Raw genomic sequence first — 144,179 nt, 5'->3', positions numbered from 1 at the left:
TTCAAAGTATTTTTTTAACCAACTTACTCTTTTTAGATTTGCACAAATTTGCACAGAGGTTAGCTGATTCATTAGTAATTAAAGCATAATCGCAAACCTGTTCTTAAACCAACCTCATTTACAGCTTGAGTTCTTCTTTCCAACCCTGTGCATGAGCAGGCACAAAGAGCGAGCTTTGTTTCGGCCATGTACAGCCACACCAGAATTGTGCAGGTTACGAACAGGAAGCTATAGCGGCTGAAGTGTACACCAGATATTGTAAACAGGATGTGAATTCTAGTGCAAGTTCCTTTCAGGAAACCTAGCCACTTTTTTCTTTTTTAGCCTGGCTTTGTTTTTAAACCTGCTTCTTTTTAAAGGATATCAATTGGTGCAATCTTCCCCGCAACCATTTTGCTAACACCTCTTATCAGAGCTGCAATTTAAGATCCTAGAACTAACTGGAATGATTTAGGCTTATGTTATTTCCTGGCTGCATATAAAGGTCAGAGTAGCTGGCTACTTCTTGCATCTACATTTACAGTGATGGGAGGAAATTTTTGTAATGAATCCTCTTAAATTTGAAATTCAAATCTAACCACATTTTGGAATGTCCATTCCCTTCAGATAACTTTACGTTTGCTGCTGCTTTCTATTCTCCATATTGCTAACGGTAATTATTCTGCAGTTGCAGTGTAAACTACAGTTTTCCTCTGCCACTCAACTCTGTGCAAAACATACTGCTTTGTATAAAACTTGTTGTTTCCTAACATCTACTTCTAAATAGGGACGGTGCTGTTTCAGAAGGCAGAAATGACTAAGCCTATGATATTACTGTGCAGGTAGCAATAAGTCAGCATGTCTTTCTGCAGATTCTATTGCAGTTTACATCTGGCATGCCACACAGAAAGAGAGGATTCTTTGCCTAGTGGTTGAAATGTTCTGAATTAGTAAATACTTAAACATAGCTGGAAATTGGCAGAATTTGAGGGGCCTCCTGTTAAGTAGGACATCTGCCTTCAGGATATTCCGAAAGAAGGCCCTAGGAAGGAAAATTACGAAGTGAGAAGTTGTTTGTGTAAAGGCTAAAGTGTTCAAAAAACAACTATCCTTCTTAGATCAGAATTAGCTCCTCTGATGTTACATCAGACTTTATTAGTCTTGTTTTAGCAAAAAGCTAAGGCTGTTGCTTAACTTTCTGGAATGAGCCATGAATTCCATTGTTTTTCAGATGCTGTGGTTTGATTCCCAGAACCAAAATTAATCTAATTCTTGAGCTGGCATATACCCTTAAAGCATTCCTAGATTAGGGCTCTGAAAAGAGAGGCTTTTGGTTTCAAAACCTCTTCCACTTTAATGGGTTCCTTATGGGTGATAATGGTGCAATTAAGAGAAATTAAGAACCAGACTAAGCAGTGGGCTATGCAGCAGTCACCCTTTTCAGATTCATTGGAGAGACGGAATATGAAGGTACTTAAATTTGGCCTCAGGAGGAAATTGAGATGTCCTAACCACTGCTACTGTGTTAAGAAGGCTGTTTACAAGTTCAACACCATCAAAATCCCATGGAATCTTTCCACTTTGTTTGAATTTAAATCACATTCTGTTCCAGTCATGCTTATCTGCTCTGCTCTACCTCAGAGCTGGCCTTCAAGAGCCATTTGCAAAAAAAAAAAATCAAAAAAATCCTGCGTACTATTTTAGTTGACAATAACTTATGGTAACAGGCAAACAGCAGTGGTAACTGGTAACACACTTATCTACTACATAACTACTCCGTGTGTACATGTTACTGGTGGGGCTGGTCTGTCATTACCTGTCTAGCAGGTGAATACCTTAATTAAATTTTGGCCTCAGTTCTACGAATACACGCATGTTTATAGTTGAGCCCAGGTATGTTCGAATGGATGGCCATGAGTTCAGTGCGCTGCTGTGTAACAAACAAAAATTAACTACTACTAACTACTAAATGAAAAGAATTAACTACCTGTATCACACAACGGCATAATGCTAAGGCCATAGCAGAGATAAGGTTGAATGGAACCATGTGCCACCTAGACACATTGAGTTAATTACCAGATTACGACTGGCATTCCACTCATCATCATTTTCAATCTCTTTGAAAAATAGTGCTTCACGTAAAGCAAGACTGATAAGAACATGTTAATTGGCAAGACAACCCAAAGCCAAAGCTAACATCATATTTGTGCTTATTTACACACTGCCAAAAACCCACAGGCTTTGTAAAAGAGTGTGCTGATACCTTTATGACAACAGTGTTGAAATGCCCAGCAGTATTGGCAGGCTAAGTTTTTAGCGTTCATAAGGCTGCAGATATTGAAGTCTTGGACAGCTATCTTCATCAGTCCAATCTACATATGTGACCTTGTCTTTGGCCTGGCTGTTGGAATAATTGTGTCAAAACCCCATATCTTACCTCATTAGGTAGCAAACAGAACTAAACAAATGTGATCTGGAATATGTATCCAGATTCAATAATAAGGACTGCTGGATGTAAAGTTTCAATGGTATCCTTTGCATAACATCCTTTTAAACGACTAATACCCATCCATCTGATGTAATCTAATCAGTAGATGTTTGTCTTGGTTTTCATGAAGTGGTCTTCAAATAGGTTTTCTCCCCTTTCTTTTTTTAGTCCTGTATTTTAAATTATTCTATGCTACATGGGGGCAGAAAACTAGGAAACAGATAGCCAAAAATCAAATGTTCATCAGAGCTGACTGTAAAAAACAAACTCCACAGACTTCTGCTGTGATTATAGTAGATTAGGAAAATGTGTTTAGTTACCTGGACCAAAGCTACTAGGTCCTGTTTTCTGGGGGTGTTCAGGACAGTGAGGATTCAATATTAATGTGGACGGAGCCCTTGAAGCCTATTAAGCACATGGTCTTCAAAGCACTTGCCTTCATTTAGGAGGGCATCACAAAGAGTACAGCTATATTATTTCTCTCTTAGCCAGTACATAAGCTTTCTCAGACTTTCGAAAGTGCACATTCGCTGTGCAGGTTCATGACGCACAGAGTATCATCTGTGAGAGGAGTAATTAACACCTTCATTCGGAAAACATATCGTCCCATCATACTGCACAAGGGTAGAATAAGTAATGAAGAAATTCTCCCTCGCTGTGTTATGTGTAACCTAATACCACTCGGTAACAAACCTTTTTTTCTTGAAGGAATTCAAAGATAATTTCACCAAAATTCAATTAGACTAGAATAGAAAAGTATTATAATATTATTATTATTATTTATTAAAGCCAAGGAAAGCCTTTCCTGGGAGTCATGGAGTTTGGGTGATACCACTCTCCTTAACCACGCACCAGGCTACACATCATGAGATGTAAGAGGAAAGTTATCTTTATAGAAATTTTTCTGGTCTTTTTGAGGGACAAATGGCAACAGTTTGGGCAGGCAAGTGCATTCATTCTGAAAGTATACACCTAAAACTAAGAATATTTATTTCTTTTCTGGAGGTGGGCCACCCAAATGAAGAAAACCAAATTGCAAATTCCATGAACTTTGTATGATGCTGAGATCTGTTTATTTATAACAAAGCAGAGACAAAAGGGGCAGGAGCACCTATCTTGTAACATGAACTTTAAAGTGTAAAATAAATATAAAGCTAACAAGCAGTCAGGCCCAGGAATCCAAAACAAAGTTTGTTCAAAACGTGAGCAGGGGCACAGCTGTCACAATGCTGACTTAGCATTATTCAGATTTCAAAGGAAAGTTAAGTCCATCAGTATTCCCATACCCAAGTAAATTGACACCTAGCCTTAGCTGCAGACACTGCACTCATTCACACTCCTTCATCAAGGAAAAACCAGAATGTCAGTTGTCCTTGGACACAAAACCACCCTCCCTCCAAACCAAACAACACATGAATAATTCTCCAGTGATATCATAATTCTGCCTTTCATATAGAAGCCAAATTGGAGTTACAAGTTGTCATAATTTCAGTCACAGATTGGAAAAGTGATTCCCAAGCAGAATTTCTGGACTAGTCATCCACAGCCACCCTCAGAACTACCGATGCTTCTTTTGTCAAGGACAAAATCTGAAGGCTTACAATAGTTCATTATTTTAACTTTTTAAATTACTACTGACTTAGAATAATTTTTCTTCCATTTTTTTTTCTCACAAAACCAATTTTTTTTTTGCAGTCATTTAGGTATTACATTGATTTTAATCTACAGCATGCAGTTTACGAAGAGTATTTTTTTTCATTACTACATACTCAGCTACTGAAATTGCCTGCAGGAAACTTAAAAATAAGACAAGTTTTTCAAAGGTGACTGCTGCTGTACCTCGAGAAAACAAGCTTTATTTTGTACCGTCTACATAATCTCTTTTTAAATATGGGTGAAGGTTTACATAGTCTATTTTCAAAATGTTAATATGTTGACGGATCAGTAAATATAAAGGGTGAAATGAAATGAAATGAGAATTTGAGTAATTCACTCCATTTGACTGGAGAGATAATTTTGTCTCCGAATAATTGCTTTTTTCAAGTTAGAGGGTAGCAGGATTATTTTCCAAAGGTTTGATGGCAGATGAAGGAGGACAGGTATTTCCATGTCTGGGCAGGCTAACAGTGGCAGGAAGGATGGAACCACGCTACATTTACTTTATCATAGTTCAGTAAAACAAGGTTTCAGCTGCGGTTTTAAAGAAGCAGAAAACAAGAACCATCCGCAGCAGCAGCTGCTGAGAACCAGAAAAGAGGGCATCCTGTTGTGAGCCAGATGGAGAGCTATGTGGGTTTGTCTCCAGCCAGCTACAATAAAACAGTGGCTGGAACAGACACCTGCAGGCTCCAGCCCGGCAGAAAGGTTTATGCTGAATGCTATGGGGACAAAATCCCAAACAGGGGCCATTGTGGTACACCATGACTACAATAATCTTGGTGTGCAAGAGACTATCCTGTAACCTCCCATTCCTGTTTCTGCTTGCTCAGTTTTTGGTGTCTTGCTGGCAGCACTTAGCTAAGTGGCTTATTGAAGTGGCACAACTCCACTATAAATCTCAGGTACAGCTCTGTTCTCAGCACGTTAGACCAAATGGCAGCTAAAACTCTGATAGCTCCCAGTGGCCTCCCTATGGGACGACTCTGACTTTTCCTGCATTTCGTATATCAACATCAGTGGGAGGCAATTATTATTATTTTTAGCAGAAAGCAGAGTGCAGGAACCATAAACTGACTGGAAAGGCCTGAAACGTGGAAAATCTGAAATTATACAAAGATTTTTCAGTCCTCATTTATTATCATAAAGCAGCAAAATCTGATTCCCTTCCTATCATTAAAGCTTTCTTACTGACTCATCTGCCACATTTCTGTTGGCACTTCTCAACACAGGTGTCCTTAATCCTAGGTTTGTATCTGTGATTTAAACCATAATGAAGGAATGCAAATATTTTAAATATTGAATTACTGTAGATTGAATGTGATCTTTGAGCACTTTTAAAGGCTGTTTGCCTTTAAGAGAATCAAGAAAGAAGCAAAAATAGAAAACCCTCACCTTTTAAATTTAGCTTTCTATGCTAAGATGATTAACTCTCTTGCATCTCATTCTCCCAGTCACCGTGTGTTTTCACTCTAGTATCTGTGCTACCACTTTGAGAATAAGTTCCTTGTGATTTTGCTTTGTGGAAAACTATGCGCCAGCTTTAAAGCTTCTACAGTAAGTTTTTATTTATGAGTCATTTGTACCAAAACCAGACACTTTTGGAACTGAATGCTGCCAAGTCAGGACATCTAAGGAAAACAAAACTGAAAAATACACATTTCATCTTTTTAAAGTTCCTTACAATGATCTGACAGCGGAAAAGGTCCTACTTCTAGTATATTTGGCATTTCATATTTTGTTATATATTCACCTAACTATACTGAAGGAGTCAGACAGGATCATTTGTATTTAGATAGCGTGTCTGTGCTCCTGCATCGGTTTACGTATTATGTACTTACTCTTTTAAAATAGGTGATACCAAGAAAAGTTTTGGAAACATCACCCTTTGGCCATACGTATGCCCGTGCTGATGTGGGGCAAAGGTTTTCTCAATGGGAGCTCATGCTTTCTGCTCTACCAGTACCTACTGGAGACCTTAAAGAACACTTATAATGCTGATCTAAGTTGCACTCTCTCTTTCTGTCTTGCCATGATGAGTATATGATCAGAGCAAGAGATGTGAAAAACTAGAGAAGTTCATACCTCTAACACAGTTACACATTCTCATTTTTTCCTTGGGTCTTTCTCTCCCATGAATACCAACCATCTTCTACCTAGACAGGAAAAGGAGCCAATGTAATGGTCTGTAGAGCTTTGTCAATCATGTCAATCAGAAATTGCTTCCAGTGTGTAATTCAATTCATCCTTTTGCAAGGACAAATCTTTTTACCGCAAGTATGCTAAGGGAAATTAATAAGCAGATGTTACAGATCTTACTGATGATTTTAATAATGACTAGAAAGACTTAGGGCTTTTCAAATAGGTAAAATCACATAAAATGGTGTTTCCTATTTGCATGTTTTAAATATAAGAGAAAGTATGGAATGTCTTGATCATTCAGTTCCTATTTGGTAATAAAATGCATCTGGATTAAGTATGAATTCACAGAATCAGAATCGTACAGTCATAGAATTGTAGAATGGTTTGGGTTTGAATGGACCTTAAAGATCATCTAGTTCCAAACCCCTTGCCATGGGCAGACACATCTTCCATCTAAAAAGCTATGTGTGTAGAACAAATAGGAGTCTCTCCATTCCTAATTTTTTTTTTTAGCTTAAGACAGGATTGGGATGACAATGAAAGCCAAAACATCTCACAGTATAACATAAAAAGTACAAAATATATCATATCTTCATTAAGGCAATCTTAGCAGCTTCAAACAACTACTTCTGACTGAAAATAAAGATTCATAGTATTCCAAAGGGAATGTGACAGAAACCATTTTTCAAAAGTGTTGTACAAATCAATTATACCTCCTTCTAAGTACTTTGAAGTCTTTTGAAATCAGAAAACTGGTTAAAAAATGTTCTTTCCGGATCTTTCCGTTCCACATTCATTCTGTCAAATAAATTGAACTCACTTGCTAAACACAAAACATCTACACAAACAAGGAAAACATTTTTACATTTGTGGAATTTAATCTATTTGCCCCCTAGAGCTCAAATGAATGACACAGAGTCATACCGGCTGTCGTTCTACTACATTCCTTTTTTGTTTATTTGTGTGGTTTGTTTTTAGGGAAAAACTAACTTTTAGTGTCTCTGTGGTGTCACCTAACTAATTAAAGAAAACTTGCTACTGTATGGAATGTGCATCACCACTTCTGTGTTTTATTATGTGGTGTAATCTTTTTTTTCATTAGCAATCCAAGTCACTAAGCATGTTAGACGGAAAAATACAAGTTTACTGAAGGCTGCAACTGAGTTTTGACTCTGAGAAAATGCAGTTTAAGTCATGTCCTCAAGTGCTTGCCTATACATTTTGGGATGGCCAAGACATACAGTTTATACCATTCAGGCATTCTCCAGACATTCAAAGTGGGAGGCAATTCTCTTTAATCCTGGATTTGTCCATTTTTCCACTTCTAAAAAAAATGTGTCTAAAGGATGCATTACAGGTGTCTGCGACAACTGGGTCTGTTCATCAGAGCATCAGTTGTTGCACCTTTTTACTGTTCTGCCAGAAAACTATTTCTTTTTATTACAATAGGAATTTTCACTTTTCTTTCAAGAAACCCCATCCAATATTCAGAGGGCCTTTTGGTGTGTGGTATTAGTGCCAAAAAATAAAGTTTTACCAGACCTCTTCCCACCATCTAATTTATATGCACCACTGCCTCTTTTTTATTAGGTGTTATTTGGTATCTTTTCCACACTATCCTTCCCCACACAAGAAGAATGAGTCAACCCTTTTCTTTTGGTCTCTGCTGCTTATACGTATTAAAATTTCAAGCCAAAACTGGGTTTTGCAATCATTATATGTTTTTTTCCCATAAACATATAAGCTGTAAATTGCCAGTTTTAAAATGACCTGTGAGACAGTACAGTCTTCCTCTGCAAGTATACTGCCATTTCCCTTTTAATTTTGCAGTTATGCTCTGTATTTCCATAGGGTGCCTCCCATTTCATTATCTTTCCTGGACAGTGGCACACAGCAACCATTACTTTCATGATTTTGCTTTTAAGCTCAGTGGAATTACACAGAAAATGTTGTAGCAGAAATGGCCAGGGAAATCCCTTCCAAGGGCTGTGCAAAGGCGTTGCATCCTTCCCTGTGGGGTGAGTTGTGGTGCTGGGTTAGCTGCTACCACAGGCACCATCTCTCCTCAGCACAAGGGGGAAATGAGGCTTGCAAAGATTTTGCTGAAGGTTGTAAAGTTCTGATGGGGCTGGACCTCAATGGGAGGAGAGAGATGATTAAGGAATCCTATTACTTTTCTTGGGGTTCTTCGAGAAAACCTTTGGATGTGATTTTCTAGCTCGATTTTCCTCCATGCTATGAACATGCTTGATGAGCACAGGACTGTGTAATAAGCAAGATGTTTCTCTCTGGACCTGATGCTGAACCGCAAATTCAACTTGATTTCAAACCTATCTCATCTCTGTGGACTTGCCTGGTGATCTGGACTCTTAGTCGAATGTGGGTCCGGTCACTTTCTGCTCACCCTGCCCAGGGGTTCTTGTGCTGGACAACTTTGTGCCCCACTCCTGCCTTGCCACCAGCCTCAGCTCCTGGGTCATCCCTCCTTAGGCAAAGGGAACCTGCCCTTGCTGCTCCCTAACAAAGACTTCCCTCTGATCTAAATGTGAGGACGCTGCAGCTTCTCAAAAATAGCATTTTTTTAAAATACAGAAAAAAGCAACTGACTTTTTCTGCCCAACTTTCTTGAGAAGGTATTTTAAATGAAACTTTTCAGAAACAAATCATCCCAAGAAGGGAAAACGATCTGGAATATTTTGCCCCAGTAACTGAAATATGGCAAGTCTAAAAATCTGCTCTAACTGGTGCAGAATATTTATAAATACTCCTGCGACACTTTGCAAGAAACAGATGAAGAGAATGAGGAGAAGCGTGGAAAGAGCGGACTGGGTAAGGCAGTGCATCATGAAGGAGCAAGAGAAAGCAAAAGCAGAAGAAAGTTGGTCTTTGCTCTCCATGAGCCGCAGTCATTCCTATCAAAGAAATGTGAGGTGAAAATTGACTCGAGCTGCTGCAACCAGCTCAGATTCACTATCACAGTGTAAGAGAGCAGGCAAGAATTTCAGGTGGCATCTTAACCAGCCGCACTCAGAGATGATCCTTTTGATAAATGTGGATGAAGATGAACGCTCTGCTTTAGAAAGCTAAATATTATTCCTGCTATTGCCATGGGGTTGCTTTTGCAAATGAAAGTCATGCAGAAAGGGTTTAGAAGGAATGAACAATGTGACAGCCCCGGAGTCAAGACACGGAATTGGGTAGTAGGAGTGAAAGGGACTTGTAAGTCACTCCTTAACTTTAGCCTTTGTTTAAGCTCAGTGACTGATTTGACTGTGGGGAAAAGAAAGCCTTTGTTAATGACTTAAGCCTTTGCCTTTCACTGAAAAAGCTTGCACATATAACACACAAAAATCATAGAGAGACACTGAGAAATACTAACACTGGTGTTTCTTATATTTGAAATTTGTATGTAAGTATGTCACCGTGGCAGTAAAATGGAGCTGACTGATAGTGCTTGAAGCAGCTGCAACTCTCCCCTCCCCAGGTACCAGAGACCAAAACCTGGAGACCTCCCTCGTGGAAAATTAAACTTTTACAAAAAATACTTATTTTTTTGTGTTCTGTTCAGCAATTTTGGGGCGTAGGGGCAGATGTGTTAGTTTTGGTTGGTTGGTTGTGGCTTTTTTTTTCCTTTCTTCCTTCTTTTGCACGCAGCATAGACCATTTACAAAGAGAATTACAGGTGTCTTCCAGGGAGTCATTATCCAGAAGAGGAAAAGGACAGCAGCCATAGGATGTTTTCTATTTACAAACCCTAACCAAGAGATTTCTGTTCCCTCTCATGCAGCTTTACAAAACTGTCTTGAAAACAACAAACAAGCCACAAAATTATTCAGTTATTACTTTCCCAACATTACTATGAAATAATTCCGATATTGCATGCCCTGGTGTTTTGGGGTTTGTTTCTTTTTTCACTTGTGCTTTGTTAAAGAGTGATTTTTTTAAGGCTGACCTAATGCATTTGTGATTTCCCTCTGGGACTCTTGAATGGAAGTGCTAGGGAGGAAAAACGCTTTTATGTGGCTTTCCATTCCCCATTCTTTCTTTGATGATCTAGAACCATCTGATCTTGGCTTCTGCCTAAAGGCAAATAGACCAGAGCTGTAACTGTGGTGAAATGGTTTCAGTGATTATACAGAAGAAGATTTCACCACAATGTTCCTCCTTCTTCCCAAATCTTGAGTAACAAAAAGCCATAAACCAAAAAAACCCACCAAAACCCACTTCAGAGCAGGTCAGAAGAAGCCAGGAAATGGTTTGTGATGGCAGGAATTAGGGGAATATAATTGAAATTAGGGATACTAATGTGTATTGCTATCACTCCATAACTTTATAAACTTCAACAACAAGCCTAAACACTTTTAAAGGCCCTTGGGAAAACAGAAAAGGAAATTTCTGATCTCCAAAAACACCAAAGAAGTTTTATTGTTTTTTTTCCATCAGATTACCAGCTGCTATGGTTAAAAACAAATCCTGCCATCATCTATTTTGTTAATTCTTTGGAGTTTCAGAAAAAGAGTATAATTTGTAGACCAAAACCTCATGTAGGTCACTAAGGTTGCATAAAACACTGTGTAAATGCTGTCATAAACCCAAACAAAGCAAAATTATTCTGCCGTAAATAACATGTGGTTACCATTTGTTTACAATTTAGCCCAGCTATCAAAATAAGCTAAACATTTTGATAAATGGTTCATAGTCATTTTGTGAAGAGCACACATTACAGGACGTATATCCAACATCTGCTCCTCTAGTGTCAGCAGTACTGCTGAACCTCAGCCTCCTCTGCCTGGGCAATATGTAAGCTACCAGAGTGCTCTGGGGTCAGTTAAGCTACACTGGCTAATTGCATATGCTGCTCAACGCACTTTTCACTGATGAGCTGATTCCGCTGAAGCCCAGCGTAATATTTTAAAAGAAAAGAAAGTAATGCAGTGAATTCTTTCCTCATTTCATTTAATTCTTTATCAAAGAAAGGATTTATAAAGAGGAGTGGGATTTGGGGTTGACAACACATCATTTTCTTAATACACAAATGACTTAAGATTAGGAACTATACTTTGTCTGGAGGATAAACATGGAAGTAATTTGCACTAAAGAGCTGTTGGAAGTGATGTGCAGAGGGGGAATGTCTGGCTGCCTGTGGAGGCTGAAGGGAGGCTTGCTTCAAAGCCAAGTTTCAAATATCATCTGTTTCCACTATAACACTATATAACAAAACAAGTTTCAGTAAAATTTTCATTTAAGTGAGAGAGAATTTAATTGGTATGCTTTTTTTTTCCACCATCATCTCTCCTCTAATTCAGAAAGATATTTGAAGGAATGTTTGCTTGGGTCTTGGACATAAAGTATGTGCACTGTTCAAGAACAAATGAAGTGTTGTAAATTAGAACTAAAAATGTAAACATTTTGGGAAATTAGGAACGTGCATGTGAGAATGTGTAAGTGTGGATGCATTTTTTGTGAAGTGAAAGACTTTACGTAATAAAAACTTTCAAAATTTAAGGACAAAGACTGTCCATAATCAAGTTAACCATCAAGAAATGCTTTTTCTTTTTCTCCCCAGTTCACTGTGTTTTCATATGTAAGCCAGAGGAAAAAAATCAAGTAAAACTATTAAGTGAAGACTGGCACTAAATTGAATCTGCCATGCAAACCTAAGTTTGGAAATGCTCTCTGTCTTCTAAGTATGAAGTGCATGTGTTATTAGAGGAAGGACGGAAAGCGCATCAGTGGACAATTGCTTGCAACTGACAGATATGAAACCTGGAAAGGGTTAGCAAAATGATGGGTAATCGTAAGTTTCTCTTTCATGGTAGAGGGCCACTCTTGGCAAGTGATTCCTGTGTGATATGGAATCTCGCACAATAAGGATGCATATTGATAAATGATAAATGATAAGGATGCATACTGATAAACTGTGGCATTCAGAGTGGCATGGCTAGTACCTGAACAGATGATGTGATGTTAATTGTGGCTATAGCTTGACCGTCTGCTCTGTGTGAGACTAAAATAGTAGTTAAGATATCCAACAGAAACATATTAAAAGATAACAGCCAAAAAAAATATCATAATATCTTTTAAAAAAGGGAAAAGGGAGCCCTCGTGGGGGAAGGTGGGGCTCATGGCTCCTGGAGTCAGGTTACTTGGTCAGCAGAGCCCTATTGTACATAGTCTGGCAAATCTCAGTACTGACAGCACGTCCATTACTTATCACACAGCCCTACTGAAGGCATCCGATGAAAGAATCCATTGTCAAATACTTGGGCAAGATTGAGCAATTCAGTCCCTGGGAGAGGTGAAATTAGCAACACACCGTGCAGCAGCCAGTTGGGGCCTGATGATGGGTAGCTGTACTTCATGCTGCTGGTGGCTGAGGGTCATTGTGCTGCCTGGAAATCCTGTGGAGGGCGACAGCATGTAATGGAGCAAAGGGACGGATGCCCAGGAGAGGCAGATCCTGGAAAAAACAGCTAGTGCAGCGTGTGCTGATACGTATGACGATATAGGCACAATAACTGAAATGGAAAAAACATCCAGAACAGGAGAAAGACAAGTTCAGTTATGCAATCCACTTTGTTTATACAGCAAAAGGAAAGTTTGTACTCCCACCTGATTTTCTGAGGACTGCCTTACACAACACTAGCACAGTGTGATCCACTCGTGAGTGCAGTATAAATAATTCCCAAAGAGAACTGTCCTATTGTTCCTGTTTTCTCTGCCAAAGCTTCACTTGCCACAAAAGTATGGCATTTCTTTTCATCTGAGCTGGTCACATTTTGAAATGTTTTCTGGTAACTGTATACTTAAAGCAAGAAGTTCAGGGAAATGAACAGAATTTGATTTCCTAGGGACCTCAAGCATGTGCCTGACTGGCTTTGATTTCTAACACACAAGCTCTACGTGTACATTCCCTACAGCAGGGCTACAGACCATAGCCTTACACTCACAAAAATCTGTTGGAAACAATGGAAACCCTACTTAGTGAACCTCAGACTTTAGCTGCAGGGTAGGGCACTTGCCACTGGTTATAATCTCACCAGTTGCCACTGGTTATGATCTCGCTGGCAGTGTATGAGTGTTACGCTGTTCTGCTGATCGGCTCTTTGCCAGAATAAAGAAAATCCTTGAGACAACCTTAGAAATGAGGTATGGCTGTAACTAGAGAAGGCCAATGGTATCCTGGGGTTCATCACGATTAGTGTAGCAAGCAGGTCAAGAGAGGTTATTCTCCTCCTCTACTCTGCCTTAGTGAGACCACATCTGGAGTACTGTGTCCAGTTCTGGGCTCCCTAGTTCAAGAAAGAAAAGGAACTACTGGAGAGAGTCCAGTGGAAGCCCATGAAGATGACCAGGGGACCGGAGCATTTCTCTTATGAGGAAAGGCTGAGTGAACTTGGTCTGCTTAGTCTGGGAAAGAGAAGACTGAGAGGGGAGCTTATCAATGCTTATAAATATCTGAGGGGCAGGTGTCAAGAGGATGGGGCCAGACTGTTCTCAGTGGTGCCCAGTGACAGGACAAGGGGCAATGGATACAATCTGGAACACAGGAAGTTCCACCAGAACATGATGAGAAGTTTTTTTACTGAGGGTGATGGAGCACCGGAACAGGTTGCCCAGGGAGGCTGTGAAATCTCCTCTGGAGATACTCAAAACCCGCCTGGATTCACTCATGTGCAACCTGCTCCAGATGAACTTGTTTTAGCAGGGGTGGTTGGACTAAATGATCTCCAGAGGTTACTTCCAATGCTGACTATTCTGCGATTCTGTAAAATCTAAAGGCTTCTGGCTCTTGAGATGCTGTAACCTTAGGAGAAAAACATACATGAGTACTTCATAACACCACTTTCTGACACTGATCACTTGGGATCTAAGAAGTCTTCAGCCAGTGATGGAGACTTTCTGCAGGTCAAGTGCTATTATGTTATCTCTCCGTTATACCCAGTTACATATTTTCATCAAACCCACAGGGATCCCGATCTTTGAGATGCTTTTTTTCCTCTCTCCCTTGCCAAGATGTGACTGAAACGAGTAAATAGATTCCAAAAGTTTAGGAAAACTAAGGACAGAGACATGAACAAAGTGATGGTGTTTTCCTAGTAAATCAAGCTGAAACACTTTCCACAATTAAAATATTATGCAGAAGCTATCATAGAGGCATCCCGTAAAATGGAAGAGCTCAAAAGAGAGACTCGCATGGTTTTAAACTATGGTACTAAGTCAACTCAACGATGTTTGAAAAGCAAGGATGACATGGGACTGGATGAACAATAACAAAGCCTAATGTTTACAATAGAAGAGGAGGCAGGCACAAAGGTGAAGTCAGAGGCAAAGAGAAGTTACAGTAGGAAAAATACTAATAAACACCGTGCCCGTGATATTTTAACTGTATTCAGCTGTTTTGAAATTGTCTTCTTGATACATGCTTTTGTGCAGGCAGGCAAGCTTTTGACATCAGTTCCCTAAACCACACCGAGCACGTGACAAAGCATTATGAACCATTTTTCACCTAATCCATTATTACAAAACACTGGCTGCCGCCTATTTCACCCTTTGCTTTTGACGATGCCAGGCATCATGCTGGGCAAATGAGACACTGTTGATCAAGGTTACTTGGAAAAAAAAATCTCTGTTGTTACTGTTTGGTAGTTCCCTAAAAGCACTGCACTGAGAAAAAAGCAAATGATGAAATAACTGAGAAAAACACACTCCTTGTTTTCTCTGCTCATTCTCCTCCCTACTTCTATTCTACTTTAAAATAGATGAACTGGATCCAGAAGATCACAGGATCACTTGTGCATGCAAACGTACTCATTTTCAAAGAGTTGTTGGGAAGCGATATAGAGAAATCAAGACTGTAAGATGTTCACTGTGAGCAGCTTAGCTCTCACTGGGGAGAGATTCCCCATGCCCCTAAAAGACGGTGTAAACTGTGCTAGAAGAAATCACACGAGGATTATGGAATCCGTAGTCAGCTGAACTCGAGAAATAATTTCTTTGAAAGCAAAAAGGATAATCATGATTCTTAGGCAAGTTATCATTTAAAATGAGCCTTACAATTTTTTTTCTACTGTCCAGTTCTTTGTAGCAGGGTAATAAAGTGTACTCAAAGTCTCGTCACTGCAAGTGACATAAAGGGTAAGGATTATTAAACAGTTGATGGTAATCACCTATAAAAAGATCTGCTCACATAAATATAAAAAATTGCTCCAGATCTCTTTCTTCTGATCCGCCCTTTTCAGCACTCTGACGTCTGCTCTATCCAATAATCGATCAGTCTAGCATCCACTTTACTACAACTTCTGATTCCACAGACCAGGGCACGGGGCAAGAATAAAGCACAGAAAGAGATTTCTAGCGCACAGGGAACGGCAGGAATGTTTGTTCTGAATTTTCCTTTCCATCTATTTACCTGTAAATGAGAAAAACACTGAATGAGAAAATAATCCACTTGTTCAAGGGTAAGACACTGACTCAAACAACTTTGAAAAAAACATGCAAATAAAACTGAGTGTTTCACGCTACTTTATCTTCACTTAACATACATTTTAAATTATACCCACTTAAATTTATTTCCTCAAAATGAATTTAAGTATGTGGAGACATATCCTATGCTAAGCTTGTTTTTTTTTCACTCATTTTCTGAAAGGCATGAGGCATGTTATTTTAATTTTCTGCCTAGTTTCTCTCATAATGAACTACCCCACAGAACTCCCTTACAAGAGTAATGTATTAGCAAAATTAGACAGTCAAACACAAGGCAGAAATACCCCAAACTTCTTGAATTAATGTAAATGTTTTTGGAAGCACTAACAAACTTGTAATTTAGCACTGAACGTAAATCTCTGCTCACAGCTGGAGTAACATCTTGGTGGCAGGAAAAGGGACTGCTGGAGCACTATGGTATTCCTCACGCCTTCCGTTAAAGTGTTGATTCTTACCACAGACAGAACTGCAGGACTAAGCAAGTTGCAGGCCTGAGCTACTGTGGCAGCTCCAGTCTTGCCTGTGAAGTGGTCTGAATGGAGACACCACCACATAAAGCATCAGAACAACGCGTTGGGCATTAGTGCGGGCATTTGATCTGCAGTTGTCTCAGACAACAAGTTGCCACAGTTTCTGAAGATTAAGAAAACACGTATTCCATTTTACAGACAAAATTGTAATGCTGTAACCTTCTATCAGCTTTTCAGAGACAACACTGGATTCCCAGAAAGCTTAAGACCATGATGATCTTCAATTTCTTGCTACATAACATTGTGGAAGGAAAAACTGACCTGATCATGCGTAACTGAAAGTGCTGATCTTAGTGATGTTCTCTTTTTCCAAGTACAGGCTATAGGTTCTTGCAACTTTTTTCTCACAGAACGTCAAACTATACACTTAATCCCTGATGTAAATAACACACACTGGAAAGAGAAACAAGAGGGAGGAAGAGACTCAGCTTGGAAAAAGATCAATTTTCTCTTCAAACGTAGCTGAACAGGAGAGTTGAGATGGGACAGATTAATGACTAAAAGTGCTAAACTAGGACTTCATAAAGTTATTATCATGTCCAGATGTTGGGTTTGCCTCTGACAGTTATTTGAGGCTTTACTTACATAAATACAGATATGCATCTAGCCTTAAGGCACTTATATGCATTTAAAATGCCTGTAACATCTTCAAGAAACTGACTTCTACATATTCTTCATTCCAGATCCCCTGAAAATGAGGAAGAAGGTGATGGGGTGAAATAAAATACTCTGTTTAAACACTGACTACACAATTTACTAGCAGTACATGATTAGTACATAACTAGTATCAACAGGTGCATTCAACAGTTTTTCCAGCAACAAACTGAAGTAGTTCTCATGCTTTCAAATTGTAATATTGCCCCAGGTGGTTTTAAATCCATGTAAAGTTTGCGTAAATGTTTATGACTAACACCTCATAGTGTGTACTGCATCTTTTAAAAGCTCATTGCTGTTGGAAGCTTTTTAAAAATAAATATCACTTCTTCCCTTGAAAGCACTATGTATATCTGATTACTATGCAGCGAAGTTGAAATATTTCCTCCATCTCCTGTTCCAAAACAGATGGCAAATAATGAGCAAGTTGGAATATTCTCTGCTTATAGTATTTAGCTTGTGGTTAAGGGCTTTCCAACTTTCTGCGTTCCCTCCATCTCCCTAGAAAACTGCTGTAGATCAAGGAGCACTCAAACAGCTGACAAAATTCAGGCTGAAACCAACCTTCCCATACTTAATAGCTTCTTGTGTCAGTGTGTCCTAAACTGAAACATCTTGGATTGTACTTGGCTACAACCTAAGAGTATGGGGATGTGTTTAGCAGATGAGACTGGCAGGAACAGTGGAGCCTAATACAGTCAGAGATTCCAAAGGCAGTGGAAGCACTATGGCTGCTGATGCACCGAGGGTAAACTGAGGGAAGGTTTTCTTTCTCTCCCTGTTTCCTTGCAGTTCAGACACTTGGATTTTTACTGTGCAGTGTGCCACCACTTGTGTGGGAGAGGAGACAAAGAGGCAATATTTTTCTTAACGTTTCTGCAAGCCTACCAAGATTGCACTATTCCAAAGTAAACAGCTACCCTGAAAAAACCCACAAGTCTTAAGCAATTAAATTCAGCAAGCCTACTAATGGAATTGCTGTTCTGTGATGTATGTAATTATCAATTAATCATCCCCTATTATAACAAGTGACATCAGGCTAGAGGCTTTCTCTTTGATTTCCCATAAAAATACATCTGTAGTGGTACAAAAGACAACCAATTTTAGCTTCTTCAGACTAAAATTAATTTATACAAAAAGCTTCTTCAATATTATAATCAATGGAAGTCATACCTCCTTAAATGTGTTTTGGTAACATTGTTTATTTATTTATTTGAAAAAATAATTAACAACTAAGTCTCAAGTTAACTCTTTAAGACACATTACTTCCTTACATAAGTTAGAAACATAGGATCCTTTGGTTGGGAAAGACCTTTGAGATCATCTAGTCCAACTGTCTCTGTCCACTGCTAAACCCTGAATACCTCATCTATCCATCTTTTAATTACCTCTAGGGATTCAACCACTTCCCTGGGCAGCCAGTTCCAGTGCCTGATAATGCTGTCAGTGAAGAATTTTTTCCTGATATCTAATCTAAACCTCCCCTGGTTGAGGCTATTCCCGCTCATCCTATCATTTGTAACTTCGGAAAAGAGACAAACATACACCTCCTATCAGGTAGTTGTAGACAGAGACGAGGTCTCCCCTCAGCTGCCTTTTCTCCAGTCTAAACAATCCCACTTCCCTCAGCCGCCTCTCGTAAGACTTGTTCTCCAGCCCTTTCACCAGCTTCATTGCCGTTCTCTGAGCTGCTCCAGCAACTCCATGTCCTTGTACTGAGAGGCCCAAAACTGAATACAGCATTCAAGATGCAACCTCACCAATGTACAAGAGTGCAATCACTTCCCTGGTCCTGCTGGCCACAACATTTCTGATAAAGCCCAGGATGCCACTGGCCTTCTTGGCCACCTGAGCTCACTGCTGGCTCATGCTCAGTCAGCTGTCGACCAACACCCCCAAGTCCTTCTCTGCCAGGCAGCTTTCCAGCCACTCTTCCCCAAGTCTGTAGCACCGCATGGGGTTGTTGCGTCCAAAACACAGGACGAGGCACTTGGCCTTGCTGAACCACATACCATTGGCCTCAGCCCATTGATCCAGCCTGTTCAGATCCTCCATACCCTCAAGCAGACCAATACTTCCCCCCAGCTCACTGTCATCCACAAACTTACTAATGGTGCACTCAATCCCTTCATCTAGATCATTGATAGAGGTATTGGACAGAACCGGACCGAACACTGAGCCCTGGGGAACACGACTTTTGACCAGCCTCTCCAACTGGATTTAACTCCATTTACCACTACTCTTTGAACCCAGCCAGTTTCTCATGAATACTGTGAGAAACAGCACCAAAGGTTATACTAAAGTCCATTGTACACTACATCCACAGCCTTTCCCTTGTCCATCAAGCAGGTAACTTTGTCATAGAAGGCGATCAGGTCAGTTTGGCAGGACTTGCCTTTCATAAACCTGTGTTGACTGGGCCCGATCACCTGGTTATCTTGCATGTCTTCACGACAGCACTCAAGATGACCTGCTCCACAACCTTCCCTGGCACTGAGGTCAGACCAACAGATCTGTAGTTCCCTGGATCCTCCCTCCAGCCCTTCTTATTAGTATCAGTTCAAGAATATCAAACAAAGTTTTCATTAATTTTGGTCTTCCCTAAATTTTTTTTTGTTAGAATAGGATCTATTGTTCAGAGTGCTAATGTGGCTTTAACTAGGTTAAACTCCAATCCACTATTTTCAAAACCTTCAGCTAGCAGACTGATACAATTTCAGCAAAACCAGTTTTGGAGAAACATGTATTACAGAGACTCCAGAAGAATTTTCACCATGTTTAAAACAACATATGAGAATAAAATAAAACCAAGACTTTGGTTTACAAAACATAGCTTTAATTATACAGATTGCTTCAATGAGTTTTCAAATATAGATTTCAAAAAGTAACCAGTGTTTTAATATATGCTTTCTGAAATAACATTATAACATTTACTTTTTAAATACTTATTGCTAATATGCTATTATTTGTTTAGTTACCAAGCGTTAACTATTCAATATTTTTGTTTTAGTGTTCAATAATAATTAACTCATCACTGAAATGTCATCTCTAGACATTTGCTAGTGCATATATGCTTTCACAGGGATTCAGGTATCACTCCGATTTACAGGTCATGAAGAACATGAATGCGTCTGCTAGACGTGTATGAGAGCCATGCGTAAGTTACATGGGAAAAAAAGCAGCTAACCTACTGAAGTGTCATCAACAATTAAGAGAGAAGATAATGACTTGGTCATAAAAGCTAACATATTTATATTCTTCGAGCTTCAGTTTTTTCTCCTCGTCTGGAAATACCAGAAAATGAATGACTGCCTGGCCCATGGCATTCTGGTATAATCACAATAATCTGGGGAAACCAAATAGATTGTGAAGAATTTCATGTGTAACAATTATATTAAAGAAAATTCTTTAAAGAAATGTCATTTTTGACTCATGCAGTAGATTAAGCACTTTGGAGGAAAGTCAGGGCCAGTCAGGCTCCAAGTGAATTTCTTCATATTGTTCCCCAATGCACACCTAAAGAGGTAGCAAGCCAAGTTTTATCATTATAGAAACTGTATTTTGGCTTCTTTGCTGAAATTACCAGCAATGACACTGATTTGGAGGTGATTTCTTATCCTGTGCAAACTGCTCAGCCACAGCTCCTTTGGAGTAAGCCCAACAAGCAGTCAGACTGTGGTTTCTACCAACTCATGTGACAGTGAACAAGTAGTGACAGTCTGGTATTCTATTAATAGCCTCCCAGTCCCTTGCTTATTTCACGTTGTCATTTTCAAATCAATCTTGCAATGTTTGTGGCTTTCTATACTACCATAACCCAAATTCAATAAATGAAGTCTTCTACAAAGCAGGAATTCCATTAACAACTCTGTACAGACTCTAACATGAATTTGAATAGCAGTATATACTTTGGAAACACATTGGGTTTTAATATATTTTTCACTCATATTTTAGCTTCTCTCAAAACACAGTATCACTAATTTGCAGTCACTATGATAGCTGACTTCTGATAGCCAACTTCTGTGTACTTCTTGTAGTGTCACCTCAGAATATAATATATTAGGAAAAAACACAGCTCATCAGATTACATTTAAACAATTTAATTTTGAAAAGTTACTTTACCTGTATGTTATGGGACAGAAAAGAAGGCAACTTAGGTTAGAAGTGTTACATCATAACAAATCCAGTAATGACCAGAATGTACTCTTAGAGACCTAGAGGCTTAGAGGCATGGAATTTTTAGAGTTTTACAAAGTAATTTTAGAAGAATCAGGAAGGAATCTGACATGATGCAGCATAAAAATTGCAAGGATCTCACAATCGATTTTCATGGTGGAAAGGTTCAGGTTGAAACACGCTGCTTGTTTAAACTTTCTCAGAGGCAATGGAGGATCTTAGTTCTTAAAAATGCTGTCAGGTAAACCATCTCACCCATGTGACCCACACAAAAAAAAGATCCAAGCAGATTAGCACTCAGGAGAGCTTTCCAAAGGCCAACATCAGTCTGTTTAGTCACTAAACGATGATTCACTATCAGAACTGTCTTCTGCTTTCCCATCATCTCCCCAGGCAGGCACAGGAGCATCTGGTGTCCTGCAGGCAGCAAGAAAGTTTTATTTTGTAAATCCTAGAAGGTGGCTGAGAACACAAACAATTTAGCATGCAAGGCTGATGTCCTTTCACTACAATTTTATACACTTTATACCCACAACGTGCCGCACATTAACTATTGCAGCACATTAACTCACACCTTACTGGTATTGCTTCACTTAAAATTTCTAGTGTTTATCCTTCAGGTGTAAATCACTGGACATCAAAACTCTGTAGACATCAGCCCAAATGCACACCTATGAGGTTATCAGAAATAATGACAGATCACTACAAAGTGCCAAACACTTGTAGAAAAGAGTTGAAAGCAGACAATACTGATTAATCCAAATTTTTTTTTCCCCCAATGTTCAGAGGTTTAAGGACTGAAAGGAACATGCTGTACACCATTAAGCAGTGTAAATAATATATGAAAAAAATACGACAGGAAATGAACAATATTGTGTCCAACTAAAACTGCAGGGATAATTTAGAGAAGCAAAAAAGAATTACTCAGAGTGGAATTTGGCTAGAACATTGCGTTAAATTTGACATGCAAGAACAGACATGGGATTTTTATTGACTATAAGTGATCAGATCTCTTGTATATAGCTTTGAAGAGAATATTTATGATGGATCTTAACATTGTGTCAAAACACTTTCCTGGAGAATCTACTCGGAATGAGGGAGAGAGAAGCAAGTCATCTAAAGACTAACACACATTACTGACTGAAGATGCTGCCTCTGCCTGAAGCATCCCTCCTAAGTATGTAATGAGTGTGACAATACAAGCAAGACTGAACCTGGTAGTTCTGAAACCAAGGCAGAAAATATACATGCGACGGTACTTGGAGAAGAATAAGCTTTGCAGAAACTAGCTTCCTGTACGATAGTTAACTGCTCTCTTTGATAAAAGATCACATTTTAAACTAAGCGGATGATTGTATTATTCCTCCTGTTGTTACTTAACTTGGGGCTACTCCTGTGTGTCATGATACAGAATTTCTTTTCCAACTTTTGTTCTGTTTATTATAATTTCTCTGTTGGAAATCCCTAAGTTACCTATAAAGCATTTCTAAGCATTCTGGGTGCAAAAACGAGAAGTGCATTAAAGAACTCTGAGAGACCCTTTTCCCTCCCACCTGCACACCTCCAAAATAAAGTAAGAAAGCATTTGCTTTCTCATGCAAATACTACTTCACAATATTATTCCTTGTTGCTGTGGTAATGACAAAACAAAAAAGCCATGCAAAGACATGTGATCTGGAGAGACCTGTGCAAAAACTCTCCTCTAGTAAGGAGAGGAAGATGGCAATTAATTCCTTTAGTTCACGAGGGCAGGACAAACTCTCCTGGAATTGTAGACAGGCAATAAAGGAAGGATAAGAAACAAGAGTTAAAAATAGATAAATATGAAGCTTGACAGAATAGTAGTTTTCAAACCGTAAAAAGTTGAGAAAGGAGTGGCAACAGAAGCAGAAGTAAAACAACCAAAGGAAGAGAGTAAAAACAACTGCGTATTATTATAACGAGCATCTCTGCAAGCACTGAAAAACCATGCTCAGTCACTGGCAAGTAGCTGGGAAAGTCTACAGGAAGCAACTGAGCAACGATATAATGTATATTCCCTAATTTTCACTGGGACTGCATGAACAGGCCTAGAAGGCCCAAGAAATGTGGTGTGTACGGCAAGATATATATTAAAAAAAGTCTATGATACTGACACAAGAAAGCAAAAAAAAAAAATTAAAGAAAGGTCACCCCATACTCCTTAAAATATTATGCATTATGCACCTTGCCAAATAATTACCTTTCTTTAACCAGGTTGACGTGCTATACAGGTTTCAAACCAAAACATTTTAAAGAAAATCTGCTGCACAGAATCTTTAAAGATGGACTTTGAGACCAAACCCCAAACATATTCCATGGGCCCCAGTCCACAGTAATGATGTCTCTGTCTTAACCCAAAACAGACAATTCAAAAGCAGGTACTTTTTTTTAAAAACCTTTTGAAATTTTAACCTATTATCTCATTTTTATCTACTACAAAAATCCATGCAAACATGAAGAAATAGCAGCATTTACAGAAAGGTATGGACCAGAAACACAGAGTAAGAAATAAAATACATTTAACACACACATGGTAAAACAATGTTTGATAACCCAGTCTCAGACCTGCACAGGTTCTTACTTGTGTTTTTTTTCTTATTCCTCATTCAAGGAGTAAAAACATATGAAGAGTAACTACTTCAGGCTTATTCAGACACCAGGAGTAGCTGGGAGATATAGTGACACAACATATGACAACACTTCAGTTCTCCTACGCTTTTATTTATTTTATTTAACAATTTGCTAGTTTCAGAATAAGCCTTTCTAAAATGTAAAAAGACTTCACTGGAAGGGAGAAGCGGACTTCCTAATTCATTGGCAGTTTCTGAAGAGGATGCAAAAGTGTTTCAAACAGTTCAGTGGCTATAAAAAAAGAAAGTTAATAATTTCATCAGTTTAACAAATTCTGTCTGCTTATGTCCAGAGAAGTAGCTCTGAAGCTGAGTATCTGTTCTTACTAGTCTTCACATCAGCTAAGGTCAAACAACAGTCACAATTTTGAGCTGCTGAATTCAATTTAGACTGTCAATGCTCAAGTCAAGTTGCACGCTCCATCTACTGAGGGAATCTGGAAACAACTGTGTCGTGCCTCATGCATTCATAAAAATAAAATAGATTTTGTTCTTATTACTCTACAATGATGACATTTTCTTATTGAAGTGTTGGAAGAAAATATCCGGGAAGAACCTCAACAGTATAGTAAAAACGGCTGCTAATGTATTACTTGATTCCTCATCACTAAATAGACATTGTCAAATATTACCTCATCATTGCTCTAACCTTTTCTTTAAACTGCACCACCTCTACTTGGCTTGAAAGCAGTCCTTTCATTTCCTGGCTAGGCAAAGAATGGAGTGAAAGAAGCTCTGAGAAGGACTTGCAGGTGCTGGTTGATAAGAAGCTCAACAGGGTCCAGCAATGTACACTTGCAGCCCAGAAGGTTAACTCTATCCCAGACTGCATGAAAACAAGCATGGCCAGCAGGTCAAGGGACATGATTTGACCCGTCTATTCCACCCTGGTGAGACTCCATCTGGAGTCCTCAGCATAGGAAGGACATGGATCTGTTGCAGTGAGTCCAGCAGAGGACCACAAAATGACCAGAGGGCTGGACTACCTCTCCTGTGAGGACAGGCTGAGAGAGTTGGGGGTGTTCAGGCTAGTGAAGGATCCGAGCAGAACTTATAGCATGCTCCCAGTACCTAAAGAGGGCCTATAAGAAACCTGGAGAGGGACTTCTTACAAGGGCGTGTAATGATAGGACAAGGGGTAATGACTTTAAAATGAAAGTGGCCTTAAGCTGAAAGAGGACAGATTCAGATTGGACATCAGGAAGAAGTATTTTACTGTGAAGGTGGTGAGGCACTGGAACAGTTTGCCCAGACAAGTCGTGGATGCCACATCCCTTGAAGAGTTCAAGACCATGATGGATGCAGCTACAAGCAATCTGATCTAGTGGAACGTGTCCCTGCCCATGGCAAGAGCGTTGGAACGGGGTGATCTTTAAGGTTCCTTCCAACCCAAACCATTCATGATATTTTCAATGGTGAAGTCCTGTAACTTCCTTTTTGTGAGAGTGCAGTACTTACCCATATACATTCCAGTCACTATTTTCTGGGCTTTGCCTTGGTCTAGGCAATATCAAAAAGACAGCTCATACTTGAGACTGCATCCCTCCTCCTTTGGTACTGATCACCCTCTTCTGACACAGAAAATGCTAAAAAAAACCTTTCACAGAAGACATCAGAACCTTCAAAAAGCATACTTTTTTCCCAAGTTTTTTAAACACATGGTTGAATTCCGGCCCTAATGAAAGTTACAAATTACTTACTCGAGAAGGTCTGGGTTTAGCCCTTCAGAAATCATTTTGTTTCGTATTGCCATTACAGGAACACCCTGTGTAGGAGAAGGAAGAATAATATGAAAGTACTGACACAAACAGGTAAACTAAATTGCACAGGTTCTTTTGGGCTACAATTTCTTATAAATTTACATATGTCACTCATTGAACAAGAGCACAGAAAGACAATCTCAGCTGCCATCAGTATGAATCTAGAAGTGAGAAATGGACTGAGGTCAAAGGCCCTTTAAATCCTTCTTACACTTATGGCAAAACATCTTCAGAAAGCTGCAGGAAGAGAACTAAGAATGGACACATGTATTTGCAATTCATGCAGACACAACCAGGATGCTGAAGTTATGTGTATGGACGAGAATGTGAAGAAAGCACAAAGTAGCACCAAGACAGCAGAGAACAGATGAAGAACACTCGGACATGCCAAAGGCATAGCCAGAGAGGGAGGGTAAAAACCAGGAAAGTGCATCTGCTTCAGCTCTGAAAGAATACCTTAAGGCAGTGCTAAAAATTGAAAAAGGCAAACAGGACATGAGAACAGAAGCACAATGTAAAAGTGATTCCTGTAAATACAAGTGCTTGTACAGTCAGGCCTGAATCTTCCATGACTTGTGGACTAGATTTTAGCCAAACACGTACGTGTCAAAGAATAATAAAAAAATCCTTCTTTTCATTGCAAGTCCTTCCACAGCTTCTGCATTTTATTTTATTCAGCAACACCTAAACATCCCCTCATCTTGGATCTTATAGCCAAGAACACTTGGAGCCACGTCATCTCAGGATATACATTCCAACAAACTGCTCCAATGTTTCCACTAGAGTTGCTCAAAGATTTGTTGCTTTGCCATGATTTCCTGTTGCAAACCACCAGAAATACCACCTGGACCACAGCATGCCAGAACAGGGGTGAGTGGGTGTCGGGAAGATGAGGAGGGTACAACTACTGATTTCCAAGGATAAAGCTGCTGGTGGTCTAGGAAACTCAGGAGAGGCCTCACAACCTAACTGGAAAGTAGTGTGAGGTTCTTTTGGCACAGAACAAGTATCTGTTGTCCAAAGTAACTAAAATAGTGATAAAATAAAGGGCAGCCGTGACTAATGTTCCAGAGAAGCACGCAGTACTAGTGACAGTGGCAGTAGCTAACCTGGCAAAGTGAGAGCTAAGCTAGCTGCTTTACCCTGTTTTCTTTGTGGAGTTTCACAGTAAGAGTCACAATCAAGACTTCTGCTTGAGAATTCTAAAATAGCACACAAACAGGTAGGTAGTTTTAGCAATCTACCAGCCATATGGCCAAAACCATGACTTGAATAGCTGTGAGGCATTAGTTTGTAATAAAGAATTTCTCAGTAATTCACAATTAATGTACATTACAAAGGGGAAAGTATTTCAGTATTTCATGACAGCTTAAAATATTCACTTATTCTAGTACAGATTTGGACATCAGTGGTTGTGTGTATACAGGGATTGTGTCAGGTTCCATTCCCCAGCTCAGAAGTCACCGAGGAAGTATTGATGCATCATCTCAAACCATGTGAAAACCAGACTGAGTCAGATCAGGCAAAGCAGAATTCATATTTGCTCTCAATGAAAAGGAGCTTAATATATGAACTTCTAAGAACGGATTGGAAACTGCTGTTTTAACATTAACACTTGGACAAAAATTTTATTGCAAAATTTTATGCATTGAAGATATATAAGAAAAAAAAACCTCCCAGTACTCTCATTATATCACAGATTTACAAAACTAATCATAAGCTTAATCAAAATGCCCTTTAACAGGGAAATTCTTTTCTGGAAGGAAAACAAGTTAAGATTGTACCTACTTCTGTTTATAATATAATTAGAGCATTACAATTACTTTATCTTTCATACTTTGTTAAGTTTTAATCTGGAAAATCAGAGCCTAATATTGCTGTGACCCCAAGTCTTACTAAAATAAACTGAACAACTATTTTAAATCTAAACAGTATCTACATTGAGCATACAGGTCCACTGAAACTGCGTAGATGTATTTTTCTAACACAGGAGCCAATATTAAATTTCCATTGCATCTGTCTCTGTCCAGTTAAGATTTCAAATAATCCAAATTACTACACATTCAACACACGGCTCCCTAGCCCTGCTCCCACCCTGGTCCTGCAGCTTGTAAGTGCAGATCCCGGAGATTCCACAGTGCAAGGAGCAATCTTGTTGTAAATTAGGTTTTCGTTCTCCATAGTGCAGAAAGAGGTCACACACTAACAGTGCTGGCAATTCCTGAAGATCAGTGCACTTTTCATGTGTGTTTTTTATTTTGGTTTATAAGCAAGGATCAATCTGTATTAGGCCAGTCAGTATTCTGGCATTTATGCAGTCATGCCTAGTGTTTAGAATCAAGTCAGAGTATTTGTACTTTAAACATGAAGTTTATCTGAAATTGTAGACTGCTCCTCTCACACTGTCAATAAGAGATGTTCCAAGCATTTATTGTAGCAAATATGATATTGCTTTTGTAAGATTTGCTTCAGTATTACTGTGTATTTTAAAAAATATCAGTTTAGCCTAACTGCATGCCATCAAAATGAGCTTGTCACTATTTTAACGGAACAGCTATACCTAGTCTAAAAGAAACGTGTCTTCACCGTGCTTCGCAGTATTTTTAAATACTACAAATATTGTGAGCAATAAATAAATGATCAGTTCAAACAAATCTTCAGCTAGAAATGTAATTTGGGCAAATAAGTGACTCTAACTGAAATACTTGACTGGATGAGAAGACAAGTTTGGCAAATACAAAAACACACATTAATTTGTAGTACTTCAGTTTGACTTTCCTACCACACTGTTTACAACTGGCAGAGGAGTCACCAGGAACTGCCAATACAAAGGATAAATGTGGAAAGTGAGATCTCACTCTTCTAACAGTCACCAAAAAAAAAAAGTCAAAGTAATTGAGTCCATCCAGCACTTTCACATCCACTTTGAAGCCTGGCATTAAATCAATATGTTAACATAGTGTCCTAGTCTCCGCTACTACCCTACTGCTAGGTTTTCCAAATGGTTTGTAATAAGCTACCTATGAAGTACCAATTTGTGATTCAAATGAAAAATAAGGTCTGGAACATCATCTGAAGTGTCAAACACACCAATTGTAATACTTGTTCTGAAGAGGGAGAGAAAACATGAAGTTAGTAAAATGTTGCTTATGTTAAAACTGATACTATGACATAGTAATGTTTTCCAGAATCATAACATACATTTCAGAGGAAAATTTCCACTGACAGCTTGAAAATAAAGACAGATTTTTTTTCTTTGTTTCCAATGTCCTGATGTGAAAAACGAGCTCCTAAAACACATCACTAAGTCTCCCATTCAGCTTCTAACCCCTTTCATTAGTTTCCACTCATGTAAATACTGAGATTACATTCATTCATTTCCTATTTATCTGTAGAACAGTCCAGAAACAGAACCTGTACCATGAATAACAGGAAATTCAAGTGGAACCATGTAGTCAGGCAATTCTTGTATCTCTGAACTACACCAGCAAAGCTGCATTTTGTACCCTACAGCAAAACCAAACTGCAATCATGTCTGTGTGTAGGGAACGAAACCAATTCTACCAGAATAACTACACTTTCAGTGGCATCTTCTGTGACTCTAGCTAACATCACTCTGCATTTACACATCTTCACACCTTCGGCTCACAAGTGTATCAGCAGAATTTTATAGAAAGATTTTATCTGAAGCTGTCTGAGAGAGCAGCATATTACATCAACTCATTTAGTAGAGAAGACATGCTAGAAATATTGTGATGTTATCATAGACTAAAGATTACTCATGCAATATATGCCTTCAGATATTTAATGTATGCTTATAGCTGTGTATGACATTCCACCTAAAAATAATGGAGTACTCAAAGAATGATAAGAGGACTTACCACTTGTACCATTTTGAGGTATCTCGCGTATCTTGGATCCTTGGCCACAGTTCTGACATTTTCTGTTACTATCTCTGTTTTCAGTAATCCTTCTTCATGTACGTTGTTCTGCTGTATACAAAGAAGTTAACACTTTAATGGTCAGGTAGAATCATAGAATGGTTTCAAATGGAAGGGACTTTAAAGACTGTCTAGTTCCAACCCCTCTGCCATGGGCAGGGGCACCTCCGACCAAACCAGGCTTTCCAAGTCCCCATCCAATCTGGCGTTGAACACCTCCAGGGATGGGGCATCCACAACTTCCCGGTGCCAGTGCCTCACCACTCTCACTATTAAGAATTTCTTCATGATGTCAAATCTAAATCTTCCCCCTTCCAACTTAAAGCCATTCCCCCTCTTCCTATCAGAAAAAGTAACTAAAAAATTTTGAAAAATAACAAGAAGCTATAGCACTATTTAAAGAGCCACAGAAAACTGTGGTTTTGCTATTAAAGAACTATTTGAAAGCAGCAATGGAAACCTCCTTTCAGACATATCTGTCCCCGTTATAATACTGGAGAGGAGGAACGTTCCTAAGAAAACAAAATAACCAGGAGTCATTCTTTAACAGGACCAAAACATGCAGTGTGAACTGTCCATTCTGTCTCTCATGTTACAGGCTGCAAATTAGAGTGACAATCAGGCAGGGAAAAGCAGCAGAGTACTCCAGCTATTGCTGCTCCACAGCAATTTCCATCAAATGAGAGAACAAGCAGAGACTGGAGATCCCAAAAGAAACTATAATAGGAAACTGGAGAAAAATACATCTACAAAGCAGCCAAAAAGCCTCACTTTATGAAATGGTGATCACAGGATTTAAGTCTGGGTTAAAAAAACCCAACCAAACACACACGCAAAACAACAAAAAATTAATTGCAGGGACAGCATCTTAATGTTGATCACTTATAAAAAGACGGCATTTTCTGTACATGCATTCTAATATACAGAAAACATTCACTGTAAGAACCTCTTTAAAATTAAGTATGCTAGAAATTCCAATTTGAGCTGGAAGCTCACATTCTCACAAAAGGAGAAAAGAGTTGGGATTATGGGATTCAAACTCTTATTTTCATTCACGACCTTCCCAGCCACCTGATGTAATCCACATCCATATTTTAGCGTGAGTGAAGGAAGCATTTACCACTAGATTTGAGATAGTTATAATTATTTAAGCCATGTATTCAAGAAAGGGTATATCCTTTTTTATTTTAAGTCACTCGTTAAAAAAGTTTCTTTAGTGAAAAATGTAGTTCTAATTCACAGCAGCTGATCAATCTCTTCCAGTAGACTCATTTCTTCCATCTATTTCAAATGAGACTAGAAACTTGAGGCTTCATGGAGAGGTATATTCCTTCTACACATTAGTCTTACTTCATTACTTACTCCAGATTGAGGCGATACAGCTGTCTGTTGATCTGTAGTAGCTTGTGCCACAGGATCATTTGTAACACTATTCATATTTGCATTGGACACTTCAAATTTGACATCTTCTAGGCCAGGAATAGAGGATAACTGAATGCACAGAACATCATACAATAAGCAACGAGCATATCATAAGTGTACAGGTACAATAAAATCTATAGTATGCTGCTTATCACGTATTCCCCAGGTAGCTTTCACATGAATAAAATCATTACTTTTTATGTGTAGTTTTGGCATTTTGATTGGGGAAAAAAAAAAAAAAAAAAAAAGATTTTTCTATTCAGGTGGCTTCTACAACAAAACCCCCAGACCACTCGATTTGAGCTTCCACCGTTAACACAGGATTACAGTGCAGAAAAGACTTCAATACCTTGCCAGAATTTTTCTACTGCACTTACCAACCACAAAAGAGCTATGTCGTCTCCTTTGCTACTTCCTTTACAGTGAAAGAAATCATGACAAGAACAGCTCTGTTACCTAACAGAGGGGTAACAGGTTACAGATTTTGCAATTTTCTACATATTTTGCTCCTTTATGAAAATGCTGAGAATGGATATTAAATATGCCAAATATTTATTTGAAGAAAATTTTATTTAACCTGATTATGAAGAATTCTGCAAAAGTTATCAATACTGATCATTTCTAACTATTTTTAAATAAATGATTCAGTAAGCACTCTTTGTACTACCACAGTACTTTCTTCACAATGATCTTAACGGATGGTTTCAAAGTGTTCTACTTCTGCTCTCAGAAAAGTCAACCAAAATTGCTACCACCATCATCAAAAGTAGAATTGCTTAAAACTGTACAGTGGATTGTCTTTTTGGTTTTGCGTTTGGTTTTGGGTTTTTTTGTTCCAGCAAATTAAATAGTAATACATGACTACAGATTATATCCTTCTGTCATTTTAGCTAAAGAAGATACATCAGACACATTTGTGTTCACTTATATCCAATTTGGGTCACATCTCAATATTACAAGGTTTGCAAAGCATCTATCCAGCAACTTATACCAGCTGAAATGCTTACATTCCAGTAACAGCTGCAAAGATACTTTTGCTCTTGAAAGGAGCAAAAATTTCTTACTAGAGTTTGCATGGCAAATGCAGTTTAGTACTCCAACCGTGCAACAGAAGTTGCATACTTTAATACTGGAAAACTTCCCTCCATTTCCTTAAAACCAAACACTGCAATAAAGTCAAGAGAAGTAAACTGCCATGTATTTCAGTTGCCCTTTCAAGATCCAAGTGCTCCTTTCCTGTTCAACATGCTTAAGAGAGACAAAACCAATATTTCCACTATGTGCTGTTGGATCCTTTATTCCTTATCAACTACATGTCCAAATGTCACACACCCCCCATGGCAAGGGATGCAAAGAGAGAATTCACCATGCTAGCATTTTGTATTAGCTACTTCAAATCATTATGAAAATTTTATTTGCTCAATGAAAACCCAGCTACTTCATGTAACCTAGAAAGCTGTCACTGTTAGAAGACAAAGTCTGCATACATACAAACCTTTGCATCCAAAATATTGAGTGTTGTTTCAATTTGCTGGATACGGAGAGACAGTGCTGACAATTTCTAGAATAGAAAAAAATTTAGTATGTGAGAAGACCCCTCTAGGCCACTTGTACGTATCAAACAGCTCACTCCTAGCTAAAGAAAATCACTTCAGTCTCCTGCCAGCTGAAGGCAGAACAGAGAATAAACAAGATGATAACATTACAAAGTAAATGAAGCAATGGCACCCCTTTTTAGTACAACAGCTATACTGGATCACATTTTTTAAGTGATTTTACTAGGCAGTTGGTTTTCCCAGGTAATGACTGACAGAAATGAAGACAGACTAAGTAGAAAAGGCAAGTATTTTTAATACGGTATTACTTGGGGCAACTGGAGAAAAACAGTAGGCATACCATACTCTCGCAGTTTCCAAAACACCTTTCTTCAAAGCTTTTTTCAAATGTGGATGATGAAAAGGTGCAATGCATGAGTGTGTGTGTGTGCTTAACAGACCAAATACAAAGTAGAAAAATTTGATAACAACTACAGCAGGTGACTTAAAGTCCTATATAGTCAAAATGCACAGCGATCCAGAACTAACCAGAAGCTTTATACACTCCAGGTGCACCTCAATCAAATTTCCACACTTCTTTTTTTAAAAAAATTACAACTTAAGTTTTTCTAAATTACTCTGTAAGAACTGCCACTCTTTTAACTAATCACTACCATACTCCACTAGACCCTTCGAAGTGAAGTTGGCTAGCATTCCGGCTGGCAGATATGTACCACTGACAGCTTTCTGGCACATCGGCAAGATTCTGCCTGGCTCTGAAGGAGAACTTTAACACCTTAAGCAAATGGCAGCTCTGCCAATATGCTAGAAAAAGTGAAAAGAGACTGACAGGAGTTAGTCTTTTTGACTAGTGCACTGATTTGTTTACAGATGGTTCTTTGTTCACAAAGAGGGGTTTGTTACTACTGAAAGGAACTGTGTGCCATACAAGTAACTGCAGAAAGGGCAGGAAAGATGTAAAGACGGCAGTTATACAACTTTACAGGTCAGTTTGACTACGCAGGAAGCAAGAAATCTAGAGTTAAGCATTAGTCAACTCTAATTTTGATTTTTTTTTGCTTCTGTGGATTTACACTGGAACTTTTCACTAAAAATACTTCTGTATTTCATAAATACAAAAAAAATTTTCAGGGAGTGTATAAAGCAACTAGTCTTTTGGGTAACAACACATTTAGATTAACTAATAATTGTTCTATTAACTGAACTTCATAATGTTGCTGCGCATTCAAGATGGCTTTGTGTTCTGATTTCCATAGCACCTATGCAAGAAGTAATATCAAGATCACGCAACAACTGATTTTTGGACAACTGACAACAGCATCACCAGGCAGTTACACTGTCCCACTTATCAAGTTACAATAAGTTTAAAACTCTAGAAACACTTCTTTCCCTCTGAAGCTGCATACATTGATGTGGCAGGCCAAATTTTACACTTGTCACAGGTCTGGCTTTAAACTTTACTAACGAATAAAAGAATTTCTCAGATTACATGGCTTAGTCTAACTACTGCCCTAGCTGTGCTGGCTAGGGCTGTATAGTCGTCTTCGTTGAATAAGCTAGTGAGCAGTTACAAAAAAAACCACTAACGACAAAAAGGTTAAGCTCAAAGCCACATTAGGAAAAACCCTTCTACAAGGAAGTACTCTTGTCCTGCTTAGCAGACAACTCTAGTCCTGCTTAGTGGACAACTCTAGTCCTGTCAGTCGGGTAAATTTCTGCTGACACTAAAGTCACCATAAACTTCCTTTTTTTTACAAGTTACTAAAATCAACTGCTTCATGTTCCATACTAATGACCTGTTAAGACTATTTTTTTTCCACATCAAAATTATTTACATTCAGAGCTTCGTGTATCACAATTTAAATTTAAAGGCGCTAAAGTGGGAAAGGAAGTTTTGATGCAATATCCTAGGACACAGATGAGAGGAATACTGACTGTACTTGCAGCAATAAGGCAAGAAGGAATATGGCATCCTTCTTCCAAAACAAGGAGATAAGCGCAGACTGAGCTGCTTCGAACAAATTTCCATGCATTGAAAAGTACAAAGACTGTGCCAAACACAAAAGTTTAAGGAAACAGGATTAAGTATGGTACAATCAGCAGTTCGTGTGGATATCTTAAGCGGAAAAAAAAAAAAGTCTGTCTTAAGCACTTACTCAGGAGAACCCCTGAACAGAAAGCAGACCAAATTTTTGGTCTAAACTATCAGTATTATTGCATCAGAAAAATTTAAATGAACGGTTCTCATTTCTAGGATTTTTTTCATTGTATAAATAGACAGTTGGGAAAATAATAAACATACCTCTTCACAAACAGTGGAAAATCGGTTGAGAAATTGCACTGTGTGAACCACAAACTGGTTTAGAAATGCTACAGTTCTCTTCTGCTGAATAGCAGGAACCTGCATTAAGTAATAGAAGAAAAAATAATTTATACACAGATGTCAATACTCACATTCAGATCCAAAGGCCTGTTAAAAATACACATTTTTAGAAGAAATTATTTTAGAAATCTGCCTTAACTGTGCTTGCTATGAATGCATATATATATACAAATTTTTAATATCTATGTACATATACATATATAGAAATCCTTTTTCACCAAAAATATAATAACATGACAATTGAAAAGGATACATGTAAAAGCCAACAAGATTCACATAAACGAAAAGACTGTTATCTTATTTAAGAAAACCCTTTTAGATGAGATTGTGAACCTTCCTGAAAATTGGTGGTAAAATTTTCAGAAAACAGAAAGGAAATCAGTCTTTCCTCCTGAAGCTTAAGAAGGAAAAGAAAACTTGGTCATTCATACAAATACTCCAACACCATAATAAAAAACAGAGTATAGTGAAATTGCTGTCTCAGTCTTTAGTGGATACCTGTACTTTTCCTTATTTGCAAGCCCAGACTATCCTAAAATTACATCCAAGTCAAATCCAATGCAGACTAAAAGGCAGAATGTTATGTTTGTCAAAAAAAAGTCTGGTGCTCACAGCATGACAGACGGTTGGCATTTTTATTTAAACTGTTATACAAGACTGGAATCAGGAACAGTCGCACAAATGTTTATGTGTAAAATTACAGTGCCTCAAGGTTAATTACCTTGGACAACTGCTTAAGTCTTAAACTTCACACAGGAAATTACTCTATGGAATCATAATTGGCTAAAGTGAAAGATTTACAAGGAAAAAATCTTTGCAGCCAAGCTTCAGCTGAACTGAACAGTTTGTAAATATAGTGACGCTCTGGTCTTCACCTTTCTTTGCTCTTCCATTTGTCAGCGTAGCCCCTCACCACTTTCTCAGTCTTAAAACATCCAGATGTTTTGTGTGAATTTTGTTGCTACTATCTCAAGCTTTCAGCCTGTGCACCTGTACAGCAGGGTTTGCTATAGTTCGGTTCTATAGTTCCAAAACTGTCAAAACAGCGTTTACAAACTTATCAGAAGATTATCGTGTAGCACGAATCAGGTAAAGTTCATTCAGGCAACGAGAACTACCCTATATTTACATTCTATAATTCAGAAACAAAGCCCAAACCCTGGTTTTGTGTCATTAAAAGATATGACCAAGCAGCTTTGCACTGATTTGCCCCACTGTTCTAAGACTGAAACCCTTAAATGTAGTGCTTTCACTGAACTTGCAGTGAAACACCTCTGATATTAATACTGCACTCCAGAAGACCCAGCTTAATCATAGAACAGAATTACAGAGTCATTAAGGTTGAAAAAGACGTCTAAGATCATGAAGTCCAACTGTCAACACACCACTGTGCCTATTAAACCACGTGCCCAAGTGCCCAATCTACATGTTTTTTGAACATTTCCAGGGATGGTGACTCCACCACTTTACCGGGCAGCCTGTTCCAATGCTTGACTACTCTTTCATTACAAGTTTTATTCCTAATATGCAAGAAAATCCTCCCCTGCAACTTGAGGGCATTCTTCCTCATCCTGTTGCTTGTTACTTGGAAGAGGCTAACACCTGCCTTGCTACTATCTCCTTTCAGGTAGATGTACAGGGCGATTAGGGGCTGCTCTCAGCCTTCTCTAGGCTAAACAGACCCACTTCCCTCAGCCACTCCTCATAGGACTTATGCTCCAGACCCTTCACCAGCTTTGCTGCTCTTGTCTGGACACATTCCAGCTCCTCAAGGTCCTTCTTGTACTGAAGGGGCCAAAACCGAACACAGGATTCGAGGTGCAGCCTCACCAGTGCCAGGTACAGGGGAAGGATCACTCCCCTGGTCCTGCTGGCCACACCGCTTCTGATACAAGCCAGGATGCTGTTGGCCTTCTTGGCCACCTGGACTCATTGCTGGCTCACGTTCAGCCGGCTGTCAAGCAGGACCCCCAGGCCCTTTTCCACCAGGCAGCTTTCCAGCCTCTCGACCCCAAGCCTGGAGCGTTTCATGGGATAAATGAAGACGAATTGCCTGGGCCGCCGAGGCAGCGGAGTGAGAGGGGGCGGGTCTCACCCAGCAGCCGCGGGAGAACGCGGGGTGCCCCCGTACCTTGGTGAGGTCGATACCGGAGCCCACAATGGGCAGCCCATCCTCGTCCATCCCCGCGGGGCAGAGGGACGGAGAGTGGCCCCGCACCCGCCTCACTCCTCAGCTCCCTCGAACAACCCGGAAGGGAAACTCTCGCTCCGAGGGGCGCGGCCCGCGCATCTGCGCATGCGCACATGCCTCTCCCGACGCAATGCACAGCGGGAGTTGTAGTCCGAGTGGGGAACCAGACGCAATGCATGGCGGGAGCTGTAGTCGGGAGGGTGGGGGTGGGTGGGTGGGTGAGAGGACTTCCCTACCCCGCCTCCTTGAAACCCGCCTTCGTGGCTGGGAGAGATGCTCCTGAAGAATAAATGCACTGTTTTTCCCCAAAACTTGTGTGGCTTGCTCTGCTGCTGAGGGTCCCTGTGTGTTGTCCTGCTTGGGAGCACGTGGCTTTGTAGCAGCCCTGCGACGAAGCCCCAGGGGACACGGGTTGTGAGGATAAAGCGTCTTCCCCAGCACTCAGACATCAAAGTAATAATGACAAGCGCCAGTGAAGATCTCTCTGTTCTTCGGCATCATTTGCGTGTTCAAGGGCCACACTTCGAACATGAAGAATAAAAATAACAAGAACCAATGACCCTGGTTGATAAAAGATAGAAGCATGGCTGAATTCCTGCTAGGAAAGATTAATAGAATCATAGAATAGTTTGGACTGAAAGGGACCTTAACGCCCATCCAGTTCCAACTCCCCTTCCATTGGCAGTGACACCTCCCACTAGATCAGGCTGCCCAAGGCCCCATCCAACCTGGCCTTGAACACCTCCAGGGATGGGGCAGCCACAGCTTCCCTGGGCAACCTGTGCCAGTGTCTCACCACCCTCAGCGTGAAGAAATTCCTCCCTATGTCTAGTCTAAATCTGCCCCTTTCCAGTTTATACCCATTGCTCCTACTCCTTTCTGTACTTTCTAATGTTTACGCAAAAAGAAAAAAGGGGGAATGGTAAACCCAGCTATGGCCTGTGTAACGCTTTTGTGTTGTTCAGCAACACTTATCACTCCTTTCACTTGATTCTTAAGCTTAGGGTGTAAGTAGGTCCATTCCTTTTCAGCCAAGGAACCTCAAAGGTCCCAGACTCCAAGAAAAGGGGGACCAGTCTGCATGTTTGCAAATGCTTCTCTGGAAGAATTCCCTAACTGGAAAACAACCAACCTGTTTTTTTTTTTTCTTTTGAGTGGTTGCTTGTGTAAGTTTTCTCTACGACAGACCTGAAGGATTGATCAGACAATTTAGAGTTGGAGCCCCAAAACAAATATAATTCAAACCACCATAATCGGTTGCATCATCAGAAAGGGTTTCCCAATCCTCTCTCACTGCCCACTGATGCCTCTGTGTTCTTATTTTACCATTTGTCAGTCAGAGCACATGGTGATCCCTTCCTTTAGGCAACTCAAACTGCCACCTTGAAGAAGTAGCGTTAAAGAAGGGTCTATTTTCTACTTGGTTCATGTTTTAAATCAAACAAGCCACAGTGTGACAAGAGTGACAGGGTTACAGAATAAGATCTTGCTGGCTTTGGTAACAAAAAAACTTTGCTACCTCATGCAACTTCACCCATGACATTTCAGAACAGCAATGGAAATACTTCTTTGTTGGACACATATCTGATCTTTTCTGTTGTGCCTGTTTGAGCTCTACTGGCTGAAACAGATAGGCACTGTGAAAACTCAGGAAAGGAACCACATCTCCTGGTACTGCCAATTTTTCTACCATCTGTGCTAGTGAAATTTTGAATATGATATCTGCAGTTTTAAACAGCTGCATCATGAGATTGTGAGTTGAACATAAAGTATACTTGACCCCATCTTCTACATCTTCAATGGGTCTTCCATGAGCAAATACATAGTTCTCCAGGACAGCCAGAGAACTGACTGATATCAAAGCCATTAAACAACAAGTCATTAACAATTTAGAAGATGTTATCTCTATGGAGAGTCAAGAATGGCAATTGCATATAGATCACGCGTCTAACCCCCAGACTGATTAGCTATGAATAAAAGATGAGAAATCCCCAAATACATGGCTCCAGACAAAGCATTACACACATTTCCATTTGTTAGTAAACCCCACCTTGAACAGAATATGGAAATTACATCTATTGGGTTTTTCCATGAAAACTATTGTTGACTCTCAGAAATTATTCTCATGTTAGTCAGGGATAATATATTCAGAAAAGAATCTGTCCTTTGGAAAAGGAATGGGATGTCAAACTGAACACTGAATTTCCAGTTCTGACATCTGGGTTAAGTTTTGGAGAATCTAGGCTAAGCAATGAAAAATCCTAGAATGATCTTGTGTGCTATGTTTGTTATAACATTGGAACAAAAGATTACACACAGCTCAACCTGTTAAGTAAAGTGTTACTTCATTTAAATTCTAAGGTTTCTGGTACTGGAAGGCAAGACAAATCAGGGTGATTTGGGGTCCTTGTTTACAGCATTGAATTCAAAGACTGTAGTGCAGAAAATATTCGGCAAAAATTCCCCATGGCTTCATCTAAATACTGCTACATTTAATAAAAACCCCCAACTATTTTACATTTAGAGCAGTTAAGAATCTACCATAGTCCGAGGCTATCAGTAGGAGGCTTCTCATGTGATGAGATGAATTAAAAATGCATTAATTGCTTTCATACCTTGATGATTAGAACCCAAATGTGCTATGCTAATTCTGACTTAAATTTTAAGAAAATCTTCAATTTACTTCCAAATTATTTGAGTTTGCTAAGCATTTTACAAATCCATATACAGAATCCATGGTAACTGTACACACAGCACATTGATCTGTTGCTGAAGTTCTCATTTCTGTATTGACGCAACTTTTCTTTGGTTTTATAGTTATTACTTTAATAATATATTCCTAACTTGCTGCAGAGTCATTACTCTCTTACAAAAATACTATAGCAAAGCCTTTTTGCCTTTACTGTTTGAATTACTGAAGAACCTGTGTTTCATATCATGTTTTGGATCAATTATGTGTAGTTGGCAATTTCTCACATCTCCCACAGGAAGGACAGGACTTTAGCCTACAAAGTCCAATACATTTAATCCAGCTTGTAGGAATTGTGCAAATTTTTGTTGGGCAAAGGAGCTGTTTGTTTAAATTATCTAACTGAAGAATCTTACCACCTTAATTACTTTAACCCCTCTCCCCCAAGTTATATTCAAGAAGAATTAATCTCATTTACCATAAAATGTCCATAACATAAGTTTTCCAGGCAATACCACAGAAATTTAATAATGTAAATGCTTAGCCAAACCTTATCTGAATCTCTTTGTCTGTGAAGCTGGGCAAGAAATCTCACAAGAATATGTTCTTCTGTGAACTTTCTGGTACTTCCTGATTTTAATCTGGCCAAAAATACTGCATAGAAAAGCACAACACAGCACTTTTTCTCCCAGCTAGAATTAGGAAATGCAGGGCATGAAAAGTGAAAAACAGAGAATAGAGGAAAGTGATACTAATTTTTCTAAAACCTCTTTAAAATGTTTTAGTTGAACTTGTTTGTTAAACTGCAATTATTAATGACCGCAACCCCAGTGGGAGGACTTATAAAAAATAATTAAGTGATAATATCCAGGTTTTAAGTGTGTACCATTTGAAAACGTATTTTGTACTAGCACCCATATGGGATGATAAATGTCAAATTAAGGAATAAATACTGTACAGTACATAACCGCTGACAGTTTATACCCTATGTATATGTACAAATACACTCTGGCGTTTAAAGACACGGTCATATGGCTCCACCTTTCAGTGAAGGAAGATTAAAGTCTGTTTAATGGTCACTGAAATGCAGTTCAGCTGAACATCGGCATTTTGAAGATGTTAACCTTAGGGATGCTGAGGCTAACTTGGAGTGCCAAAGCTGTGTGTATAGAAAACTGATCGAAGCTTTGTCTTTATCGTGAGTAAAATATACTTTGTCTCATAGTGTACACTAAAGAGTAAGGGCAACAGCATGGATTTCAAAGCACTGAAACTGATCTGCTACATATATTTTTGTATTGCACAAAATCAGAAACCTGTTGTCAATTGCAAAACAAAACTGCACAAGCTGAAAAAACTGGCAAGTGCTACTGTAAATTACAATGTTTGCATGCATTTTATATGCATATATACTGTTACGGGTTCCAAGACACAGTATTCTGTTAGAATCGGCATAGAAATCAAATAGCTATACAATTGAGAGGCAAGTTAAACGGAAAAAGCTGATCAAGAAAAATCTCCAGACATGGTGTCACCTGATCCTCCATAGGGGCAACAGTTGTTTTTACTGAGGTGGTCCAAAGAACAGCTGAAAAAGGTCAGAGTGCAACATTCTTTGATTTCCCATGGAGTCTTCTAAATACATTCTTGCAAAAGGTATTCTGGCAAAGCTTTCTACACAAAACTGATACTGTCTCAATAATTTTTACCCCAAGTGAATTAAAAAAAAAAAGTCTCACTCAATAATTTAGGGGTATATCAGAATACGTACAAATTTAGAAGGTTCAGGGAATTATCAACCCTTGACAGTTAAATAGACTGAGAAATACAAATGTCAGGTGTTATATTGTTTCATTTAAAAAAAAAATACAGAAATTAAATGATAAATGGTTTGCAATTCTCTGTAAATGGCTCAAGTTTCAGTTTTCCAAGTACTGTGCTAAGGCAATATCAGAGGATTAACTATTTTGTTCTGTATGGAAGAATATGGGGAACATGCTAAAAACATTAGCTGCTTGCTTTTTTTTTTTTTTTCCAATCCTTGGTAAATAGCTTTAAGTAGTCCTTAAAACGAAGCATCCTGGCTTAATTAACTTCAGAAGAAAAGAATTTCTGCTCTGCGCCCCTGTAGGTTTGAAGCAATTCTTTTAAGTTTTAGTCAAAAAGCATCTGCACATACCTAACACAAACTGCCTTTTTCAATATGGCTACTGAGTATGGTGCATGATATTCTGCATAGCTGGATGCTACATAAAGCTTTACTCTGAGAGTGGACAGAAAAAACCCCAAACTGTTTTCAGTTTCACGGCACATCCACAAGAATAGCAGTGCTCCAGTTCAATCCTTCCTCAGACCCACCAAGATTTTTTGCTGTTTCTATGACCCAATTAAACCTCCTGCTAAGCCTGTACTCTCTGGTCAAACTATGGATATGAGATTAACGAAGTGCTGTATCTTGAAACATCCTTCAGTCTGCTTATTTTGCAGTTTAAGCACACACCAGTTGAGATGGGAGTGTCTTTCAAACCCATCCTAAAGTTAACAAATTATCTGAGTCCTAGCCCAGCATTTTCTAGCTTCCTACACACTGGGTTTCTTTTTGGTTGCGTATGTTCAGCCAGTTGCTTTTAATTCTCTGCTGCCCAAGCCAAAAAAAGGGGAAACTTAATTTTATGGCTCAATCAGCTGAGTCAACACGGCAACTCTTGTGTTTATCTGGCAAACAGAACATACAAGAGTTCCACATTGTATGGATTCCAAGTACCTGAGTTTTATAGTAACATCAGTTATTTGAACCTCCCTGGAAAAAGTCCCCTGGATGGTGGCAGGGAGCAGATGAGTCGGACTGCTGCTCAGCACAGGAAGCGTGTTTAGACACAGTAACTTCAATTGCTGCATTAAGAGAAGATTGGTAAAGGTCCCTACACCATGGCTGCATATCTACACAGTGAAATAATTAAAAGCACAAGTAATACATTTAATCTAGAAATAATCTATATGTATTCATTACACTCACCTTAAAGAATACAGAGATTTCCACAGAACACAGGGCAAGTTCAAACAGCAATGAGCAGCTGAAGGCCTGCTGTGAAAGGAAACCTTCTGTTGCATAAGCTACTGTACACCAGCTGGAGGAAGGTGAGGCCTGTTTAATTAATATCTGTTAACTGAAAACTAGATGTAGTGGTAATTCCATCAGAGGGAGAAGCAATCTTAAATTTTCAGCAGCTATTGGAGCAAGGCTTACAGTAATTTAAAAAATATTCCAACATTAAGACCAGCAATGAGACCCTCAGTGAAGTGGCATAGTCAAATGCAAACCACTGACTCTGATCCTGTATGACCAAAGACTGTCCAGAGAAAAAACTGCAGCAAAGATAGCAAGAACACCACTATACGGTTCTTGGTTGGATGCTAAATAGTTACTAACTTTTGAGATGCATTTGCACTTTGCTGTGCTACTTTGCTTGTTCTGCACTTTCGATGTTTTCTTATAACCAGCTGGGATACCCGAAAAGGGTTTACAAGGTTATCTTCTTTTTATTATGAAATCTGTTTGGGTTGCACTGTGTGTGGGTGGCTGAATGACATAGAAAAAAAAAAGGGGGTCAAAAGGTTTCATGCAATTGATTCGACTGGACACTACTGTAACACCATAATATTTATCCTTGCTCAAGTCTGTTGGATACCCTTACACCAACTCTACTAACCCTGTCCTTGTGGCGTCCAGCTCTTGGATTTAGTAATTAACTTGCTTTCTGTACAAGGATCTCAAATATCAGTTTAATAAGTGCCTCTTGCATTGAAAGCCTAGAAAAGTGAGCAGTCCTTCAGATTTTAGTATTTTGGACTCTTCCGATTTCTATCTACAGAAGTTGTTTTAATTTGGGATTTAGAATTACCGTCCTCCAAAAATAAATTCTGTGATAATTTCAGGATTTGTTTCCCTGCTAAGGACAACTGGAGGCAGACCTGCAGCAGATGGTAACCCTACTGAATAAAGTAAAAAAAAGGTCTTCCAAATAGTTCGGAATTGTCCAGTTACATAAAGTTTTATGGAGACAGGGGTATTATCAACTACTGAAATGTAAACTCATGAGCTATGCCAATTATTGGTTTTTGTCTGCTTGTTTTGTGACAGTATTAACGAAGAATAGTGAGAATGTTAACAGGGAAGAAAATGGTGATAACACACGAAGTGTCTTTCTTGTTTAGAAGAGGGCAAAAAATTCTATTTAAATGACATCTGACAATCCTAAGAGATTAGAGAGACCTTCTAGGGTTGTAACAGTACCCATTTAATGACTATAGAATTTTTCTATAAGTATTTAATATTGATAAATACACTCCAGTGGTAATAGTACCTCGGAATAGCTGGTAAGCAGCTTTTAGCTCGTTGGTAACTCGTGTAAATCTAAAATGCACACAGTAAGAGTTCATCTTTATTTCCTTACCTGCAGGTATTATTTTTTTTTCTGCATTAGAATGACTTAAAAACAAACAAAAAAAATTAGTCCACAACTCAGGGCTACTTAAAAACCTCAGCAGATATCACAATTAGAGGAACATGCTTTAAAAGTAGAATAGGACTTAACAGAAAAATGGAATGTAACTTTTCCAGATAAAGAAGCCTTAGAGGACTGCTTTACATGTTTGGGTTTTTAAAAATGGGCAGTTAGAAGAACACCTTTTTGAGTAAAATAAGCAGACCTTTAAAACCTTTAGGACATTAAGTCCTTTCTTCTACAAAGGATGAGATTCAACAGATGATTTGGAAAATACATTATTCTATGAGTAAATTTATAATATTCATATTTTTTGGTAAATTTTAGTCACTGTTGGAAAAGAAAATTTCTCAAGGATAAGAAATGATGGGAAAGAAAATACGGTCTTACTTTTTAAAAAGGTGGCTGTAATCTCACGTTTTGCTGTCCTAATTTTGAATTGGTTGCCTGTGTCCAGCATAACTAGAGACACGTAGAAGAATATTTTAAAAATCTAACTATTGCTAATAAAGACGACTACTACACTGTATGGGGCTGTTACACTAGTTGAACACACTGATATCACTTCACTTGTAAGAGTGTGCAGAAAGGATACAGAAGACAGGAGTGTCTCCATCTTTTCCTCTTTCCTCTTTTACTTGTGTCTTGTATGGGAGGGGCAAGAAATATATGCTTCTAGAAAGCAGAATGTCTTTGATTTTCCTGTAAAAGGCTGTAAGTAAAAAGTTGTAAACAGAAAAAAACATCATAGGCTGTCTGCCATACGTGAAGTAAATCTCTCCGTCATCTTAAGAGAAAGAATACTTCCTTAAAATTATCATCTTGATTCTATCATTAGCTTCTTCACTGAGAGTGTTAACTAGTTTATTCAGCAAATATATTCATAGACAACATTTTCTGACAGTATATTACTGCATTTCTTTGTTCTAAGATAGCAATGGTCGGGAAAGTTAATACAGAATTAGGTATTCCTTCTGTAAGTGCTGCGAACCATTTTGAAGTATTTGAGGTGTGTTAACTGAGTGAGATTCCCAGACTGAGATTTCTGGATAGAAAATCTCTTAAAAAACACTTTAAAAAATTCATTTCACACCAAATACCACATTAAAAAAGTGTAAATTTTATTTCAAGGGAAGTAATCAAATATCAAAGGTTTTAGAAAAGCTCTTGTGTTTGCAACCTAAAAACCATAAACACAGATGTTTCATACTTTATTCGTTCCCTTCTTATGTTCTCCAAGTGAATAAATACCAGTAATGAAGAGTAGATTTGCTCATTTTACTAGAAAATAAGGACATTATGCTGTAAAGTTTCATATTGAAGTCAAAGGCTTATTTTACATTTCGGTTACCCAGAAGAAAATTTTATGATCTCCTCCGACCGCACATAATGGAAGAGTTCTATGCCATGTCAAACCAGATCCTACAGCTGCAGTGCCAGTAAGAATGGGCTTTAAAAAAAAAAAAAAAAAGAGAGATATCAGAACAAGTTATCATACAAATTATTTCTATACCACATACAAGTTTCATAGACAAATAAACACCATAGATTTAGAACTCCTTAACAAATACAGTTCAAATACAACAAAAATGCAACTGAAAAATCTGATTATCTGCTACTTAGTTCCAGTAACTACTTATTATAAGTAAGTAAGATAATAGCAAAATATTCCATGATAACAAATTGTTTAAACGATTTTCATTACTATTAACATTATTATAATCATACTTTTATGATTGCAATAAGGTCATACTTTCAAAAATAGAAACACTTTTAAATAAAATTTCTTCCTGTTATTTAAGCATACTCATGACTAGCATGTTTGGCAGTAACATTTTTACTGCAAGCATTACAAAGGTACACTGAACTCTTGTAAAACCGAAATACTATCTATTCTTTGTCTTCACTATCCCTGGATATATTTTCATTAATGATCTAAAATATAATTAGTTCAAATCTGTAAAATATACAACCAGCTATTTTTAGTCTATTTAGAATTAGAAATACAGAAAAATTCATTAAGAAGAGGTTAAATGTGTTTTCCTTCCCTGTAAAACTGATAGGGCAAAGCAAAATAAACCATACAGATCAAACAGCTCTTAAAATAGCAGGTTAATAGTGGTGTGACTATTTTGTTTCTCAGACGGATGACACAAACCAAAATAAAATAGTTAGGCTACACAGTCTTTCCAGATGGTTTGGGCTACTTTTCAATTGTAGCTTATAACTATTTATGAGCCTGATTTGAAGAGAACAGATGCAAGTCTAATCAAAAGCCCAACTCAAAAATATACCTGGGGGTGTCCTAAATGATGAATAAGCAGTTGAGTAGTTGTCTTTCCTGGGTATCCAGTGGTTGCAAACAGATTTTCATTCACTTGGGACCAACTGTGAATAAAAGGAATGTATTTTTCAAATATCCCTATCAGACTACCAGAAGTGCACACAAAGTGGAGTTCTCTCCCTTGTGAAGCTGTCAGATATTCCACTAACATCAGAGAAATGAATTTAGAGAAACGGCTTGTAACTGATTCACCACCCGCAGCCCCGTACGCATGTTGTTGTGAAACTGAAAAACATCATGGGAACATTACACATATATTACTAAATGTAAGTAGGTCATTCACAAATTTCACAAAGTTTATAGACCAGGTCCTCCTAAAAATTAGTTAAGTGAGATGCAACCAGGTCTCTAAACTCACAAATTCATATAGACAAAAAACACTGAACAGAGACAATACTTATACCTGAATAATCTGGCTCGATCAACATGGACGGGTCTTTTATCCTGTGGATAACTAAAACAGACATTAAGGGTAAAAAACTGTTCTGCAAACACCTACAGTTCACATTGTAAATACCAAAGGCTTGCATCATTTAAACAGTGAAGGGAACACAACGTCTACTGTCTGTAAAGAAGCTGAGGGAAAACCAGAGCATTCCTGCAGCTTGCATCTCAACCGAGATGTACGCCAAAGTAAAAAAATGAAGTAATTACCCAGTTTATTATGGTTCAATAATTACGTATTTATGACTTAGAATGAAATTGTAACAAACACACAGAAGTTACAGAGAGAGGGAAACAGTATGAGGTGGTGTCTCAAACAAACAAAAAGACAACATTATTTTTAACCTATAAATATTGATAAATAAAGATGAAACAAAGAGTGCCTCAGAATGATCTCTACTGATTTCATAATTCCTGATGAATGTTCATTTATTTACTGAATAAATGATATCGTACATAATACATTTAAGTGCTATATTATCAAAGTAGCCACATCTCTTCATGTACTGCTCAAGAAGAGAATAAAGAAAGCTGTCTCATGCATAAAGATACCTGGAGCAAGTGACATCCCAGATTAGCCAATCCCTTCCAGCAACTGCTCCAATTTTAAAAGCATTTTTTAAACACCAGTCTGCTGACATCAACGGCATTTGTTCACACTTTAGAGAAAGAATGATCTGGTGTGTAATTATATCATAGAATCGTATTGTTCCATTCTTCTCCGCTACCATCAACTGTTAAGAGAAATTAATAGAATGTTATGAACTTAGCACCTAATAAATCTTAATATGTTTATCAGTACTGTTTAATATTTTCATCAGTACTGGCAACGTGCATGTGCAGCACAGAAGGCCAAGTGTATCCTGGGCTGCATGAAAAGAATCATGGCTATCAGGTCAAGGGAGGCGATTCTGCCTCTCTAACCTGCTCTGGTGAGACCCTGTCTGGAGTACTGTGTCTCGCTCTGGAGATCTTAGCACAAGAAAGACATGGATGTATTGGATCGGTTACAAGGAAGGGCCATAAAGATGATGAGAGTGCTGGAACACCTCTCCTGTGAAGACAGGCTGAAGAGAATTGGGGTTGTTCAGCCTGGAGAAGAAAAGGCTCCAAGGAGACCAGATGTGGCCTTTCAGTACCTAAAGGGTGCTCACTGCAGAGGGACTGGACTAGATGACCTTTAAAGGTCGCCTACCAACCCAAACCATTCTACAATTGTATTCTATAGCAAGCCTAGCATACTTTCAAGCAAATGTTAATATTAAAATACGTACAATTTTTAACTTTGTACCAGAAAGCATTTTCCTGAACATTCTTCCACTTAATAAATAAAGAGCACTTTAATCTATACGGCTGTCACATTGTTACACATAGTGATTATATGATTTTATCTATACATATCTTGCATCATTCGCATTGATCAGAGTAACAGTAGAATTTGGATTTACACTTACTGAATTTACATACCATCTCTTGCTTCATCCTATAGAAGTTTGCCACCAATTTCATTTAATTCTTTTTCTATTACAGTAATATATTCAAATAGTTGTTTATTAAGCATTGTAGAAAGAGCTGTCTGATTAAGTGGTGGAAAAGCTTTTCTCCGTGAAGAGACGATGTTTCTCAGACAGTCATGAACAATAATGAAGGAAAGCAAAGAAGCATTAAAAACAATACTCCAGTGACATCCAAGTTTGTATGGAAAAAAGGGAGCTGTCACCAAACCATGCTTTTCTGCAAACCAAAGGACATGGTGCAGTAAGCATTCTGACCTGCAATAAGCTTTTCAGCAACCCTCAGTCTGTCAAATTGTACTAGCTTTTTGAAGTGTTTTTTTCTTTAAAAAAGAATAATCCTCTGCCTACTCTTTGATAAGGGTCAAAGAAAATACAAGCTCATATATGACTGGTGTAATATTGCAGTATTTTTGGGCTAATCTAGTAATTGTGTTGTGCTAACAAAGCTGCCCAGTAGCAAAAAGTAGCAAACACATTCAATGATACCACCTGAATCAACAGTTTTCCTAGTTTTCTTAGTGAGGACCGGACATTGATACTGGTGGAAAGTGTGGCAAGAATAGAGATCCTTCTTCCCTATTGCTATATAAATATTTTGATACTTTATTTGACTGCTTTTGTCTGTTTTTAAGTGTGCATTTTTGTGGCAATCTGAACAACTATTTGTAGAAGCTTAAGGCAGCTATTGATTGGCACAACAGGAATAATAAAGCAAAGATTGCAGGGACTAGACCATTAATGAAGCTGAATATTTTAGTATATATCAGCAGATTAATCCTCTCCAGTACAATAAGCAGAGAAATATAAAATAACAGTTAATTAATTTGTTTTGATTTTTCAGCACATATTTCATATATTCCAAGCCAGAACAACAAAAATATCCCTTGCTAACTTCAAACAGATCCTTTTCAAAATTTGGCATGCTTTATGAAAGCCTATGTTATTGGTGAACTGTGTTACCATGACTGCAAAAAATTTTTCTCTGGGAACTGTAAGTTAATATGTAATCAGAAGAATAGTTATCAACAACAACTGATGTAGGTAATCAGGAAGGCATATTTCTGATGGGAGGAGTGAGGGACTGCGGGTAAAATTATGACAATGAGAATTCATTTGCAGTGACTTCGCATTAGCAGATCCAACCAATATCCAGTTACAATGTACACTAGCTCCCCAAACTTCAATCTTACTACAGCATCAAAGATTCATAGTTTAGATAACTCCCCCTTCCTGTTATTTTAAAGGCAGTAAGGGTGAAGAGCCAGAAAACAACCTTAAAAGCCTCCTCAGGATGCCAGCAAACACTCATTCCAGGAGAACGTAAACCAAAATGGGCCTTCTCATTTCCTTCTAAATCCCAGACCCTAAAGCAAAAAAAAAAATAAAAATTATGAAGTAATAAATTATTTATTGCCATTTGACTACAAATACATTAACTTTCAGTGCCTCAATACATCCACAAAGGAAGTGAACAAATGAAATAGTGTTCATGATTTATCACTTCAAGAAGTTAGTAAAAGCAGTCAGTGCTGAAAATGATTTATTTTAACATTGATGAACTCAGCAAAGCCTCTGTTTAAAAGGGCAATATCCAAATAATATGACAAGTTTACTCATCTAGACATGAAATCTAGTGATACATTCCCAGTTCATTCATAAGTTGACACTACAGCCTTTGTACTGTACCATAACTAACTGTGAGGCAACACAAAGCAGGAGAGTCAGTGTTAGTCTAGCTGATACGAGAAACTTAAATCATCCACATTACCATGCAAAGGATAAGACCATGCACTGAAGTATTTTGCTTGTCTAATGAATTAAAGATTCTTCCTACAAGATGGAGCAATGGAAATATAAGAATCTCAAAATGAAGCTAAGCCAAACAAAAGGATCTATGGCAGAGATAACACCAGCCCACAAACGGTCTTGGCACGCTTTCAACAAACAAATCACGTCAGCTTAATCTTTTCCTTTAGAAGCCCCTATAGTACATACCACAGTTGAAAATAAATTAAAAAAAAAATCAACAGTATTTGGTCAGTATGGATTGACAGGAAAATCAATGCTGAAACACCAAAACTAGGTTAGGTGATGAGTAAGTTTTCTTTGAATGCATTTGATACGAGAATTAATGAGCTGTGAAGCTACCTGGTTTATAAAATCAACAAAATGAAAACTGAGACCATTCTACCTCACAGCCACTGCTCAACTGCCTCTTTTCCTACAAAATCAGTAGCTCTGTTGTAGGGCAAAGACATCACAGTTGTGACCATCACTCTGAAAATCAAGGCTGCACAGTATTTAGATGCATTTTCATACCAAAACATACACAATATATCTTTCCTCCCTGACATGCAAAACTTTAGAAACAGCCAGATTTTTAAGTCATGTTCTGCCCAGTCTTTTGAGTTAGATGAGTGGCTACATACTATTATTGTTTATTCTAGAAGATTTTTGCTGACTTCCTCCAGACTTTTTCAGTTTATATCTCACCAGGGTGCTTAGAGCCTTATATTTAAGAGATTTCAAAAAACTCTTGAATAATACATCATAAGTCTAGACAAAATATATGGGAATAAAGTAAATATATTTAATGAACAACGTTGTTTTCTTATGCCAAACCACAACAGATCAAATATTTGTTTTCCCTGCAGAAAACACAGGGTCTCTAATCTTGATGGATCAGTGTCCTTATTAAAAAAAGTCAAAACAAAAACCTGACAACTGTATAAAAAATGAAATATCTACTTGATTAGGTAATTTAGAAACATACAATACTTTCTTCTACTGCCAAAAATTTTGCCTTGTAGATTTGTCCAAGTCAAATCAACACTTTCCATGTGTATTTACTGTGCAGGGAGAAAATTATGTTATAACAGAAGATGGTGAATCATTTTGGCCAAAGGAGCATGCCATCATGTTTCCTTCCCTGAAGTGAGTGAGATTATTAGGTGTTGAGACAAAAATTTATGCTTTCTACTTCCCTAACTTTGTTATTTATAAAATACCAAACTTTTATCTCTTACTTGGTAAGAATGGTAAGACTGTTAGTAACAAACAGTAGGGGGGAAGGGATAAAATGCCTCTAATATTTTCTTCTTCTTTTTTTTTTTTATTTTGATAAAAAAAAGATGGTATCACTTAGTTTTGGGGAAAAAAACACAAACAAACCAAAGCCCAGACAATACATACCAAAACAGATCCTTGTCTGAATGCATCTATTCCATGCTGATATGGAAGTTTACAATTACATATGTGTTCAATTAACTCTTTTCAATATTTATTTGCGACCAACCCAAGTAAAAAATGTGCAAAGACCAAAAATTTAGCCAAACTGAATTTGAGTTACTCAATTACTCAATAATAATAACCAAATCAGCTACAGATGCTAAAGAAACCCTCTAGTTTTGTCTACATTCCTATCGTGTAAATCAATCCAAACAAACTGAGCATTTTGTCTCCCAGTCAAAGCCCTTGAAACTTTACTAATATTACTGTGATTTTATACATTGTCTACTTTTCTCCAAATATCGTTATTACTTGTAACCCTGCAGTGTGTCTCCCTCTTACTTCCCCTCCTCCATCAGCCAACCATTGTTGTATAGACTTGTTATTAGGCTTGTGGTATTTGCTTGATATTTAAAAGAGCATCCCCAATAAATTTAAAGGAGGAAAGTTTGAGTACCTGCAGCTGAAATAAGGGCCAAAGTCTGAATAAAAGGAAGCCTCAAAAATAATATGTAATTTGCTCAGTAAATTAATTATTTCTCAAGTAACTAAGGACTGAGAAATTGTATGCTGCAGTGCTCACAACATTTAAACTATCACAAAATACAGATAGCTGCAATGCCATTAAAGAAAATTCTTGAGATATTAGCATTTTTTTCTTGTCACTTACATCCTATGATTAAACAAGCAAATGACAACTGCAGTTATCTCAAAGCACAAAGATATTCAGACTGCATTGGAAAAACTATATTTTACGTTGTATGTGTGAGTGTGGATAATTACATGCTGCATATGTACAGTAATTTCATCATACAATGGACTTTTATTAAAGGAGGCAAGCTATTCAATACATCTGAAAACCTGCCTTGTGGCAATGGGGATGATATTTCTTTTACATTCTAACTTTCTGAATTCAGAAAAATTCTAAGTAGAAAGCAAACCAAAATCCTAAATGAATAAAAAACATCATCTGCAACAGCAAAAGAACAAAACCATATTGCAGTCTTCAGACACTTTTCAAATCCCAAGAAGATGGAAGTAAAAAAGGGAATTCTTTCACCATACGATTTCAAAAAATTTTAGTGATCATTTAGTGAGAACAAACCTTGACATCTGATGCCATTCCCAATCAATCATCACAAAACAAAATCAACCACACTCAAACCATTATTCATAGGTTACTGTCTAACCTACTCTTAAAAATCCCCAACTTTTTTTTTTTTTTTAAATAATGTCCAACTTACATACCATTTTGCTGATGCTTTTTTATCTCCATCAGACATCTATCACATGTAAGGAAATTCCTATCACCCCTGAAAGGCCTAAAGGACTATGGAGAAGCAAGATATTCCTGTTAGAGAGACCACAGCAAAGGTAAAGAGTTAAGTTGTTCTTCATGGAGCACAAGGAGTGAGGAGAGGAAAATATCAGAAAAAGAAAATGGAAATGCATAGATTAGGTAACACTGTGGAGAATACAACCAACTTTGGCCTTCTCTCAGGTCTTCTGCCAGCTCCACATGGAGGTGTTTTATCAAAGATTTAGAGAGGATACTTGGTAGGAAATGAAAGAACAGTAGGCTGAAGTGGACCTGTAGAAATCCCCTCTAGAGGTTCATAAGAGTAAGGTGTAATATTAAAGATAATTTATAGTAATTTTATTTTATTTTATGGGCAAAACGAAGAATTTTAATTTTTATAGATCGGGGAATGCACTGCTGAACTAACCGTTCACTGCTGCAGAATCTGAACTGGGTAGCAGGACTCACTGTTCAGCACAGCACACTGCGAAACAAGCCACACAAATAGCTGCATGGGGAGAAAGGGGAAAATAATCTGTGCTGGCTAGCACTAGTCCACCAGACACAGCCGCCTTAAATTATCTCCTGACTCAGCATACAGGTTCCTGAATTTGTCCCTGTAGAGCATTTCCTTCGCTTACTCTTGATCCATGAAATAAAAGCCTTTCCATAGAGTAAATGTGTAAACACTCTTTCACAAAGTTAATCATGTTTACCATTTTATTTCGGTGGTCAAATTAGTAATTTAAAAGTTTTGGATTTTGGCATTAAAATCCACGTTACCTCTAGTTTCTTGTAATATCTACTTGGATAGACAAGCATTGATCTCTTTTTCGCTGGTAACTGTGTGATGTAAATCTGATTATCCCCTACAGTGTTGGTAGGAGGAGAGGCAGAGGAGCTGCACATGTACCACCTGAAGTGTCTCAACTGACTTAAGGTTAATGTGCATTTCAGAACCTGCACACTCAGAAACAAGTCCAAGAAATACACACTACTACTAAAATATCCTTAACTTTATCTAGAGCAGCATCAGAAACTAAGCAGTATTTGTGCAAAAAAGTGAAGCTTCAGTTGTATCCTTTCAACCGAAGAAATATTAGCTGTCAAGAGTTACCAGCTTATTGTTTTCAATGTAGACATAAAACTAAATGCTTCTGTAGGATGACTGGTACCAGGAAACTCAACTACAATTCTGGCAGTGAGTTTCTAAAACACAAGGTAACTGCTAAACAAACCTCACACAATGATTTCTGTTCAGAACAATTTATAGGCTACACTGTGTGACCCTTAGTGTAAGTCTTCTTAACTAAAGGCTTATTCATTCATGCTTGAGACCAGACTGAACTAACATTCCAAACATTTCATTTTGAAGGTGATTTTTTCTTTCTTTTTTTTTTTTTTTAATGCTGACTGAATAATGTAACAGTAAACCAGTTAATACTTGCATATTGACTGTGAAATACAATAGAAGTTGTTGGTTAATACTTGCATTGTCACTGTGAAGTGTAACAGAAATTGTGTGAGATGACATTTGGGGGACATTTAGGGATGCATACAACACGTGTGCAAAGTCAAAGACTAGACTCTTACAAATCTGAGACTCCTTTTTTTTCATCAATTATAATGCATAACTAGCTTGATAACTGTAATCTCCATAGCTAAGAAAGCATAAATATTTTGATATGAAGAGATACTGGGGAATTCTATCACAACAAACAGACGAAGATGGAACAACATTAAGTAAGATACCTTTTTTAAAAATTTTGGCAAAAATCCATAATTGACTGTACTAGGAATGAGAAGATAAAAGAAAAATACAATTTTGGAGGCAGGAATAAGTGAAAATGGCAACCTTTCAATATAGTCAAAGCCTGAAATATTTATTGAATTAACAACGTAAGGCTCAAGTGCAATAAGAGCTGGCAACACAGTAAAGAACACAATACAAAAAAACCCCACAAACAAGCGCTCCATTGGCTTTTCTTCATATTGCCTAGAGAAAGACCTACAGGAAATAACTAAGGCATAAGAGTACCACATAAACAAACAGACTGCAACTTAAAATACCCTAAAACCAGACAAAACACCACAACAAATTTTGGGACTAGTTAATTTAGTTTCCAGTGATAACAAACCCTTCCCCTGATTCTCTTTCCACGGAGCAAAAACTAACTTTCTGGTGGACTGGCATTTGTGCTATGTGCAACAGAGGCGGCTGACCTTGACAATGACTGATAAATTCACAAAGTCCTTCTCTATGAAGCCATACGAGACACAGCATAAGTAACTGAACTCAGAAAGGAGAATCAAAGCACAGGTACATTCATGGATAAAGTGGAAGATGAGTCAACTGCACATTCTTTTCCATTACATGCACAAAAAGAGAAGAAGATTATGTAGTTTAAGGAATAATAATTAAAAAAAAGAAAATGAAAGAGGGAGGGAGGCAGAAGCATGGATGAATCCTTTGCAGCCAATCTAGTACTTGATGATGATAAGAAATGGCCATGCTCTTATTATTAAGGGCCTGATACTGTCAGTAATCTTTCAGTTCAATGAGGATGCATGCAGTATGAGGTGGTTATTAAACAGATTGAATCAATCTTTTAATGGTCAGAGATTAATTTTTAGCATGGATGTGAGTTCAGTGGGTTTTACCAGGATGGTATTTTGCATTAAATACTTCCAAGAAATATCAGACAGTGTCAAAGCCTACGTACAGCAAAGGGGTGTCTCATACTTTCTTCCAAACATTTCCCATGTTATTTTTGCAGAGGCTTTATTAAGTATCCGAACAAAACGATTTGTACATCTGAACCCCTGCAGCCTTCCCTCCTACACTATGATTCCAAATTATAACAAAACAAAAAAATATTGCTAGCTTTTCAAGAGTGGTGTGCAGGGAGCTGCACACGCAGTTCTCATTAGTAAAGCGGGATGCACACATTGCAACACAAGACACAAATGTTCAAAGAAGTGCATAATGCTTTATAATTTTAAGGAATTGAATGAAATATTCCTTAAAGTTATCATAAAAGATTTTTTTTATCCATTAAACATGCTCTTATGATACCAAAAAGTGGAAGAACAAATTACTAAAATTTCACATAAATAGTATAAATTTTGCAACTGACCTATAAAAATTAGATCGTGAAGAAAAAAACATCTCGATATGAAGGAACACAATTAGATTAAATCCAAGAGGCAATTTACCTTTCTTCTCTGGCATTCAGCAGAAATGTATAAATAACCTAAATTTGATTTTTTCAATGTATACACAAGATATATACTTTTACTTATTTTTGCTTTAATTGTACTCAATACATTAACACATATGACATAAATAAAACTGATTCAAACTTTTGTTTAATATAACAGTAGTTATTTTATCAATTTCCTCTGCTGATCTTCTACTATTTTCTTTAAATGTTGCAACCAACTTTGAATTTTATTTCCTATTTTTTAAGAGTAAAATAATTATGAAATGCTTAAAGAAATGAAATACAGGAAATTATCCTGTGAATTTCTTAATATTACTTTGCTATATATTATAGTATAAAATGAGCAAAATTTGAAAATTACAATGTCCTGCCATAGATATAAATTAACTACATGCTTGTGAACAGCCTCATCCATCTGATGGCTATTTTGTAACATGGGACAAAATGAAAGACGTAATATACAGTATTTAGGACCCAAGATTTGAATTTTTCCATCAACTTTGCAGAGGTAACAGCTGCAGGAATTTTTCACAGTTGTAACTGTAATATGGTAGGTTTTAAGAGCCTTCCACAGGTGTCTTCTTTCAGAAAAGCAATTCTTTTTAAGGTTATATTACTTTTGAGATTCTCAGTGGTGAGAAATGTGAGATTATGAAAGCGTACAGCATATTTACATACTAACAACTTGTGAATAAAGGTGTTGTTTCCATTCATAGACAACTACATAACATAGATGGCTACTGCAATTATTTTTATGCAGGAGTGTTTTTAATTCAGTTTTACTTCATAGCTGGGAAAAAATCTTGTGTTGTGAGACCAACAAGGCCAAACCAAGACAACGTGCAAGAAACAAGAATTCCTGAATGACACGGTAGGAATTCAAGGGTAAGAACACTGACTATATCACCACAGCCTCTTCAAACGGCATCTGACTTACGCTGTCTGTCTTTCAAGCAAAACGACTGAACCCAGCTCTGAGAGATCATTGTTGCAGCAGCTTGTGGCAAGATTGTTTAGTGCATGAAAACTGAAAATTTGGATTCCTTAGAGATCTCTGCTGAACTTACTACGGAGTGAAAATCAGGGAAGATATAAACACAGTTGTGTATATCCTGTACATACTGAGACATTGTATTAAAACATTACGAAAATTTAAAAATTAAAACATTTTGAAGATTGTTCTCTGAAAGAACAATCCTCAAGTACTCAAAACTTCATGTTCTTGTACTCATTGTTCTAGAACTTTACTCCAAAGGTATTAACAGATGATGTATCCTGAGAACAATTTCAGGGTAGAAATTCAGTACAGACTTAAGAATTATTCCTCTTCTTACATTACTGCTGAAGCAAATTACACAGTAAGAAAGGAATGATTTTGTTAAGTCTCAGGGAATGCATTTTCCATTACTTCTGAAAGTGTAACCTTTAAATTCAATAAAAAAAGTCTTCATGCTCCACATGCATAAATGGAAAAAGTAAGAATACAAGTAGCCAAAAAAAATCCTACTTATTTCCCATGGCTTGTAACCAAAGACTTTATGTTTTACTGCATAAAATGTCTTTCAGAGTTAGTAAGTTGAAATCTTCATAGTATAAATTAATTATATATTTTTTATTTCCTTTTCATTATTATCAATTAGACTACTGGTTTTAAAACAGTTGTCTTTCATCCCAGGAATGCTGATAATTTCATAAAATAAACAAAAAAGTGCCACACATTCAAACAGCTCTTTATGAATAAGCCTAATATCAGTTTAGATTTGATGAAGAAATCACGGACAGGAAGTGAATTATAACAAGCTGTAAGTAAATCATACATTTCTACTATTAATTCCTAATGCTTTTGTTAGGAATATAGACAAGTCATCTATGGAAAATGTGCCTACTGACCAGAGTGGTATTTCTCAGTTCTCTAGGGTTGTTAAAATCACAGACCTTTTAGATTTTCAATTTATGTAAGACTGAGCAGATCAACTAAAGCTACTAAATCGTGATTTATACCAGTTAATGGTGCAACCTTTACAAAATCTCAGACACAAGAGTAATCATCCCAAGAGCTATTCCCTTCTCTCTTTAGCTTAAGTGAAAAAGATGGCTTAAGTGAAAAATTATGTTTTTTCACCTGAGTACTACCTAGTCATTGATATAGGAACTGATATGGTGACATCTTCAAAGAGTAAATATATAATTCATATAATCAGCAAAAAACCTAACACCGTTCCTTTAGTGAGACGAGTTTTGGATTATCACAGCTATTACAAAGACAAGTCAAAGATGATGCTTTCTCAAGTCTCTTGCTGCTACTGTAATGACCTGCAAAACCTGCATGGCTGCCCTCCTGATCTCTGCAACTGTGAGCTACATTGGAGGGATAAGAATAGTAGCTTCATAGTTTCATGTGCACTACTTAGAGACGGGGGGAGACATCTTTTGACAAGGAAAAAGTTCTGTACTAGAAAAACTTGATCAGTATTTTTCAAAGCATTTAACCATGTGTCCCTTTTAATTCCAGTTACAAATAACTAAATACATGGGTTTGAAGCAGTCACAAACATGCTATTATGAGCTGCCAGTACACTGTATTCGTACAGTAGTATCCTCTGTCTATGTAATCCCACCTCCTAGTAAGGCTAATGAATTTGCATAAGCAAACAAGCTTGCATATACATACTGGTTTTAAACTTGACTTGTCTGATGTCAGAATGGATAGAGAGGGTCTGTACAGTGCTGAGCTATGCATGTCTTTTTTTTCCTATCCTCATGCCTTTTATTCCTGTCCCATCAGGGAAAATTACAGTTTATGTAATTCCAGGACAGTATAGTTTTCAACACACTATATCTAGTCAGTTCAAATGGTTGCTTTGGAAAAATACAACCCACAAGTCACAACAAAAAGCCAGTCCACAATCCAGTTAACAAATTGTGTACTTGCTGTCTTGTTAATGAACTAGTCTCGTTAGTGGGTTCTGAAGGCCTACTAAAAATAAATATTTATTTAAGCAAGCATATAAACCATACATGCACAGAAAAATCCCAATACTATTTCAATAATGTTTTGAACCAAATACATACCTGCAGGTGTGATCATCACTTACACTTGCAATTTCTTGTCCTTCTTTGGGAGAAAACACCAAATCATTAATGTAATCTGAGTGGCCGTCAAATGTCTGTCAACCAGAAAAAAGAAATAATTTTACCTTAGAGCTGACTATTTATCAATCCACAATGTATGTAGTAGACCCAATAAAGGAAAGATGTATCAGTGTTAAGATAAAGTTATTTCACATGGAAGGTGAAAAAACTATTTATCAGTATCCGGAGTTCTTTAAAGTATTTAATTCAAGCGTAGACTCATTCTGTAGGTGAAAGGACCGCTCCCCCTATTCCTTGTAGTTACCACAGAGGTCAGCTTGATGCCCTTCCTTGACAGAAATCACTGGATGACACCAGAACATTTTATCCTCCTATCAACCACTGAATTTTGAAGGTAGAAGATAATAGATCTCAGATAAAAAGAGAAGAATGAACAGGAAGTGAATGTATACATGATCTATCTTAAAGAACTCTGATCACTGGGAAGTAACTTTTATCTCTGAATTGTAGTTTCACTAGGCATTACTGCAAGCAGCAAGAGTTTTTTCCTGAAGGAGCAATAAACCAGCTAGTTGTCCAGCATATGCTCTTTTCGATGCTGTCAACACACAAATTGCCTAAGAGGCCATGTCCACTAAAGATGCAGACCAAAAGGCTTTTTCAGGAAAAAAAAGCAAGTGAAAAAACTCTCAGTGAAAGATGAAACAAAAGACAGTGCATGCTGAAGACAAAAAATGAGAAACAACAGTACAAGCAAAACCAAGCAAAACATACACCACCTTATCAATTAAGCACAATAAATATTGAGCATTTGAGAAGAACAGACAGTGCTTTGTGCTCTGTGCTTTATATGCTGTCATGCTGAATAGGAAAGAAAATGAGGTATAGTGCACACTCCTCTGTCATTATGAATTAACAGATCATCATTCTCAAATAACAGGATATAAGCACTCATGGTGTGAATGTAAATGTGAACTATTACTCAGAAGCAAACATTTTTAGTTTTATCAGAAAGGACCAAGCCATTTCAAAGGGAAGCTTATTACTGTGTAATTGTTCTCATCTGAAGGTTATTAATTGTAACATTTTTATTTCAAAATACTGAGAATAATTTAAAGGTAACAAACCCCAACTTAGCAGCACAGCCTTTCTTAATAAAAGCAAAATCCCAATATTAATGAAAAATATAAGTTAGAAGACTTTTCAGCTATCTTGGTCATAGTATCAAGACTGCTTTTTCTTCTGAATTCTGTTTAGTGTTTTCCACTTATCTAGAGACATGGGTTATCTTCTGAGGTTTACAGTATCCTTAAAAACCTAAGCAAAAGAACTAACACACGTCTAGCATTAGGCTACCACACAAAACTCATCTCATTTAGGGTCCAGTCAAAGTTTAAAGTATATTCAAATTCATTCACATAGGGGCTTGGCATGAGTAGATCACCTCCGGTCTCATTAGAACACCTCTAGCTAGTAAAGCTGAGTTTGCACCATCTGAGGACTATCACATATTTTCTCTTATTAACTACATCTATGGTCTTTTTGGCAGAAATCTGACCTATAGTTAGGCAAATATCCATGTACTTGTATCTGTTAACTGTTGCATCCTTGTCAGTCCACTGATTAATTCTCAAGGCATTGCTGCTCTTGTTTTGCCCAGCAAGGTATCATAAAAAGGAGAAAAAATGTCCTCTGGATAATAGCATGACATGGAGACACTGCAGAGGAAAACAAGGTTGAATGAAAATAACCAGCTACAAAGTTTTCTGGAAGGAAAACACACTATCCGTGTAGCTATTCTGAGGAACAAATGCAGAACTAAGCAATAAAAAAAATATCTTGAACATGCACAATAACTAAATCCTCCTCTGTAAAAATTTTATGAATGCATCAAATCAATACAGAAACATTTTCAGCAGCCAACTTAATTTTTTCCAACAGCTCATGATTTTATTAAAACCTAGTGGATTACACTAGAACTAATACATCCTAAGATGATGCTAAACTATTTATACAGAAAGCTAAGTCTTTCGAAAATTTTCAGCATCCTGAATTCAAATATCCTGCTTCATTTTACTTCCACAGTTCTGATGCAATATGCTTTTTATTAAAGAAAATTTGAAGCAGGAGAAGGAAGCCACAATTAATTTCCACATGAAAACCTCAAAAGAAGTAAAAGATTTCATGAAGATCCATCAGTCATATTTTACCTTTCATTTGTTGTTCTGGGCTTGATCCAACCCATAAATTTTGCATTAGTTGTGTTGACAAAGTAACGGAAAACTCAGTATGCTTCAAGTTCCTTGTTGATAATTACATCAAGACAGTTTTTCCACTGGGAAAACAGAGTAAGATTACTCTGCCTATCCTTCCAGAAGCAACACATACTAATTGTTTACTATAAAAGACAAAATTACTGTAATCACAGACTTCCTTCAGCTTTGTTTGCACATTCTGTACCTCTTCTGAAAATCCTATGTGTAAAGTGTGCACTGAACAATGGATCAAAGTCTTCCCTGCGATCTTTACGAGTTCAAGCTCAGGTTTATGAAATAGCTTTCTGAGGTATCAGTTGACAGTTACTAAGAAACCACTACATCAAACTTTATTGAAAACCAGCTCAGCACAGCTCACAGTATTTTTGAACAGCTGAGATTTTGCAAATATGTTAAATCAGAGTTAAGTGTTACTTTTTTCTTGACAAGAAGTATATAGTTGTATAGTATGACTGTCCAGGTATAAAAAAATAAATTACTCTGTAAATACAGTATGTATTTTCAGCTGTTTTCAGATTATTTTTAACATTAGACAAAGACCTGAGCCAATAACAATACGGATTTTTACTTTTTCCTCAGTCTCAGTACATCATTAATGAAGTTCTTAGATTGTTAATTCCCATGATGGCACTGGCAAAATGCTAATAGCTTTACTGTTTAATTCAAGCTAACACCTCTCATTTGTATTGCATATGCACTGAATGATCTTTAATCTTCTGTAGTGTCAAAAAAGAAGCAGCATCCGTAATATCTTCACCTGACAAAAATAAAATTCTATGACCCTTCTGTCTACATTAGACACTGGAAGAGCTTACTCATATCAACTGGAGCTGAATTATTAAGGTACTGTAATTGCTTGTTTCCTTCTGGGGTAAAATAACTTATATACTTCTAATACTTGCAGCTTTGGCTGTTCAGCCTAAATACCACAACCTAGCATTCAAACACCTATTGTATTAATGCTCTGTGGTCTCTATACTCACTACCTAAAAAATTATTCTGTGTTTTGCCATGAACATACTTTTGCAGCAGAAGTTTAGGACTGCAAGTCAGAGTGTTTTGTGTAGAAAGAAGTCCTAAGGATACATGAATCAGTTCTCCAATGAACCTTTTTGTATGAAAAGTAATTACCATCTTAAGGAAATGTAAATGTGGCATTTCCAATTTATTTCTAAGTGTCTAGCCAAAGCTACTGCGTAATAAACTAGAAGTGCATGTTTTAAAGTGTCACTTGTGTTGGTCAGATACCACGAAAAGATCTTGTCAGAACTGGGAAAACAATAACCCATCTCAGATACTCTGTTCTGAAAAAAATAGCAATCAGCAGACTGTGCTACTGAGTTGCGCCCTTTGCTTCCCTGGTTGTAATACAGATCATGCATTGATAATAAGCTAGAAAAGAATAATCTCATTGAAAAGATCAAAAATTATTGTTATTTTAAAAGTGTGCCGTTTTTAACCTCATTCTAATTCAGTAATAAACAGCTTACTAGAATTCTGTATTCTAATAAATTTGCTTATTTGAACTTGTATGTTGAAAGTTGAAGATAATGAATTATCAAAGGTGTGTTTATGTGAAGTTATAATTACCATTGTTCCTCAGTTCCTACTGAGCAAAATCGCAGACCTCACTGGTAACCCATAGCCTTGAGTCTGGGCTGTCTGCATACCACATCAGTGGGGTGAGTCTGGAAGCTGGTGTAGACATGAAGCCTACTCTGGAAGATACAGAGGAGCACCTTTTGCTAAGGACCAGATGATGTAGGGACAGGAAGAGGTATGGAAGTTATGAACTACCAGAGCTGTCACATTCAATTTTTGGTAAAAAACACATAAAGTTTTTGATCATTAATTAACCCCCAATAAAAAAAAAGTAACAGCTTTCATATTTATTATACATGTGGAAAGAAACACTCATTCATGGCTTGAACAAATGTCCACTGAAGGCAAGAGACTTCTCATTGATTTTAGCAGACAGTCCGCTTGGTTCCTTATTAATCCAAAATAAATAAAAATATCAAAATTTAGATGTTGAATTTAGCTGAAAGGAGCCCGTAGTACCAGCTTCAACCATATGTTTGACTAATTCCACTTACTAACCCTTCATCATCTACACTGCTATTAATGATTTCATCCATTCTGTCTTCTGCGTGCTTATGAATAGCTCTATAAATTTCTAAAATTGCAACGGACATGCATAATTAATTAATAACTTCACATTTTGCTAAAAGGTGAGAAGTTTTAATTCACAACTTGACATTAAAGTCTGTCGTCCGCAATATCATAAAACTGACAGATATTATAGAGAATTTTAATAAGCAATGACAGACATCAACTCACAAACAAACAGCATTAAGAAAAAATATTTTGTCAGAAGTGCCACCTAAATTGACTGTAGCTATGTCAGCCATTCCACTGCCTAAGTGACAAAACCACACAAGATGATCAAACACGACAGAAGGAAATTAAGGGGACATACATATATGAAGTAACTTTAAAAGTATTTACTTTAAAGAAAAGACATTCTGTTTTTAGTAACATCCGCCTTATACCATGCCTTTATTAATTCCATTATCAGTATGGCCACATAAGTAACATCTGCAATTCACTTGGTTTCTGTATGACAAATATAACTGTCTTATTAATACAGATTATCAAAGCACAGAGAAAGTCTATTACTCAATGCACAATTCTCACCAGAAGAGGCACTAAAAAAGAAGGAACCCTCTCCCCTGATTTTTTAGTATGTATTAGCCTTGCTTATTCTTGGCTGAAACCTCAACAAAAGAAATTCAAACTGGTTAGTACAAACATCTAACAGTTCTTGGACTAAGGCATTGTTTGGACTAAGGCATTGTTTCAAAGACAGAATATGGAAGAACATGACACATCTAAGTGACACAGAGGCTGACATGTCTTGCAAACAAAAGAAATTTCCAGAAAACCAATCTTCATCTTATAAAGTGAAGACAGTATTTAGACCTGGCTTCTTTTACATCACTGATTTAAGAACACTACCAACTACACTGAAAGAAGGGGAAATTGTATATGAGTAGACAGTTCCTTTGTTTCTATTTTAGGAACAAAGCAGTCACAGTCTATGGGCATGTTTAGTACACCTGTCTGTACTTATGTACTAAATTCAGTATTTTTTCTTCCAATTTTCTACTGTTTGAAAGAGCTGCATTGCACCTTGCATTTCAGCACAAAAGAGATATGACTAAATTTGCTTTTCTTATAGAGGAGTCCAATAACCAACATCACATAAAATTTTACAGGTATCTATATAAAGGAACTTTATCCAATACAGTACTTAAAATTCACTTGCAGAACATTCTGTTTGTGAGTATATATTAGATGATCCGTAAGCTTCTACTTGCTTTTCTTGAATTTGGTTAAAATTGTTACATACTTTTAAATCAAAAGAGTACGTGGCTGATAATTACAGTTATTTCCACTTGAAAGACAAAAAGGTATATACGATACAATGATTTTCCCTAGAGGTCATGGAAGTAGGATCTGTCACAGTTCAGCGTTCTATCTCACACAGTGCATTAAGCAGAACGAGGCCGAAGGGCAGTTAAAGATCAAGCTTAATCAAAGACAAAGATTTTTTAATTATCACCTCAAGCTGCCCTTACCTGACATTCATTCTTGTCCTGCAGGTCTGACGTAAATAGCCGTAACTTCCTATCAGAAGCTGCAGTACAAAACCTGCAATCAACAAAGAAAAGCCCCCCCTTCAGTCAATTAACACTGCAATGGTTGACTTTTTATCAATTTCCCTTGTTTAAACTTGCAAAGTAACATGCAAAGGAAAATTCAGATCTAAAAAAAACCAAAACCAAAAGCTTCTATCTTAAACTTTTCCACTTTGGCAACAAGCAGAGGTAGAAACGGAACTTACCTATAAGTGAGGAGACTACTTCTTTATGGAAAGAAACACAGAACATTGTTGCGAAGTTAAATTTGGATCAGCTATCAATTATCTGAAATATCTCATAATTGCCATTGAAAAGTCTTTTGGAAGAAATGGCAGAGCACAGGAAAGAACCCTTGTTATCAGTGTTTTAAAATACCAAAACACAAATTCATAAACCAATTTCTTATGTAATTTAAGCAAAACACAGTAAAAAAATGCAGCATTAAGCAATCATCATCATTTCAAAGAGGCTTACAAGCTATTGAGAACATTCTAATTCTTAAGTAGGTATTTAATAACCATCCCTCCAGATTTACAACTCAACAGGTATCACAAATAGCATCTGACCTTCTAAACACAGCCTATCCTATGCAGAACATTACAAATAGCTTTATTAAGCAGGCCATTACAATAGTCTCATCCTTAGTAAAGTTCTTAGAATAATTCCTTCTTCACAGATGTACAAAGAAAGAACTAACTGCATTTTAGCTCTACTAAAATGCTGAATATGGGAAAAAAAAATTACTGCTAGTTCACTGAGGGGAGGGGAAAGAGGCACAAGAAGTAGGACAAAAAAAAAAAAACAAACCCAAAACCAAATAATATGACTAAAAATGAAAATTCTGTTCTGCTTAAGTGTTCAGAGCCTTCAGGGAGTTAGATTTCATCCATAAGCTTTTGGTCCAATATTAAGTAATGAGGGAAAACAGAGAGAAGACAAAGATTATAAATACCTTATCTGAGGAGGTAAAGCATCAAGTCTAGTTTCTGGACTCCATGCTATGGCATCAACTCGGATTCCATGCTGAAATGTTCTCAGTGTCTTATACTGCATGCCTTCCACTTCTGCATCCTCCTCCTATAGAAATATTGTAGTTAGCTATCCAGAACTCCATCTCAATGACTTCTAACAATTCAGGTGCCATTGAAAGGCTTTAAAAATTACACTTCTGGGATATTTTTACATTGTTGCAAAGCACAAAAATCAGAAGTGAGCTACAAAGACAATAAACCCATTCTTTGTACTAGTAATATTGTCACAGATACAACTAAAGCCACTTTTAACAGCATGGTAAATAAGTACACGCTGCAAGGTGAAGAAACAATGGGAATAAAAGCAAGTATGTAATTTACACTATCTTTTCTCCAACTTGTTTTTACACCATAGAAAAATGCTAGCACTTCCAGAACAATATTCTTCAAACAGCAAGAACTAGAAAGGTACCCTCTGCCATCTAGCATCACCAGAATTACTAACTTGTCTATTTTTCCCACTGGTAAGCACACTGAGTGGTGGGAAAAATGAAACAAAAATTGGAGTTGTGGACTTACCAGTTGACCTCCAGAAGACTTTAAAAGGTTTTCAAAACATGTAATGTAGCATCTCAAAGGACATTTCTACAAAATTTTCTCTATGTCACAATTCTGCTTTAAGGTAAAGAACCTCTCTGTACACACACAGCATAACGTAGAGGCTAGGAAGCACCTAGCTGAGGAAGTATGAAATTATCCACTCTCTCAAAGCTTCTTGAAAAAAGGAGCAAGAATAGCATTTTCTTCCCCTACCTTGAAATACTCAATGATTCCACATGTGGAAGGGAGGATGTGGAAATTACAGAAAAATTACTTTTTACCAGTGGTTATCAAAATTATAATTACTTTCTTCTCAAGGCTCACACCAGAAACAAGTTAAGAAAGCAAAACCAATTACAATTCATTTTTGTGGTTATCACTAGGTGCTTTTCAGAAAATTTCCAACAGTAAGACTTTTGGGAATAATAATAAGGCCAGTTATGGTGTTATTCATATTAGATAAGACACAAAAATAATACTGTATAACAGAGAAGTGAGTTGAAGAAAAAAATCTTAAAAATAGATTCCAAATGTAACTGTTATCTCCTATTGATTTTCAAGCATCTATGCAAAAACCCCCACCCATATGACTGAAAAAATCTTCTACAGTATAAAAATATACAATAGAAAGTTACTTACATTTAAAAAACTTTCATAATATGATGACTAAATAATTTCAAGGTAAGAAAACAAATTTTACTGTTTCTAAAAGTCTGTGATAGAAATCCAACAAAAATAACAGAGAAAGCTAAAAAAATAATTAGGTAATTATTTCTAGTCTCTCCTTAAAAGAATGTCTACAAAATTAACATAGACGCTTCAGTTGTAAAGTTGAAAGTAGTTGTAATCTTTGCTGTTTCGCAGGCTAGCTGACAGCTTTAGAAGATGACTTAATCTAAACAGCAGAAGTACACAGAACAAAATATAACTGAAAAAAAGGAGCCAATTATGGTGTGATGACAAAGAACATTGTACAGCCAATATTAAGTTGCGTATTTCCAAACTTGCATGCTTATGTTCTCAGATAGCAGTCAGCAATATTAGCAAGAGACACTAAAATGGGATTTCTCTTCCAGTAGAGCACTCCTGTTTTCTTTGTAGTCTGCTCATGGGAGTGCAATGATAGGATGAGAGATAACAGTTTTAAACTAAAAGACTATGGGTTTAGATGAGATATTATAAAGGAATTCTTTACTGTGAGGGTGGTGAGGCACTGGCACAGGTTGCCCATGGAAGCTGTGGCTGCCCCATTCCCGGAGGTGTTCAAGGCCAGCTTGGATGGGGCCTTGAGCAGCCTGGTCTAGTGGGAGACGTCACTGCGCATGGCAGGGGGACTGGAACTCGATGATTTTTAAGGTCCCTTTCAACCTAAAACCATTCTATGATTCTTTTCAAATGGAAGTTTATGCCAGCAGGACGGTAATTTATACCAATGCATATTGTGTTTATACATGTTTATATACTTATTTTCTTGAAGATTAAATATCCCAGACTTGTTAATGTAATAAAAAATTCAAATCCTTCCCCCGATTATATGGGGAGGAAACAGGAAAGTGATCCATGTCTTTGTGCAGTAAAGGTGCTGGGAAAGCAAGTTTGAGGAAGAAATTAAAAAAATCAACAAGAACACAAACTAACCTGAAATCTGCATGCCCCAACAACAACGTAATTATTGCCACCATATGCAATGAGGGAACATGCATCTCCACTATCAAATGGATTGAATTTTACCACGTGCACATAATCTTCACAATCCACAGTGTAAGCAGCGTTTCTAGTAGAATCTTGCTTCATTTTCAGTGGACTAAATCAAAGTCTCACGAAGCGATGTCCTCTCCAGGATGAAAATCTACATTCCTACACAGAAAGTTTTAAAAAGCTTTACTAATTTGCTTGAAGAAAAACCATAAAAGGTATTTGTGGCACAAGACATCAATATTCCCTGTAACATATTTAAGAACACAAAAGCCACACTTAAGCTCATTATTTTCAGATGCAGCACACAGTTTCAGCACTCAAAAGATTAACTAACCTAACTATCATACATCCAAAACTGTCTCTACAGACTTCAGCAATAACTGCAGATTTTGTGCCACTGTTGGCAACCCAATACCAAGACATTAAGTAACTGTACACACCGGAAAAGTCACATATAGAATTCTTACATTTTCAACCAAATTACAAGAAATTTTATATTATTACCTTCAGATTATCTTTCCTTGTGTACCTCTTTAAAGACCGTATGTGTCTAACTAAAAGCAGTTAATTAAGGCTGCAGCACTCTAATGAGAATACTGTCATGCACAATAAACACTTGCATGACTTAAGCCACCCCAAGCGTGGGCAGAGCACCTACCCCTCTCTAGACCAAAGAACTTGAGCTTTATGCTACTTAACCAAGAAAATCAGGTTCCTGCGCTAGAGGACAAGAGGCCAAGATACACAACTGATTTAAGAATCACTCCTTTTAGTCCCAGTACAGATCTGATGCTAGTCTAAGGCTTTTTGGGCAATCAGTCCTTTAATTACACACCATGTGGAAAAACAGCTTTCTATCTAGACCTCTGACAGATTTTGCTGTGTTAACAACCTGAAGGTCTCCGCATCCAAGACTATTTTTTGTTTGGGAGCCACCCAGGTTTGAGAGAGGCATCACTAGGATGTAGAGGCACTCCACAGTTGCAATGTTTATTTATTAATTAGTAGGACAGACCATCACTAACCATATAACTTGTATAACTAGGCCACATGCAAACTCCAAGTATTGCCTCCATCCAGGGACCGGACAGGACAGGACACTGCCATAGACACAGAGCCATACTGATACTCCCCCCCTCAAATACTGACACACACACAGACCCACCCACTCAGAAAGACACATAGATCCACTTAGACACACACACACACAGAGGAATCACCCACCCAGGAAAGACAGACACACAGACACAGATCCCACAGCCACAGACAAACACACACAGGACCCACCCACTCAAACACAGACAGACACCCATACTGATACTTCCCCCCCTATACTGAGACACATGCAGACATACCCATACCACCCCCCAGACAGACAGCCATCCTCCACCCAGACACACACACAGGACACCCTCCCCTTCTTCCCCCCTCCCCCCCCCCCGCATCCTGACACACACAGACACACACACACAGAGGACTTCCCCACCCGGACAGATACACAAACCCATACTGACACCACCTTGCGCCCCCCCCCTCCCCGCCATACTGACACCCGCCCACCCAGATACACACAAACACATATACCCCCCAGAGGACCCACCCACCCACCCACCCACAACCACCAGCCTAGACCCCCACCCACCCAGATACACATGGACACACACACAGAGGCAGGCAAACTCCGCTGTGCGAACACACACAAAACTCGCCCCTCAACACCTTCCCCCCTTCCCAGGGTCCCAAACAAAGACCCCTCCACCACCTCCCTCCACCACCCTCCCCATCCCTTCTCTCGCCCCGCACTCCCTATCCCTCCCACCCCCCCACCTCCATCCCTCCCCTCTGCACCCACTCCCTCACTCCATTCCTCCTCCCACCCCATCACTTCTCATCCGCATCCCCATCACTTTTCATCCACATCCCCCCCACACCCCCACACCCCCCTCCTTCCTTCACTGCACCCCCCTCCCCTCAGCACCCTTCCCACCCCCCCACTTCCCACGCGCACCACTCCCCCCACCCCGTACCCGCATCCCCCTCGCCCCGCGCTCACCTCCAGGCCCCGCGCTCACCCCGAGGCCCCGCCTCCCCGCTCCCCTCCCGCCCCCCGCGCTTCCGGGCCGGCGGGCCCCGCTCCGCCATTGGGCGCAGCCGCGGGGCGGGCTCCGTTCAAACCGAGCAGCGCTGCTTCCTCACGCCGGGAGCGCTTCTGGAAACGCGTGTCGGGCTGCGGTTCCTCCCCCGGCAGCCTCCCCTGGGTTCTCGGAGCGGGACGGGCGGTGGTAATGCCGGCTCTTACGGGTTGAGGAATGGAGTATCGTTTTGCGCTATTTTTGGCGTATTTGGGCTGTTGCGCTGGGCGTTAACGCCGAGTGGCGAGTCTTGTCCCTCAGAAACCTCCCACAGTGGAGTAGGGGAGAGAGAAATCCCTTCGGAGAGATTTCTGCCTGCCCCACAACGACTTGTACCGTCCCGCCTGCATCATTCTCTATGGCTGTTTTATTGATGTCTGCATAAAATAAAGCAGATTCGTCCTTGCGAATGTTTGCGAGAGTAATTGCAGTTGTTGTTACAGTCGGGCTTGTTACCTGATGTCTGTTTACCCTGTTCCTCTCTCCCGTGCTCCATCATTTTTCCTGATTGTACTGATGCGTGGAATGAAACTTCACAACTCAAGAGAGTTATAAAGCAGGTAAGTTTTATTGCCAGCTGGGATGCAAGGAGGAATTTCTCCTCCTAACTTGCACACTGTATTGTCTAACAAGCAGCTACTTATAGTGTAAAGACGTACCATATTAATGTGGGCTAGGCTATTACAATTAGTTCACTAAAAGGGCGTTACTATTACAATTATTTCCATTATTCCGTTATCATAAGCCCACTCTTCGCCTTAACTGAGTTGGTTGTGTTTCAGACCACAGAAACGGCTAGCCTTGGACTGTCTCCTTTCTCACTGAAGTACAGCTACACAGCTTCTGCCTGGGTCTCAAGTGTTCCTGATAATGTGTCCTTGTTTTGAAAAAATGCCTTCAATTCTTGTTACTGAATACCTCTGTTGGTTAACCCTTTCATTGCTTGTTTCAGTACCAGTATCAAGAAAATCTGCAGTGGACTGTGACTTCCCTGGGTGAAATAAAGGGAAAGGTGGGTACTGTGTTCTGAAAGTGAATGGTATGAGTATTGCTGCTGTTCTGTATGCAGTTAGGGAGCAGCACTTCAGGGAAAAAAACAACTTTAAAGAAAGCAAGCTTAAAAAACAAAGCCTTGTGTACCTGTGTCTGGACAAATGCAAGAAGGTGAAAAGGACCCAAGCAGGAAGCAGTCAAGTTAAAAACTGATACTGAAGCTCATTGCTGAAGCAAATATAGAAGATGATAATTTACAGAATGAAAAAAAAAAAAGGGAGAAAAACCCCAACCTATTTGGGTAGCAAAAGCGTTTAGAGCTGTCTTTGTTAGTAAGACTTAAGAATATTAAATTTCTTGTTTCCAGGTTTAAAGCATTCTGATAGACCCTGATCTGAATGTATAGTGAATGTAGAATGGACTCTCTGGGACATTCGAACTGTCTCCTCTCAGAGACAAAAGACTGTCATATTTGTGATAATGCTTATTTTTTATGTTGGCATAATGTACAAGGAAAGTAAAGCATCTTCATGAAGATATGTCATACATAAGCGCTTTTAAACCCTTGTGTTCATAGTCATAGCAAGGTGAGTCACACTAGACTTTCAGTTCAGAGGGAAGAGTGTATTCTAAGAACTTGATCTGCAAGAAGATACAACGGGATCTGTACAGATTATTGGAAAATGGAGATGTGTATAAGGAGGAATTTCTTCACAATGAGAGTGGTGAGGCACTGCAACAAGTTGCCCAGGGAAGTTGTGGATGCCCCATCCTTGGAAGCGTTCAAGGCCAGGTTGAATGGGGCCTTGGGCAGCCTGATCTAGTGGGAGGTGTCCCTGCCCATCATAGGGGGGTTGGAACTGGATGATCTTTAAGGCCTCTTCCAACCCAAACAAATCTATGATTCTATGTATAGGCCTCTTGCTTAGTTATATTAATCTTGATTTCTCTTAATTATTTCTGTCTTCAACTCTAGACAATGGTGGCTTTCCAGCAAAAAGTTTTGAACCTAATCAAGCGTTTCAGACGGCAATGGCCTTTGTTTTCAGACTCTGAGAGGACTACTGTATGTGGAGCAGACTGCATGCTGATGGCTTTACAACTGTCAATGGCTGAAGTCAACAAACAGGTTAACATTCTTTCACTATGTTCTTGGTACTTAGTACACCTCAAACCCTGGACTCTCTGCTTAGGCACCTACTTGAAATGTCCATTTTGGTCCCTAAGAAAGAATCACAAGGATTTTGTCTCAAAACAAAGTGAGAAAACTTTTTTTCCTCCAACCTTACTGCCCTCCAACCTTACTGCCTTTTTTTTCACTCGTTAAATTGGGTTATGATTATATGTCTAGTTTTTCAAGGAGCTGAAACAGAAAATAAATGCTTTAAGGAAAACATATGCTACTTTAATATTCTGGTAATCTGGAATAGCATGCAAGTTCATAGTGCTGAATTATCGTAGCTTGTACTCAGATTGGAAGGCAATAAAATGTTGTGAAAAAAATATGGATGCATACATTTTAATTTTCACTCCTAGGTCTTTGTGTAGGCAATATCAAAACAGTCGAATTTCAGGACTTTGGACTCATGTATTTAACTAGGCCTTTTGGGGAAGTTTTCTAAATTATGAACCCTAAGGAGAGATCTTTTTCACTGGAGCAACTTAAATTACTGGAATTGTTTCTGACCTGTTTCTGTACTTAGTTTTGTATTCGGTTGCTAATTGTGTTTGTAGGTGATTATTTTACTGTTTGAAGTTGCTTAAGTGAAAATGTCATGAAATGAAAGAAAACCTTTGCACTATACAGGGGCTATCTGCCAATATTGACATAGAATCGCAGAATGACCTGAGTTGGAAGGGACCCACAAGGAATGTGGAGTCTAACTCCTATCCCTGCAAAGGACAACACAAAAATTTATACCATGTGTCTGAGTGCATTGTCTAAACACTCCTTGAATATTGTCAGGCTTGGCACCATGACTACTTTCCTGTTCCAGTGCTCCTCTGGGTGAAGAACCTTTTCCTAATATCCAACTTAAACCTCCCCTTGCACATCTTCCTGCCATTCCCTCAGGTCCTATCATTGGTCACCAGAAAGAAGAGTTCAGCACCTACTCCTCCTTCCCTTGTGAGGAAGCAGTGAACTGCTATAAGTTTCCCCACTCAGCGTTGTCTTCTCCATGTTGAACAGACCAAATGACTTCAGCTATTCCTTCTATAACTTCCCCTCTAGACTCTCCACCAACTTTGTGGCTCTCCTCTGGACATCCTCAAGTAGCTTGATATTCTTTCTATACTGCAGCACCCAAAACTGCACACAATGCTGAAGGTGGGGCCACACCAGTGTGGACTAGAGCAGGACATTCGCCTCCCTAGACTGGCTAGCAATGCTGTGCTTGATGAACCCCAGGGCACAGTTGGCCCTCTCGGCTGCCAGGTCACACTGCTGGCTCACGTTCAGTTTGCTGCCAACCAACAGCCCCAGATCCCTTTCCACAGGGCTGCTCTTCAGCCTCTCACTCCTCAGTCTGTATGTATATCCAAGGTTGCCATGTCCCAGGTCCAAAACCTGGCACTTGCCCTTGTTCAACTTCACGTGGTTGGTGATTGCCCAGCTCTCCGATTTGTCCAGATCCCTCTGCAGAGCGTCTTTGCCTTCAAGAGTGTCAATAGCTGCCCTGAGTTTTGTGTCATCAGGGAACTTGGTTAGTAAAGTTTCAAGTCTTGCATCCAGGTCATTTATGAAGATATTAAAGAGTACTGGTCCTAAAATGGATCCCTGTGGAACCCCGCTAGTGACTGGTCACCAGTCCAATGTAACCCCATTCCCTATGACCCTTTGAGCCTGACCCATCAGCCAATTGTTCACCCACTGCATTATGTGCTTATCCAGCTGTATGCTGGACCTCTTGTTTAGGAGGACACTGTGAGAAACTGTATCAAAGGCCTTGATGAAATCCAGAAAAGTTACGTCAACTGACTTCCCTTGGTCAACTAGGTGGGTAACTTTGTCATAGAAGGTAATTAGGTTTGACAGGCAGTACCTTCCCTTTATAAACTGTGCTGACTGGGACCAATGACTGTGTTGTCTTTGAGGTGTTTTTCAGTAGCTCCCAGAGTAACCTCTGTAATCTTACCAGGCACTGAAGTGAGACTAACAGGCCTGTAGTTACTGGGGCCATCCCTGCTGCCCTTCTTGAAGACTGGGACAACATTTGCCAAATCTAGTCAACTGGTACCTCTCCAGATTCTTAAGAGCATTGAGAAATTGTTAAGAGAGGTCTTGCTATGACATTAGTCAGCTACTTAAGTACCCTTGGATGAGTCAAAACCAGGCCCTATCGATTTATCTAGGTAGTCTATCATGGCAAAGCAACGCTTGTCACTTAGTCCCAGGGCATTTCATAGAATTATAGAATCACCAGGTTGGAAAGGACCCACTGGATTATTGAGTCCAACCATTCCTAACACTCCCTTTAACCATGTCCCTAAGCACTTCATCCACCTGTTCCTTAAACACCTCCGTGGAAGGCGACTCGACCACCTCCCTGGGCAGCGTGTTCCAGTGCCTGATGACTCTTTCCGTGAAGAATTTTTTTCTGATATCCAGCCTGAACCTGCCCTGGTGGAGCTTCAGGCCATTCCCTCTTGTCCTGTCCTCTGTCACTTGGGAGAAGAGGCCAGCTCCCTCTTCTCTACAACCTCCTTTCAGGTAGTTGTAGAAAGTAATAAGGTCTCCCCTCAGCCTCCTCTTCTCAAGGCTAAACAACCTCAGCTCTCTCAGCCGTTCCTCGTAAGACTTGGTCTCCAGCCCCCTCACAAGCTTCATTGCTCTTCTAATTTATGTCGTATTACATAATGAATTACAGGACCGTATAATATTCCTTTTTCTTTCTTTTTTTTTTTTTTTCCCTTGCCTTTTTTTTCCTACTAGTGGGGAATGCTTCACATACTAGTCCTATGAACTTGATTTCTTTGTTGAAAATTGGAAGATTTCTTACAGTTGCAAAATTACTTGTTGGATGTATTCTGAGTTCTGACTCAAATAGAAGGACCTCAGCTGAAAAGATTTAGTAGAATGAAGTTGGGAGAGATATATAGATCAAAGAGCAGGGTGCGAACAAAAATGAGGAGTCTAGTTGTGAAAGAAGAAAGAAGAGCAAGTAAAATAGAAGTCTTTTGGGGGAAAGACAAAGTGGTGTTGGGAAGTTGGCATTGGGAAGATGTAGAGCATGCTAATATGGAAAGGTCTACAATAAATATGGCTATAAGGAAGCAGAGATTGTGAGGGGTATTGGATAAGACACTAAGATTTGGGAGCAAGGTGAAAACAGGCAGAGAATATGACGAGATATGGGTGTGTAGAGAGGCAGCAACTCCTAGCTAGAGTTTTGGAAAAGCAAGGAACAGTAAAGGAATTAAAGTCCACGGTCAGTTGTCAAGAGATGAAAAACAGGTTAACAAGCAATTAGTGAATAAAGGACCAAATTCTGAATTACAGAGGCCAGAATTATTTATGTAATCTTGCATCCGTGTCCCTGTGTTTTGTCTCTGTTACCTTTAGCTCAATAAAATTAGTAGCAGAATTCTCTGCTACTGTGTATTTTCACTTGCATAAGTAGCCCTTAATGCAATTCTTTGTGTACATGTGTTGGTTTACAGGGATTGAAAGAGATTTTCTGTCTTCTCAGTATTGCCATCTTTAACCTTTGACAATACACTCATTTCCTTTATTGATAGCCACAAGAGACAGACTCGTATTTCTTGTAGTTCCTTGTACCCCGACGCTGAGCTGGAAAAGTTGACTAAAATGTCTGATTCTCAGTGGGCTAATTTTTCCCTCCCACACTCACAACTGCGAACCACTTGGTTTAAAAAACAGTAGAAGAGAGAATGACAGGAATGAAACAAATAGGATTATGTACTACTTTTTTTCTCAAGAGTGCAGCCGTAACTGCTCCCTCCTCTAGCTTTTTTACTGATAAAGCTGGTGGTAGCGGGCTTGCATCCTACTTCCTTCAGTAACACATTATTCAATTTGTGACTCAACAGGGCTTTGTCACTTGTTCAGCTTCTTTTTAAATTTCTGTGAATTTCAGCTCCAATATCTGGTCTTATCTACTGTGACACTTCCAACTTTTTGTTTGCCATTTGTGCCCTGCTGCCATACTTGTAATTTCCAACCATGCCAAGTTTGCCAAAACCTTTGGTCCTTTAGTTACTTCTACTTAATAAATGAGATTACATGTAGCATTAGCATGGGCTATATACAGTCTTTCATTCTTAGTCACTTCTGTTCTCCCATGTAGAGAGCTTTTTAGAAGAGTTTATTCTATTTTTTCCTCTTGGTTTAGAACTGCACAGTAAAACTGCAAAGTTATTGCCTTACAATTAAGTGTCTAATTATCTAAGAAGTGCTTAGGCATGATTACTTAAGGCAACCTTACATATAAATATAGTAATAGCAGATGTCCCCACTTCGGTGTAAATCCTTTGGAAAAAAAATATGATAAACTGATGTGTAAATTAGACATGACTTTAGCCATTCCTGTTGATACATTCTCTGCTTCTGCCTACCGAAGGTCATCAGGGCACTCTTCCAGAACTGGAAAGAAGAAAGGTAGTTCTTGCTGTGATACTTAAGTTACTCTGTGATAAATTTGAGTTTTCTTTATTACCTAGAATAGGAAAAGGATCTTCAGTTGCTAATAAAAACCTGTTAGCTATTTTGCTACGCACGTATTTGTTGTCTTTCTACCCACTTTATCTGCTCTTTTAAATTAACTCTGTCAATGTCTAATTCTGCTAATTTTCTGACAAGCTGTAATATTTTTTTCAGTTTTAGAGGTTGGGCAGAAGGCAGAGGGGCACATGGAATGTAATCTAATAATTTTGACAGGGAGAGTGGGCTGGAAGCCAAGTATAAGACTGTAGCATATATTGCATAACTAATGTTAGTTATGGTTCTAGTAACGGATAGGTGTAGGTTGCGTTAATGTATTGTTAGAACTATGTAGCAACACTGTCGATGTTGTACTAAACTATAACTGTACTAACACAGGACATTATGTATGTTTTCCCAGATTATGGCTTGAAGCAGAGCAGTAGAGCTATATTTACTGTCTTTGGGATGCAAATACCTGCCATGCTGAAAATTGTTTGTGCAAATAAATAACTTTAACCAATAGCCCAGTGAAAGTCAGTATGTCTTTTCTTATGAGTAAAGTACAATATAAATACCTGGTATTTTTAAGGATCAGGAACAGATACTGTAGGTAACAAAACTCAACCGTAAAGCCAAACTACTGGAAGAGTTTCAACTATAAGTAAGACTTTTGTTTATAATAAACTAAAATATTTAGATTATATTAATTTTTAAAATATACATATGTGCACCTTCTTTTAAAGTTATTTTTACAGCTAAGATGAATACAAACCATAATATTTTGGTTTTTTCTCTGTTATATTAGCACCATGGAGATTTCACAGTATCACTTAGTGATGTGCTGGAAACTTGGAAATATTTGTTACATGACAAACTGGAATTATCATATGAAAACATGACAGAACCTGAAAATTATGCTGACCTAAAAAAAGCCTATGATGCCTTCTTAGCAAGAAGCAATATGTTAGATCTAATAGACATATATCGGAAGTGTTATAGTCTTGGACTTGTAGATGAAGATGATCACATAGTCCCTGTAAGTATTTTGTTTGTTTTATCTCTGATATTTTTTGGCATAGTTTTTATCCCATTTATGGATTTATGGCCTGTTGTAGTTTGAGTTAAAGTAGGATCAGCTTCTGACTCTTAACTCAGTCGCTCAAAGTAACTTAATTTCTCTGAAAACTAACTGCATGTTTTTGAGACAGTGTTCTTCTCAAAAGTAATAACACAGGACATTGGTATGGAATTGGTATTCTCAACCTGGCGGAAAAGTAGTTGTGCCTGCGGGGAGGGGTGAATAGGGCAGGTGACCCTAAACTGACCAACAGTATGCCATCCCATATACGTCCTACATGTTAAAAATTGAGCAGTCACGAGGGTCTTGCTCTCTTCTGCAATGGCCATTGTCCAGTGAAGACCTTGTTTGTCTACTTGCTCCTGATCCTGCATCTGTGTGTTCCTGAATCCAGTTCCTGAGTCAGGCTCCCTCCTAGCTGTGGACCCATCCCCTCATGTCTGCTCTGCAGCATTTGTGGGGACATATAGTCATCGAGAGGTAGGGTAGAGGTGCAATCTCACATATTTGTACATATTCTATTGTATATGTTTTATTACTTTCTAATTATTTTCGTTATTATCATTTCATTAAAGCTGTAGTTCTAGTTTCCAATCCTTAAGTCTTTTTCCTCTTATTTCCCTCTCCTTTCCCTGTGGCATATGAGGGGTAAGGAATTTTGGAGGCTTGACTGCACGGATTTAGCTGCCAAGTTTGGCTGAGTGAGGCTGAACCATGACAGGACCCTTCTAAACTTTTACAGGAGCTCTGAATTATTCACAAGTTACTTTACTCTTCAGTTGGGGAAGCAGACGAGTTTAAATTACTAAATCTTATAAAGAGATCTTAAATTCACTCAAAAATGATCTCTTTGTCTTGTCCTGCTGGATGGGTAGGTCCCACAGCTCTTCTATGAGTATATCACTCTTTGCCAGAAATGGAACTGAAAAATGAACTGTAGAGATGTGATAAGACTACAACAAAGTTAAGTGAATAATGTGTCATTGAGTTTTGGTGTATGCTGATATACAGTCAAAATATTTTAAGGTTATCATACTGCACTCTTAATAACAAAACAATCCCTCTACATGTTGTTAGTTTTTTTTCCTGAAGCCAGAAGTAGTCCCTCTTCAGCCATTCAGTGAAGCGGCTCAGGTATTATGAGGCCACGCTCTAGGCTTGAAAAAATTCTAGTAGGTATCCCACTCTTAGATTGTTAAAATCTATGGAAAACGTATTTGACTAATATCTATGTCACTGGATAAAAATATATCTAAGTAGCTAAGGTAAGTTTGAAACACAAGCATCCTATGTGATTTTATTTGATTTTGTGCTCTCTGGAGTATGTAAAGGTCAAAAGACAAGGGATATTGATAATGAAAAAAAAATTGAATATTGGATTTAGATGTGTTTACTTCTAGCTTGTAATGAAAACTTGGAGAGGATTTAATTTTCTGCTTTTACTGCCAACTGTCTGAGCACTGCAGGCTTAAATTAAATTATCATATGATTCTATGACGAGTATGCTTGCAACTAGCTTGCCTACTTTCTTAAGGAGTGCAGGGAACCTGCACTCAAACACTTCTGTGATTATTAGATGCAAAAGAGATTATAAGTAGAATTAAAGTTTGGGAAGAGCATGGAAACTGCAACTTTGTTAATTATTTTTTCTTCCTGTTTTAATGGGGGAGATGGAGAGCTTGGGTGAGTTTATGAGCTCTTCCTAAACATGGTATAACACGTTAAATGTTCTCCAAAATGTGAACAGTGCCTTTTAGTGTAAGTGTATTACATAACTCATTGAGATATCTTTTCTAAGTTAATTTGAGTCTTAAATGTCATTTCTCTACTAAAAAACTTGTACTTGGTGGCTGTTCTAATCTCAAAACACTAGCAACCTGGTAGAGATGTAGTTTCACCAGGTTTTAATAGTACTTTTGCTTTTTAGTAATTTTCATATTTAAGTTTATTCTAATCTTTTTAATAAAGGTTCAGCTGTTGGAATTTATTTCTGGCATAATGAATGTAGAAGAAACTAGTGGTTCTGTTCTTTCTACTCCTACACGTTTCAACAAACAAGGCCAGGAGACTGTGAAGGTAAAAAACATTTTTGTCTCCTTTATAATATTCTGGGTATATTGAAAACTTAAGATAAAATAGTTTCTTTTTCCCGTTACTGGTACTAAAATATTGCTGGCTTAAAAAAGACGGAATGCGTGTATCAAACACTGGATCACTGGTGTATATTGTAGGCATGTGTATGGGACTAAGTGCAGAAACTTATATTCTGAAGGACAGTCCTTTTATGACAGGCACTTGATGTAGACTTGATCTGAAGCCCTAGAGAATGGATTTTTCTACTGGTACACAATCACTTGTGTACCAGTAAAAAACATTGTCTTGACTAAGAATTAAATGATTTAGCCAGTGCTGCGAAGTGAAGTACTAGGTGAAGTAAACTCCTTTGATTTTATTATTAGCTCATGCTCCCTTAACATATGGGGGAAATTTGAGTAGCCACTGTAGTGGTGGCTGTAGCAAAGCAAACAAGGTCTTTGTCCCAGCAAAGGACTTGGTTACTTTCTGGGAATACTGGATTCTTTCTTTGTACCCTTTCAACACCCGAACCAAGAATCTCAGAATAATATATATAACAACACTTGAAATGCTGAAGCTTTGGTAATATCCAGGCTTGCTTTTCTCATGATAAGTGGCAATTTCAATTCAATATTTGGGTACAACTCAAAATCTTTCTGAACACAAAAATCTATTCTGATCTAAGATTTTCCCCCAGAAAGCACTTCTACCATTAACATAATGGGTTTCTTGCTGCTCTGACTTGTGTAGGATAAATATTCCTTGCTTTTTTTCCTTCTCTTAAATCTATCTTTTCAGACTGTTGTATGTACATGTTTAGATTTTTTTCCTGCCTGTCGTACACATCCTGTTGAATATGAAGAATTTCCATAGCAAATACAGGCTTTCTCATTATCTTTCCTTCTGTTAATGACCTTTTTCATTTTGTTTTTCATTCCTTAAGAAAAAGAACTTGTAAATTCTTGAGTTCATGGACGCTTGTTCTTACAGGGTCCAGAACAGTGCTGTGGTATAAGCAATTACAATGTTATGTTTGATTATGTGGCTGGAGCTGGGTCACAACTTATGTCCAATTTCACTCAATGGAGTTTCTGTGATTAAACCCCCCTGGGAGCCAAGGAACTGCTGAATTTGGTGTGGAGCTGGCAAGTTGTTTAAATCTTAGCCTATTTGAAGTTAATGACAAATCCTCAGATAGCTTAATGGTGCCAGTATTTTACCACGGGATAGAAAATATATACCTGTGAAATGGTGTCTAAGTAGAAGGAAATTACTAGCAAATTCTAATAGCTAGAGATCCAACCCTCTAATATTTTGTGACTATTCATGTACAGTATTTTAACACATTGATTTTAACCCATTAATCATGCTTGCTTTTGTTGATACTTTCAGAACCCCCTTACATAAAGTAGCATGTTGAAATTATGCAGGGTGAAATTCTCACTCTTCTAAAAATCATATTAGTACATATCAAATGAGCTTTAAAAAACAGAACATAATTTAGCATCAGGCTAATCAATTTGTGTGATGCTTTCTTATGCAGGTGGCAATCCTAGCAAAGAAGTGTGTGTGTTCATATTTAAGCTTGTTGGTGAATTCTAAGGATGACCTGGCATTGGCTCATATTCTGAATGTTCCTGACAGAGGACTTGGTAGAGAAGCCTTCACTAACCTAAAACATGCCTCACAGAAGAGAAGAATGTCTATTTTCCTGGTATGTGTGTCAAATGAAATTTGCTATAGATCAGTGGCAATTAAATAGAACTATAATCATAAAATGTTGCTTAGATCTCATATGCAAGACTGACGTTTGCAAACCAAGCTGAATATCACCATAAACATGGTTTCTAGGTTAAAAGGACACAACAGAGATTCTATGTGAAGAAATGGGTATTTTCTTGGTCATGAAATCTAAACGCACAGAAAAATAATTGTGTGCACCTCTTGAACTCTGAAATGTTATCACCCATCATAAAAATGGGCATTGAGACTGTTCATTCTAAACAGTGACTGAAATCCTGAAAAAGTTTACTATCTTAAATACAAATACGTGAATATGCTTTTTATTATTGCTTTTAAGATCTTGAAATCTTGGTAAATATTATGAAGTGAGGTCATGAGTATTCATATCAAAGAGAAAAGGAAGAAAATATTCCGTTAGACTAGAGGTTTCTGCTTACCAAATACGTCTAAAGGCAATTAAGTTGTGTTAAGTATCACAAAACAGTATTAACGTTAACAAAACCAAGCCACTAACAATGCATTACAATACTTATCAGTTTTGAAGTGCACCAAGGATGTATTTTGGTTAGATAGTAAAGCAACACTTTTCTGTACATTTGTTAAAACTTGAGACATCTGGAACCTAGAGTACTTCTGTGTCCAAATTGCTTCTCTTAGGGTGACTTAGAGACAAACCCTTGCCTTGGATGTGTACACTAGAACAGAGGCTGAAATTGAAAAGGATAGTAATGCATTTTTTTCAGCTTTAACTCAGAATTTGGGGAAGGTAATGCTTTCCAGTCATTTGCATCCTGATCAGTCTTGAAATATTCATCAAGTTGTGGTCCATATGACGTATTCCTATTCATTATAGTCTCAAAGGCACAAAGCTGGGAAAAAGCCTTAACACAATGGTAATGCCCTTGGAATGGAATATGAAAACTACAGTATCAGTGTGCAGGGCTCACAGAGGCTTGTTGCTAATGAATCTAGTTTGTCAAGTGCATTTGTACTTAGAGTAGTTATAGTCAGCACAGAGCCATCTCAGAAATAGTTGGAATAAGATGAGTTAGAATTCCTTCTCCAAACACCCACTGTAGCCCCTCATAGTCAAAATAATCAAATTTTGCATGCACAGTGGCCTCAGTGCAGACAACAGCAGACTAAGGAAAAACAGTGTAGGTATGTACCAGTCACTGAAGCAGATGCATTCTCTGATTTTTTTATGGTTGAATAAATATGGAAAATTTGTGAAATCTCAGATACAGGATTAATTATTTTAGCTTCTAATGCTCTGTTAACATTGTATAAAAAAATGTGTTTTGATTGGATTTATTACCTCTTCCTCACAGTTGCCAGAGGGGAAACTTCTCTACCATGTAAAGAAGTCTTTTTTTTTTTTTTTTTGGCATCTGTGCTTGTAGAAATTTTGCAAAGCCAGAATATTTTTCCATTGTGAAGGCAAGGTCCTATGAACTGTACTCGATCCACAGGAAAACTTAAGCACAAAGGCAGGAATACTGGCAGATTTACTTTCTTTGCTAGAGTAATTCCAGTTGCACTCTTTCCAGTCCTAAGAGCTTTATGATTTAGCTGTTTAGTCTGAAATTAAAATTTATATGTAGAATTAATTTTACTGCGTCTGTGACAAGCATTGCAGACTGTTATCTTTACTTTCACATTTCTGGAGAACTGCTAAGCTTTTTGTTCTGATCGTTGACTTAAAATTTGAGGGGTTGTCCTCTAAGGCATACTGCTTTTGTGATATCTCTTGTTTTCAGTGTCTTTATAGCAGATGAAAATATATGACAACTTTCAGAACTAGATACTTGTGATGATAGAAGCTTTAACTGTCATAATTTACCAGAAACTTTGAGTATACTTATTTTTTATTTGCACCTCTGAAAATGAATGTGCTACTGAAGTCAACTCTTACATGGTTGTGTTAAAATTGTTCTTGGGTCATGGACAGCTCTCTGAATACAAGAGTAATTTTTGTGAGGTCAGCATGAGCATTTAAACAGCAGCAATAAAAAAACCCCACACCTATGCCCTGTGTAATAAAGTTGTTGTTTTTTTTTTAAGATGTCAAAAGGCCAATGTAAATATCAAATTAGCTGGATTGTTTTTGCTTTGGCTTGTGTGTTTTGTTATTTTTTTTCATACTGCTGCACTATTTAAGTATTGATGTTGCAAATACGGTGAGATGTACGAAGCTCACTGTCAGCAGGTATTCTACCGATTTCAATTAGATTACTTCTGCTATTAACCAACTGTTATCACTGTTTGCAAAGCTGTAGGAGAGGCTCACTTCAGCATACATAGTTTCATATTTATGAATATTTCTCCTAATAGATAGCAACATCTTTTATCCGAACCGTAGAACTTGGAGGAAGAGGCTGTGAGTCTTCATTATTTGATCCTTTAAAAGTCCATGTAAAGGGGCTTTCAGACTTTGTTCATTTTATTGACAAGCTGCAAGAAATTGTTGGTGAAACTTTAGATCAAAGGTAATGGAATTTCTGTTGTATTTTTGTCTTTTTGAGCACTTCTTTGTTTTTCCTTGTGCGTGTGTCGCAGGGTGGAGGAATGAAAGAAAATCTATTCACTCATTTAATATTTCAGAGTAAATGTTTACAACTTAAACCTTAGTAGAAAATATAAATGTTTTAAAAACAATTGGAATAAGCATATAGATTTTTTTGAGGCTTTTCTTTGTATTAAATTTTCACCAAATCTATAGCTATGTCGATAGTTTCCTAGTTATAAGTAAACTTCCAAAAATTTCAGTCTTATGGGTCTGGTTAGTGCATAAACCAATACATGCCTTACTATTTCTTGCTTGTTAATTACTTCCTTTTTGACATTTCATTGTATGTACCCTTATATAAAGGAGTCTTTATTGCTGCTGACAAATGACTACATTGGTCATTTAGCTTTCCTTTTCTCTTCTTTTTTCAACACATAAGCAAAGCATAAGAATTATTTCTTAGGAAGGCTCTGTTGAAGTTGCTGATTTTGAACGTTTTTGAAGAGCTGAAGTCAGTCTTTTGGACAGACGTATGAATGTGAGATTGATTAGAGAAGTGTAAGTGTAATACAGTATATTGAATTGATAAGTACTGGCATGAGTCCAAAGAGAGGAGCAATTTTCTTAAGCGTTGTAGAACTTTGTGGTTTTTTTTTTTTCAGTTATAATCACTAAATTTCTATACATATCTTCAGCAAATCAGCTGTAATAATTCTGTTCTTGATACTAAAGAATCTTTTTATTAGTTTGAATTGAGCCTAATCCACACAGTTGAAAACAAAATGTTACAAGCAAACCATAAACTTTATTTAAATTACTAGTTAGATTGCATTGAAGCTGGAAGTAGAATGTATTTCTGAAGTTGTTTTTCAGTTTTTGTTTTATTTTTGAATTCTGCTTTTTTCTTCTTCCACTTCAACATTCCGGATGCCAGAGACACACTGTCTCTGCTGGTGATTAAAGAAAACTTTTGACTCAACATCTAATGTATGTTTTCTTTTCTTTCTTAAAATCATATCTGGCACTGTACGTTGGTAAAAATGAGAAATGGAAAATCTTTTATGTGCATAAACTCACTTTTTAGAGTGAAAAGACTACTTTTTCAGGTATGTACACTTCAGCAAAATGTGATATAAAATGCCACATCTTGTTAATTGTCCTGTCTAAGGCATACAAGAAAAATCAGTGTGGGATAGTTGCTGAGAATTACCAGTTTCTAATTGGGATAGTTCTCTAGAGCTTGGAAATTCTTTTTAGCATTCAACTATGTATTCTGTTGCTTTCTTTTTTATTCCTGTTGCTGTACCTGCTGTCCTTTTTGTCAGCATTCTGTTCCTATTATAGATGGTGTGACAATCTATTTCACTTTGGGATGTAAATCTAAATGTCAGATTCTGGTGTGTTCATTAGGCTTCAGGTGTACGTGTGTATGTTGCTGGTTGTATCACGGACCAGGAATGGAAGCTAGCTGTACTGTGATATTTATTTCTAGTATCTCCTGTAATCTATGTGGATTTTATAACCTCACAAACTAAAATACTACTGTTGGTGTTGTACGTGTGTGAATATTTATATAGTGTGTGTGTGTGTATATTTATATAGTGCTTAGTGCTTATAGAAATATATTGCCTGGCTGTCTTTGAAAGAAATTTTGTTAGTATGTTGAAGTTCTCAAATATTATAGGACTAGCTTACAGATTAGAAACTAAGGGTTGCAATATTGGTGAACAAAAAGCTATTTATCATAAGTGTTTGGTAAGCCATATGAGTGAGGACTGACTGTAAGCTCTGTAAGCTCTGCCTGTGGTGTGACAGTAAATGTGAATTCCAGAAGATGTGCTTTTACACTAGAAATTTCTCTAGTTCTGTTTCTGTTGCTATGTAAAGAGCAGAGGGGAAAAAAAAAAAAAGCAAAGATGCAGCAAAAGTTTCAGTTGCTTAATCTTCAGAAGCCTGCTGAGAACTCGAAGAGCAAGACTGACAATCTGTCTGTGGTGTTGCATTTTTTGATTGTTTACTTAATGATTAGAAGTCTTTTTTAAGTTTCATCTTGTTACAGTGGAGATCTGAAAATTGAACTTGCATAAAATACAAAGTAGCCAAATAAATCCTGGGTCATTGTGGAACAGGTTGAAAAGAGGTTTTCTTCATCAGGCTGAAGTCATGTTCTTTTGCACTGGAAACCTAGAAACAGAGTTGAAGATGTTGTGTAGTGATGGGATATGCTTAAGAATATTTTTAACATAGTAGGAGATACGGAGCAACCAAGTATCTGATAACCAATGGAGAATGTGTTTCTCATCCCCAAGTCATTCAGCTAAGAAATTGAACAGTAGATGAGATGAAGAAAGGGAAAGCTGTCAAACGCAGTGGAAACTTAATGAAACTATGATGATTTGGTTAAAATATGGCAAAAAGTGTAAGCAGAACTGAGAGCAAGAGAAATGGAAAAGTTATCATGAACTTTGGTAGTTTCAAGGTGCATTCACTGAGCAGAACAAACATTCTTACAAATCTCTGGAATTTTTAGATTGTTCAAGTTTGCCTCCCCTCATTGCCCAGATGTCCAAGATTAGAAGAGATCACTAATATCTGAAGGATCAGCAGCATGAACATTCCTTAAAGTTTGGGGATGATGTGAAACTTGTAACCCTTAGCTATTTACAGATTCTGTAGACTTGGACTGTGCTAATGCAGTAAATATAGAGCTTGGATGTTCTACTTTATGTGCCTGTTTCTCGACAAGAAACATCAATGTTGTATTTGCCTGTGAAGTGGGTGATTATTATACACCTGAGGATCTGGAAAATCTTTTTCTGTTGGTATAAATGAAAAAGTGTGGTACTAATCCAACATTCTGAAAATCCTTTTTTAGGCCAGACAATAATTCTTCTTGCATCTGGAAAGTACTTACTCTGTTTCGGGAATGACTTATTTTCTAGTTTGTCATTGATGTGTGTGACTTAAAACTGAATGATGGAAAATCATTTGTCTTATTGGTTACTCCACGTGTTAGTTCATGTAGATGTATGTTTGTGAACATATGTACACACACACACACACACACACACACACACACATATATATTTAAAAGTCCCAATTAATTTTCTATAGTAGTAAAGTTGGTAGATGGGCAGTAAAGTTTCTTCTTGAGTTGGGTCCTGACCACTAGGTGACACTGTTGCACAGCTCACAGAAGAAGCTGTTTAAAGCTGAAGTTGGCTGTATTGTTTCATTCAAAAGGGTGTAAAGCTTTGTAATGGATCTTCATTTCAGATCCATGAGCAGTCTTCTACAGTCAGTTGAAGAAGTTATACAACTTGACTTGATCGTGCATGTTGATTAGTCCATTGGGCTTTCCCTTGACAGGGAAAATGCTGTTTCTTAAGTGTTGCTTTTGTGAAGCTGTGATTGCATCTAGATGTACAGTAGTGTTTTGGGAGAGAAAGCATATGAGCCTTTATCTGGTCTTGTGCTTAGTGTTTGAGCTAATGGGATAGCATTCATGCAGCCCCAGAGTTTTATGTTCTAAAGCTGCTGGAGAGTTGTGCGTGTGCTAAACATGGTCTACAGGACAGCTTATACTTCGGTTCGTAAAATTATTTGGGTTGGAAGGAACATCAGGAAGCTTTTTGTTCAACACTCTGCTTAAAGCAGGGTCAATTATGGGGTCAGCCTAGGTTAATCAGGGTTTTATCCAGTCAAGCTCTGAAAACCTCCAAGGATGGAGATTGCACAATTTCCCTCTTGGCAAACTGTTCCGCTGCTTGAGTGACCTCATGGTCAAAAGTTTGCGTTTTTTTCCTTATATTGAGTTGAGACATCTCCTGTTTCAATTTATGCCTGTTGCCTCTTTTTCTCCTGCTAGCTGCCAACGTGAGGAGCCTGGCTCTATCCTCTTTATTACCTTCTTGTAGATATTGGAAAGCTGTTAGTAGATCTCCCTGAAGCCTTCTCGTCTCCAGTCTGAACAAGCTGTTCCCTTAGCTGCTTCTCACAGGGCATGTTTCCTGACCATCTTGGCAGCCTTCTGCTGAACTTGCTCTAGTTTATCAATGTCTTTCCTGGACTGGGGGGCCCAATACTGGATACAGTGTTCTAAATTTTGTCCAACAAGTACTGATTAGAGAGGGATAATTGCGTTCCTCAAACTACTGGCTACGCTACTGTTGATTCAGCCAAGGATATTGTTGGCCTTCTTTGCTGCCAAGGCACGCTCCTGGCTCATGGTTAGCTTGCTGAACATGCACCAAGACTCCCAGGTTCTTTTACATAGAGCTGCTCCCTGCCTGTATCATTGGAAAGGGATAACCTCTTACAAGACTTTGCATGTCCTATTGAATTTCATATGGTTTCTGTGAGCCTATTTCTCCCATCTGTTTAGGTATCTCTGCTCAGCAGCTCTACCCTCAAGCATATTAACTGTTCCATCTGATTTGATGTCATCTGCAAACTTGATAAGAATGTATTTTTATCACTGAGTCACTGCCAAAGATATTTAAAAGTAAAAAACAGGTTCCAGGATAGGCCCCTATGGTACTCCATTTGTTACTGGCCTCCAAATACAGTACAACGTTTGCTACCTTCTGAGCCTGATGATCCAAACCAGTTTTTTTAATTGTCCGTTCATCCAGACTGTAACATCCAAACTTCTATGTTGAGACTATTTTCTGACAGTGTTTAAAGCCTTGATATTATACAATCAAGTTAAATGGTTTCTACCATTCTCCTCTGGTCCTCAATGACAGTCTTTTCCTGATGGGAGGCAAACAAATTGGTCAGCTGAGACCTCTTTACCTTTTAGAACTTTCTCCATGGGATTTCATGTACCAGTTCACTGGATAAGCTGGAGTCTGCTCTCATAAAGTTCCAGTCTACACTCTGCTGCTTTCTTTCCTTATAGCCCTATGGTCTTGAACTCTGCTACTTCATGATTGCTACAGCCAAGGCTACCATCAATTTTATTTGTATTTAAGTTTATTTTTTTCTTCATTTCCTAGACCAATTCTCCCTTGTTAGTGAATAGCAGTCCCAGCTGTGTGTAACCCATCCATCTAGTATCCCCGGCACCCTCTTGACTGCTTACATCCCATTGTGATGCTCTTCAGTGTATGTTGGTGTAGCAGTGGTAAAGTGCCCTGTAAGAACCAGGGTGTGTGATACAAAGCCTGCTGAGGTTTGCTTTCAGAATACTTTCCCTGTTTCCTCACGTGTGTTGGGTTGTCTATAACAAACTGACCCTGATTCACAAGCTCTCAACCAGCCTCTATTTTCTGCAATAGAAGAGCTCTTCCATACCTCTGAGCTGTTCCTGCATATAGAGGGCACCCCCTAACCTTGTCTTTCCTGAAGAGCTTGTATTCATCCTTTGGAATACTCCAGCTGTTTGGCTATCCTACCATGTTAGTTATTCCAATGAAGTTTTAGTTCTGTAAGCACGAGAAACTTATAGTCCTTCAAATTTGTTTTACCAAATTTTACTAGATAGATCTATTTACAGTGTTTTAAAGTATTTGCAATGTGCTGTTTCTCAGTAAAATACTGAGAACTTGGACTCTCCAAACCTATTTTCTCAACTCATAGCATTGTTGAAATGAAGAATATTGTAGTGTTTAAATATTTACAGTGAAAGCTACTGATTATATAGAATAACCCAAATTAAGACTATATCAGAATTCTACCATGTTAACAAACATTACGCTTGTGACTTAATTAAAAATCTTCTTGCATTTTGAAGAAATGGCTAAATATCAGAAAGGCTTGTGTGAGAAAATAATTATTTTGTAAGAACAAAAAATTAGGTTTAAACTAGACTCAAATTTTCATTGAGAATGCTTGTCACTTCAAAGACTGACATGCTTTAACATAATTTTGAAGTAAATCTTCTGCTTTACATACAAATTTAACTTTATAATGCATATACTGAAATGCTTTAATTTGTCTTCATTTAAACTTAATATTGAGAATGTGTTAAAATATATTTAGAAGTAAGTAATTAACCTAATCGTGGTTTAAATTGGATTTGCAAGAAAACAGAAAATTTTAGTTGCAAAAGCTGATCTTTTGATGGTAAGTCTGACTTAAGACATCACAGTCGAAGCGATTCACGCTTAGTTAAATTGTGATCTTTGTAATTTGCTCTCCCTTTCCTAAACTTCCTAATTTAGCTGGTGCTGGAGAATACACTGATCATTATGTCCTAGGTATTGAAATCCGAATGTAGTCCCTTAATTTAAAGGAAGATGTGGAGGCTGTGGTTCTATGGCACTTATATATATATAAGTCCTAGACTGAAAAATCTTGCCCTTATGCCATCATACACATTACAAACTAGTAGTTCATCTGTTTCCATGGCCACCTTTTAATCCAGATTTGAGAAGCATTCTGGCAACTCCCTGCCCGTAATTACAATTCTGATACCTTTCAGTAAATTGCTGGAAAATTATTATATCTAGAGGGAACTATTAAGTTGAATATATTATGGTAGAACTGTAGCATGGAACTTGCGTGGCTGCTCATTAAGAATCTTATTCTCAGGAGGATACTTGTTTAGTTTTTTAGTAGTTTTGTCACAGGACTTTAGGATCATTTGCATGGTATGGAGAATATCTAAAATTAACCTTTTTGAGAGCAGTGATGTAAGTTAGGAAACTAACTTTTTTTTTTTTTTTTTTTGCAGTGAAATCTTGGGGACATACCAGATCTTTTTCATGGTGGCACTTCCTGAGCAATAGTAACTCTTAGCTTGGTGAAGAAATCAGAGAGAGAAATTTTGGCAATAGTGCAAAAATGGCAGCAGTAACATGGAAAAATACTTAGCAAAATGATTCTTTTTTCTGTGTTTTTATTGTGGATCTAACGATCTGCAGAACACTAAAGGGCCTTCTGTCCTGCTTTCCTACACAGGTAGATGAAGTTGACACTATGTTTCTTTGCATTTGGGACTAGAATGAGATTGCTACTCTCTTTGGATAGTCCTATATTAAAAAATGGGGTAATTGTTTAGCTCTTATCAAGTTCTAAACCAGCTTCCTAGATCCATGATAAAGGCTGTGATCCCCTCCCACCCCGTAATCACTAGGTGGTTTTTGTCTGTTTTAAGACATTTGTTACCACTATGGAAGTTAGATAGATATCATATATGTTGTCTGTTTTTAACCTCTGTTGGAGAAGTTGAAATGAATGAATAAAAATATTGACCTTAGTATCATAGAATTTTCATATATTCTTTTCAGTTCTTGGAATAGGCGTCAAGATTCTGTTCTGCTTTTTATCAAGTTTTGAATATTGTCCATACTCTGTTTTGGGTTTTTTTTTTTTTTTATTTTTCTTCTCTATGCTACTTCAGGCTTTTCCACAAAAGATGTATTTCCAGGAGGTTTTACAAATTTACATTGTCTGTAAAACTAAATACTTGGAGGCTGCCAGTGAAGTCTTAGTTCAGACATCTGAGATGCATGAATTAACATAGTCTTCAATTGTGCAATCTCATGTTTTCCCCTCACCCACCCACCTGGCAGTCCTGGCGTTTGTGGGTAGGAAATAAGAGAGTAACTTGAGACTGTGTAGTGGAAGATGGTAGTGTTTGTTGGTCCCTTTCCATCTGCAGCAAATTAAGAATAATGCAGACCATTAAAGAAGGGAAAGAGTGCTTGGTTCTAGGTCTCTTCTGCTATGAACTTGCTGTGGACTACTGGACAGACATGCTGACGGTCACATTTTGACTTTGCTGAGTCTACTCAGTGAAAGATCACGACTGTACTGTTGGGTCCAGACTTTTGTGGCTGAGTGCTCTCAGCCAGACAGTGGAAGGCGGTTGTTTCTAAAGGGTTTTTTAGCATTTATAATTACTCTAATGGATTTTCTTTGGTTATTTCTATCATAGATAAAATTAGCAGTGAGTTTTCTAGTTGTGGTTTCTTTCAGTTCATATGATTTGAACAAAAGAATACTGTTGCACCAGACTCTGAATGGAAGATCATATGTTTATGTGTTTAAAAAAATGTTATTTTACAACATCTGTCATAGTGGCAACTAACAGATGTTTACTACTGGCTGGATTTGATAAAAGTCCTCCTTCAACATGGTTTAAAAGACCATGGCTGCAAGACTATAGTACTTTATCCTAGAATATTCACATCAGCAGCCTATGATCTGAATGAAATCAGAGAAAGCTTGTTAGCAGGAACCCTAATTGAAAAGGGACAAGGTCTCTCCAGCTCTCTATTGCCTTATATTAAAGAAAGCAAAATGATTTGTCTATTAAGTTCATTCTTGAATTCCATTAGGTGTCTTGCTCCTTTTTCAGAATTAAGAAGAATTAAAATTCTTAAGTTTTGTTGCTGTAAAGACCTTCTGAAGACAGATAACTTTGCCCATTTAATTCCATATTCAAAATAAACCTTTGCCCTTCTAGCTGTTAGGAACTACAAGGTGGATAAGAGTTTTTTATCTTATTCTGTTCATATAAACATTTTTTTCCTAGTACAATATCAGATATTTTGAATTTTGCTTAAGTTTGCCTGATTTTCTACGTAGTATAAACCTATACAAGAGTAATATCAGAGTAATCTGGCATAAGATCTGCTTTTTGGGAAGCAAAAAAAGCACAACCCCCAAAAGATCTGAAAAAACACCATAAGTCCACAAATAACCAAAAAACTCCTGTATGCCAAACTCAAAACAAACAAAGAAACAAGCAAACAAGTTTTTGGAAACCTTACTAATAATGAAAACCTACTAGTGGATCCGAAATTGCTCAGGTAACTTTATTTGATTACTTGAAATAGAACTGTTGTATTTATTGTTGAAGAAATTTATTATTTCATGTTAAAGATGGTTATTTAAGTTGATTTTTGATATGGTGAATCGTCCTTTCTGGAAAAAGGGTGATGCTCTTTTTATCACAGAAAGGGGTCCATAAACATGGATAGACCCCTAGCCATCTCTGTTTGTGCTCTAGATGGCACATATAAAGAGGTTAAAAGAATGCCTTTCCTACTGAGACTGGTTTGACTATGCTTTTTGAAACTGCCAGATACGGTTAGTTAGGACTTTCTGTAGCAAACTTTGAAATATTCGTGAAATAGCGCAAAGGAGGTAGATTCAACACTTCATAAATATATTCAAGACTAATAAAACAAACCTCACAACATAACTTATTTTGTTATATCATATTCTGATGTAAAATGTCATGAGTTATGGCACGGTGTTTCTGCACTAATCCACACACGTTAGATCAGCAATTTATGTCTTGGCCTGTTTATAGAAACACTAGTTGGTGTATGAATAAACTTTTCCTTTTCTTTCCTCTAGTTAGTACTCTGTATATCTGATGGTGGACTAGAACTTTTTCCTGGAAAAGAAGAAGGAATATGGGGAGAAAAAGATTAAATGAACTTTACTTTTAATAGCAAATATCCTTAGTTGGCATTGGGTAGTAGAAGCATAAAAACAAACATAGAAAATGTTTTTACCACAGTTTGGTGGTTTTCTTCAGTCAAAGGTAATCAAATAACATACAGAGCGTAGCATTTAAATTAAGGACATGATTATCTTAATTAACTGATTCCCAGTGCTATGTATATATTAATACTTTTCTACATACATGTATATGTATCTAAAATGGGTGGAAATTATAATGATGTAGATAAGATGAAGATATCTGTAGACAGAAAGGAATGAATGTGGCTTTCAAAGACAAATTCAGTGAATCCTTTCACCTGCTTGCTTGTCTTGGAGTTCTAGGTTCAGCGCAGTATTTATGGAAAGATACTACTTATTAAATACCATGTATTTTTCATTTGAAGGTAATATTTTGGAAAATGTCAGTTTACGGCTGAGGGAAATAAAGCAGTTTGGCAAGAAGCATCAGGAGACTTGGCTACAGTTCCTATATGCATCTCTAAGATGTATTTCTTAGAACATTTCTTCAGCGGTGCTCTCTTCTTACTTCTTGACAACTTGCACTGGATAATTCTCCCGTTACCCCTTGAACTTTTCATTCTCTTGTGGTTAGACTGAATTGTGGGGTTTGGAGCAGAGGTACACCAGCATCTCTTTCTTTTTTTTTTTTTTTTTAACCTATCCTTTCTAAGATCTGAATGGTTCTTGACCTGTACACACAGTTACAGGGTGATTTTCTTTGGCTATAAGTGCATACATTGTGCTAAAATTTCTACAAAGCACAAGTTTTTCTGTTCAATCAAGCCTGCAAATCTATTGTGAACTGAATAACCTTGAATCTGTAAAAGTTAAAGCTGAGAATTGTGAGGAAATATTTGGTTTTGATCTGGAAAAAAGCCCCCTCCCCCAAAAGAAGTTTCAAGTTAACTTCAGGTTTTCTAAGTTATTTACAGAGTTGTCTTCAGCCAGAATAAGCCAAAACAGCAAGGTCTCTGGCCCAGTTCCCTCTATGTGTTTTAACAGGGAACAATACAAACAAGCTAGGTGTCTTCTGTCTCAGCTCCTATTCTTACCTAGCTCTGCCCATTTATTTTATATGAATGTAGACACACAGAGTTTCATTGGAAGGTTTTCCCAACTAGAATTCTAAAATTCGTTTTCAGAGTTCAATGGGTACAAATGTGCACCTTTCTTTCAATTTGCAAGAAACTGATGCCCTGAAAAGCCAGACTCAATCAATGTCAATTTAATTATTAGGTAAAGTATCCTTTAATGCCACGGTGGGCATGCGAGGGATCACTCCACCTAATGTGCATGCAACTTCCAGTACAATTCACAAAGGCTATATTCTGTCAAAGCATACATATTCATCACTTTTCCTGGAATGGGTGTGTCTATTATAATAAGTTTCTGGAATTTATTTGCATAAGTTTCCTCCCCTTGGTGCACGTGCTCTGCCCTCTGGGGGTCTTCTTCAGGGATCTTGGGATGAAGGCTGTAGATCTTTCTCACAGTTGAACTTTTCAACTCTACTTCTTTTGCATACTCTTAGACTTCTTGGACTCCTCTTCAAAGTTGCATCTGGTCCTAGCTGTTTCTTCTTTCTCTTATCATTGAGCCTAGTCCTTGTTATCTGGCTTAATTAGATACAGTCCCATTCTTTCCCATTCTTTCTAACAGCAGCCAGCCCTGTTAAAATTCCTTATTTAAGCATAAGTATCCAGACACAGGCTAGCTAAAAGTTATTATGTAAGCTAATCCTATATTTTAGTTCTAAAATCACAAAAAATTATACATAATATTCAAATATATAATAGGTTAGTAATTTATAACAAATAATCTCTTCCTTCGGTATCTTTTTAGGGTAGGTAGACAGGAATATGGGGGAAGTTGAAAAATTAGTCATCATTTCACTCTTGGCTATGTCACCTGGAATAATAGAGCTATTGCCATTGCTTAGAGTTTTTTTTTTTTTGGCAGAGCTGTGATTTGCAGCATCATGTATGTTTCTAAAAATGCTGCCATACGTGCCAATACCAGCTCAAGAATTCAGGGTGTCGGAATAAAGGTGAAGTTGATCTCTACAGTCCACAGTATAGTTAAATCAAAACTGTTGGTGTCTGATCTAGATAGACTGATGATGGGTTACTCTCAAAGTACTACATTTCTGCTTTGATTTGAACTATAAACATTACTCTTAGGGAAAAAAATAAAGTAAAACTTGTCACTCTGCTGTTAAAGACAAGATTTAACAGGCTACTCTTTATTAGGGTAGCTGTTCTATCCAGTTATTAGGTGTTGCAGGAAAATGGCTAGTGTTTTTTAAAGTCTGAAAAGAGAAACTATTGAATCGTAGAATTGCTAGGTTGGAAAAGACCTTTGAGATCTTGGAGTTCAACTGTACCTGTCCACTACTAAATCATATACCTAAGCACTTAATCTACCTGCCTTTTAAATATCTCCAGGGATGGGGACTCGGCCACCTCCCTTCGTTTTCCCACCAGAATGAGCATCAGACTGATAGGATGCCACAGCACTGTGAAGATAGCTATCTTTCCTTCTCTTTCCTTCTTTCCTTCCTTCTCTCTCCTTCCTTCTCTACATGCTGTTTCAGATGCAGGCCAGGGTGCTCTTGGCCTTCTTGGCCACTTGGGCACACTGCTGACTCATTCAACTAGCTGTTAAACACCACTCCCAGGTCCTTTTCTGCTAGGAGATAGGTTAATTGGAAAGTGAAGATGGACTGTTGCAGTAGATTATGAAGCAGATTGACTGCAAAGATAAAATTCTTAGAGCAAGAGTTCAGAATGAACGGAATTGGTTTTGCTGCCATTGTGCAACATTATACTTAAGCTTTACAACTGAGCTTAGCAGCATAAGCCCGTCTAGCTTCATTGGAAACGTTTTGTCAAAAATGTGACAGAAAGACTGTTTTTTTTTTTTTGTGATTGTTGCTTTTGTTTTCATTTAATTTTTTGAGATGCTACTGTCACCACAGAGAATCTACATTACTTTAAGGATATGAGATATGATTATATGACTTCAAAAGAGTGGTCCACAAGTACAGGACTTGTCTCCAACACTGGCAATAAAGACATACCCTGTAAGAACAGAAAATATTTGATACTTCTCAGTGCTGTCTCACTCTCTAATTTCAGTTCAGAATAGTTTCTGAACGCAGTTATACTTATTTTTCCTGGGAATCAATTCTTTTAAAGAATGGGTTCTTTGTGCCTTTTTTTTTTGTGGTTTTATTTCTTTATTTATTCTTACATGTATTATCAACTGATATTCAAAGGTGAAATTAGCTCTGTAGATGGAAAGTAAAAGAGGAGGGAATAAATGAAGAAAACTCTATAAATTAAAGCTCAAAATAAAATATAGACTACCACACTCTGATAAGGTTGATGAAAATAGGCAGGAGGAGAATGAAATTGAAGACAAAATGTCACGGGGAAATAATGAAGTCCTTTATATATACTTGATATTAAAAGAATAAAAGATTGCTTGGTGTGGTGAAGGGAGTCTTGATTATAGTCAACTCTGTTGGTCTGGGTAATGGGTTTGTGTTCTGAGAAGACTGGAGGATCAATGATAGAGTTTCTAAACAACATGCAACTTCAAAAAGCTTTTAGGAAGGGATGCATTATGATGTAGAAAAGCTGAGTGGTTCTTGTAATGCTTTTACTATTTGCCCAAACTCAAGTAAAGGTAAACCATACAGTCTTTCACTCAATGTTTTGTGTAGATACTGGTCAAAATTATTAAGCTTTTCAGGGTTTATTCTGTCTTTCGCTATATCTTCATTAAAGTAGTCAAGATATATTTGTTGTCTTGATATAGATTTTTATCATCTTTGACATAAGGTCTGTGATCCCTGAGCTATCTAACCTGGTTCACAGTCATAGTTTGCAGTAGTGCCGGATAGCTAGCCTTCATAGCTCCAAATGGCTTTTGCGCCTACTCACCACTCATTACACTTGCAAACAGCAATTCGCTCCTAAAACTTGCATTTTCCATTCTTAGAATGGGACTATGCTCACTCTTATAAGCTTGAAGTTATTTTATTTTGTTAATTATGAACAGCATTGTTGGGTGCAGCACTTTCAGCCCCTTAGTGGGAAGATTCACTTCTAAAAGGCCAGTGGAATTCTTGGATTTTTAACTGGTGCTTCTCATTCACCAGGTCTGGGGGAAGTCAAGGCACACTGTTACAACAGCTTCAGTTCCTGTAGCCATTTGTTGGACACAAGATCTTTGGGTTTTCTTGTGATTCTTCACGAACTGATTATTTTTTTTCTTACGTACTCAGGATAACATCTACCTGGTGGCCTGTTATATTTCCATTTTTATAGAATATGTGGATCTTGTAAGTGTGAAGGAGCAGGATGTAGTTCTCTCAGTATCACCTTTTGGACCATCATCTGTACAACTGTAACTGCTAATTACTCAAAAGTCTTGCTGCAAAGAGATTAGGGAGTTCTAATCCAAAAGTGACTCCCAAAGTAATCTATCATCCATACAATATGAATAGTTAAAGATATAGGACCATGAAATGAGATTAACAGTCTAAACACACTTTAGGTGTGCTCACGAATGCCTTCTTATCTTTCTGTAAGAAGAGTTGAAGTAAAGCCCCTATATCTATCAAATTCAATTATTTATATTTTTTTTTTGTCAAACTGTATGGATGTTTCATAATTAAACTACTGACTTCTTTTTTGTAGGCATTTTTCCTAGTTGAATAAAAAGATCAATGGTGTGTGTCTTTATAGCAAACAGTGATTCTCATCTAGTCTAATCACTGTCTATTTAAATAAAATCAAGAGTAGGTTGATATTTGGAAGCACTTTCATGAAGCACAAAAAGACTCAAAATCTAATTGGGGTGCATGTTCCAGTGAAATGTTTTGTATACACTTAATGGCTTATGAACAAAATGGTAACTGTAGGTTTAAAAAAAGTACTTTTCTTTGAACTTTTATGGAGAAGTTATTTGGTGTTGTGGCTCAGAGTATTACTAAATGCTGAATTCATTACCTTTCCTTATAATATTTTTTTTTAGCAGACTATTATGTTGGACAATACTTCTACACTGCTGTTTGATTTAAAAGATCAAAGCTGTTCTCTGAAGAGTTTTGATTAACTGTGAAGACTGGCTATGTTCAACACTAATAGGTATACTAAAGTGCTGCCAAGATTAATGTGGAGATGACCCTGTGCCTATTTTCAGAATCGCAGGGGGGCGAATTCTGTCAACAGTGAAGATGCATTTGATAAAAGGCCGAAGCAATGGGGATCCTTTCTGTCAGGCAGTGGAGGAAGTTGTACAAGATTTGGATTTGAAGATTAAAAATATTATCGATTCACAGCAGGAAACCTTGACTGCCAGCACTACTGGAGTCAGTCCAGCACGGGTAATGGGACTTCTTTTGTTCTTTTCACTCTTCAGCTTTACAAGAAACCAAATGTCTTTTGTCTGTTTTGTTTCTTTTTTATTTTTTAAAAGACATTATTATATAGAGTATTATCTGTTCCTAACAGTACAAAGCAGTGTCATTTCCTCTACGCTGCGGTTTTTAGCTCATTGAAAGACATATACTTGAGCATTACAGTGTGGATTTCAAAAAGCTAATTTACTTAAACTAGACCTCTTGCCTCAAAATTGTAAATGAATTACTCTTCCAAACTTAATTTGTTCACGTAGTTGTTATTGATGTAGATACTTATAACTGTTGAGTTTGCCACGAATTTCAAGACAGTAGAGCTATAACAGATTTCTGAACAAAAAAACCCCCATGAAAGTGGAATTAAGACTTAAGAACATGTATCAATAATTTTGATTAAAATACATGTTTTAATTATTCAGCATCAAGTATTTCTAAGGGTAAGGAATTAAAACTAAAATTAATTATGAAAGAAGTGTAAAACATTGTTAAAATAGGAGCAAATATACACCTTGCAGTCTGTGGAAGATCCCGTGCCAGAGCAGGTGCGTGTGTCCTGAAGGAATCTGTGACACTGTGGAGAGCCCACAGAGAAGGAGCTTTCTGGCAGAAACGGGGGTCCATGCAGAAGCAGATTTTCTGGTAGGACCTCATGGAGGACCCATGCTATAGCTGTGTGTTCCTGAAGGACTGCACTGTGGAAAAGACCCATACTGGAACACCACTTGAAGAAAGAACTACAGCCTGTGGGCAGGACCCACCATGGAGAGGCTTGTGAGGAAATTCTGAGGACTGTATCCTATGGGAGGCACCCAACACAGAAGCAGAGAGAGTGTGTTAGGAAGAAGGAGCAGCAGAAACTGTTAGGAACTGACCGCAACCTTCTTTCCCCATCCCCGTGTGCCACTTGGGGGGAGAAGCTAGAGGAGTAGGGAGTGAAACTGAGTCTGAGAAGAACGGAAGACTCCCATTCTGATTAATTGGCAGTGAATTACATTAATTTCCTTAGGTCAAATCTCGTTTGCTCGTGGTGGTAATTGATAAGTGAACTCCCTGTCCTCATCTCCACCCCATAAGCTTTTCATCGTATTTTCTTTCCCTGTCCTGTTGAAGAGGGGTAGTGACAGAGCAGCTTGGTGGGCACCTAGTGGCTAGCCAAGGTCAAAAAACCACAGTCCTCTGTGGTGCTCAGTGTGGGGCCTGAGGAATTAGAAGAAAGAACAGTAACTGGGAGACCTAACAGGCAAAATGTGCACTGAACATAGCTAGAGAGTAGAATAAGCATGGGGAAATTTTGGGTTGCTAATTGTGGTGAAGGGAAGAGTGTGGGCTATGTGTAAATTGTCTTTGTCGGTGTAGTGATGATTCTATTTTGACTTTAGGTGTGGGGCATTCTTTTTGTTGATGTAAATGGAGTTTGTGAAGATTGAGTGTGTGTTTTAATGATAGTTCTTAAATATGTGATTTACAGGATCAATGGATGAAAAAGGGAGCTTAGAGAAATGTTAAGAGACTGATATCAAATTGCACATTTTAGTGGAGCTTGGTGTGGAAGAACATTTCACTAAGAATATAGAGGGATGGGCTATCATTACTAATTAAAAAAAAAAACAAAACAAAAACATCCCGTAAGTTTTCCAAATGAATTTGAACTGTGTGGAAAAAAAATTCGAAGCATCTGTATTGTTCCATTAAGATATCAGGACAGCAAAGATTAGTGCTCTGTGCTGAGTCCCACATTTAGCTTGCTTTTTTACTGCATTTTGTTTTTTACTTTATAAGGAAACCCCCAAATTCTGATGCTGTAATTTTTCAGAAAAAATGGTCTGTATTCAGAATAAATTCTAGTTTTGATAGGATGTTATGGTTTTTTTCATACATTTGATTAAATTATTTCTTTGAGTTCAAATATAAAATAAGTTCTTAACTAGACCTGAAAGTGATGCTTCTGCTAGATCCTGGGAAAGCTGCTTCCTCCTAAAATGTACCTGAAAAGATTTAATTTGTTAGAAAAATATTTGCTTTTCTCCTGGCAGTGGCAGTTTTCTTCCATCATTGCTCAGTTTTCCTGCAAATACCTGGTTTACGGGAATCTAGAGCTCCAGCAAAAGTTATTGCTTTATGCAGCAGGAACCACTACTTTGTTGAAGCCTGCACGAGTGACTAGTAAGAATTATGATTAATCTCTTCCTGAGAAAATTAGTACTGTAAATGGAATCTAGCTGGTGTTTCAGGAACTGATCAGAATAGTCTGGAGCAGCTAATGGTCACTACGCTTGAAAGACTGACTATTTTCTTGAAGAGATAATTTGAATCATGATTTTGAGCTTACTAGTAAACAAGACTTTTTATGACAGGGATTGTTGTCTTGCCTGAAGTTCTTATTGTGCTTTGGACAATAGGATTTTAGTCCATGGTTAGTACACCCAGTTGCTCTTGTTGAAGTGGATGAATTTTCTGAAGGTCATCTTCTGGTTAGGAGGTTATGTTATATTCTGAAGGAGCTTATTTCTTTTGTATATAACCAGTCAGCTTAATGCCAAATTTGTACTTTTCTCATTAAGACAGTTTTACTGTGATACATATGACATTTTATAAGAATATATGATTTGGTGATGTAATGACTGAAGAGGCTCAGAATAAATGTTGAGGAAATTAAATGGTACTGAAATAGGCCAATTCTATAAAGCCAAGTAATAACCATCTCTGTAATTGCTATATTTAGCTATTGATTATAACTTATAGTAACTGACTGACATGTGTTGCTATGGTTTCTTGAAAGCTACCTGCACTAATTGATGTAATCAAATAGAGAGAAAATAGAATTTTATCTTTTCAAGACTGTGTTTAAAAGCAGTTAACTGATTAGATAAATGCAGTTCATTGCTTGTCCTATCCTGAACAGTCAGGCTATTCAATATTTCTGTGTATCGGTAAATAAGAAAGCTTATAGTATTTAAAATCATCTTCTGTGTACTAAGCATTAAATTTCTCTATGGAACTCCTAGTGCTTTTAAAGACAAAGATGGCAAACTTGCAATTCTTGCAATCCCATAGTGGCTACAGAGTTCTTATGTCTGTACTGCTGAATGTAGCACTGAGCACTTCCAGATGTGGAATATTATTTTCTTTAAGGAATTATTTATTCTTGTGGAAAATCATGAGGAATTCATCCTGTTCCAAACAATAGGAGATTGTGCCAAGTACCCCTGTTGTCAAATCTTGATGGAAATCTCTCTTTTAACCAACTGCTTTAGCAGATTTAGTTAGTCAGAGGAGTTGGGCCAGAGTGTGTTTGTGTACCCCATAGCACTCAAATTGGTTGTGACAAAATAATATGTTAATTTGTATATTTGTCTGTGTGACTTGCTCATCAGTGTATACCTCCAGCAGGCAATGATCTAAACTCTACTAATTGCTGGGAATGAGGAAGAAATGTTCCCATGGGGCGGTCCCCCATAAATGCTTACTGGAAAGGGAATGAAGTGTTCCTCACACTTTGTGCTAATATGGATTGTTTTTGCAGGTGAGATATTGGTCTGACTTGCTGACATTTCTTATTCTATGTTCATTTTAATTTTATTTACTTTCAGCCAAAATTGCATTCCATAAATCATGGCACTTCGTATTGTGGCAGAGATACTGTAAAGGTCCTACTAGTTCTTCTGGATGAAGAAGCTGTCAGTCCTCCTACCCAGAACAAAGCAGAACTCTTACATGATGATGAAAGCTTAAATTTGTTTGGAATCACCTCTGTTTTGACACTCTTCAAGTGAGTACTATAAGGTGTTCTCTGTTTTGGTTCTTTTTAAGATCTTATACTGAGTGGCTAATGGAGCATCGGTGTTACTTATGCAAGGCAAATGACCAAAGTGCAATTTGTTGTGAGGTTAGGTGCAAAGGGGAAGCTTTCTTAGAACAATCTCAAGTTCTCAAAAGTATTCTACCTCCTCGTTTGCTTTTCTATGTCTTCCAGATACTTTTATAATACGGACTTTTTGAGCTAGTACATTTCTGGGCTGCATAAAGCTCAAGAAAGAATACCCTTTGCACCAAACTTTCCAAATACTCATCTTCTGCATTTGAATTCTTAAGTTCAAATAGTGTCTGTGCAATAGCTAATTAGATTGCTATTCAATTTGGAGATACCTTCTTTGTCTAGCTATGACACAAGATATTTTTTTTATTATATCCTGTTTTCTTCCTAAACAGTAATTATATTATGGAGACAGTTTTAAATAGTTTTTCATATCATGATCCATCATTGTGGATAGTATTACACAAAGGATGTTGAAACAAATTCACATGCATGAAGATTTATTGGTAGGGTATGTAACTGATGGGATACATTGACTCTAACAGTGAAGGTTTCTTATCAAAAAAGGAGGGGGAGAGGGAGAGGAAAGGAAAACAAAAACTCTGCTAGACAGCAGCCAGGGATCCCAGACAAGCATCCTCTGCAGTACAGTGGCTGGTTCTCCAACAGCATTTTTACCAGGATAACTATACTGTCTTCATAAGAACCTCCTTGAACCCTTCCTTTATGGGTTGTCCCTGCTTTTGGTGCCTTTAGTGGTGATTGGAGCATCTGTTCAGTAGGCAGGGGCTGAATGGTTGGTTGTTTATTAAGCTCTGTGCATGCACATTTTTACGTTCCCTAAATAAAGGAAAAGCTACAAAGAAAAGGGTAGGAAAAGTGTGGAAGAAGGTGGTTTTATATGTTAGTGGCAAAAGTCAGGCCAAAAATAACATTGGCCTATTGCTTGCATGGACGTCTCATAAGCAGGAATATAGGCAAAGCAGAGACATTTAATGCTTTTTTCCCCCCTTTGTCTTCAATACTGATGATGTGGTCACTCCCTGCCCCCTAGCCCTGGGCTAGGGAACCAAGCCTGTAAATTATAAACTCCCAATCAATCCCAAACTTGTGAGGGATTTGCTGTTCCAGCTGGATCCCTATAAGTTAATGGGGTCTGATGGGATTCACCAGGGTGCTTAAAGAGCTGACTAATGTCATAGCAAGACCTCTCTTAATGATTTCTCAATGCTCTTAAGAATCTGGAGAGGTACCAGCTGACCAGAAGCTGGCAAATGTTGTCCCAGTCTTCAAGAAGGGCAGCAGGGATGGTCCCAGTAACTACAGGCCTGTTAGTCTCACTTCAGTGCCTGGTAAGATTATGGAGAAGGTTACTCTGGGAGCTACTGAAAAACACCTCAAAGACAACACAGTCATTGGTCCCAGCCAGCATAGTTTATAAAGGGAAGGTAGTGCCCGTCAAACTTAATTACCTTCTATGACAAGGTTACCCACCTAGTTGACCAAGGGAAGCCAGTTGATGTAACGTTTCTGGATTTCATCAAGGCCTTTGATACAGTTTCTCAGTGTCCTCCTAAACAGGATGTCCAGCATACAGCTGGATAAACACATAATGCAGTGGGTGAACAATTGGCTGATGGGTCAGGCTCAAAGGGTCATAGGGAAGGGGGTTACATTGGACTGGTAATCAGTCAATAGCAGTTTACTAACTAAGTTCACTGATGACCCAAAAAGCTATTGACACTCTTGAAGGCAAAGACGCTCTGCAGAGGGATCTGGACAAATCGGAGAGCTGGGCAATCACCAACCACATGAAGTTGAACAAGGGCAAGTGCCAGGTTTTGCACCTGGGACACGGCAACCTTGGATATACATACAGACTGGGGAGTGAGAGGCTGAAGAGCAGCCCTGTGGAAAGGGATCTGGGGCTGCTGGTTGGCAGCAAGCTGAACGTGAGCCAGCAGTGTGACCTGGCAGCCGAGAGGGCCAACTGTGCCCTGGGGTGCATCAAGCACGGCATTGCTAGCCAGTTGAGGGAGGCGAATGTCCTGCTCTAGTCCACACTGGTGTGGCCCCACCTTCAGCATTGTGTGCAGTTTTGGGTGCTGCAGTATAGAAAAAATATCAAGCTACTTGAGGATGTCCAGAGGGGAGCCACAAAGTTGGTGGAGAGTCTACAGGGGAAGTTATATAAGGAACAGCTGAAATCATTTGGTCTGTTCAGCCTGAGAGGACATTGAGGGGGGACCTCATAGCAGTTCACTGCTTTCTCACAAGGGAAGGAGGAGTAGGTGCTGAACTCTTCTTTCTGATGACCAATGATAGGACCTGAGGGAATGGCAGGAAGATGTGCAAGGGGAGGTTTTAGTTGGGTATTAGGAAACGATTCTTCACTCAGAAGACAGTGGGGCACTGGAACAGGCTTCCCAGGGAAGCAGTTATGGTGCCAAGCCTAACAATATTCAAGGAGCGTTTAGACAATGCACTCGGACATGTGATGTAAATTTTCAGGTTGTCCTTTGCAGGGATAGGAGCTGGACTCAATGGTCCTTGTAAGTCCCTTCCAACTCGGGTCATTCTGTAATTCTGTGATTCTGTGTTTCTTATTCTAGTGTCAGTTGTTCCCATGACAGCCCACCATAACAACACTCTAAGAGCATGCAGGTGCAGGGCTGTGGGGATGACAGTAAGGGAAAAGAAAAACAGTGGTAGGTCCTAAGCTAGAAGATATAGAATCTTAAAGGTTGAAGAATTTAAGGTTTCCATTAGATTTATCATTAAACCTCTTCTATGAAACCAAAGGAACAAGCACATTCTAATAAAACTTTTAAAAGTTTCACTAATAAATATTCTAAGTAAGTCTATAATATTTTTTAATACAAAAGGCAGCTTGTAAAAATATATTGTGGAATATTTCTTTCGCTTCTCAAGTATCTATGGATAGCTGTAGCTATACATTTCTAGTTCATTATGTAACAAGCTTAAAATAACCCTGATTTCAGTCTTTTATTTTTCCGTTACTTCAGATTCCTGAAAATGCATCCAAATTAATTTTTTAATTGTTTTATTGATTTAATAAACCTCTTCATGGTTGTATTTTTATCAGAATGAAAAGAAGCTTAATCAGATTTAGGTTAATGCTGTAGTTGAATGTAATCAAGACCCACTTGAATTCACCTGAATTAAACACTGCTTCTCTTCATTGCTAGACATCTTGCTATTTTTTAAATAACTCTTTAATTTAAATGTGTTTTAAACCACTTATTTCTGTCTAAGAGTGCCCACTGAGTGCTTCAGTTTTGCTTACCTGATTTGATTTCAGCTGAATTAATTTTCTTGACTTTTTCCCTAAAGGACAAGGCATTTGTTTAACTTAAAATCTTCTCAATGTAGATGTAAGCAGGTACTGCTATCTAGGAATTTATACTGTAATCTAGGCAATTTTATTTTGTCCTCAGTAATTCTTACTGGCCAATCTATTATAGATTTTATTTTCTAGTATATGATTTTTTTTAATATTTGATATGTGCTTCCACTTAAAAATTTGATTTAGAATTAATTAATTCAAAGCAATGAATTTATTATCCAAAACTGTTTTAGGGATAGAAACTTCACAAAAACTGAAATGAAACTTGCAAGCACCACCTGTTCTTAATTTTTATCATCTTTGTGATCCATTTCTCTAGCAGCTTTACTATAAGACTGAGCACCTTAATACTAAACAGGGTAGTAGCAAAAGCGTCACTGATTTGTGTCAATGTACAGGTATCTTTACGATACAGCATCTTTTTGTTAATGCTTATGTCTCAAATATTTGATCTGGAGTGTTTGCAGGTTTTTTTCTGATCTATTATTAATAGTAAACCTGGAACAGTTTTCAGGATAAATGGCAGTACCTTGGGTAGTACGTGTCACTGCAGTTTTCAGATTCCTTTTGCTAAGATGATTCTGTGTATCAGATTGGTCATCTCGTATGGTAGTTACTATTTTATGGGTTTTGATCACATGGTAGGTTTTGGTTTTGAGGTTCTTCTCAATGCTTTTCATTATTTCTGGACATCTCATTTCTGTAGAATCCCAAAATACATTTAAAGTTTGTGCATAGTTTTGTCTGAGTTCTGGTCGGTTTGAGAGAGCGCTATTAGTTTTCAGGTGAAGACTAAGGTCAAATGAGAGTGCCTCTTTTTCAAAACTTCAGCACGTCAGGAATTTTTCTTGCGTTCCTTTACTCTTCTTTTAATAGACTCCAGATCAGTTGAATAGATTTATCTCTCTGCACTGAAACCCTCAAAAAAAGCTACCACTGAGAACAGCAACGGTGGTGTTTAACTTTTTCTTGGCTTTCTTTAGTTAAGAATATTCTCATTATAATTTGTGCAATGCATACATGTTTTGGAACTGAAAATGTAAATGCTGACAATACATCCTCAGTGATTTACATCACCCTAACCAAGGTGAACTTTCTCTTTCTGGTGCTGCAGGATTAACAGGTATTCAGGGTTTGGAGAAACTGTTTGCTGCGTTTTTATGTAATTCCCATCATCTTCCCATCTTATTAAAGTTAAAGCCAGTCATTACTACTTGCTCATTTCTTTTCTTGCTTTTTTAAATTGGATGATCTGAGAGGTCTTTTCCAACCTAGTGATTCTATGATTCTGTGATTTAAAATTTCTTTCCATTGAAGGAATATCCGTGTTGATCTGGTGAACAGAACAAAGAATCTCTTGAAAACCCATTTCTTTGGGCACTGAAAAGGAAACTAACCTATCCATGCACTGGAGAAGCAGTGATGATTTATCCTGAGGAATCATCAATAGTTGGAAGAGTGGGATTTTGTCTGAGAAGCTGAGGATTTTTTTACATGTGACAAAGGGTAGCAATATGCAAAAGGCTCATGAAGCAGAACAACAGCTTAGATGGAAATATGCTGAAGCTACTTGCCTTCCTGTTTCTGAGGAACTTAGTATGGTATCTATTTTTCTTAACTAATTGCTTTTACATGTTCTAAATACTTCTTATGTCTTTTGAATATAGATCTCCAGCACAACTTAATCGATCTTCTCCACAACCTCTTAGACAACGTGTTCAGAAATCTGTGGGTGAAAAAACATTTAAGGTACTGTGTAGGAATTGATATATGTCTACATATGCACTGAAATAATAATGCTGAAATGGAAATAACAGTGTTAAAATTCTCAAATACTTGTCTGAAATGTACCTCATAGCTAAAGAAATGTAATAGTGATTAGCTACCAGTCATTGGTCCAACTCAAAAAATGTTGTAATGTGATCGGAAATATATGAAACTCCAGAAGAGACAGGCTTTAAACTTAAAAGTACTTCCTAATGAAGAACTCTTAATGGAAGTAAACTAGGTTAATCTACATCTCTTCATTTAAACATCTGTGCATTTCAAGACTATAGAAATAAAACGGAAGCTATGTGAAGACAGTAATAAATCTGAACACAGGCAGCTGATTTAAATTCTGATAATACAGGCATTCTATAAGTGCAGTAATGACTTTTTCATTGGGATTTTTGGGATGCCCTTTATTTGTAACATTCTGAGGACATTTGCATAACATTGCATTGTGAGCTATAAAACAAAGATACTTTTTGTTTGCTATTTTGTAGGTTAAATGGAACATTACAAGATTATGTTGGTGTTGCAAGTGACACTATTCAAAAGAACTGCATCAATGTTTCTGAAAATTGCAGTGTTCTACTGTAGTGCATTCTGTGTAGTCTTTTGTCCCCAAAACTGTCCAAATTGAATGCTGGGACTATGGAAAAAGACAAAGCGTGTGTCTTCCACAGCATTTCAACAAAGAGCTAAATAAAAGTAGTGACTTAATGTATTTTACAAACTTAGTCCTGACAACAGATAAAAACACAAATGTAACTGGTATATAAGGAAGAATACGGAGTTGGTTTAAGCCATCAGAATTAATCCTAGAACAGCACAATGGAAAATAGCTTTCTGCCGTGGGACATGAGGGAAATGTTGACATATTACATGTTTGAGAAGTAGAAAGTCATTAAAATGAAGTAAAATGAAAAGCACTGGCAGTATTTCCAGCATGTGTATGAAATACACTCCAACTTATTCTAAGTGCTTTTTTTTTTGGAATAGGATGGTGGCGATGATGGACATTTTGGATACATACACTAATTATGGTGAAATTTAGCTTAAAACTCACAGGCAAATTATGAAAGCTTGAAAGTGATAAAGGATCTCCATTATATAATTTTGCAATAAACAGCATATTCAAATTGCAGGTTTACTCATCAAATAGGAAAAATATCATATACTGTTGGCACACAACATTAAACCAGATAGTTTTCTTATCTAAATGGAGGTTTTTGTAATTGGATTCATGAACTGTGTTCAATATCAAAGTACAAGAAGTATTATCTAAAAGTAATTACCTGCCATGTTTGAGACCTTTTCTGGAATCTTATAAGGTTTTTGACACAAACTACCAAAAATATGAGTCTTGAGACTGATTCGTATTATGAAACTACACTTACTTTTTTGGGAAATATTTTTTTTGCTGATCGAAAAGACCAGATTATCTACCATTATTTCTCTGTAGATAATTGTTCTTTCAGAGGTCTCTGCATAATTGAAGGAGTTCTACTTCAGGAGTAGGAATTGCAAGCAAAGCTTCAGCATGATGGTCTCCTATGCTGCTTTTGTAATGCCTGACTCTAATAAGGGTTCTGTGACTAATGATCCTTGTTAATAGAACACAAGAATGTGACTTTTTTGTGGGATGGTTGTCCTTGTCTTGCTTCACCATGATGAAATTGAATGTACCTGTAGAAAAAATGAAATGAAATATGTAGTGGTTTTAGCCCATAATTTTTGAGATTTTTCTAATCAACTTCTAGAACTGAATTTGGTGCTTACCAAATACCTGATATAATCAAAGATCACCTTTTGTATTACAAAAAACAAAATTCAAAGGGAGCTAGCAACAGGTCAAAAGTCTGTGGTTCACACATGTGGCTCACATGTTAAAATGAATGGCTGCTTGGAGCTATACAACTCATGTCTTACTGCAACATTGAGGCTGCTAAACTGCCTCTAGTAATCACAATCAGTCTTCTTTATGGCTTTCTTCCAGTGTATCCCTTTGTACTAGAGAGACAAAGTACAGCATGGAACTGAGGCCAAGTATCTCAAGATGTTTTTCCATTTAAAAAATAAAAAAATAAATAAAAAATCATGCAGTTCAGAGTGTAAATGTTCCTCAATTATGCCTTTACATTCAGCCCTCTTACTCAAGATGAAATGTCTGAGTGTTTCACATTATGTTTGCAGTTCTCTTTATTGTGCATCAGCCAAACATTACTGTCTAAACTACACTATACTCCTGTGAAGTCTGGAATTATTATTCTGGTATTCCTGTGTTCACTTTAGTCTTGCTTCTTCCAGTCTGTAAAATTGCTCTTGCCAAACAACTAATGACACTTCTAACTAAAACTCAAGTAGTTTCTGCCATCCATCGGTGATTTCCATTGTCTCACATGAAATCCTGCATTCTTTATTAAAACATTTGTCTTTCATGTTGTCTTTTTCTGGTTTTCTTTCTACCTTTCTAACAATATCTACAGTTTCTTTTGCATGTTGCTACTCCTTCCTTTTCTTTCTTTTTCTATGAAGAATTTATAGGGTCTTGTCTCTCTTTTTGGGGCTTGGCAAGGCTAAGTGCGCTTGGGCCTCAACAACCCCTTGCAGTGCTGCAGGCTCGGGGATGGATGGCTGGAAAGCTGCCTGGTGGAAAAGCACCTGGAGGTGTTGGTTGACAGTCGTCTCAGTATGAGCAAAAGAAGGCCAACAGCATCCTGGCTTGTGTCAGAAATGGTGTGGCCAGCAGGACTAGGTAAGTGACCATCCCTCTGTACTGGGCACTGGTGAGGCCATATCTTGAATGCTGTATTCAATTTTGGACCCTCAGACACTGAGCTAGAGCATGTCCAGAGAAGAGCAATGAAGCTGGTGAATGGTCTAGAGAAAAAGTCCTATGGGAGGTGGCTAAGGGAACTGGGACTGTTTAGTCTGGAGAAGAGGAGGCTGAGGGGACACCTTATCGCCATCCACAACTATCTGAAAGGAGGTTGTAAAGAGGTGGGTGTTGGTCTCTTTTCCCAAGTAACAAGTGATAAGATGTGAGGTAACAGCCTCAAGTTGCACCAAGGGAGGTTTAAACTAGATATTAGGAAATATTACTTCACTGAAAGGGTTGTCAAACACTGGAACAGATCACCCAGGGAAGTGGCTGAGTTACCATCTCTGTAGGTATTTAAAAGATGCGGAGATTGTGGTACTTAAAGTAATGTTAGGCTTACACTTGGATTTGCTGATCTGAAAGGTCTTTTCCAACCTAAATGATTCTGTGATTCTATTCCCTTTCTATACTTTCTTTGTGGATAAATACATCTATGAACAGAAGTTCACGTACCATCTTTATATGAACAGTTCACAGATCTACAACTTTTGTTACTTCCCTTCTGTCAAAACTGACATGTTTTGTTACTTCTCTGCCATCCTTCTCTACCAGCTGTTTATCTTAAGGTGGTCAGTCTATCTCCTGATATTTTTAGCATTGAGGACAGTATTCTACCTATTACTTTTTCACTCCATAGCACCTCAGTTATGCCTTCTATTGATATGTCCACACAACCATAATTTATTAATGATTAATTTTGCTTTTTGTTGTGATGCTGTGTATTTTTCTTGACTTTATAGTTATATCATTGGCATATCTTTCTTCACTGAGACTGCTGTACAAAAAATTGTTATCAAAGAGATTAGATACTAGATGCCATTCTTTTGTTTGCATCTCAATCTGTTCCTTTAAGTTGTAGTAGGTATAAACTATTTGTTTTAATTCTGTCCCAAACCATTGATTATTTCTGATTTGCTGCTTTGTCATATCTACCCTTGCTTACATTCAGCCTGCAATACCAATCTTTATTGTTCATTTCTTAAATTTCAGACTAGCTCTTTCAGCTCTCTGTTTCATACTGTTTCTTATGGCTGAAGAGATTTCCTACAGGTATCTGCAGAACTCATTATCCTCCTTTAAAATCTTTTTCAGTACCTTTAAATCAACCTCTCCCCAAAAGTTAACAGTGCTTTGTGTTGATATGGATGTCCTTTACAATGACTGATTTCAGTTCTTTTTCTCTATGAATCCATATATTTCTTGTCTTGGACTGCAATTTCTCTTGGTAGAAATAAATTTTTTCTGTCCTTACTGTGCAGCATATAGCACAGTGAATTCCTTGTCCGTGACTATAGATCTCAACTGCTTTAGTAATATTTATCACCTTCTTATGCTGAACGTCAGTCTTCATTATTATTTCATACAAACATCTTGAAATGTGTACAGGTTACTTCTAAAATTCACAGTTCTAAATTTTAATGTAATGTGCTCATTTTAACAATCAACTCAGGTGAGATACCATACATATGTCTTTTGAATAAGATAATAGTAACATGTTGTTCACTCTTAATGTTAATGATTCTTCCCAGAAGTTTCTTCTGCAGTATGTGTGTGATGGCAGCACTGGTTCCATAAGGACTTTTTTACCATGCTGCCTATGAGAGGTGGTTAGATGATTAGAATGTAGTACAAATTCATCATCTCTCTTTTGAGCTTGTACCATAAAAGTCTCCTTTCCTGTTATTTTTGAGAGGGGATATAAAACACCGTAGTCATGGTTGGTTAGGTTGCATGCTGAATCTCATCAAAATATATATGTTGAATAAAGAAATTAGGAAAATCTGGGAAGTGAAGGAGAAACACTTATCATACAATAACTAGGTTGGAAAAGACCTTTGAGATCATCAAGCCCAACTGTACCTGTCCACTATTAAATCATATTCCTAAGCACTTCATCTACCCGTCTTTTAAACACCTCCAGGGATGGTGACTCAAACACCTCCCTGGGCAGCCTCTGCCAGTGCTTGATAACCCTTTTGGTGAAGAAATTTTTCCTAATGTCCAGTCTAAACCTCCCCTGGTGCAGGCTTGAGGCTATTCCCTCTCATCCTATCATCTGTCGCTTGGGCAAAGAGACCGACACTCACCTCTCTACAACCTCCTTTCAGGTAGTTGTAGGCAGTGATAAGGCCTCCCCTCAGCTTCCTCTTCTCTAAACAACCCCAGTTCCTTCAGCTGCTTCTCATAAGACTTGTTCACCAGCCCCTTCACCACCTTCGTTGCTCTTCTCTGAACATGCTCCAACACCTCAATGTCATTCTTGTAGTGAGAGGCCCAAAACTGAACACAACATTTGAGGTGCAGCCTCACTAATGCTGAGTACAGGGACACAATCACTTCTCTGGTCCTACTGACCGTTTCTGCTACAAGCCAGGGTGCTATTTGCATTCTTGGCCACCTGGACACACTGCTGGCTCATGTTCCGTCAGCTGTTAACCAACACCTCCCGGTCCTTCTCTGCCAGGCAGCTTTCCAGTCACTCCTCCCCAAGCCTGTAATGCTGCACGGTGTTGTCCCCAGTGCAGGGCTCTGCACTTGGCCTTGTTGAATCTCATACTGTTGGCCTCAGTCCATTGATCCAGCCTGTTCAGATCCCTGAACTTCTCTGAATTAAAACAAAAAAGACAGCAAGAGTTCGTGAGGGAAAAAAATCATTATTCCCTCCTCTTCTTTAAGAGGAACTGATCTCTCAACTTTTGTAGAATTCTATGGAGAACTACAGGTTGATAATATTTAGATCTAGGGCACAACACCATGCAAATGTGTTTAGTATCTAAAAATAGGGAGAGTGGATAAAGTAGATGGGTAGCTGTGAACTGGGAATGCTGTTTAAAATTAAAATAAATCTTGGGTCTTTCCATTGTGCCAAGACAAATTCCTGGCAACAGGGAAAGACAAAGAAATATTTTTGACTTTCAATCCTCATTAAATGTTGGAAGAGATGTAGAAAGATCACCTAACTCTTACGGCATTTGTTAGGAGGCAAAGCTGTCGCTCTTATCCCTTGAGAAGAAGTCTGGGGAACTAGCATATTGCATTTTTTTATTCTCTCCAGCAGAAGCAGGTAAGAGTAATAATAAGAAACTCAATCTTCCTTTGAGAGACAATTTAGAGTTTCAGGTTTGTTGTCTATTGTTTAAGTGAAGTGTCTGCTGGTGAATGATACTTTGTGGAAGGAGTCTTTAATTCAGAAAGGTCTATAGATCTCCTATTGAGTTATGTCTCTTGTTCTCAGTCATCCTTATCGCTACTTTCCACCTTATTGAAATATGGAGAATGTTTAATTGGACAGGAAAGAGCTGCTATTTTGTCTACAAAAGATTCATGTAACGTTGTGTTTGTTTCTTTGAATCATACTCCCATTTAGCTGAAATGGGTAGGTACCCTGTTGTTTCACTAACTTATTTTGTTGATTTCAGTGGGATTATGTAATTCCTGCGTACCGGTGTGAGAGGAATGGAAGGGCTATTACAGTCACCTGCTTTGTTTAGGTTAAAGAGCAACGTAAGACAAAAAAAATGTTGCTTCAAAAGATTTTTTGTCTTTTTCTGCACCAGGAAAGATTAATTAGACTTTCAAACTGTAGCAAAAATACTGTTCCTGAACTAATAGCACTGGGTGAAACTGAGACTCTTAGGAGTTAAGGAAGGAACAAAAGCTGTGAGTATGTAATGTATGAGAGTAACAGATCCTTTTTTGTAAACTTAGGACTGTTTTGGCCTTTTGATACATTGTTTTAGAAATCCTACTGCGTTGTTAACACATTTACCTTGAAACAACCACAAGGACTTTCAGTAGTTTGGCACGTTTTTTTCTTACTGTAACTGGAGACAACCTTTCCTATATGAGGCACTATTTCCCTCCAGTTGGGAACATAACTGTAGTTTTCGTTTTAAAAAGAATTTGTGGTTTAAGAACAAGTCTTGGCATGCTTGGAGTTCATTGTAATTTTACTGTGTATAGAAATCTTTCCAACAAAAAGGCTTCACAAAGCAAAAATCCCAGTCTGCCTTTCTCATGTGACATGTTCATGCCTATATAAAATGACTTAATATCTAGCTTCATGCACTGCTTTTATTTTTCGTTGCTTAGTTCTCTAAATGCTGTTACTTGAGAGAATTGTTTTGACTATTTGTGATTCCAGTACAAATAAACTGTGACTTGGAAAACTATCATCAGGAAGTTATCCAGAGTTTTCTGTATGCCCACTATAATTGTGAGCAGAAAATTCATAATAATAGGAAAAACCAATCTTCCTCAGGTAGTAGTCTCATCTATTGTAGCAACAAATATTTATTTATAAGTGGAATTAACTATGGAAAACATTAAGCTGGCTAGTAGTTTCAGTTTGTATGGAGTAGGCAAAAAATTAGTATCTGGAGAACTGAGGGGGAGAGAAGAAATATGTTATGTTCAGCACAAAATCTGAAGAAAGACTTTATTATTAGTTGATAAATCACACTTGTGTAGAAAATACTGGTTTTGTTTCTACAAAACCCTAAACTACTTTCCTAGGATCTATAGCTGTGAGGTTTGAGTACTTTTGAAACCAAATAGTGAGGTGATTTGAAGCTAAATGTTCTCAAAACAGTAGTAGGTTAATTTAGGATAGCAAGAGGCTGGTACAATGTCATGCAAAAAAAATTGAAATCAATAGTCTCAGCACAATAAAAGCTTGATATTACCTGAGCTTTTCAGGATATTGTTTGTGTTTGAATAACACGATGCCTTGGTTTGGCAATGATACTTAGCATTTATGTTTGTTACTCTTCCCTTTGCACTCCCTTCCCTTTTTCAACTTTGTCTTTCAGTTTACCTTTAATTTTTTTTTTTTCCTAAAGGATAAGGGCAAGGCTGGAGAAAAGACATTTCTCTTTTTATCTCTTTTCCTCTTCCAAATAGCACCCTAATTGTTTGGCTAGAAAAGAAAAACATGTGTTTGTTGTTACTGATGTAGGTTTTCAAATTCTATTCTGCCATTCCAGTGTATAAAAAACAAATCTCAACATTCTTACTGACTAAATATTGGCAGTACTGTCTGTATGCTGATGCTGGAAGGCGATCTGGAATAGATTATCAACTAACTTTTAGAAAGAAATAGAGCATGCACCATTAATATCTTACTTAAATGTCAATGTTTTATATTGGCATCTTGAACAACTGAAAAACTCCTTGTTTTTTTTTTCTCTCAGGTGGGAGAATGTTCTGCTTTATCTACTCATTAGGACTACTGATTGACCTATATGTGATGAAATACTGTTTTAAATTCTATCGTACTTTCTTCCAGATAAACAGTGGTAACAGAAAACCCCTTTTTCTGAAATGCAGCAGAATTTCTTTCATCCCATTTGCTTGTGAAGAGGAGATGGGATAGTAAGTCAAAGTGCACGCCAGTTGTGTACAACTGGTTGATTAGCAAATTGAGCTCCCAGCATCTTTTTGCTCTCCCAGAGCTGTGGGTCATTGAGATTGTGCCCTCAAAGCAGTGAATTTCAGGGAATTTAATGTAAAAGAATTCTAAGAGCTCTTAGTATCTAACAGCTATTTCAAACTGTTGACAGGATTCATTATGTGTGCTTCGATCAAGTTTTAAGTTGCTCTTTTTTCTTTACAAACATTCCAGTGAAGTTATACTTTTTAATTCAGCACTAGACTTGCACTCTGTTGTTCTGCCTTCAGGCTATTAAAATATACTTATTGCTACTTCCCTCAGTAATGCAGTTGGCTATACTAGTGAATATACTTTCCTAGACTAGTTGGGAAGTTTGACTGTTTCAACAAATTTTGTCTTGCACTCATGACATATATACGTATCTGCTGAAACAGTTGTATTTACTAGAGCTTTGTATACAGGTGACTAAATGGTATGTGGTGCAATACGTAGTGGAGTTTTGGGGCTTATTTCAAGCTTAAGTGAATTTGAAACAGATAGATGGGTTTGTGCTACAAGTTTTTTGGTGTTTGATCTTGACTTTTGACTCCACATATTCTAATCCCTGCAAACAGAACTAGTGAAGTGTTGGATGGAGCTGGCAAAAATAAATTCTCATGCCCCAAAAAATAACTGGATTTATTGTTGGTTATAGAACAGTAACTATCAGGCTTTGTTGCTCAAGTTTGATGTTCTTCATGCTGAATTATATCTTCATCAGCTCAGCACAAATTGTAGCTTATTTGCCATTTGCAATATGAATATGTAATAGAGCTCTCTGCAAGTTATTGTTCTGTAATTTCTGATGTGTCATTGGCTGAACAATAATTAAGAATTGAGAGAATTTTAAAGGATTAAAATTAAGTATTTAAGAAACAGCAAATATATGAAAATACTTCTCATTAATATTACAGTAATCTTTTAGCTTAAAAAAAGAAGTAAGCCCCTTATATTCTAAATACTGTAAATGTACAATAGGATATTGATTAAGTTTAAACTAGATTAAAGTTGCATTTTAAATTATTTCAAGCTCATTCTGTGTATATCTTTTAAATTATTTCAAGCTCATTCTGGGTATAGCTACTATCCTTCATAACATTTTCTGAAAAGAGTATAAAATTAATCACATGCACTTAATGAATTGGTGAGCCAAGGCATAAACCTGAAGCAGAGAAAACCTTGTAAATGTCTGTGCATACAGACTTGTCTTGGGGTAAATGTATTAAGTACAGAGTCAGACTGACTAGTTCTCCCTGCTAAATCTGTCTTCTTCTTTCAGGCTGTTATCTGACACAGAGAAATTGCATTTTGGGAGTGATGGACAAGTAGGGAAATTGGGTCTTTTTAACTCTTGAAGGGAATAATGAGTTTAGACTAAAACAGCATATGTACAGAAATATTAAGTCTGGAAGATCCACATTTCTGTATATACCTGGGATATTTTTTTCCGAAAAGACTTGTAGGTGGTGTTCACGTGGCCAACTGTGGTATGACGAAGAGATACTTAGATTGTATCTCAATGATAAAAGCTAGAGTCCCTTAGTTTATACGGATGAAAACAATATCTGGTGAAATTGGCATAAACTGTGACTGAATTTTGTGGATGAAGGCCTCTCTGAGAGGAGGTTTCTGGGAAAGTGTTCTTTCTGTCAAAATCTGAGATTTTGAGTTAGAAAAAAAAATATATCTATAAAGGTCAAACTTGAGCTGTAAGATTTAAACATGCTTGTGTTAAGAAGAATAGTGATGTACATTTTAATCGGAAATGTGGGTGTAAACCTTTTACTCAAAAAATAATTCCTGTTATCTAGAGAGTGAGAGAGCAACATTTCTTTTGTGAGAATGTTTCTTGCTTTTTCTTTCTCCTGGTATTTGCACTGTAGTACCTGTTCAGCTCAAATTTATTTGAATTCAACTGTGCTGCTGTAATAGAATTATTAGCTAAAAATCCTAATACCTCATGTATTGTAATTATCTGTTCTGTGCTATAGCTTTCAACATCTTTTGTGTAATCAATTAGACATTCAAATGGAAGTAAGGACATTATTTGTCTTGCAGAGTCTGTAACATTTGTGATAAATTGTCTAGAAAGTACAAAGCTTGACCCTGAAATTCTAAGCTGATATGAAACTATAACTTAAGTGTAAACCGAGGACTTTTTACTTGTAACCATTGATTCCATTAAATATGGATATATTAATTAGGTGTAAAAATTTTATTTTATTTTTTTATAGTGGATACAAATATTTGTATTTACCTGTGTTATGCGACGAGGTTCCCTGCTTCCAAGTCTAGGAGGTGGAGATAAGTATGCAGAAGCAGATACAATAGTGTTCTCAATACTGTAGATTTCTGGCAACTCGCACTATATATGTTTTGACAAATGTGCAGTTAGACTTTGGCATTCAATGAGGAAATGACTTTATTTTGTAAGGAAAAAGGAAACTTGAAATTTGCCAAAGAAAGATCTGAAATAATACTCTCTAAACCAGTTTTAGGTATAACTATATTGAAGCTTAGTTTATATAATATTATCTATCATTCATTTTCAGTGTTGCTATTATGTTTTCTTCTATGTATAAATTGGTCAAGTGCTGATACTTATCCTATATTTGGCATTTATGAATTGACATCTCAAAAACGTCAGTAGTAGCCTGTAGTAGCTGTATCTAGTAATAGATGTCTGTGGTAGCTATGGCAGCTACTTGAAATGATAGAGTCTGCAGTCTTATCAAAAGAGGGGACTGAATTTGACAGAAAATCTTAGGATGAATCTTTAATGTGTAACTTTCTGAAAGAGATGAGAAAAGATTTTAAAATTACTTTAGAACTTAAATAGATTAATTTATTAGCATTCTTGAAACCTTTTATCCTTTGTAAATGAATATATCATCAGTATTTTTTTATGTGAGCATACTGTTTTTCTGGTATTTTACGTAGTCTAAAAGTTTTCAGGACAGAAGAATGGAGAAACTTATTATTTTGCTAGTCTTTGAAGTGTTGCCTTTTGAAAATAATGAAAGCTAATATCAGATTGCTATTTGCAGATGAAGCAATCTTCAATCAAATCTCAGTTTGCATGTACGTATAAAAATGAGTTGAGTGAAATAAAGGGTCGGCTCTTCCTCAGCAGTGACCAAATGCCGACCTGCATACATCCTACACCAAAGCAACATTTAAATGCTGCGTGTCTCACAGGTAAGCTGTAGTAGGATTGAATAAGTAAATGTGATATTTAATATTTCAAATGTTATCAAACAGTTTTAGTAAAACTCAGTAGAATATGTTTTCAAGAAAAAAATAAACACCTCTCATTGCTCTGTGTACTGTGACCAGTTAAATGTCTTTGTATTAAATTTGTAATGCTAATGCTTTGAAAATATAAATTTATTTGTAAAATATGTATTGATGCTACCTTGAGGTAAAAATTAGTACATTTTGGACACATGTAATGTTTCTTATTATTTTACAAAAGTAAGCTAAGTGAAATTTGTATTTTTACCAATAAAAAAGAGAAAAATTTGTTTTGCTCCACCATAAAGCTGTAATATATATAAAATTTCTAGACCCTTTAGGCGTCTTTTCCAATATCTTGAAGTTATAAATCTACTTCCCTGAGTTAGTGGCTATTACATGTTTTTAAGCAGTGTCGTTTTGAATTGGCAGTACACTTACAAAAACACAGCAAATGTAACTACAATGTCCAGCATAGTTTTGTTTTACTGATAAGGCACCGGTTTTGATTTAAAAAAAAAAAAAATCCCATCAGTCTTCTGATAGAAAAAAGATGAATAATCCCAGGTAACTTTTTATTTCTTCACATATGTTTTTGATATTCTTACATGACAGAAGGCATGAATTCATGTCTTGATGTACCAGTGCTTGGAACTATTTCTGAAAATGTTCACCAGACTAGAAGTTATACAGAGATGGGAAAGCTGAGTTGTCAGCCAAGAAACAAGAACTCCAAGAATGAACAGATGGATTTGAATAATGACAAAGTAATCTGTGATAAGGAAAGTGAACCATCTTTGCAAAAAAAATGCTAAAAGACCAAAGACTTCAAACAACCCTCAGAAGGAACTGGACAGCAAAGTCAGTGGGAAAAGAAAACAGAGCAAAACTACAAGCAAAAATAAGTTGATTCCTGGTCAGGCAAAATTAACTTGCTTTTTTCGACTATAAGTTTTGTTTTGACATATATGGTGCGTTGGCTTAGTTCCGAAGTTGTAAAATTTTGCCATTAAAGATTGAAGGTCATTAATTGCTTCTTTTCATACTTAAGTGGAGGTAACTTGTGTGTAATATTAGACAAATACAAAGTCTGTATTATGCAGAAGTTTTTTTACTTTTTGATAACAATACATCATTGGTAATTACAGCTATGTTCTTTTTTGGTAATGAATTATGCTTCCCTCTACAATGCAATGAGAAAGTATTTTTGGATGCATATGCATCGCCACACTAAAACACAGTAACTGCTAATAACATTCAATTCATAATAAAATGTTTAATCTTCCAAGAAGATGGTGTAGATCAGTAGTTTTCAGACTTGCCAACAAGGTCGATAGACTCTTCCCAGCATACACCTGAGCACTACAGAAAAAAAAAAATAATCTGAATGTTTAAATCATCAATGAACTAGAATTCTTTATTGCTTTTGGAAATAACAGTTTAACAAATGCTTTGTCCCCTGTGCACTGAACCACAATAGGTGTAAACTAGAAATGCAAGATTTCACGATCTCTAGGAAATCCCAAACATGACATGGAATTTTTAATTAAACCTTTATCAAATTGCTATATAGACATTGCATTATACTTTACAGGAATGGAATAACTTTTGAGTAAAAATGAAAATACACTTACTATCAAAATCTCTTCTTCCTATGGGGAATTTAGCTGAATTTTCTTCATCTGTAGTCTCTCTTTCCTGTATTGATTCAATATTTTGAATTTTAGCGTCAGCTGGAAAAACCATGGCTCCCTTCAATGCAAGATAAGGTAGTTGATTTCTGCTGAAGTTGATTGGCATAACGTGATTTAAGAAATCATGTCTGGAACCTGTGTCCTGTAGTAGGGGAAAATAGTTCCAATTTACATTTATTTAATGTCAGTTGTGTTCACTTTTTATACTTAGCAGTGCAAGTATTTTATCTTTCAAGATGATATTTTAAAAGAAATAACCTGTGTTATCTTTGGCTGCAATGGTTTGCTGATGAAGAACGTGGTAAAATAATGAGTCTTATACCTGGTGAAGTTAAAAAACAGTTGCTGTATGCAGGGTTGTGCTGAATCAAACACAAATGTCGGCTTTTTCTCCCACAAGTTTTGGCTACATGTAGTTCAGTAAATATCAGCTTGCTTTTATTCAGCTGTCCACGTTACACATTTAAAATCTTGGAATTAGATACTTACAGTTGCAAATTTATATTTGACTATAGTATGTTGAACTGATGCTTTTGTAAATTTGCCAGGTTATTGCTTTAGTTATTGTACTTGTTTTCTAAAGGACTGTAAAGAGAATTTCCATTTTACAATTAAGACAAAACATGAACCTGAAAACTTACCAAAACCTTCATGTTTCTGTCATCCTCTTCATCCAAAACACTGTTGTCTTCAGTCTTAAAATGTTTCAGCAAAGGTATAGCTCCTCTGTTTACAAATCTATCTCCATTTTGAAGAGTTTTGCCTAGATTTAATGTGGTTAGCAGCATATCTGCATCCTCTACGTTTTGCAGAGATTTTGAAACTGAGAGTAGAAAACCTTGAGAAAAGAGTGAGAGAGAGAGAATTAACATGTATGATGAGATACACATTCTTAGTTAATTAATGCTTGCATAGAAGTTAAGCAGTTTTTAAATCTCAAGAAAGCGTTTTCAGTTGTAATTAATATGTTCTCCATCTGTGTCCACTTTATATATTTTACAGATTGAATGGAAACTACTTCAGTGGCTGATGAGTTCACTCTTTTAAAATGACTCATTTTAAGGACTAACCTTTACTATAATCCTTCTAATCCCATCTGTTCTTTAGAATTACTTAAACATTTCTTTAGCATGGATAGGTTGTTTCTTTGTATGTTTTTAGAACAGCATTGATTAGTTCTTTTGATGGATCAGTATAACAAAGTTCACAGAAGAAGTGATGTCCATTTGTGGTGTTTATAAAGCCTTGTTTCCAGGTAAGGCAATTTAAGAAAAGGAACTAATCTAAATAAGTAAGCAGGACTGTTGTAAATGTGTGGTGTATCATATTTTTTTATCAAAACTGGTTCCCTAATGAGTTGAAAAGCTTCAAATTTCACAATAGCTTAGACTGCTACTATGTTAGAGATTAAATCACTAATTTGTATGTCAATGCCTCTTGTCAGGTTACATCATTTAGAGCTTATGTCTACAACTTTTTATTAATGCCTAAGTAGTTTTTTTTGTCTGCCTTTTCTTTATGAAAATTTTCTTTCCAAGTGACAAATATAATATAGTCAGATATGCTTGCTAAGAGGGTAGAAAGAAAAGTAAACTTCATTTTATTTCGGTTAAAAAAATCTTTGTAATCTACTGATAACTAGATGGAAATAGATGTAGGAGTTTCTGCACAACATATATTTTCAACCTTACTGGAAAGCAAATGGGACGAATTGCTCAAATGTGGCTAGTCTTGTAATGTCAGTGATAATAACCACCTATTCAGTGGCTGTGTGCCTCTTATTTGGTTCCCATCTCTTAATCATGTTTGTTTTAACCTTTAAGTTAGGCTAGGAACTAAACATCCTGCTAGTCAAGGCAAAACACTAGGAAATTAACAAAGAAATGGACATAAAGTGTACCGGTTCCCTCTTTTTTCCTCCCACACTCTCCATTTTGCTTTTCCTGCTTTCAATCTGTACTATCATACACTAGGAACAAAATGCAAATTTTATTAGCAAAAGTGATTTTTTTTTTTTACAATGATTCTCCATATTTTTTTTGGTATTGATTTTTTTATGGTCTTCACTAATACCTGCCACTGATGTTGTGTGAAGGAGAAAGCAAGATGGCTATTTAATAGTCCAGACAAGTCTACAAAACATCAGTGGTAGTCACAGGTAGCGACTATACATTTTGTCATCTCTATGTGTTGCAAGGACTCCAGGGAGGAAATATAAGTGCTGTGAGAGGTGTTCTGTAGTCCTAGGGAAGTACAGAAAGAATAATAATGACTGATGTTGAAAATAGGCAGTGATACAACACTAATCCACAGATCGAGGATGTTATGTAGAAGAACTGACCAGCATTGCTGGAACTGTGGTAATTTTAGTCACAGTTCACTGCTGAACTTCCTGGAAAAGCAGATTGCTTTGCCAAAGTAACTTCTTGGTTAGAAGTTTCATGGGAAAATATGTCTTGCTAGACTAAGCAGATTTTGATTAAGAGACATTTTGGATGTACCCACTTTTCCCCAAATGGGGAAAATAGATTTAATCCTTTCAGGGCAGAGCATCTCTGACAAATAGAATTACTGCTTCTCATTCTTTTCCTTTCCTTGCTGTAGAGCCCGTACTTGCCTCTGGGCAATTGAAGTGTTTTCTTTGAATTTAATTGCCTGGCTACAGAGGAGACAAATTTGAAAGTCAGTTGTATATGGTTTTATACTTCTCATTGCACCTCTGTTGCTAATTTGTTTTCTTCCCTCACATTCAATATTTTGTTACAGTTTGGTTTAATTAATAAAGTAAACACTATGTATGCTGTGTAATGGTACTTTTCATTTATATCAGCCTAGGTAGAACCAGAGGAGTGCTTTGGAGCTGCCAAAGGCAACAAACTTTTTTCTTTACATGTTGGTATATGAATTAAGAGATGGGGAACAACCTATCCACACAGTAGTTGTGTGTGTGACAAGAGTTTCTCCTTATCTGAAGCTATAGTACCCACAGTATGCAGTGTATATCACGCAGGGCTTACCTTTAAATGCTTGTCTTTAATTTTATACAAAGCACAGTTGAAACAAAACCAACTGACCTGAATCAGTTGGCAACTATTTGGTTGTCTACTGTGTCTAGAAGCTGTTGTCTGTGGTAGAATAGAAGATCAGGACAAACTTACAGTACCCTGCCCAGTATCCTCTGGTGCCTCTTGAACTGACTGTTAATTTTGAAGGACTGTTGAAGATCTGAGGTGGTTCTAGCAATTCTTAGTAGAACTTCCTATGTAGACTACTAAGAAATCAATAGCATATGTCTATAAATTCAATGTTTTTCTGCCTCTTTGGAGCAGTAAAATAACATTTGTACACCTGCAGATTTACAATGCACTGTGTACATCTCATCATAATGCCTTTGGGAATCCTAACAATCTGCTCTCTGCATTTTTTCATGTTCATCTTGAAACTTTCAATTTTAGTAAAAATGTAAAATGTTTTAGTATAACAGCTTCTACATTTTATCATTGTTTATCAAATTGGCTTTGTAGTTTTATAGTTAATAATAATCTACTGCTGCTTACAGAAAAATAATTATTTTGAACTCTTATTGCTTATACATTGCATCTTGTTACAATTAAATATGAACTCTTAACATCTGAAATCTGATGTGGTATATGTGAGTAAATAAAATCTGGGTGATAATGTGCCTGGAATTTGTCTCATGCTCGTTTTGAATTCTCCTAGGAATGAGTTACAAAACAATTGTAATAACTACTGAAATTACCATGTGCAAGTGTTTGAGCCTAATGCCTACTATTCACTGAAAAATAAATAAAGCAGGTGTATCTTATATAAAGCCAAATATCTCTTGTTACTGTTATCAGAATTGAGGACTTTGCAAGCGAGAATATTTAAGCAACCTTAACAAATAATTTTACTGTATCTTAAAATAGTACAAAAATACCTGGGCAATGCTAATTTGCCCAGTAGCATACTATTAATACTTCTGATTTTAAAAGCTGGTGCTTTTTTGTTGGATTTTTTTTTTGTTGGTGGTGATGGTTGAGTTTTTTTCTGTTTGGTTGAGTTTTAGTTTGGCTCTTGAAAATTTTATTCATGCAGCAGTATTTCAGTCCTTCTTGAGTGCACTCAGAAGATATTTGTCATTGGAACCAAGAACCACACATACTGACACTTTGGAAGACTGGTTTAAAACCAAAGTCACACACTTCATAATGTGCTTGTTTATTTGTGTGATCCTCTAGTAAGTCTGCATTTCTTATCCCTACAGAGTGTAAAAGCATGACATTATGTGCATGAGACGTGTTTTCTAGGCACCTAAGATATTTGTGTAGTTTTGAGTAACAACAGCATCTTCTTACCTTGATAAATAACTGAATATGTTAGCTTTTTTGTATTAAATAAAATAAACTTGTGGTATTTATGTTATTAAGTGATCCATTTTGTTAATAGAGTTAACAGTATTCTTTGTGCATTGTGTCAGAGACTTAGGTGAATCTACTTTAATGTCTTAGGCATATATTTTATTTTTTTTTAATCCTGATGCTTTTTCTTCTGATTTTGGACAGAGTGAAAAGAATAGACTGGTGGTATTAACTGCTTTGTGCATCTTGTTTAGCGTTGATACAAATGGAGGTAAAAAAAATCCAGAAAGGGTTTATTTGCTTAAAAACAACAGTTCCTTCTTAAGCCTTGAAGAGGGAGGAATCCTAGATTTTTGTATACTAGTTTGGGACTAGCCAGTTGCTTTGCTTCAGATTAGAATGTAAATGGAGTCTAGCAAGCACATTTGACAAGAAGCTGGCTACAGCTGATCAGTGAGAAGTAATGAGATTGTGAGTTATATCTGAAATCCCAGCTTTTTCTTGGGTATTAGTTATATCACTAATATTTACCCACACGTTTGCTCATTTTAGATTTAGATCTAAAGCCTGAAATTTTGTTTGGAAGGTGGACACTTTTTTTCAGTGACCCTAGCACCTCATTATACAGACTATCTTAAATACCTAAATGTTTTAGGTCCAAACCCCTGCCACCCCTAATCCAGGAAGCGGGTGTTGAAGTAGAGATTCCCTGGGCTATTAACTTCTGATCAGCAGTTCACAGGGCAGAACTGAGGTAATTAGTACCCTTCATTATTGGCTTTGGGAAAAGACTTTCTTAGCACTGATTTGTTTTTCTGCCCTGCTGAACTGGTAGTCACCTAGAATCAACAAGTTGATTTTTAAGCATGTTTAAGCAGAGAAGCTTATTAGTATCATAACCCAAGCAATTGTTTTGAACTTCAGAGTATACATGAAATCCTTGTCATTTTTTTAAGCTTTATTAACCTCAGTCTGCCTTCAGAAGTATTTGCTGTGTGCCGGAATGCTTGGCCTTTGTGTATGTCTTTTTAGACTATTTGGTTTCTTTTTAGTCATCTGTACCTCATCAAACAAACTGTATTTTTATATATCCGCCTTTGCACTTACATTTGTATTCTGTCAAATGAGTTTGAATTAGTCTGTTCTGATGTAAGAATCTGCATTTCTGAGAGAAGACCCTAGTGCACAAAATCATTGTGAATGAGCCACAGTCAATCTTTCTGAAACCAACTGACAGCAGGAACTTCCTTATAAGCATAATAAAGACGCTAGGAAAGACATTGCCCCTTTTCTTTCATTGCAGACAAGAGGATTTCAGCCAAAAAAAATACAGGAAAAATCAGGAGGTTCAACTGCAATTTTGAACTTCATTTGAGTACTTGATACATGGGAGAGGCCATGAACCTGGCTATCCAGTGCAAGTCTGCTAGAATTCCTGTGATTTCTACTCTTCACCGTCACTGTTCATACTATTTTGTTAGTGCTAAGAAGAGTAATTTAGTTTGTATAACGAACACTGAAGCAAGAAAAATTTTTAGAATTATTACCTTGAAAGTGCTGAACCAATGCTACTGAAACCATTAGTGGATCAAGCTGTGAATACTATTGCTGATACACAATGATGGTTAGACTGACCATGGCTTCCATTCGAAAGGAGCAGCAGTTCTTCTATTTGTGACTTTGTATGAAATGAAAACTGGAAAAGGTAAACAAATGTTATTACCAATATTGTCATGGGTAGAGACAACTGAAGATATATTTGTATTCCACACATGTCAGCAGAGATTCATTTAGTGAGCTCAATCCTCTGGGTCTGTTTGCGTGATGAGAGCTGACATGCTGCTCATGTGGGGCTATAAGATGAATGAATCCAACTCTACCACAACTCCTTTTCACAGACTAGGGACACAGTAAATCGACACTCCATAAGAAATCCAAGTGCTTAGTTGGTTGCTACCTTTGCTTTTTTCTAATCAATGTCAATTTTTATTTAGTTAGTTTTTACATTTCATTCCCTTTGTAAAAGAATTGCATTTTCATCTGAGTTGTTTCTACTAATGGTTTGCTTTTATGGTAGATTATAAGCCTCAGATATTAAGAAACTTGTTTCTTGTGAAGCGATAAAATTGCATTATGAGTCCAGAAAGGATTTTTAGTCTGCTTTGGATGTGAGGTATGTTCTTGAAATACGCTATTTTGTGAGTAATTCTTGAAATGAACACAAAGGTCAGAGGCGTTTACAAGAAGCTGTGATGCCTAAAGAATATGAAAATGCTCTAGTATATACTTTTAATGTGATAAGCTGAGTAACATACCTAAGGCATTGGTCTGGGTTTCTCCTCCTGGATCCTAGCATAAGGAATCAGATCTCTCGATTCTGTTATTGTGAAGTGAAATTCAAAACCTACAAAGGATCCCCGGTATTCTCTTTTGCTGGCTATACTAGTCCTTGATATTGACTATTCTGCCTTTTACTTCTACCATTCACATGTACACTGTGGTGTACAGAACCTTAAAGCATTTCTGACCTTTAAATACAGCAGTAGGTCATTATTGCAATGCTTGTGATTGTCATCCAAGATCCAGGAGTACCTTTACTATTTAGTGACTAATGCATCCTTGCAACACTTTTCTTGACTATATCTATGCCAGTAATCTAGACAAATTGTACCTGCTTCTGTTATATCAATTACAGACAGGTCTTTTTCATCCTAAGCATGTGAACTCTGTGTATGATTGAAACATCTCTCTGTCACAGACTGAGGAAGAGGAATTGCAGGCTGTTAATCATATGGCTTCTATACTCTATATTACCTTTGTCTGCAGAAGAGACTGCTACCAGTGAAAATCAAAAGTACAGTCACATACAAAAGTTTTCAAGAGTTCCTGTACAGAATGGCAGTCACACTGGAAATTTCAATGAAAGCTGTCCATAAGAAATCACATACATTTCTGTACGTGTTCTGGACAGGTATTTCTATGCCAGTATGCCTTGTAATTCCCATAAATGAGGGCGTATTGGAGTCAGCCAAACTACTCTAGCAGATGTCTGCTTCTTTAGTGTTGACAATCCACATGGCTGGATTGTTGTTATCAGGTGGTTTCAGCAAGCTTTGAACAACTATGAACACCAGAACTGGGATTATTAACTACGGCAGCAGTTCACTGGACAGGTGAGCATAAAGGTCTACAAAGATCGACGCCACAAGATGAACAATTAAACACAACTTTAATTGATTAGAAGCAAAACCAACCTGCTTTTAAATTATCTTATTCTAGTTAGGAATTAATGTTGTTTTAATCACGAATGTCTTTCATGGATGATAGCATTGTTGTCACTGAAATATCAATAATTATTTGCATTGATATAGCATCATGAAAGGTTTGCCTTAGCCAGGATTGTATTTTATAAGATTCAGTTCATTTCTCAGCATCAAGTTAAAATGGTTAGCCTATTATATCCTGTGTTTAGCACTTGTTTGGCATACCTCATAATTTAATTATTAAGGGTCATTTTACCCAGAGGCAAGCAACATCAACTGTCTTCTTTGGGAAATGTACTGCTGCAGTGACGTTTGCCAGACATTATAACTTTATCTTGGTTATTCATTTCGATGCCACATTTTGCATAAAAGTACTGTTTGCAGCTGAAACTACTCTGTCTAACCATTGTGGCTGTCTGGCATTTATAGTTGTATCCACATTGATTCACATTCAAAGAATAATTACATGATGATAGTTTGTCTGATCTCTGAGATATTATCATCATGCATCCCATTTTTGCCGGGCCTGACTGCTATGGACGTTGATTTGTAAATGACCTTGAAAGGGGCAAAAGTTCCCTGCCCTTTATGCTATACATGAAGGTGTTAAGTAGCTGAGTAAACGTAATAGTTATATAGAAAATTTTCATTTCTTTTAAATGGAAGTGGCACATATACACAAAAGATAGAACCAATACAGACTACAACTTCAGCTGGATGACTCATTGGTACTTTGCATAGATAATGATTCTTTTTGGATATATAATGATTTGCCAGTCTTTTACTTGGGATTTGAACTCGGTGATAGATTTTTTTGTTCCTCACTGTCCTTATATACTGACCCAGCACTGTCTTAATTAGTGTTATACAGGGATGGTATAATCTTGAAATATCATCTATGTATTTGACAAATGTTTTTCTTGGCTAAAAAGGAAGATAGAGATGATATTTACCCATTGCTTATCCAAGCCTCATTAAAAAGTTTTGGAAACTTAAGCTACTAATAATTTCATGCTTAAAAATGGCTGTTTAATGAAATTTTATCCATTAGCTATTTTTCTGAATTGTTAAGATTTGATTCAGGTGAACTCATTTACATTTTATCAGACCTTACTAATATGCATGATCAAGAATTCGTTGCCACTACCTGTTGATTTAGAGATGCCATCTATTACAATCATTAATTTTAAGTAAACATACTGTTCAGTTCCTGGCAAGGAACAATCAGGTTTTAAGATCAGATTTTATTATAAAAGCTGTAAATTCCTGCCTGCTGGAAGGGCAACACAGCAGGCAACAAGAAGTCTGGGAGACATCTGGGGTGCACTGATGATGACTTCTTGATGCAGTTTGACTGAAGAGCTGGTGGAGGGAAGCACTCTGGTAGAGCTGGTACTAATAATTAAGAAGTGAGTATGAAGACTGGTGTGGCCTTGGCTGCAGTGACCTTGAACTGGCGGGGTTCAGGATCCTAAGGAACGAGAACAGGACAGATAGAATCAGAACTTTGAATTTCAGAAAAACAAACTACTCTTTTTAGGGTTCTGCGTGGAACAAACTAATGGGATGAAGTCCTGGAGAGAAGAGGTATCCAGAAGTGCTGTGTCACCTCCTCTAAACTCAATATTGGTCCATCAGAAAGTCAGAGGAGGGTGGCAGGAGGTCTGCCAGAATCAACAAGGTACTTCGGACAAAACTCAAATGTAATCATAAGGGATGTGGAAGCAGGGAGGGGTAACCTGGGATACTATAGACAGACACTGAATGTGTGAGGAATGGCTTAGAGAAACCAAAAAGCAGATGGAGTTGAATCTGGTGAGGAGTGCGAAGAGCAATAGTGAATTCTACAGCTTTATCAGCAGAAAAAAAAAAAGAATTTGGTAAATGTGAGTCTGCTGCTGAATGGGACAGAGGACTGGGCAGTGAACAACATAAGAATGCTGGGGTACTCAGTGTTGGATTTACCTCTACCGACAGGATTTTCTTTCAGGAATCCCATGTCTCTCCGTCCAAATGGAGCATCTGGAGTAATAAGGACTTTCCCTCGGTAAAGGAGGATCAGATTAGCAGACATTTAAAGAAACTAGACATACTAAGGGTGACGTTCTTGCTTTGAGCAGTGTATTGGACTAGAAGATTGTGAGACATCCATTCCCACCTTAACCATTCTGTGAGTTATAATCCGGAATTCATTTCTACATCTCAGTGGAATTTCACGTTTGCTAAATTTACAATTTCCTAAGCACTAGTATACTATTAGCTTAACTTCTAATTCCTATCTGGTGCTTTAGCAAATGTATATTTAACCTGCATTGTCTGCCTGATTTATTAGTTCATCTACCAAAGAATCTAGAGCTGGAATATTGAATAAAAATTATTTCTTCAGTGTGTAGTTGTGAGTGGAAACATGTTTAACAAAGCATAATCTGTAATTGATCAGAGTGAACTGTTTTTCTTTCTGATCTTTTGTAATGAAAATTATTCATGTACATTTACTTAGTGAATAAATGTCTCAGTTTAACCTTTAACATGAAGTGATGAACATGTTCCGTTTTGCAAGTCAAAATTTGTCTTGCATTATCAGTGTTTTTTACAAGAACAATTTTACTAGTCCAACTTATTCTAAGCATTCATATTTGTGAATTATACTTCATACACATTTATGAGGACTTCTGATTTTAAAATGTTATTACGTTAACTTATTTTATGTTAATATGTTTAATAAAGGATAGAATGTTCCAGAAAATATAATGCAAGACTTTAGAATATACAGATGTTATACTTATTGGAGGCAAATGGTGAAGATCCATTTATATAAAGAGCCATCTATATAGCCACATATTCATTGGTGGAAAGTGGTGGAGAGCAGGTTTTTTTCATATTTAATGAATGGATGGCAAGTGCATATCTATTACATTCGATAGTGTTAAGCATGAATAGAAACAGAAGTCAAACAAAAAACAGAGAAGTCAATTCATGTTGTGTAGTTCAACGCTTCTTGATGGTTTTGTAGAAAGAATATAACCTACTTGACATCTGAATCTGACTTAATTGCTGATCTATGCCTAATATGTAATATTTGCTCTAAACTGAATATGTGTGTTATATGTGTTGAAATAATGGAGTAATATGCGAAGAGCTGTGTGGTAAGTTATGAAGACATCCAGGGCAGGTGCCAAGCTGGTTCATTTGTCTCATCCTCATAGATAAAATAGGAAAAAAATGTGGCTTACCATTATTATGATATTTTTATAGTAAACTAGTGCTTAACAGCACTTACGTATTGGTCCTTATTTGGCACTCTCCTTGTGCCATCATTTCTGATTACATAATCTCTTGAATATTTTTGTAGATGAAGTCTACATAATCTTAAATACTAAGTGTTTTGATGTTAGATAAATGTATCAATTGCAATCATCTGGATTTTTTCCTGTTATTAAATTTTATTACATAAACAGGCAAACATTTCTAGAATGGTAAGGAAATTGTTTATCATCAGCATACTAAAATGGGTAGAAAAGCTAAACAGTTACATATGACATTGATTATATTGAACAAGATTGTCCCTGCAGTATTTTCCACATGATGATTATGCAAAATCATGCTTCCGATGACATACTTAATTGCAGTCCTTTAAATATTTTTTCATTGGAAATAGGCAAGCTCTACTATTTCTAGGTATTGCCATTAACTTTACATATTTTTGCCAGCACTGTAGTGCTTAATGAAAAAATGGTTCTAATTATCAAGAGGAGCTTATCTAAAATTTTCTTCCAATTTTAAACACTAACTTGTTACTTTTTGTAATCATTTAGAGATGAACCTTGTTAAATCAGTAAGCAATTTACCAACTAAGAGACATCACTGAAGTTAAACTTGTTAGATATATACCATATGCAGCACAATGTGGCCATCAGATAATCAACTAGAATATTGAAAATGTAAAATCAAAAGCATGCTGGGTTCATATCAAAAGTAATTGTTAATTATAATTTTATATATAAAGATAAGGCATTTATGTGGATGATATATTCCACTGTTTATTTTGAAAAGTACAATGTATGTTGAACTAAGCCTGCAAATGAAAATGCAATGCTTAGTTGCCTATGTGTCTATGTGCCTAGATTATGTGCCTTGATTTGCAATAGTTTGAAAACATAGTGGGTCTTTGTTACACAAAAATGTCATGTGTGGGAGTTTGGGGTCTTATGCTCTCACAAATGTCAATTTAATGACTAGCAAAAGCTTTTAATTAAAATAAAATTATCTGTGTCTATGTATACATAGACAAAAACATAGTTAAATTAGTTCTTTCTGTATTCTGCTGCGGCAGTGAGGGCACAAACTTCAATTGTGGTACAAATGAAATCAAGTTTATTGACTGAAAGTACAGCTTATATACCCTTATCTACCCTGTTAACAGCTACCCCAATAAAATTCTGCTACTGACGTTTCCATGACTACAGAGATAAAGAGCAATGACTAGTGCTAGACATGTACCCCTTATCTTCTTATTTCTCTTTGCTACAAGCTCCTACATTCCCACAAGCACTGTTAGTGATTCCAAGGTCTTTCAAGCTAGCTAGCAAACTTCAGAACAATGGCCGCTTGCCCTGCATTTGCTACTGATATCATGGACATACCAAGGCATCAGACTTGGTACACGCATGACAATGGAATCCTTTAAGCTCATGCTGAGTCAGTGGCACAGTGTCCTCTCATCGAGATCAAACCCATACGTGCTTTCTCCCATATCTCCCCCTTTTCTGTTTACAGTCATCACAGCCTTCAAAGAACTATCAATTGCTCATTGTTCAATTCGCAGAAAGCAAGGCAAACATGTGACTATGCATAGAAATATACCAATACAGAACAAAACTATTTTACTAAAGATTTTAGCCATCCTGTTAATCCCCTGCTATTTAGTAAGTTTTCTAACTCAAAGAAACCATTATCCATTTTTAATTTTTTTGTTCTGTCTAGGAGTGTTGATATAACCTTATGAACAGACCAAGAACGCTCACTCAAATTCATACAACACATTCCCTCAAAGTCCTCACATCTATGTCCATGCGCTAGCAACAAAAAGTCGATTGCCGCACAGTTCTGTAACGTTGCATCTTGCAGGATCGACATCATTCACCAGTTGTGTCAAAACCTCTGATGTTGTGTTTGTCTGTTTGGCCAACCAACATGCTGTTCTGTTCAGCTGGGTTAGTGCCTTCACTCTTGCTGCATGTGGAAGAAATAGACTTGCTACACATATCTCCCCGTGGTTCCACAGCTGTATGTTGTCATTGCAGTCACTGGCAAATGCATGTAAAGGTCGCCTTTCTCTCTGGTGGCTCAAAAGGGAATGATTAAATATTGTTGCTGTATTAGGCGTAAGCATAACTAATTGCGCTAGAACACACAGACCTCCCATAATGCTTGATGGTAAACCTGCCCAAGCTCAATCACCACATACTAAAAATACCCCTAGTGGGAGTTGTCTAGGCTCTATGTCTCCAGGGAATGTTGGTAAGGTCTTATTACACCATAAGCTTGCATTTTTATAAACATCATTCTCTGCATTAACATCATTAAATGACTGACAATTATACTGACTCCAATTGCCTGTGTATGAACTACAATTGAAATTCAAACAATATTCCATTTTTACCAATCCTAAAATCTCTAATTCTTGTGGCTCTACTTTTGACTCTGGTAATTGATATGTGTTATGCCCTATGATTTGCAAACATTTTTCTGTCGTGTTGTCTCCAGCAAAACAAACTGTGGGATCCCAACCTTTAATTATTCCAACCATGTCATCAAGAGGAAGTGCTACTAGACAAGTATGACAGGGCTGTTCCGGCTGAGCCATTGACACACAAAAATTTGTCTGATTCAAAGTTTTCGCTAAAGATACCCAAATATTGTTGCTGTGGATGGGAGCAATCAAACCTTTACTTATCTCCAGCATCACTGCTGTCTATGTTAGTATTGCCATCATCTTCATCACGATTACCATTTCTGTCTGAAATATGGACGGACACACTGCGCTGGCACCCAGGTTGTTGCAGAATCTGTTGAAACACAAGCATAACCTCTTCCTCGAGTAGGTCAAATGGACCTTCCCATTGGCCAGACTGTAGTGATTTCACAAAGACTTTGGCTTTTTGCGGCATTAAGATGAGTTCTTTAGATTGCAAAAAAGCAAAATGTGAAAAAATTTGAAAAAATTACAGACGTGTTCCTGTGGGAGTTCTCCTACCGTGGGAAATGGGCGTCACTGAGATTTTTTTGCATTGATTTGATATTTCTGGCTCAACCAGACAATGAAACATCTGATCTTACAAGTTAAAATTCGCAAGCTTAAAAGAAAATGTTGTTGAGGGAAGTGTAAATGTTTCTCTGTCAAGTTATTTATAACACTAACAACAGCAGTTACTAGTATTAGTTATTGGCTTGTTCAAATCCCCAAATGCTAGGCACGTTAGTCTTAGCAAAGAGTGACAAAAAGTAGGTGGTGCTGTCAAAGGTCAGTTGTAAAGTTTGTAAGATTATATCAGCTTTAAGTCTAACAATACTGGATCTTGGAGACAGCTGGCTACTTTTATAGCTTTTATACTTTTATATATATACTTCCGAAAGTGATGGATTACTGGTAACAGGAATACTATTCATAGAACGGAGTGTCAAAAGAAGAGTAGGAATGTCAGATATGTATGTAAGTATTAATTCTAACTGTGAACTCTCTAGTCTACAAAAGAGAAAAGGGGTACATTGGCTGCTCTGGGCAGAAGAACATATGTCCTTGAAGGCCTCCAAAGGGAAAGCCTGGGAAAAATCACTACTGCCAGTTGGTGAAGATGGAAAGCATCAAGTCAATGGACTGTAAGAATAGTTTGTTTTTCAGAAACATTTGTAGGTCTTGCTGATGAGGGGAGGTTATGCTGTGAACTGAATGTAGCATTTTCCCCTTCAAGCTGATCATAGGCTGTGTCCTGTTCGGAGAAGAATGCTTATATGGTTTCATCCCTTGAGTAAGAGCAGTTTCTTTCACTACTACTAAATTTTTATGTTCATTTGTGGCTATAAGTCCTTTATGTGCTGAACAAACAGAAGCTCTCTCTACTTATTGGTAGTACCTTTTACCTGTATGTCTAACGTAATTTTTGCTGCTGAAAACAGCAGCCATGGTTCCCCTTTTCTTCACCTTCACAAAAATTGTCATCCTCAATCTTTTTCCTATCATGTTTTCTTATAAACACAGCTTGTTTTTAAATTGTGTGTTCTTTCCTAAGATCCTTGGTTAGTATGTCAATTAAAAGCAAGCATGTTCCTTAGCTCCAGTATCAATGGAACTATATCTTGTTTAATGATATTCTATTTGCAGAATCTATGAAAGGAATGCACTTTTTAAATCAACACTGGGGGATTTTATGTGTGATAAAGCTTGTAAAATTCTCTAAATGATTTCTGCATATGCTCTAGTAACCTACCGTTTAGCTAGCATATTTCAATTTCACTTTCAAAAGTCACATCATATAGGAGAGGTAGTTACAGCTATAGGCTAGTGAAAAAACAGAGTTTTTTTTTTTTTTATAGTTGCCTATGTTTGCTGTATCTGTTTTTAAGTTAAAAGTTATGATCATTTAAAAAGGATAAATTAAGATAAAAAGGAATTTGGCAGGATAACTTTGACATAAAGAAGTTAGGAAATTATGGAACACATTTTATTCTTTGTTAATTCATCTGTTTACCACATAATATATTTGCAGTCCTTGAAAATATTCTAGATTTGCAACACTGGAGAAGCTAGTCTTCTAGATTAATAAGGCAATGAATATTAATCCAACTGCAGAAGTTTAAGCTATAAATGGAAAAGTTTTAAGGAGGAGCTAGAGCTGTAGCTAGCTAAGAAGATAAGCTTTGAGCTAAATCCTATAACTTCCTCCTTTTAATCATCACTTTCCTGATGTGTATGGTGATTTGGGATGTGGGTGAAGTAAACAAGATTGCTAGAATTTGTGTGATTTATTCATGGAGTTCATTTATTGCTTACAGAAATGAAATTTGTTAGTTAAGCACTTAAGAGACAAAATAAGGTCTTTCTGAAGCATTCATGGGTATACAATTATCACATTTTAACTAGAACACTTGTTGAATTGTGACCTTTCATCTAAAATAAATATATATGCAGCCATAAAAATACTTTTTGTTAGGAATTTAATCTGTGGAAGTGTATTTCTGCGAAGTGTTTATGAAAGTGAGAGACTACAGGTAACAGGAATACTATTCATAGAAGGGGTGACAAAGAGCAGCTCAAATGAGACTTGGTAAGTAATCACATCTGCTTCAACCTGTTTAGAGAATAAAAAGAAAAGTGGACTTATATCAACAAAGTGCTTAACCCTATTTCTAACTTAAACATATCAACAGGATAGCCAAGTGATTAACCTGAGCAACTCTTGCATTTTGCAGTGCTGGCTCTGTGTTACTGCTCTGTGTTACAATTACACTGTTCTATTGCCATCAAGGTTCCTAATATGGTTTTTGACATAATTGAATGTCTGTTCATCAGCTGCTGTTGCATGACTGGTGCAGGTAGTAACTACCATAGGTTTACCAGTAACATTTTAACAGCTCTTTCCTTGTTCCACTTTGCTGATTTCCTATGTAATCAGGGAAGTTTGGTGTGATGATAGTAAATATCAGTTCTTGACAAAGGCATTTAATTTTATGCTCAAGTGAAAAAACTACATCAGTGTAATTCAACTCTAATACAAGCCCACAGTACTGAAAAAAAAAAAAAATGCTTGGTGGAATTCTGCTGAACAATTCTGGTCTTTGACATAGACCGTCCCATTCAGTTCTCACTTTTATATTTGGCTGCCTTCAGAAAATGATGGGAAGTAAGAACATTTGCACTGCATATTTTACATGTGCCTCACTAGACCTAGATAATTTATTCACCTGTTGATTATTCACTGAGAAATGTACTTGTGTTTGGATAGATGCTGAATTCATTACCTATCTTTTCCTGATCTGCAAACGTAGCAAAATTTACAAAATTATCATCATGCTGTTCTCCTCCTACCCATGGTGCAATGGTCAAGCAAATTGTATAGTATTTGTTTTTGATGGAACATCTTTAACGTTTCACTGTGTGTAAATAGGACAGCTGGTCATGGCTCCGGTGAACATCCTTTCCTATTCTCCCCTTAAAATAACTGTATATAATAGTGGGATGAACAAGGAAACTCCAACAAACTTGGAGTTGATTGAGCCTCAAGAAGGATGTTCCACAACTCACTATTCTCTGACTCAGAAAGGAATGTTAAAATTTCTGACATACACCTAATGATTTTTATCCTGACTCCTTAAAGAAATGAGACTTAGGCAGTCACACTGAGTGTGAAGATTTTTTTTCAGAATGTGTTGTCAGCTTTTACCTCCCTGCTAATTTCGACCAAATTTATTTGGAGGGTGGAGAAGTAGGGATCTTGCAGATAAATAACTTTCTATCAGTTTTATTAAAGTAAATGGCTGGAAGAAGAGAGATTCATCAAGTTGCTCAACTGAAAGAAAAGTTCTAAGTTCATGCTTTCTCAGACTCCAGGGAATGAATGTGGATAAGAGTCCCAACTAAAGGAAAAGCTTCAACTGGAATAGTTCCAATATTAATGGAAGTGTTTATTTAGATTGAAATTGAGTATTAGTTGATGAAGCACCGTTTAGAAACATAAGCATGAGGTGGAAATTTAATCCTAATGGTTTATTCTATGACACTGGGCAGTTACTTTTCCTGACCTTCTTTTTTCTTTTTTTTCCCATTTAAGTTTCCAGGAGACCGTTACGTCTTGCTTACATAACTGTTGCCTAACCTTATCCTCTTCCACTGAGGATAAATTTTTCTTGTTCCAGACTTTACCCCTGGTTTCTAGGCCCTGGGATTCTAGAAGGTTAATCTCGTTAGCAAAAACTTTGGAGAAAAAAAGCACTCAATATCTCTGTCTTTTCCATGTCCTGTGGCACCAGGGCCCTTGCCCCATTCAGCAGCAGACCCTTGTTTTCCAGGTCGGTCTTTCATCACTTCTGTATTTACAGAAACCTCCTTACTTCCTTTTTATGTTTGAGTTTTGCCAGGAGCTCCTTGTTCACGCATGCGGGCATCCTGGTATTTTTGCCTGACTTCATGCTCATTATGATGTACTGCTCCTGAGCTTGAGGAGGTGATGCTCGAATATTAACCAACTTTCTCGTCTCACCTTCTCTCCATGGCCTTATCCTGTGGAACTCTTCTGAGCAAACACCTAGACAGGCTGTAGTCTGCTTTTCTGATCTGTTTGTGATCTTGCTTTTTGCCCTCCTCACAGGATCCTGAACGTCACTATCTTACAGTCACCAAAGCCAAGGCTGACTTTGACCTTTACATCCCCAGCAAGCCCTTCCGTGTTTGTGAGTATGAGGTCCAGCAGAGCACCTCTCCCTCTCCTCTTTGGTTTCTCTCTCGCTTGGGCCAGCAGGCTACCATCAATGCTTTTCAGGACAATCTTGGATTGCATAGGCCCTGCTTCTCCAGTTGGTGTTGGGGTGGTTCAAGTCCCCATAAGAACCAGAGTACTACCTGTCTGTAGAATTCCTCACCCACTTGTTCTTTCTCCTCAGGTAACCTATGGCAGACAACCAGTGTAATGTCACTCTTACTAGTCTGCTCTTTAATGTTTATTCACATATTCTCGGTTGGCTCCATGCATTCCAGCTGTTCTGTCTCATAAAGGGCAACTCCACTGCCTCGTCTTCCTGGCTTGTACTTCCTAAAGTGTGCTGGCTTGCACTTCCTAAAAAGCCCGTTTCCCTCCATTGCAACACTCTAGATGTATGATCCATCATACTATGTCCCCATGATCATAATAAGATCATTGTGTGCAACTGCACACAAATCTCTTAATTCCTCATGTTTACTCCCTATTCAATGTGCATTAGTGTACACTCTGATTTTCCAGAAAAGATTTGAAGTTTTTTTTCTCTATTGTGTTGCCTTGTAGGCACTTCCATGCTTGCATACAAGTACTTGAGGTGACCCTTCATGTGTCATTTTGTGTTTGCTTTCATTCACACCACTCCAAGCCCCTTTTTTTATTGACTGGGTCCACTAGTCCCTCCCATAACAGCTGGTAACACTCTCCCTGTCCTGTCAAGACCTAGGAGCCTGGATCTCTTCTAAAACTGGGTCTTAATTTTCTATATTTCTGAGGTGCTTTTGAAAGTTTTACTAAAGGAAAGTTATAAGCTCACATATTTAAAAAAAATATTAATTTTATCATGTAATGATATCCACTGATAGCCGCACAGATATATTAGTCATTGATTCTCATTCGAGGATCATTTATGTAATATTTATTGAATTCATATGTCCATCCTGAAGGCTGGAGAGAGCAAAGTTTAGCAGATAAATTGATTTTACTTTCAGTGACAATCTCTAATTTGTTTGTAAACATTTAAAGTCATGGTAGTTCATACATACCTTGTTGACAGAACTTCACTTCCTGATTTATATGGCAGATGCATCTGTAAATAACTTTGAGTAAGGAACTTAAATATCACCTATCCTTCTTTCAAGATTTAAACTAAAGGAGAAAACTCCGCTCTGACAGTGTTCTCCCTACTTCTTATATGAATTTATTGAGTTTCTGGTCATTAATTTCAATCTCCTTGTTGGCTAGCTAGCCAGGATGAAAAATAGTATTTAAATCTTTATTTTCCGATACTGTCACTTACTAAGCATCATTAGACTATATGGGTAGGGTTTCTACAGTTCAGTGTCAAATGTAAAATTTTTTTATAACTGCACAAATTGCATAGTTTATTGCCATAATATCGCCTGCAAAATAACAATTGAACTTCCTTTGCTTTAAACAGTGAAGTTAAAACTTCAAAACCTTGCACAAAAAATACACTGAGATTATGAAATATCAGATTTCTTACACACTGTATGATTCATTTTTATCCTGTTATTTTGATTTAATAGCATATGTAGGCTTAATATACCTGAAACTTTGAACTTGAATAATAAAATATTGGTTTTGCTGTTTCTCAAATAAAACAAATAATATAAAACAATAGCCATAAAAATAACAGAAAATATAGTAAAAAAAAGTAGGGGGTTTTGTGTTCTGTTGATATCCATTCAAATACATAAAAGTTATGTGAAGTGGTGTAACATATGCAGCATGCCACTGTTTTCCAAACATTACCTCATATCTCTTCAGTATTACTATCCATGCCAATATTTCCATATGCATAAAATTTGACAATAAGTTTCGGTTACTTGTTTCTCCTAACGTGATTCTACATCCTATATTTCCTCCAAGATTAGTATGAGTTCATTCTGCACCATTTCTAGTGGGATGTCCCTGCCTATGGCAAGGGGATTGGAACTAGATGATCTTTAAGGTCCCTTCCAACCCAAACTATTCCATGAATCATGTCAAATTATGTTTCTAATCTAGGCTAACAAACACTTGTGTAAGAATACTTTTTTTATTTCTCTAATGGAACATTGAAATCTTGACTAATTCTTCACTAGTATTTATATTACTTTACCTGGATTCATTCCCCCCTCCTTTTTTTTTTTTATGTTGGCATTTTCTATGCAGCTGGAAATCTCCAGTTTTCAATCAAATATACTAGCATGTTTTAAGAAAAAATTATAGTTCTTTCGGGCCAGAGGAAGTTAGCTTTACTTAAAAGTAAGATGTTTAGCTGTTAGTTGAAGTTAGACTCAAGCAGCGGAAGTTAAGGAAAATAAAATAACTTCAGTAAATTAACTCAAGAAATCTGTATGTAGATGTTATGTGATTGCAATTTGTGTTTCCTACTAGATAACTGAAAGCTTTATATAATTTCCACTCACTCAGGAGTCTCAGCTCATATTGTTTGGCCCTTAGTTGGGTTTCTTCTAATTTCTTTTCAATTTTAGTCAGAAACCCTGTGGCATTTTAAGAGATTTGCAATCTGTAGCAGTCATACAGAACGAGAGGAAGAGTCTGTGCTTGGTCTTCTGTTTAACAGGAAGGCTGTCTTCAACAGAAGTACTCCACTGCTGTTGCTTTTGCAACATATCATTACAATCAGTGTCATTTGTTCCATGCTTTTTCAGCATCTGTGAAGCAGCAGCTGGTTACGGCTTTCTTCATCATCAAAGTGCTTTCAAGGACATTGGACTAGAAACTTCTAGGAGAATTTTATTAATTTGCAAACACAGAAATATGAGTATTTCAATGTTGGTTTCAAATGTAGGTCAAGTAAGATGTTAAAAAATATTGGAGAAGGCTCATCAACCATGGGAATATGTGTATTGATCAAATATGAAAAATCTTCTTGGAAGCAATGGAATTTTCTTCTTATAATTCTGATGATTCTCCATTTTTTGATAATTTTGTTTTATTTTGCTAGGAATACCAGAAATACAATTTGTCCCTTTAATTCTTCATATCAACATAAAATGTCTGCATTTTATACACTTCACTCCTGGGAATTACAAAGCTCTAACACAAATGAATATTCTTCAGACAGAAATCTAGGCACATTCTAGTCACCTTTAATCCTTCTACAATATTAAACACTTACAAATTACACTTAATTTATAGCCAACAGTCTACATTTACATTGCTAATAAAAGACAAAATATTTGGGCATTTTTATTTAGAAGGCATCATGCTATTATTGTGTCCCTGGATTGTTTGCTATTACATCTAAGTGAGGTTTCACTTTTATGGTAAAGCTATCAAGAAATGTATCAGCAAGAGGCAGTTGCTGTCTTAGCTGACCAGCAACTTCTCTTTAATAATAATTCAACACACACTTGGGGAAAAGATGATCCAAAATTATTAACACTTAAATGTTTTAAATAACCATAAGAAATTGTGATAGAGGAACTGCGCTACATGGGAATATAGATAATCTCGGTGCTCTGTCATATTCTTCATTTACTTAAGTCCAGCCCATTGCAGATGTTAGCAACAGCTAAAGTCTGATTCAACCAAATATACAGCTAGGACACTTTGATGATACATCTGTGTGCTATTTGTTACACCTAGAGATGCAAATTATTTCTTGCTTTCAAAGTTCTTTTAGAGTTTCGTGAGACTGGTGATTTTGGAAAGAGACCTACCAAACTTTGCTATTCATATTCCTCCACCTATCATCATGTTAAAATACCTGTAATTCCATTGCACTTCCATTCGTAACTATCAGTTCCAGGAAGTGCTTGAATTAGCTAGGATAATTTTCCCCAGAAAAACTCATTTATTTTTTTTTTGGTGTTATGAAATCATAGAATTGTTGAGGTGAGAAGGGACCAACCTTCTTGCTCAAAGCAGGGTCAACTACAGCACACTGATCACAACCATGTCAAGTTGGGTTTGAATAACTCCAAAGGCAGAGACTTCACAACCACTATATGTAACCTGGTTCAGTGTTTGACTAACCTCACAGTAAAAAAGGGTTTCTGTTACATTTGAGTATACTTGCCATTATTTTATATTCTATTACCCCTTTTCTTTCACTAGTTAACAATGGAAAAAGATCTGGCTCTGTCTTCTTCACTGCCTCGTATCTGATATTTATACACACTTGTGAGATGTCCTCATAATATTTCTCCTTGAGGCTAAACAGTGTCAGGTGTCTCACCCTCTCTTCCTAGGTCAGAAATTGGAA

General features: G+C 37.3%; 4 protein-coding genes across 8 annotated transcripts; 1 reads left to right on the top strand and 3 right to left on the bottom strand.

The window, feature by feature from the left end:
• Nucleotides 1-19,756: 19,756 nt before the first annotated feature.
• On the bottom strand, nucleotides 19,757-37,102 carry WASHC3 (WASH complex subunit 3). 3 transcript variants are annotated; one of them, XM_009560515.2, is made up of 7 exons: nucleotides 36,956-37,102; nucleotides 34,744-34,842; nucleotides 32,381-32,446; nucleotides 30,826-30,954; nucleotides 29,404-29,511; nucleotides 25,463-25,527; nucleotides 19,757-21,528 (listed from the first exon to the last, which is right to left on the bottom strand). In XM_009560515.2, the coding sequence occupies exons 1-7, from the start codon at nucleotides 37,004-37,006 to the stop codon at nucleotides 21,444-21,446; spliced, it is 603 nt and encodes a 200-aa protein (XP_009558810.1). In that variant the 5' UTR covers nucleotides 37,007-37,102; the 3' UTR covers nucleotides 19,757-21,443. The 3 variants fall into 3 exon arrangements, with proteins under 3 accessions (XP_009558810.1, XP_009558809.1, XP_053908244.1); XM_009560514.2 differs by having other exon boundaries at nucleotides 19,758-21,528; nucleotides 29,404-29,514; XM_054052269.1 differs by lacking the exon at nucleotides 19,757-21,528 and adding an exon at nucleotides 21,535-22,874 and having other exon boundaries at nucleotides 29,404-29,514.
• Nucleotides 37,103-45,303: 8,201 nt separating this feature from the next.
• On the bottom strand, nucleotides 45,304-70,703 carry NUP37 (nucleoporin 37). Of its 3 annotated transcripts, none has more exons than XM_054056156.1 (10): nucleotides 70,662-70,703; nucleotides 68,549-68,767; nucleotides 66,292-66,416; nucleotides 65,277-65,349; nucleotides 59,339-59,433; nucleotides 49,788-49,878; nucleotides 47,550-47,731; nucleotides 46,957-47,007; nucleotides 46,504-46,597; nucleotides 45,304-45,659 (listed from the first exon to the last, which is right to left on the bottom strand). In XM_054056156.1, the coding sequence occupies exons 2-10, from the start codon at nucleotides 68,702-68,704 to the stop codon at nucleotides 45,546-45,548; spliced, it is 981 nt and encodes a 326-aa protein (XP_053912131.1). In that variant the 5' UTR covers nucleotides 68,705-68,767; nucleotides 70,662-70,703; the 3' UTR covers nucleotides 45,304-45,545. The 3 variants fall into 3 exon arrangements, with proteins under 3 accessions (XP_053912131.1, XP_053912133.1, XP_053912132.1); XM_054056158.1 differs by having other exon boundaries at nucleotides 70,681-70,694; XM_054056157.1 differs by lacking the exon at nucleotides 70,662-70,703 and adding an exon at nucleotides 70,636-70,657.
• Nucleotides 70,704-70,797: 94 nt separating this feature from the next.
• Nucleotides 70,798-122,626, top strand: PARPBP (PARP1 binding protein). The gene is given in 13 exon segments (XM_009560512.2): nucleotides 70,798-71,300; nucleotides 71,693-71,752; nucleotides 72,710-72,862; nucleotides 78,204-78,434; nucleotides 80,445-80,552; nucleotides 82,096-82,266; nucleotides 84,630-84,784; nucleotides 99,442-99,625; nucleotides 103,249-103,427; nucleotides 108,507-108,588; nucleotides 119,966-120,116; nucleotides 120,768-120,955; nucleotides 120,957-122,626. Coding segments are annotated over 11 exon segments (1,746 nt in total). The 5' UTR covers nucleotides 70,798-71,300; nucleotides 71,693-71,752; nucleotides 72,710-72,712; the 3' UTR covers nucleotides 121,104-122,626.
• PMCH (pro-melanin concentrating hormone) lies at nucleotides 121,450-125,985 on the bottom strand. Its single transcript, XM_054056792.1, has 3 exons — nucleotides 122,488-125,985; nucleotides 121,787-121,988; nucleotides 121,450-121,514 (listed from the first exon to the last, which is right to left on the bottom strand). The coding sequence occupies exons 1-3, from the start codon at nucleotides 122,734-122,736 to the stop codon at nucleotides 121,465-121,467; spliced, it is 501 nt and encodes a 166-aa protein (XP_053912767.1). The 5' UTR covers nucleotides 122,737-125,985; the 3' UTR covers nucleotides 121,450-121,464.
• Between the last annotated feature and the right edge of the window lie 18,194 nt (nucleotides 125,986-144,179).

Source organism: Cuculus canorus, chromosome 1, assembly GCF_017976375.1.
Source record: "Cuculus canorus isolate bCucCan1 chromosome 1, bCucCan1.pri, whole genome shotgun sequence".
NCBI lineage: Eukaryota > Metazoa > Chordata > Aves > Cuculiformes > Cuculidae > Cuculus > Cuculus canorus.
The sequence above is the reverse complement of the archived record's forward strand: the minus strand, read 5'-3'. Positions and strand labels throughout refer to the sequence as shown.

Coding starts and splice junctions, on each gene's coding strand:
- PMCH (XM_054056792.1), bottom strand. CDS start 122,736: ATGTGTATCTCATCATACATGTTAATTCTCTCTCTCTCACTCTTTTCT. Junction 121,989..122,487: donor ACAGAAACATGAAGGTTTTG/GTAAGTTTTCAG, acceptor CCCCTACTACAG/GACACAGGTTCCAGACATGA. Junction 121,515..121,786: donor AGGAAGAAGAGATTTTGATA/GTAAGTGTATTT, acceptor TTTTTTCTGTAG/TGCTCAGGTGTATGCTGGGA.
- WASHC3 (XM_009560514.2), bottom strand. CDS start 37,006: ATGGACGAGGATGGGCTGCCCATTGTGGGCTCCGGTATCGACCTCACC. Junction 34,843..36,955: donor CCGGTATCGACCTCACCAAG/GTACGGGGGCAC, acceptor TACTTAATGCAG/GTTCCTGCTATTCAGCAGAA. Junction 29,515..30,825: donor CTGTATCGCCTCAATCTGGA/GTAAGTAATGAA, acceptor CTTTGTATACAG/CAGAACAACGTACATGAAGA.
- NUP37 (XM_054056156.1), bottom strand. CDS start 68,704: ATGAAGCAAGATTCTACTAGAAACGCTGCTTACACTGTGGATTGTGAA. Junction 49,879..59,338: donor AGTGATGATCACACCTGCAG/GTATGTATTTGG, acceptor TTTTTGCTTTAG/GGTCTGGGATTTAGAAGGAA. Junction 47,732..49,787: donor ATCCTGAGGAGGCTTTTAAG/GTTGTTTTCTGG, acceptor TTCTCTTAACAG/TTGATGGTAGCGGAGAAGAA.